The 108,552-nt window shown below is 41.5% G+C and overlaps 6 protein-coding genes across 8 annotated transcripts; 5 read left to right on the plus strand and 1 right to left on the minus strand.

Moving 5' to 3' along the window:
* Positions 1-602: 602 nt before the first annotated feature.
* LOC306700764 (histone H4 transcription factor) lies at positions 603-5,012 on the plus strand. Its single transcript, XM_079165876.1, has 10 exons — positions 603-661; positions 1,087-1,298; positions 1,845-2,071; positions 2,161-2,278; positions 2,369-2,521; positions 2,619-2,693; positions 3,127-3,247; positions 3,447-3,585; positions 3,671-3,795; positions 3,901-5,012. Exons 2-10 carry the CDS (start codon positions 1,148-1,150, stop codon positions 4,331-4,333), a joined length of 1,542 nt encoding a protein of 513 aa, XP_079022002.1. The 5' UTR covers positions 603-661; positions 1,087-1,147; the 3' UTR covers positions 4,334-5,012.
* Positions 5,013-11,400: 6,388 nt separating this feature from the next.
* On the minus strand, positions 11,401-31,843 carry LOC306700957 (mediator of RNA polymerase II transcription subunit 13-like). Of its 2 annotated transcripts, none has more exons than XM_079166120.1 (30): positions 31,025-31,843; positions 30,008-30,242; positions 28,725-28,893; positions 25,561-25,706; positions 25,281-25,478; positions 24,687-24,881; positions 24,411-24,567; positions 24,205-24,312; positions 23,384-24,103; positions 23,057-23,273; positions 21,961-21,988; positions 21,724-21,845; positions 21,556-21,601; positions 21,229-21,425; positions 20,933-21,132; positions 19,347-20,236; positions 19,058-19,225; positions 18,725-18,948; positions 18,410-18,605; positions 17,921-18,308; positions 16,787-17,003; positions 15,351-15,542; positions 15,037-15,260; positions 14,803-14,945; positions 14,553-14,711; positions 13,485-13,667; positions 13,204-13,349; positions 12,765-12,929; positions 12,459-12,559; positions 11,401-12,347 (listed from the first exon to the last, which is right to left on the minus strand). In XM_079166120.1, exons 1-30 carry the CDS (start codon positions 31,088-31,090, stop codon positions 12,215-12,217), a joined length of 6,333 nt encoding a protein of 2,110 aa, XP_079022246.1. In that variant the 5' UTR covers positions 31,091-31,843; the 3' UTR covers positions 11,401-12,214. The 2 variants fall into 2 exon arrangements, with proteins under 2 accessions (XP_079022246.1, XP_079022245.1); XM_079166119.1 differs by having other exon boundaries at positions 21,514-21,601.
* An 888-nt stretch (positions 31,844-32,731) lies between these two features.
* c18h3orf33 (c18h3orf33 homolog (H. sapiens)) lies at positions 32,732-35,877 on the plus strand. Of its 2 annotated transcripts, none has more exons than XM_079165814.1 (5): positions 32,732-32,877; positions 33,269-33,328; positions 33,643-33,802; positions 34,657-34,817; positions 34,969-35,877. In XM_079165814.1, the coding sequence occupies exons 1-5, from the start codon at positions 32,740-32,742 to the stop codon at positions 35,230-35,232; spliced, it is 783 nt and encodes a 260-aa protein (XP_079021940.1). In that variant the 5' UTR covers positions 32,732-32,739; the 3' UTR covers positions 35,233-35,877. The 2 variants fall into 2 exon arrangements, with proteins under 2 accessions (XP_079021940.1, XP_079021941.1); XM_079165815.1 differs by having other exon boundaries at positions 34,972-35,877.
* Positions 35,878-37,309: 1,432 nt separating this feature from the next.
* Positions 37,310-87,536, plus strand: plch1 (phospholipase C, eta 1; the record flags this gene model as incomplete). The annotated part of the gene is made up of 24 exons (XM_079166607.1): positions 37,310-37,361; positions 44,103-44,224; positions 59,224-59,370; positions 61,882-62,140; positions 62,337-62,466; positions 65,515-65,685; positions 66,257-66,350; positions 68,067-68,270; positions 68,720-68,840; positions 71,381-71,552; positions 73,587-73,694; positions 75,711-75,866; positions 76,624-76,686; positions 77,925-78,019; positions 78,457-78,554; positions 78,665-78,844; positions 79,764-79,871; positions 80,742-80,866; positions 81,129-81,213; positions 82,190-82,336; positions 82,743-82,822; positions 82,945-83,004; positions 83,555-83,942; positions 84,811-87,536. Exons 2-24 carry the CDS (start codon positions 44,146-44,148, stop codon positions 87,534-87,536), a joined length of 5,796 nt encoding a protein of 1,931 aa, XP_079022733.1. The 5' UTR covers positions 37,310-37,361; positions 44,103-44,145.
* A 2,255-nt stretch (positions 87,537-89,791) lies between these two features.
* LOC306701335 (extracellular calcium-sensing receptor-like) lies at positions 89,792-93,839 on the plus strand (the record flags this gene model as incomplete). Its single annotated transcript, XM_079166616.1, has 11 exons — positions 89,792-90,000; positions 90,369-90,607; positions 90,730-90,821; positions 90,966-91,145; positions 91,261-91,383; positions 91,553-92,047; positions 92,172-92,381; positions 92,500-92,623; positions 92,697-92,890; positions 93,042-93,323; positions 93,417-93,839. Exons 1-11 carry the CDS (start codon positions 89,816-89,818, stop codon positions 93,837-93,839), a joined length of 2,547 nt encoding a protein of 848 aa, XP_079022742.1. The 5' UTR covers positions 89,792-89,815.
* Positions 93,840-102,547: 8,708 nt separating this feature from the next.
* On the plus strand, positions 102,548-106,175 carry LOC306701334 (extracellular calcium-sensing receptor-like; the record flags this gene model as incomplete). Its single annotated transcript, XM_079166615.1, is given in 11 exon segments — positions 102,548-102,724; positions 102,726-102,749; positions 102,909-102,992; positions 103,280-103,459; positions 103,549-103,737; positions 103,831-104,334; positions 104,479-104,688; positions 104,784-104,907; positions 104,990-105,183; positions 105,372-105,653; positions 105,753-106,175. Coding segments are annotated over 11 exon segments (2,391 nt in total).
* Between the last annotated feature and the right edge of the window lie 2,377 nt (positions 106,176-108,552).

Below are 108,552 nucleotides of genomic sequence, written 5' to 3' on the forward strand. Positions count from 1 at the left end.
GATTATCTCTCTCTTCCTGCTTGGCTCTATATCTCCGTTGATATCATGACATCTGAATACGTGCAAAGAACCTATTAATATGGCAAATGTGAGAGTGCAACATAGTGGCATGGTCATGGTGGCTATGTCAGGAGTATTAGCTACACATGAAAAGAATAATAATACTGGGATGATGTTGGCTCACAGTGAGTTGTACATTTTAACATTCAACTAAATGTCCAACAATGTATTAGTGGCAATCAGGGAAGGTTGGATTATGTTTTCCACATGAAAATGAAATTAAACAAAGAGAATGTTACAAATAAGAAAGCTCGTAATTAACAAATGATTGAATTGAATGATTTAACAACACACACACAGCAAAGCAAAGGAGGAACAGGCTCTCAATTATCAATGTTGACCTGACTGCACACATTAACATACATTTTCTAATATTTCCCTCAAAAATGTAATTGTTTAGATTTTTCTGTTTTAGTCAGTTGTTGGATGACTCCACGACAGCAATAGGCAGTATTCTTCTTCGTCTGTTTTCCATAACAGGCGAAGAAGACCAACTTCCGTTTTGAGGCTCGCACTGACCGGAAATAAACAAAACCAGACAAGCTCAGAGGAGGGAAGGAGAAAGATAACAGAGCTGCTGAAGCTACTGACACTAATACTCGTAAGAAGCTTTTACAAAACTCTGTGTATCGCAAGTGTCGGAAACATCTGTGCGTGTTTACAACTTCCACATTTAGATGTCAAGTTATTTTTCAAATTAAAAGATTAAAACGTGAAAAACGTTAGCTAGCAGTTGATGAATAGTCCGAGAAAGTAGTGTTCAAACCGTCAGCGCTAGCTAGACTGTCAGCCAAAATACTAACTCTTACTTATATGAACACAACATACTAAGATAGAAATAAGATGTTAGCTAGGTACTTGTTTCGTTAACGAGCACAGTCAGGAATAAAACGATTGCTTGTATGTTTTGGTTAATATAATCATCGTCTCAGCTAACGTCGGTTAATACATTTTACAGTTTGACAGTTTGTTAGGATATTTTTAATATTCCAGCTTAAAATGTCAGTTGTATGTTTTTCTGTTCAGGTGCTCCGTTATTCGGTGGTTGTGTGCAGCAGCAGCTGAGCACACAGTGATCATCAACATCATGATGACGACCAAGAGACTAGACAATTTTGAGGTGGTGTGTGAGTGGGCTTCATGCAACTTCAAGGGCCGCACCATGGAGGAGCTGAGCGATCATATGTCTTTGCATTTGAAGGACTACCTGGGAGACAATGATGCCTTAGAGGAGCTGGGTGAGTGAGGAGGAAGCTGTGCCACTTGTATGGTGGAGAGATATTACCTGAAATCAATATGACAAGTCAGTCATTCTAACCCTCATGTAGTCAGGACATCTAATTACGATCAAGATCTGTTTTGCACAAGAAAACGTAGCAAAATAAAATAGATAAGTGACGTTACACTGAAGAAACAAAGATTCCATGTTTTCATCTAGAAGCAAAAGCCATGTTCTGCCCACACAACTGCCTTTGCACCTTTTAAAATGTTGTATTTTTACCCAAATCTTCCTCATCTCCACCCGGGCCCACAGCAGTTCATCCAACATTTGTGTGAATTTCTCTGTTGGCGTTAGATGGGAAAATTCGGACTCAATTTCTCTGTTATGATTTAAGCAACGCAAAGGACGTGAGTGCACACTGATTGACAGTGACTCATCGTTCATTTAGGTCAACAGCTAGTCTGAAGGAATTTACTGAGCATACTGACATCACTTATATTAGGTTGGTTAAGATATTCAGTTTTAATCTTCCGTTGTTTACTCATCCCCTCTCTTTGTGTAGATGAGTACGCTTGTCTCTGGAATGGATGTGTATTTCTGTCCATGGGTAGCCCTGCGGAGCTGGAGGTCCATGCGTACTTCCACAACTACCACGGTAAGCTCAAGTTTGTCGGGTCACAGCTGCTCAAGTCCCGTCCGGATCTGCCCGGCTGCAACCAAGGCTTGCACAGCAACAACCTGGTTCCTGAAGGATCAGACGGATACGTTTGCCAGTGGGAGCAGTGTGACGTAGGTATTTTTTAGAGAAACGTATTCGTCGGCCATCAAATGACTGATAACACCCTTATTACAGAATTTATGTTTTTGTCTTCACGTAGAGTACATTTAACAATCCTGAGTGGTTCTACCGACATGTGGACAATCATGTTGAAAGTGCCGAGCCACAGTCTCTCCCGCAACAGCTGCAGCTGCAGGCTCTCTTCTGCCACTGGTCAGGTACGACTGAGTGAGAGGAGGGCAAACGGATGTTCCTGGCCTGTCTAACTTTATGTCTAACCTCATCTATACGTCATGTTTCTATTACAGGCTGCGATGCTTTCTTTAAAATCAAGTACCGTTTAAGAGAGCACATGCGGAGCCACACTCAGGAGAGACTTGTCGCCTGTCCTACGTGTGGCAGCATGTTCTCCAGTAACACAAAGTTGTTCGACCACCTACACAGACAGGCCGAGCCAGTAGGTGAGAAGGGCTCTTTGGTTTTCCTCGGATGCTGATGGTGCTAAATGTGTCGGCTGAAATGCTGACTTCTGTACATTTACTTGTCTCGTTCGAGCAGAGTCGCTGGTGTGTGAACATTGTGGCAAAGCTTTTTCCAGCGAGAGGCTTTTGAGGGATCATGTTCGTCAGCACGGTAGCAATCTTCTACAATTCTAATCTTAAATTGTTGTTTCATTGTTTACTTTTTCAGGAATGCTTCGGCCAGACCTAAGTGGGGGCTGGTTAGTTGACGGTGTAATGATGAGCCAATTTCTGAAATATTTAGTTATACCCTGATGTCGTAACTATTGCATTATGCTATTTCAAAGTAGATGAATATCTATATACTTTTGTTTCTGTCCTGATCAGATTATTATTAGAACTGTTCACCTCATTGTATTTAAAGATTAAAGGAGGTATTTTATCACTAACTAAAAAGTTGTGTTCAGTAGATTAGATTGGCTGAAGTTCAAGCTTAAATTTAATTATAAACATCAGTTATATGAGGCTTGATCCATTTCAGATTCTTTAGGAAACACATTGTTTCAGGTATTTTGTTTAATTATTACTTTTTCTTTTGCTCTCAGTGAATCAGGTGAAGTGTCCCTTCTGTGACATGACCTGCACCACTTTGGCAGCTTTGAAGATCCACATCAGGTTCCGCCACTGTGATGAGCGGCCCTTCCCGTGTGACTTCTGCGACAAGAGGTAGACCTTCCAAACAGCTGATTATGTCCAGTTCTACAACTGTTCTTTTGCCAAATCAGGGCTGAGGAACAGTTTGTCAGACGTTGAGAACAACCACCTCTAAATGATGTCTCTCTAGTGAAAGCGAAAAGTAGCTGTTGCAGGTTTATTATCATCATCATCATCATTATTATTATTCATTTATTTGATCTTTTTACAGATTTAAGAACCAGCCCGATCTACAAAAGCACACTGAGGTGCACAATGAGGGCGCTGTGTATCACTGTACAGTGGAAGGCTGTGACTATTCCTGTCAGACATTCCAAACCATGAGCCACCACTACAAGAGAGTGCACGAGGTTCGTCAGATCGTCAACCTGCTGTAATCTTGGAGACAGTTCCAATGCTCTGTGGTTAACACCGTTACATCATATTTACCAACAGGTCGGGGGGATGTCCAAATATAAATGCCATATCTGCGATAAGGTCTTCTCGTGGTGTTACACTCTCACGCTTCACCTTCGCAAGAAGCATGAGCTGAAATGGCCCTCTGGACATTCCCGCTTCAGGTGAGCCACCACAGCTGATCACCTCTGAAACAACCACTCATTGCATCAAATGTTATTCAAGTAATCACGAGTAATATGTGGTTGTTCCATGTGCCTTCTTCACAGATACAGAAAGGATGTAGACGGCTTTCTAAAAGTAAACATGGTGCGGTTTGAGACGGTGGAAGTGACGAAGGAGATCATGAAGAACATGGCCAAGAAGCCGCAGAGCCTCCGGAAAAGTCAGAGAACCAGCATCCGGAACAAGAGGGCCGCGGCGACGCTAGAGAGCGGCCGAAGCTCCCCCGCGGGATCCTCCTCGCCCTCCTCCAGCTCCTCCTCCTCGTACTCCTCGGAGCTCTCTGGAGGTGAGGACGCTTCGTCTCAGCCCAGCCCCAGAGGCAGTGACTCTCCCGTCTACTGTGTCATGAACACCATCCCCCACATCGAGGAGGAGCCTGGAGGCTTATCTCAGGAGGACTGCGATGGTAGCGGGACATCTGGAGCGGTCCAGGCCCTGACGGAGGTGGCGAGGGGCCTGGGCATGGACGTAGTGTGACTCCTGCACGCTGCCCTGCATCACGCATCCATCATAGCCACTCCTGTAGCTGTTATGCAATGACATTTGCCTCTTGTAGTTTATTTTTGCTGTGAAGCTGCCAGTGGAGACTGGAACTATTTCCTTTTTAAAAAAAAAAAGCTTTTTTATGGTCTCCAGTGTTTTTAGAGTGGTGTGACATTGAAATGCTTATGTTTGCACTGGTTTTGGAGACCATACTTTTAATATAGCAGCTCTTATTAACTCTAATGCCTCAGCTTGGCTTTGTGACGTCTCCCGTCTATGGGATTGCCTGTTAATCCCGTTAATGTTTGTGATGGAGCTTACATGAATACGATGACTTAAAAGCACTACAAAGCTAGTTCTTCCTAATGTTGTTCTCTACGTGTTCTTTGCAACCCATGTCCCCATTGTTTTATGTTTCCAGAAGAATTCAGAAGACATTTTATTGTTACAAACTTTAAATACAATTTAGATAGACAAGCAAGCGATTCTGTTTTTCTTTTAGTCTCCCTTGCTGTATGTTGGTAATGTTGATTGGTGTGTTGATGCACCACTGTGGTTCAACGCGTGGGCTCAAGAGAGCAATCACCCCATCAACTCTTAACCAGCCGCAGTAAATGTTGAGTTTGCAGATTTACAAATAGTTTTTCTTCATCTTCCAGACATGAACATTGTAATCAGTGTGTTTTTAATATATTTAATTAAAAAAATATTTGACAAAGGGAATCATTAATATGCAAGTTTGACTCTACAGTTGCCAAAATCCATCCTAGAAATCGATGTAAAATTTCAAGACAACCATACTTTATTAAGAATCGTGTTGTCTAATTAAAGCTGTACCACTCCATAAATTACATTTTCTTAATACTTCCTCAGTGCGGAGCGCTATTGTATTCATGCACAGACCAGAATGATCAGCAACAGACATGCTGTAAATGAGCGATTGTTGTCAAAGGAGCAGCTGCTCCTCTGTTCCCTCAGACCGACGCTGGAGACTCAGGGCTCCAGGTAGGATGTTGCCAGATAGCCAGCATGGTGGAGGTGACAGATCTCCTGACTTGAGTGTAGAAAGTCCCTCCCTCTAAGGTACACTGTCTCCTGCTGCCTTAATGCAAGAGGGAAATAAAGAGGTGGCGTAAGGAAACCATGAAAAGCCTCTTTTTGCCTCATTGCTGCATGAGGCGTCCTGATTGCTTTGCAGGTATTCAATGAATAGTCTTTGAGGACGATTTGTCTGGAGTGGAGATCCATTCTCTTGTGAACGTCCCACATTGGCTCCCATGAAGCACTTTGGTAGGGATGCAGTTGAGCTCCTGGATAAGGCACGAGTCCCCCAGGAGTTCTGATCATTTTACATCTGCTGCTGTTCGGGTACACGGCCGACACATCTCTTATGTTTATATTTTGCACCGGCATGCTGTGTGAAGATGGCTGTGTGCGAGCTGTACTGAACGGAGGCGGATCAGTGTACAAAATAGTTGAGGAGTCATACTGGTCGTCTACAATTTCCTGCTTCACCATCTTCACTTTAACGGAGCCGTCGCACTCGCGCTTCCTTTTCCCGCCAAGTGAGCCGCCGTGTCTGCCGTCAAGTTCAGGAGTCGTCGTTCGATCCCGGGATTGTTCTCTGGGAGGTAAATCCTTTGTTGTTTCGACTTGTTGGCCCCCATGTTTCTCCTTTTCCTCAAGCTTCTCCTTCCAGTGCAGGTTCGGGGGCTGTTTCTCCCTCTTGGTCAGATGGCTGTGGCCAGACGCAGGTGAAGATGTGTAAAGGTCAGCGGGATAACTGCTGATGACGTGGCTTAAATGTTCGGCTGTTTGTCCCGTTTCTCTCCTGTCGGCAGTATTTCCATATGCAGAGTGTCCACATGGAGAGTCTAAAAAAGAAGAAGAGAGAGAAGCAGGTCAGCTTTGATAACTTGACACACATACTGTTGCTGAAGGTGTTTCCTACATCGCCGGCTCTAAACACACCGGTATTTGGGTGTATGCAGGAGGGCTTGTCTGATTCCTTGTGTTGCACCGTGCCAGGTAGACTGGATGCAAGGTACTCCGGTGTCAGCTCTCGATGGAGACTGATGGGTTTTTGTTGCATTTTCTGTGAAAAAAAGAGTTTGTAAAGCACAACATAAGTTGCGGAATGAGATACAAAAGTATTCAAGTAACAATGACAACATGTCCTAACTAAAAGATGCCAGAGTATTCTGAACTTCTGAACAGTTTTTCTTCATTTTTAGCAAATTGATTTTGTTAATGTTTTCTGTCAACTAACTTATGTCCTAACATAAAGAACACTTTAATGATTTTTTTAAAAATCCAGTTTAACGGACACAAAATGCCTTAAAATGTAAGTACTCACACTTCATTATCTTATGTGACTAGAATGTGGATGCATTTAATTATTACTTTGAGTTGTTCGTTGTAATATATCTTCCATGCAATGCAGACATGCAGGGCGCCCCATCTCCCTCGTTTCTGAAAAACATAGTGAAAACATTTTTGCAACAAACAGTCACTAAATATCATAATTGATGTTTGTTTTTTAAAAACTAAGCAGAAGTGAGACCGTAGTTTTCATTTTTAGCTGTATTGACAGTTTTGAGCGATGCATGTTGAACTCACTGTTGACCTGAAGGGCTTCTGTGTTGCTTTGTGAAAGGCAGTGACGGGAGCAAAAGAGGGCCTCTTTGCTGCTCTGGGAAGGTGCGTGTTGAACTGTAGCAAGAGGTGAAAGAGAACGGCGTGACAAATGGCAGAATTAACATTCAGGTCAGCAGTGGCTTCGGGTGGGAATTGGTAAAGTTGTGAATAAAATCACGACCGTGTAGATGTTAACAACACAGTATAGTGATGCATCTCCTTACGTTACAGTCCTGAGCTGCCATTGGAGCAGGTAGGATGGTCAAGGATTGGTCAGGGATGGGGACGAAGGCATGCGGGTGAGTGTGCTGATGCATGTGAAGATGTTGATGGATCAGGCCGTGCACAGATAAAGTCCACTGCTGAGACAGGAGAAAGTGGTGCTGTCAGTTCCTGAGCAGGAAGGATGATAAACTCCAGGGCAGAGATTTTCAAAGTCTGGGACACAACTTGAGCCCCGCTTAACGTGTATGTGTTTACATTCGGGCAAATTGGCATTGAATAAAATTTCAAGTATGCCCAAATGACCTATTAGCAGCTCATGTTTGCACTGAACGTACAGACAACTATCACTGGATTACTTTGATCTTGATGAAAACCTAAAGACGTGATGATTCTCAGGCAACGTTTGGAGTCATAAGCAGCTTTTTTTTCCTGTGATTTGTAAGCGGATTTATGGATGTTTGTTGTGAGTCACACTGAATCGAAAAAATAGCTATATAGTGTATCACATCTGTGTGTTCACAGAGTTATGAATCCGAGAAGGAGTGTCATTTTCGACACAGCTTGTGGCCAAATCAGCAGGACAGACTAACAGTATGTTACACAGCTGCCTGAGCCGCACGCAGCTCCCTTTGCAATTTAAAAACATCTGCTCTAAAGGAAATAATCAACGTTTTGGCGAACATTTAGTTTTAACAAAGACTTGCTGTAACTTAAACAAAATAGTATAAAAAGTGATGTTTTTATGTAACTGAGAGTGTAGCTGGTCATACCTGACTGTGGGGTGTTTATGTGGGAGCTTATGGAGCTTGAATCAGTTGGTTCGCTCCTGAGATAAATGAAGTCATGCGTGTCCCAGTTCACGGGACAGGTGGAGCTTCTCTTGTTCAGGTAAAAGTCAAGAGAGCAGCCGAACACCAGCAGGTTCAGACTGCTCTTGCTTTCTTCTCTTTCCTGATTCGGGATCACCTTCATAGGCAAGATACAAACAGCGTGAATCAATTAACATTAATAGAATTACAAACCGATTTTATTTTAAGAATACCAGTTCATAAACATTTTAAGAATACACATTGTAAAAGATTTAATACACTTTTCTAGCAATTTGCTTTGCACAGTGACAGTATCTTGTTAGCATTAAAGACAGTAATCCAATTGAGCAACCCAGTGTGCCGATCCATTTAATGAATTTAAGATCCATCCGTTCCAAGGACGCATTATTAGTAATGCTGTCAGTGAGCACTGTGATATGCTGTATGTTTGTGAATATGAACTAGAGAAGAGGCTACGATATGAATTTACTGTGTTGTGTAGTGCCCCAGCTCCAATACTCCTAATCCAATAGCCTGATCCCTCCTTTCTCATAAAGACAAGATTAGCTGGAGGTTACACATCCTGTGTTCTCTAAATTTCGTCCATGTCAGCATGCCATAGAAATCCCTTAATCTCATAAAGGAGCTCTTTGTTAGGAGCGCAAACAGAGTGAATGAGGCATCAGAGGCAGCTCGCATTTCATGGCCTCCAACACAAAACGATCTTAATACGTTTGAACTTCCTGAGATATACTGAGGCCTTTTTCTCAATAGTTTTCGGGTATCAGACGTTCACAGATTAATTCATATTCAACACACTACTGATCTAAATACTTTGTAAATAAATTAAAGCTTCCACATTTAGTTAATTAGAAAATTAATCTGCAACAATTATTTAGTAACAGTAGTAACACTTTTGTTAAATTGTAAAAATGCATAAATGTGAATATTTTCTAGTTTTCTTTCTCTTTTAAATATCTGAAACTAAATATCTTTGGGTGTTAGACTGTTGGTTTGAAAAATGCCGCTTCATGCTCTGGAAATGTGTTTTTTTACTATTTTCTTACACTTTATAAAGCAAGTGGCTTGATAGATAATTTGGTAGATAAATGATAAAATAATTGTCGCTTGCAGCCCTAAAACAACAACAAAAAGTCATGAAATGATAAATTGTTGCACATTGAACATAATGTTAGAGGGAAAAGGGTATATCAGATGTCCTCCTTGCTTGACAGACAATAGAAATGACATTTCTAAAGCAAAGTTACCAAGACTAAAACACCTTGTAATCACACAGCATATGTTAGACAGTAATATGCAGGCATCACAAGACATTTGAACTGTCATAGTTTCTTGAAATATGTTTCTTACCTTTGTGATGAAGCGAGGTGAATATAAAATCTCACCTTCCTGGTGTTTGAGGGTTATTATCCAGTGAATAACAACCAGCCCCTCCAGCCTGTTTATCAGCCAAAGAAAGTGAAATATTAGCCACACTAACAGGAAAATGAACCCTGTTTGTTGTTCTTTTGCGGACCCTGAACTTCACTTCAGCTGGGACCACAGGTAGGTGTGAGCCGGTGTCGGCTGCCCCTTGGTCAATCACTCAGTGTTACTTAACGACACCAGGAAAGACCATTAACTACTCCTAATGGCTTAAACTAATCGCATCAGCCCCCTTAACCCTTCTGATTCAGTTTGGGACTTTGGGAGTTTTCAAGCGGAGATGCTTTAGACACAATCTGACATAGAAATAAATAGATGAACAGACCCCCACGTCCCTAAATAGTCTGTGTGGCAATGCTATGCCTATATATCTAACTACGAGGCATAATAGTGTCTGTCAAAAGCACACTCAAAAAACTAATTTTACTCATTTTTTATTGTGCATAAATATAAGGGCAATACATTTCAATTGAATTGAACTGTCATTGCTTACTCAATGCACACAGCCTTGTTATAAACTACAGAAGACTTACATCGGTGATTTGAATGCCTCCCTGTCCCTTCAGCATTTAATCACCTTCAGAAGTCATTGCTGAAATAATCAATCTAAAGGCAGGACAGATGGGCTTTGTTGCTAAGTTTTGTTATTGTTTCACATGGATAACATGCAGAAAGAAGATTCAAAATAAATAATCATTTAAAGTTAGTTATTCCTTTAACATTTGACGACTAAAATCAGTTTTCAAACACATCAGCTCCCAATATAGCTTCACTGTATGGGTCTCCTGATTAGATGCTTTGAAACAGATTCTTTGAATTCGGCAACTGGCTCAAGCTTTGTCCCGAATCACCCCAGACAAATTGGGCTGCCCTTCAATTGGATCCCATTAGGCAGAACATAAGACAGTGATTGGATGAGGCTTTGAGAAGACATGTTCTCTTTGATTAGCTAATTCCATTCTCACTAACCATCTAAATCATGTTAGTATTGGACAGGGTTAAAGCTGCTGCTCCGTCTAGGGACAGTGCTCACCTCGCCACAGTCTATTACCCTTTAAAACCCGCAATTCACATGCGTGCCAAGGCCTATTCGACAACTAAAGGCAGAAATACTCTACAATTGCTTTTTCATGACTTTTTTTAACATACTATACTATGACTTTTTTCCACATGCTCTAACATGACTTTCTTATGACTTTTTTCGACATACTATACTATTAATTTTTGGAAGAATTCTATTTATTTTTTGTGATTTCTTTAGTCATACTGCACTATGACTTTTTTTTCCAATATTTGTATGGCATATACTGCTATGCTAACGTTATAAATGTAAGGACTGTAAGGACTCTTCCATGACATAATATACTATATTTCAACACATTACCTGACATACTCTAATAAGACATTTTTATGACTTTCTGAGAAATACCATGCTGTGACTTTTAATATTTTCTTTAACATAGTCTTCCATGGATGCATGGTGGTGTGCTAGCGCCGTCACCTCACAGCAAGAGGGGCCGGCTTTCGGTTCCCGGGCCAGACGGTCCTTCTCTGTGCAGTGTGCATGTTCTCACCGTGTCAGCGCTCCGGCTTCCTGCTACAGTCCAAAGACACGCATCGTAGGTTAACTAATTACTCTAAATTGCCCTGAGGTGTGACTGTGAGCATAAATGGTTTGTCTCTATGCATCAGCCCTGTGATACGTTCAACCAACGTCCGCTGTGGTCGGCTCCAGCCTTCCACGACCCCGAAGAGGATAAGCGGTTCAGCCCATCCAGCTGAATGGATGGATAGTCTTACATGAAGTTCTCAGATATATTTATACGTTTTTTAAGGACTGAGGATATCTCGTTCTTACCGTTGTTGAGTATTCTTCTTTTGGTGATGAATAGTACCCAAAGCTGTTCAAACATGTAAAAAACGAATCAACAAGAACAAAGAGCATAATGTAGACGCACTTTATTCCTAAAACAGAAGCTGCACCATCAGTAGCGGCACACAATTATATGTACACATATACACACACAATTACCTAAATCTGTTATATAAAATATATAATCTGACAATGTACCTTTTAATTCCTCTTCAGAGCTCATTGAGTTACTGTGCGAGAGACTCTGGAGCCAAAGCAGAGAGAGAGGTAAGTCTCATCCACTCATTGGGTGGGACACAAATGCCCAGGCCAGCTTTTACTTCATTTTTACAGCATGGCAATAAAAAGGTCTGTACCCTTTGAAAAAATAATATTCTAAAAGCAATCTACAGCAAATTCACTTGAACAGGTTTTTCCGTGTTGTAATTGAGACAATTACACTTTTTAAACCGATTCCTTTACAGTGAGATGTACACACCCTCTAGGATTTGTAATATATAAAAGATATTAAGCATTAAAAATTCCACATTTAAAAACTTACAATAAATAATATATGCAGGCATTTCATTAAGATAAAATTTCATAGATTGCAATCTACAGTCAATAAAAAGACAATTTATTCTCCTTTTATGAAATGTCCCTTGATCTTCCAAAATGCTAAAATGGATTCTTGGCATCTGATTGATAGATTGATTGGAAACTTGTAGTCAGTCAGTCAGAGTTGTGTGAGATACACCGAGGAGGAGTTTGTAAATGCGGAGTTCGCACTGTAATGCTTCCTCCACATTTGCCCTGATGGAATTGGGGATCCTTCAAAGCAGGCAATCCAAGATTCGACTGAGCGAGTCATCCAATCATATCTCAGCAGTTTGATCCCGTTAGAGTTCAGAGCATGTTCTGGATGAAGTTGTACATCTGGGTGAGCACCACGAAGTGAACAGGCAGACAGGAGCGTCGGTCCTGGGTTGCAGGGTCGCATGTCAGCCAGGAGAGGGCGTTGTATTGCTCTAGAACAAATCTGTAATGTAGAACACAGAGACGGCAATTTAGATCACACATATCTTGCATCATTCCTCTCTTTTTAAACATACCGTAGAGTAAACGGACTCTTCTGATCTGAGCACTTTACCTGAGCACATCAGAGGTGTGGTTGGAGTCCAGGGGGTGGGAGTGTTTACTGTGCAAGAGCTCGTCTGATTGGACAGAAGACACGTGCAGGTGCAGAGAGGCCTGGGGGGAAAAAGAAAGATCAAATGAAGTCTTTAGATTCATGTGTGCTTTTCAGGGATACAGACCCGAGGTAAACAGCATTTAATAGTCACCAGTCAAGCAAAAATACCAACAATTCTCTGGTTGCTGCTTGTGAAAAATGAATGAATGTATGATTAAAAAAATAAGCATTAGTTGTAGCCCTACATGAATGTGACTAACGTACCTTGAGGAAGAGTGGGCACTGGTTCTGGGCTTGAGGGCAGGCTGACCAGAACCAGTCAGGCAGTGGTCCAGCCTTGGCTGTTGAGACAAAGTAGCCCAGAGCCATCGGCTGCTGCAGGATGTTCAGAGCCTCCTCATGGGACTCCATACGATCGGCACTCTGTCCCTGAAAGACAACATGGATAAAATGAATGAACTACACTATGATTCCGGAAACTGTGTGAGTCACTGTAAGGTCAATACGACGTCTCAAATTGTAAATAAAACGTAAAATAAAAAAATACTAAAACAACCGTTTTAGGGTCGACTGTATAAACCCTGAAACTGTCTCTCGGTTCCTCATCATAGCAACCATGCAGGCAAATGAACTTTATGATCTGTAATAGAGATTAAATATTGGTTTTTGTTCCATCATTGAGTAATAAAAAAAGGTGACCGACCTTGCCTCCATCCCCCCCCTGGTGGAAGTGGGAGCCAGGCGAGTGAACAGGCGAGGTTGTGGGGGAGTTGGGCAAGATGTTTATGAGGTCTGGATCCACCATGTCGTTGTCAAACAGGTCAAAGATGCCCATTCCATCAGATCCATCTGCAGGAACAAAAAAAACATGCAGAGAGCTCAGGGTTTGTTTGTGGCTCACCTTCAGCAGTATGCAACACTCATGATTCAGCAGACATTAAAAGTGATGCATTCCTTTGAGTACTTGTCAGCTGCAGATCGTACCAGGATTTATAGGATTGAAGTTGATGTCAATGGGCTCTGAAGTGTTAGTGTTGACCTGCACCATGGCTGAGGTGGGGAACACCAGAATGTGCGTGCAGGATGTGTCCTGAGGAGTGCTCAGCTGCGACGTCTGCATGTTGAGAGTGGTGCTGCGACCAAACACTGAACCGGTCGAGACAGAATCTGCAGAGACAAAGACGGACCATCAGATTTTGCCGAACATTGGGTCTCTCTCTTTTCCCGGTCTCTTGCTGGAAGCGCTATGAGCGAGGAAACACCGGTGTATCCTTTGCGGAAGTGTTTTCGGCACATGTAAACAAATAAGAGGCGTGACACACTGCCGTAATGACCGCAAACCACAGCTGTGGTTTAGGTTACAGTTTATGTAGCTCCTCGTAAGGCTCTTTTCTACCCGCATTTCTTAATGACATTCACCGGACACTTATGTTATTATACTGTTCAACTGCTAATAACCCTGTAATTATGTTTACAAGTGCAAAGAGCTGTGGACCTCCAATTATTCAGCACTAATTAACTGTATTTCATGTTGTCATTTAAATAGACAGAACTGTGTTTGTGTGTATAGAACATATATGTTATATAGAACTTTTATAAACATTTAAGCTTCCCACAGTACAATATATAAAGCCTATAATATATAAATATATATATAGCCTGTGTGTAATAAGAAATTGAGTGACATCCGCTTATTTTTGTCAAATTATGCAACATTGTGAATTGAATTAATAGCAAATATATAAGTTGTCACAAACACTGATCTGACAGATGTCATAAAATACATATTTATAAGAAAACAATGGACTGCTGATGTAGCTGTGACACCCGTCATATTTAATTTATGTCGATTTCAATGGCGGCTCATTTTATTAAATGCCTGCTGCCTCGACTCCTCTCTCCTCGTGTCTCCTCCTCGCATCCTTCATGGGCAGGACGAAGACGCGAGGCCAGGAGTCGAGGAGGCACAAAATCGGGAAATGAGAACGTACAAACTTAACTGGTTTCTCTGTTACAAAGTCTTAATAAACATGTTACTATTTTCTCTCTTACCTGGCATGATGACAAAGGAACCCTGGGGCTCCATGGCAACCAGACAGGCGCTAAGGATGCTGGGAGTGTCCGCTGCAGAGATGCCACACAACCTACACGTCTCCTTCAGACGCTTACTGAGAGACTGCAAGTTCCTCCTGCTCAGCAGAATACTCCAGTCTGGAACGGGGACGAGAGAAGAGCTCATTAGTACGTTTACATGTATGTAAAGAAACGACATGTTCGACAAACACTGCCGATGTGTTCGTACCTCTCAGCTCGCCGTGGCCCATTCTACCAAGCCGGCCAATCACCACCCTCCATGGCAGCGATGTCACCTGTACCAGGCCAAGGCACCACTCCCACAGCTTCTGCAAACCCACCCGCCTGGCTGAGCCCTTTTTCCTGCGGGCCCTGTGTCAGACACAACATATTTAGTTAAACACACACATATACAGACACAGTTTTATCAATAACTAGACTCGCGATAACCTGTGGGACATACCTATTGGGTACATCAATACTAATGATGCAGGTCTCCAGCAGTTCTCCATGTTGGTCAGTGCAGGAGGCCAGCAACCAGCGCTGGTCATGTGACAGACAGTAGCCAACAAACAGGACGTTGTACTTCTGGGAGGCCTCGCCAAACGTCTCCCCGAGCTCAGTCTGCTTGTCTTTCACAGGAGCCAATATGAAGGGTGGCGTATACAGACGCAAACACTCGGGTCTCTGCACAGAAGGAAAACGTGTTAGTTAGTTTTAAATCAATGAAAGAAACAACAGAGGACACCGTATTTGCAATGCCAGAGTGGTAGTTACCTCTGGGTTCCTGAGGGCCATATCGATGGCAAGACCGGGACCAAACCCTGTCAGCGCCTTGAAGTTGGTGGAGTTGGGCAGAGGCCGGCGACACTGCGTGAACACAGAGAAGGCCAGCGACTTGAGGTGCTGGCCGTAGAGATGGCGCTCCCCACTGCGCACTGGCTGCAGCAGATACTGGCAGGGAACAATCTGACGAGAAAGAAATAACAGAAGCACTTTAAAACAGGGTTGTGAAAACACAGGTTGTCCTTAACGGTTGTAGCGCGACCGACTTTTGAATATGTACCATTTTCAGCCAGCTTCTTCGTGTGTCTGTCCGTTTGTAAACATCACTGGCAGCTCTTTGCCAACTTTTAAGTTAATGTTTGGTAAACATAACTTCATGTTAAGGATTGTGAAGTGTTTGCCTCGGTTCACCAAGAATATTCAGCTTCAACTAAGCGGTTACATTTTCATTAATGAGTAAATTGCCCTTTACACAGGAGGCGTAACTAACAGCAGCTCAGCACTTGTGTTGTGAATCTCAAAATGTGAACCTTCATACTGGCTAATTAACAATTAGTGAAAAAGCACGAGGGATACAGAATAAGTATAGTATCTTTCAGATTGCTTAAGACCAAGTCAGTTGTATTTATGCTGTTATTAATAGGTTATTATAAGCATTGTATGGATCTTCTGCCAGTTTTGGTGAAATAAAATCAAACATTTATTTTGCACCAAATCAACAGTATCAACCCCAAAATTGCTGCAACAACTTATGAGACATAATAAAGCATGGGGATGGCCACTACGTACATCCATAATAATGTTCAGCCTTTGTACACTTTCACAGTTTACTTTTGAATCATGACTAGAACAACTTGACACAATGCTGAGCTGATCTTCAGATTCCCAATTTTCAGATGTAAACCACTTTTATGTAGCATAAACTGTTGATCTGCCATCTTCCCCTAAAGAGCCTCAGCACCCTCCCCACAAAAAGAGGCAAAACTATATCTCAGTGGGCCTCTGTGAGCATATGGTGACATAAGTATTAAACCAGCTCTATTCCACCATTGCTGTACTGAAGAATAATACTGAAACTATTAGCACATTCACACCTCTCGTGTTTCAGATCCCCTCTGGCATGTTGAAGCTATCTTGTTTCACTTTGTCACAGGTGTTGCAGTTAGCACCTTAATGAGTGTCTCCTAATGAGTCCCCTACTCCTCCTCGCCTCCCCTTGTGTCTGCTGGTATAACCTGCTCTATTGTGACTCAACTGGCAAAAGGGAGCAAATGAGTTAAAACTACGGACGCCCTCAACCACAGCGCATCAGCAGATTCCTGTGAGAGAGTCAAACCGTGTGACCTCAACGTGTCTGTCCAGTAATACTAGCATAAGACTTCCCAAACCTAACACACACACACTGAGACTGTATTGTTGGCCTGTACCTGTACTGAGACAGCGTTTCTGATGCGAGCCGGCAGGAACTGGAGCATCTCCATGTAGCAGCGCAGTAGGCCCAGTGTGTAGGCGCTGGAGTGGACCTCTCTGTCGGCGTCCTCGTAGCTGAAGGGGTCGACGATGTACACCACGATGGCAGGCGGGTAAGACACAGCGTGGGATTCTCCGTCCGTTGGCTTCCCCACTTTGTCTCTCTCCATTGTGCTGGAGATAAAGAAGGCACATGAAGATTTAGAAATCAGTCCGAAAGAAACAACCACAGGAAATATTTTCCCAACAACATGGCAATACAGAGTACTAAGTGAATATATCATTTTAAATACTTAGTAGTATTCCTTAACAAGATGCAGTATTCAGTACAAAAGTACTGTGCAGAAAACACAAAGTTCCCCAACTGTTGGAAGGGAGACATTGCCAGCTAAGAAATATTGGAGCAGTTTTATTTGGGAAGTCATTTTGGAAAATTACCGAAAAGATGTTACTAAAAACAAGCCAAATGAAACAAGATTGTTAAACAGGACAAAGTTTAGAATAATATATAAAACATATTGATAAACAGTTAACTTAAAATAAATAAAGAGTTGTTTATGGGCCAAAGAAATAAGTGCACCCTGATAAATGTGAACAACTAGGGATACGTGTCATAAATCCATATGTTGAACATTTTTCGTAGTTTTGAAAAAGATCATAATTTGCATCCTCTCTCACTCGCTGTCTAACAGCGTCACCACAACTCGGCTGAATCTCTGAGAGCAAGACACGAAGACCGGCTGCGATAAGTCCTGTCCTGTATTTACATATGTGACACCAGATGACATTCATGCATGACATTTATCTCTCTGTCAAACAGCTGTAGACTACAGGGACAGTCACAGCTTAAAATAACACAAGCTGTGAAAGTATTTTGACTAAACTATAACAGAACGAGTGTTCATTTACTGAGATGTAATGACTTAAGTTCTTCTCATAGTGTAAAGAGTAAGGGCTTTGTCAATAGTGGTATTAAGTATGAAACAAAACAAAAAATATTTGCAAGGGGTGGTAAAAAAAAACCCATCAGCAACAACAAAATGTAATCTCTCCGTCTGGATGATTCATTGACTCCCGTAGTGGTAACCTACCTCTCTGGCGCCTCCGTGGGCCCTTGAGGCTGGTTGGCAGAGGGTCCATTTTCTGCCAGCCCCCCGGCACCCTGTGGGTTTGACTGGGGTCCATTCTGAGACGTGCTGCTCTGCAAGCCTGCCGTCCCAAACGGCGTGTAAGAGCTCGGCTTGGCTGACGCCATTCCCCCGACAGTCTGGGAGCCTGAGGTGGAAGAGGGAGGGGTGCTGTTGATCTGGGCAGGCTGGGCAGGCTGGGCAGAGCTGGTGCTGGAGCTGGTAGTGTTGGTGCTCTGGGGTCCTGAGGAGGTGCTGGAAGAGCTGGAGGTCTGGGAGGAGGAAGAGGCCACAACGGGGCTGCGCTGGGACAATAGGGAGCTATCCAAAGACTGCTCGGACAGGTACGGAGCTGACAAAATGACACGGTAAAAAGAAAATGAGTGACCATTTCTACAACCTTTGTGACTTTTCAAAACTTGGGATTTCAAGATTTATGAGTCAAGATGTTACCTAGGTCATAGCGGCACACTTGAGCAAATAGTTTGAGCTTATTAAAGGCTTCATTGTTTCCGTCTTTGGCAGCCATCTTGAGGAACCAGTCACTAAGGGGCTGCTCCGTCATGCTCCTGCCTTCTGTGGAGCCGACCTGCAATACGCCCTCTGGGTGAGTCTTGCAGATGGGCCTGTGTTGCCCAAGCTGGCACGCCTGAGGACAAAAAGGGAGATAATGCGAATGAAACCTTGTGTGAGTCACTTCATGAGAGCACGAACTGCGTTTGTGGGCATGTCAGTACAAGAAGATTTTGTTTCCTGCCAGGTGCGTACCTCATACATTGCACTCAGATCTTTGAAGAAGGTCTTTGCTCCGCGGAGCAGAGCCTCATTTTCTGGGCAGACGACAACATATCCAACATCTCTCTGGGAACCAAAAGGATCCAGAAGAAGCTTCTCCCAATAGGGCAACCCAAACGGAGACAGCACCACAAAATCATACTCATAACCGACCAGAAAAGTGGGGATGGGAAGAGGCTCAGGAGACTCGTCTGTACCTGTAGGGAAAAGACACAATGTTCAGCTTTCTTTCAAAAAACACTATATTCCAAAATAGATCTCCCACTTTGTTAGCGATAAGACTGATTGGATACACTTTCCACGTACCATATGATCCCCTTCCAGCCATCTTGTGGAACTGTTGCCAAGTGAGCGGTCCCTGAACGCCCCACGAGCGCACACTCCTTTTCTTCTGAATGGTGTCCTGCAGCACAGGCTGGAGGGACAACAACACCCGCAGGACGTCCTGAGAGAATAGCTTGCTCATGTCTGCCGCTACAAAAAAGGAAAAACAAAGAGAAAAATGTCTCAACTTACCAGGTTTGAAGTTAGTAATGAAAGAAAAAGCAGAAAATAAGCTTGCAGTACAAAGAAATGGTGATACAAAAATACATACCTTTGCATTTTGGCCACTGATGAAGACAGGTGCTTTTCACTAGTGTTTCATCTACTTTGCCTCCTGACATATTGTCCATGAATTGCCTGCCGTGCTCCAGGGCCATGTAGCAGTCATTATAACAGTCTCTCTCTTCCACCCTCAGAAATGAGCTGGGGACTGAGCCTTGCTTAGGGTACTCCACGCCTGCCATCGGAGCAAAAGGGTTGGTGCACTGGTCCTGCAGCAGCAGAATCAGCTCATCCGGAGGTTTCTCCATCAGGCTTCCGGCCTTGTGCGTTGTGGAAGATCGCAGCTCTTCGAAACACCGCTCAGTGTCCCGACTAGCGTCCGAGCCTCGTACCACGACGTCCAGCTCGTCCTCCAGAAACAGGCCGGCCGTTTGGCCAAAACGTCGATTGGTGACGGCGCTGAAGCCACAAGTGCAGGGGTACTGGGCCTCGCCATTGTCCTTGAGGTACACGCCCACATCTGCTCCCCTGATGTTCATGTTGCAGACGCATACGCAGCAACTGTCAAAGTTGCAGTCCTTGAAGAGGTTCATCACCGACTCGGAGAGAATAAGGGTGACGTAGAGACTGTGAGCCTCGGGGATAGAAGGTACTGTGGCCGGCTCGACGGAGCTGAGCGGTCGGCAAGTGGAGGCAGTAGAGGCAGGGGAGTAAAGGTCAGAGTTGTCATACTTGAGTGAACCCTGGACGCTTGACGGGCCGCGGGGAGTCCGTGGAGTGCGTGGTGTGCGAGGCGTGGGCACGGAGAACCTTGGCGTGGCTGGGGAGGGCAGGATGCCTGTGCCGCTGTTGCTTGGAGGGGCACTGCTGGACATGAAGGGCGTGTGGGTCTGAGGGGTGTAGGTCTGGCTGTAGTCCGGCTCCACACTGGGGACGTTACTGTTACGGAGACAGAAACAGGGATTCACATGTAAAATAAACATAAATGCTATTTCCAGAATAGATTTTTTGCATTTGAAGATATTCGTCAGTATTATGTGCAATGGCTCGTTAACGTAAATTTCAGTCACTATAACAAACCATCAAGTGAGCACAATACTTTCTACAGGTATTCTTCTATATAGTGTAATAATTAGTTTAAAAAAATTCAAACAAATTACTTAATTAAAATCAATTGCATTTATATTAAACATCTTAACCATTTACGCCACTAAAATACTTTTAGTAAAGTTTTATCCTCCAAACTTATCATTTAATTCGGAAAAATATCTTAAATCACTATTTTAAAAAGGTCAGCAATAAACTGCAGTTTTTTTTCAGTTTGTTAAAATTACATCATTAGAAATACTTATGAAAGTACTTTTTCTTGTCTTCCTGGCAACTCAAAACCATCCGGTATTTTTAATGTATCGCTGTAGATGCCATGTTAACACTTTTGCATTTTTTATACCATTATAGGATGAGTCTACAAGCTTCAAACCTAGTTGCTGTTATAGGAATATATACAGTAAGTGATATGTTGCTTTTAAACAATAAACATGTTAACGAACATAATAAACATCTGTAATAGACTGCGTCCATTAACAAGGTGACAAACTCATTTGGTCAGTGGGCTCATCCCTAAATGGCACTAACCTGTCTTTGGTGAGGAGATTGACATTCGACACTGGGGGTATTAGTTCCATTTTTCCCAGGGTCCAGCTGGGCGTGTACACACAGTCTTCTGGCAGTTTGATAGGCAACAGACACTGGCTGGGTAGCATCTTCAGGGGTGCGTACATGGAACAGCCGATCAACAACTGGCACGTCTCCGGCTTGTATACAAAGGAGAAGTCCTAAAAGTACAAAAACAAAAAAGGTTTAAATGGTGAGATACACTGATGTAGCACCATTTTAAACCTCATACGTGGCAGGTGTGAGACATGTCATACCTTTATTTCGGATGGCTTTGGGCTACAGAATCCCTCCTCCACCTCCATCTTGTAGTGGTTGTTGAGCTGGCTGCCATCCAAAAGCGTGAGGCCCGTCCCTGCTTCCAGGCTATCCTTGCTCCCGGAGTTCATGGGTGAGTAACCCTGTTGCTCCAGGGAAGGCGGAGTGGGAAACATCTGGTGCAGGTCTGCTGAGCCTAGAGATTAAAGACATTATGACTTCTCTTGAACCATATGATAAATGGCTCCAATGAGCAGTGATTAAATGATGCCCGGTCCCCATACTTATGCAAGATAGGGGATCTGTCGAGGCTTTATTGTCCTTACAGCCAAACTTGTCGTCGGTTCCAGCCCCAGCTCTTTTGGATCCAGGCTGTGCAGACAGCAAAAATATATAGCGAATAAATCATCCACATCAATGTTTCAACAGGCTTTACAAGTATTTCACAACACTGAAGAGTAAGATGTAAGAATTTCAACAAACAATGCTCTTACCACTAGCTCATCTTCATCCGAATTGAAAATTTTATCCAGGTCACTGTAGGACACAGCCAAGTCGTTCTCGTGGATGAGGCTGGTGGAGGCTGAAGGTTTACTGCCTGCTGCGCCCTGACCATCTGCAATGCAAAACAATTGAAGAGGAGACCTTGAATAAGAGACCAAACTGCAAACATTAATTATGATTAAATGTCAATCCTCCGGGCCAAACGAACAAAGGGAAGGCATTCTCACCGTCTGCTGTTCCAGTATCTTCATCCAACTGGATCAACAAAAAAAAAGAGAAAACAATCAAGATTATTGTGGTAACACTGATACCAGGCGTACAAGAGCTGTAGCTGAAGAAAAACAGTCTGAAACTGGCCAAACTAGAAATTCAGTAAATATCCGAGGCAGGAGTAAGTAAACAAGACCAGAATGTGACAGGCATTCGATGCTGACTTTTGGTACCTGACATATTTTGGTCAATGCAAATATTGTGGTTTCAACACATTTTTCATACAAGCCGGATGCTGAACATCTCAGGTTCCGGTCGGTACTTTACTAGAAGATAGGAGCAGATCTTAGCATGAACTCCTGTGCCATACTAGGTAGGGGTGTAACAGTTCACAAAACTCTCGGTTCAATTCAATACGATACAGTGGTGCCACGGTTCGGTACGTTTTCAATACAGCAAAAAAAAAGAAGAAGCAGAAATGCCAAATCCTCACTGGTGAGACTCTCAAGGGGGCGTGTCTGAAGAACATGTGTCTTCATCTCCATTCAGTAGTGAGGCAATGTGTCGTTACAGTCAGGTAGCTCTGTGTAGTCCGTGACGTCCGGCCGTCTGCCACAGCGGGTGCTTCGGACATTTGATTCTCTGTTTGGGCTTTTGTTTTCTTTTACAAAGCAGGAATTATGGTCTGGCGAAATGGGCTCGTGAATGAGTAGTGTCACGGGGCTCAATAGCATTGAGCATGTTCGTGCAGCCTGGTGTTCCACTACAGAGTAGGGTCTCGTATCCACGGCTATAAATATAGCAATCGCCGTGGGGAGAGTTTGTAGCGCGTGTGCTGTTGTTGGTTTTCCTGCTAAGCTAGTTTAGCATAGCGTGTAGAATGTTGTTCTTCCGTGGTGGGCGTGTCAGGCAGCACGTTGTCGGTTACGTTGGGTGGGTTGCCACCGAGAGAACATTATATTTCTCACAATTTAAGCGTCTCAGTATTATTCAAACGTATTGTTCGGTTCATAATGCGTACCGAACCGTGAGCCTCGTACCGAACGGTTCACTACGAATACGTGTATTGTTACACCCCTAATACTAGGATCTCAACCCTAGTCAGGAACCCACCTTGTGTTTCTTATTGCCCTCTCTCTCAGCTCCAGACTTGTCCTTTTTGTCGGAGAAGCTGAACTCATCGTCTCCCTCTTCAAAGGCGTAAGGGTCTGGCTCCTCACTGTGTTCTCCGTCTCCTCTGGCTGAGGCAAGATGGCTGTTTCTCCGCTGGGCGTAGGTCCTGACCAGCTCCTGGGACACCTTCAGGGTCTGCGTGGTGCCCGACATCAACCTGAGTGGAAAGAAATTGTGCAGAGATGCTCAGACAGATACAGGTATTCTGTTTAAACTAACAGCTACATTTGTTCTAATGCAGCTAAAGGTGATAAATGTAACACTTACTCAGTGACCGACACTACAGTTTCTATTCCTCCGCTTCTCCCCGAGTCATCTCGTATTTTATCCACAGGTAGCTGGGGAGTCAGGAAGTTGAATGCCTTCTTCCTGGGCAAGTTGAAATACTTCCACGGGTTGTGGGTGGAGTCTTCATTGGGGTTGATGGCGGAACCCACAAAGACGGTGGGTTCTAAGGTTTCACTGTAGGCTGGGGGGAAGGGCAGAGGAGGCATAGGCATGTTCTCCAGCTGAGGTTCCTCAGATGTGCCCTTCTGTGGTAGCAGACAGGGCTCCACTGACGGCGGGTAGAACTGTTGGTGAATGGGCGTGGATGAGTTCTTCATCTCACTCGGAGTCATGTCACCTTCTACGTGATCGCAGGGATGTGGGCTGAGCGGAGGGGGAGGCGGGGATCCAACGAGGTCTGCGGAGGTGCCGTGTGTGTGCAGCGTCGGGGCTTTGGAGGGCACCGTGTCCACGTGGTGCAGGCTGGGATACGAGCCCTCCTCCTGTGATCTTAAACAAAGCCTCTGGGTCTGTGGCTCCAGGGACTGCTCCTCGCTCACAGAGTTGCGGTGGTGAAAAGGCGTCTGCGGCCTCTTCTGCTGCTTCTCCCCCTTTTCCAGCTTCTCGCCCAGCTTGTGCTTAGGGGCCGGCTGGGCAGGCTGGCCCGATGAAGGCGGGTGTCCTGAGGTGCTGCTGGACCGCTGTTTCTGACTCTTATGTCTGTGTGGAAAAGAACAAATAATGCGTTCAAGATTCTTTCTTATAATTGTAAACATACAGTAAATCTAGAGTCACTTGTGATTGCATTCCATTCAACGTACCTTGAGCAGTTGCAATGTGGCCTGTGCGTACACTCCACAAAATCCCAAAGTCCAGTGTTGTCCGACTCCTCCTCAGAGGTCCCATTGGTCAAGGTAGTAAACTTCCTCCTATTAAAAAGGGGCAAATTGACAAATAATCAGTCAGCGTGGAGGGACTACTTTGACTGGCAATGATCATTTTGAGGATGAGATGTCACTAAACATACTTGTTGCCTGTACGGTTAATGTTATACTCCTGCCACACAGACTCAACCATCTGGGTGGCCAGCCTCCGAGGGATTTTACCCCCATGAAGAGTGTTGTTAGAGCTGCAGCCATCCGTCGCAGACGACAACTTGAGCCACCTCTGGGAAGGCTGATAATCTATGCGGGAAGAGAAGACAACAACAAAAAAAAAAACCTTAGTATGCAGAATCTCTCGGAAATAAAGGCTGAGAAATGCGTTAGTTTAACTCTGGTCAATATGCAGCTTCGAGTCTTACCAGTCTGCGCCTCCTCTGGTGACGTTGGAGGAGTCAGAGTGACGGAGGACATGGCAGGATCTCTGTGAGCAGCCGGGCCCTGCTGAGCACCACACAGGCTTCCTGAGGTGTTGACGGAGCCCTGAGGGACCACAGCAGGGAGGTCCGACAGAGGGAGAAGTACCAGACAGGAAGGGTAAACCATCCTTACTCCCGCTGCAACCAAACAAACACAAATACATATTTCAAAAACTTCTGCATGCAGACATGATTTGTCCCATTTTTTCAGTAATGTAACCAACCATTTCCGTAGCCAGTTAATTTGATGGTTTGGTAATCCGTTCAATCAAGGTTCTGATCATTTAAACAGGATATGGTAGGAGAATCAAACAGGCATAGATACCTGGAGTAGGCAACAGTGAGACCATTTTGGGCTCAGTTGCAGCTATGTGTTGATCTCCAGATCACCCATTCTTATAAAAAGGTTAATGTAATACTTACTTACTAAATTCTTTGTCAATGAATCCCATGACATTACAAACAATAAAGTCAGTTTCTTAAACCTTTCCGACTCTCTACCCTGTCAGTACCAGTACCAGCATTATGATATCTTACCGACAAGGACCTCCACAGCTGCCAGGGAGTCGTCCTCCCAGTCCGTTTCCTCCATTTTGTCTTCCTGGGCCTGCTTGGGATTGGGGCTGATGGGATAGAACTGCCTCCACTCTTCTATGAGCTTCTGAGTTGGGTGGTCTGACATCTTAAAAGCCTGACCGGTGAGGGTCCCATTCAAGCCATACGGGCTGAGGATGACTAGAGGGCAGAGAGGAATCACAATAATTACACAGGATAATAAAACGTGTTTTAACATTGTGCACGGCTGGTGTCGTCCTACCTTGCAAGGGGCTGGAGTTCTGCTGGGCGAGGCCGATATGTTCCTCGTTCAGCCGCTGAAGAGGCTGATGTTGAGCGATCTCCACACTCGTGCACACATTGCTGTCACCGTGTACGAAGAAGGTGAACGCACAAGACAGGTGCTCGCTGCAGGGCGGGTCAAAGATAAAAAGAGACATGGTAACGTTTAGAGAGATTTGTCCAGAAGCATAACCAATTCATACATTTAAAAAAACACTTCACTTTGCAGTCAGCACCAAATAGCTAATGTAAATCATTCTTATTATGCTGTCATGGTCCGGACGTCACGGTCCGGTGCATGCAGCCGCACACAGATTACATGGTATACAGATTGATGCACGCAATGTGGAGCCAAAGTCGAGTTGAACCAAAATTCCCCAAGCGCGAGGTCTGCCCAGAAACCTTTCGCCGTACGCCGCTGGCAACTTATGCTGAGGTTAGCCCCAAGAAGCAGATTGGCGTGTGAGACAGTCCCGCTATGTTTAGCGTGAATGAAACTGTGGAGCTGGAAGACCCACCGGAAAGGTTCCCGGTCAGCTAAAGCAGCAACGGGAGAAGAGTTGTGTACTAGTCGAGGGCGATGCGTCGGTGTTGTTTTAGTATTTTATAGCATGATGCGTTTCAGTTTATAACCTACGGTCACCTGTTGCCTTTTGGGGAAATGGTTTGTTCAGTGTAATACAGAAGAATTTTTTTCTTTTATAATGAAAATAACATTTATAGTTTGCTAAAGTTACCAGTGGGAAAAATAGGATCTCAGCCTCGAGCAAGAGGATTTTGTCCGTCTGTGACACTTGCACTACTGTCTGTTCCAAATAGGCGAAAAGAATCATATCCTTATGCATTTTGTTTGGTTTCTTTACCCGCTGTAACTGAACGGTGACTCCTATCACGGGGTATGAACTGAATCGGGACTTCTGTGTATCGTTACACCCCTTGAAGTCTCAATCACTTATTGTGAAGGAATGACACAAAGGGGGGGGGGGGGGGGGGACTGAAAAGAGTTGAGATGATGTGAGAAGTACAATTCCTCTCATATCTGGCTTTGGCCCAAATCATACTTTCAGGTGAGAGAACATGAGGGCTGCACACGACACACTCTGATTGAACACACTCTGAACCGTTATCAAACCTTCTTGCAACTCACAGGCTAAAATGTGAGTCAAAAATAAACACGGGAGATTTTTATAGTCCTGAAATGTTATAATAATATTCATAGTTATTTTCTTACTTCTGGAGGGCCAGGCGGCTAAATGCACTAAAATAGTACTTGTTGACATGGTTGCTGTAAAACCACAGTGCACACTCAGCATTTTCCAAAGACTGCCCCGCTCACCAGCCAGAGAGAGCAGGCGACAGCGAGACTGACAGACTTTTATGTTCGCTGTCCTGCGCCGCAGCCTCAACACCACACTTGTAGACATCTTTATGTAGAAATATAAGCTAAACACCAGCGAGCACGAAATCACCTCCTGTTCTATACCAACAACTCTTTTATATAGCTGCTGAAACTCTCATTGACAAAGCTGCCAGAGGGAACTGAGCCAAAAGGGGCTGTGCATCAAACACAAGTCAGCTTGTATCAACAGAGCCAAAAAGCACCGGCTCAAATGAGCTTGTCAGGGAACTCCAGGATACACCAGCCCCCTCATTCAAGAGCAAGGGAACGCTAACGCGATGTCACCACCCAAGTGTACAGGACGTAAGGAAATACAGCTGTGCAGAAACACTCTCGTTATTTATGTGCTGCTGCTGGTTCACCTCAAGCTTGTATTTCTACTACACAGACCAGTTCTACCCTAAAAGTGAAGGTGTGTACATGACTCTGGAAGTGTTCTGCTTTTACCTTAGACAAGTCTGAAATGAAAGAGAAAGTAATACAACAGGCTGGACGACTTCTGCTTGAAAATGTGTCACTCTGAAGATGTAATTATGAAATTGTAATGATCCTGTCATACTCTATCACAATATTACATAAGATTTAACTTTAAAAATTGCAGGATTCTGGTGACATAAAGCAACATGGATCTTGTTATAAACGCTTTTTTAAATGAATACGAGTTACAACTGACTGATAAAACTGTGTGAGTTCAAACAGAGCAGCAGTCTAGTGTCATGGTTACACTGCTTAAGGAAAGCTTTGTGTGCATTTGTTTAAGCTACTTTTTGAAAGAAATTCTGTCTCGTTCCCTTAAACAGCCATCAGCTTATAACAACATAGTCCAAACGATACAGTTGCAAGCACCATCTCTGGGGAAATGGGAATTTTAACAGGAATTGTTATGGGAAGTTTAAAGCACAACTTTCAGAACAACGAAGACCTCAGCCCAGTGATGCGTTACACACTGCAGTAAACACTCACAGTCATCGGTCTTAAACATGTCTTGAACAAGCATAAAATACTGCATGCATGCTTCAAACACCCAACAAATATGTCACGCTCGATAGTAAATCCACCTCTTTATAAAGACAACTGTACTGCTGCAAAGCTTCTTGACCAGAACCTACAGACCAAATACTGACGAATAATCAGCCCTTCAGCACAAGTAGACATCCTGCTCTTCTGCCACATCAACCTGCAGTAACTGTGTAGCTTCTTTTCTGTTATAAACAAACTACTGTGAGGTACATGTCAGCTTGACCGCTATGTCGGTGGAAAGGACCATCGGCATCGATACAACTGTGTCACTAGTTCAGTCGACCTATTTTCTGAACAACTTTTTTTGACACCTTAAGATAATGTCAGCAGCAGCATGTTTATATGAAAACCTTTCAGGCCATCGAGGCAGCATAATCTCCTCCTTTTTACTGGACGGCTATTATTGTGAAACATCTGCAGGAAACGTTGAGACTCATTCAAAATAGCTTAACAATGCCAAAAGTAGAATCGGTTCGGATTAAAGTCCATCAGTGAGTGAGAACAGTATTTCTGTTAAAATAGAGAAAAGCCAGAGCAGCAGACAGCGGAGTAAAGCATAAACCACGTTGAATACCAATACAACAGGTTATTCCCACAGATCCAAACAGAAAGCAGCCCAGCTATAACTTGTCTTGACAATTAGTTGAGTCTTGGCTGCGATTTTTTTAAAATTATGGTAGGTCATAAAACTTTGTTGTTGTTGGCTGTTCGGAAGCGGCGCATACCTTTTATTAATGGTCTTCTCCTCCTTCTGGTATGGCTTAACGAACCACTTGCCGATGCGAACAAAGCCGCGGTTCATGAGACACCGCTCCAACAAGTTGTGGATGGCTTTGAACAGGAGCGTTCGACACTCGTAGGACAGGCCACTCTCCCACTCGCCATCCTCCTCACCTGAAACAAGGCAGATACATTAGACCAGATAATAACAAACAGACCTCTCGCTTTCCTGAGGAACTGCCTCATGTCAACTGTAAACTGTGGTGTGCTGAATGGTTCTGACCTGTAGGGGACATAGTTTAAATGGTAAACAACTGACCACCGTAGTAACTGAAGTGACCCATTTGAACATTTATCTGATTAGTTATACAATAACATCATCCAAAATAAAATAAGTCAGTCCCATAGATGTTAAGATGAATGGCTTATGAGACAAAGAGTTAACCATTTTGCTTATATAAAGTGAAACGTTAGATTTAAATCTGTTCCACGGATGAAGCCTACCCATGGATTTTTTGAATGCAGCTCTATTCAATGATGTTTCATTAAAAAACACATCATGATGATGAAATGCAAAGTCCAAACTACAAAATAAACCCTCCTAATGTTATTGCTTTTCATCTGAGATGTGTGAATCTGCGTTGCTGCTCTTCCTGTCTCTGTAATGGCCAATCTGTGCTGTATTCAAGTTACACTTGACACTCCTGAAGACAGGAGACAGACTACCTGGTCAGTGTGGCAGCCCCTACGGGGAATTGCTTCACAAATATGAAGACTATCAAAGCTAGACCTTCATCCAAAATCAAGACTGTGCTCGGTGACTCTGATGCACAACACCTTGCTATTATGCTACCACACAAACTCGCACCTCCGTGGCTGAGAGCCAATGGCTTCCACAAGAGTTTAAACTTTAAAAGACCCGATAGAAACAAATCAGTTAGAATGCGTCATCAGACTATGCATCATTAAAACTGCATTCTAAATAGTTGCTGCAGGTTAGAATGGTTGGCAGTGTCTTCAAACACTAAACATGTTTAGAGATGAACAGCAGTTCTTCACAAATGGACCAATTTTGCCTGCAGCTTTTAATAACTTCTACACACTTGAGTCTTTGTTTTTAACATTGAAGCACCAATTCCAAAGACCTGGAATAACTGCTAAGATTATATGTGAATATGAAGATCATTTAGGGTAGATGTCAAAATAGTGTTGCCATTTACACAGGGGAATGGAATATATTTTTAGTGTAACCGATTCTGATGAACATGGAGATGTTGCATGCACTTACTAGAGAGCTCATTATGGATTAGTTCGGCAAAACTGGGGTCGTCCCCCCACCAGAAGAGCCAGAGCTCTCTGCGACCCGGGGTTTGGTGCCTTCTCCACACACTCAGCACATCTGCCGTCAGGCATCGGCTGAAACTACACAAGATAGGGTCCTCCTCGGTCACAGGGAAAAGGATCGGCGAAGAGGTGGGTCCTTGCCACACAAAACGCCGCCATTTTATTCCAGTCAAATCGGCCTAAAGAGAAAGAGCAAAACAATGTGAGAATGAACACAGCATAGCTGCACAGCATTAAGCCAATCATCTGTTGTTGACTGCATAACTCAGTGAGAGTGTGTGTTTCCCACACACACACACACACACACACACACACACACACACACACACGGGAAGCTGAAGACTGCTGTCATACAGAAAATCACTTTGAATGAAAAAAGCTAAAAACAGACTTGCTGGCATCTTGGAAAGTTTTGCAATACTTTGTACATGTGACACCACAATCATGCCCAAACATAACTGTCATGTAGAAATGTAGTCAGCAGTTATGAATTACTATTGGTGACACACCACTCACTAAAATGAGATTCGTTTTTCTAATTTAAAACAGTAACTATTTGACTTACCTTCCATTATGTGTATCATTTAATATTACAGTGTCACTTCAATTATAGAAGAACATGATGTTTTTGACAGGTTCTCAATAATTCGCCTGTTGGCTTGACCTGTTACCATCATGTTACTATCATGAATGCTTGTTGGGTATTTCTGTAACCAAAGCAGTGTAAACACACTATCGTGCCATTTTCATGGGCAACTCTTTAATATAGATAATTTGCAGTACGTGCTGTCTATATTATCAAAGTTAGTTAGATCACGATTTGCAAGTTGCAGGCCCGATGCCTTCACGCCAGTCTGCAACTGACGTTACAAAGCTTGTTGCCTGATTAGCCAAAATGGCTTTCTGGCCTCTCAGTATCATAGCTAACGCTAGCTAGCGCAGAGAGCAGTGTGTGTCTTACCAGGCAGAAGAGATTGGAGTGGCAGTCCTCCAAACTGGCCCCGTTAGGTACAAAGCACGAACTCATCCTTTCACTGCGTGGTTGTAACGTTAAAGTCCATTGTCTCAATCACCATCGGGGGCAATAGCTGATGTAGTTAAGTCTCTGGCGGAGCGGTGTTCTGTCGTAATTATCCCGTTAAAGCGCTGACCAACTTGCTAGCTACAGCTAGCTACCGCTAGTCAACCAGACAACTTGTAACCGGCGCTAGCCACCGCTAGCCCGGCAGCGCTAGGCTAACGTTAGACAGGCAGCCAGATAGCGTCAACTGTAAGCTTTTAGCTATTCGACTCATCAATCCTATTTGAAATGTATTGTCTGATCTGGTTAGCCGCAAGCTTGCAGCTACGTTACCTTAACGCCAAATAGTCAACGTTAACATCACCCGAAAAGACTAACGTTGAATCAAACACCAGAAAAGTTAGATGCGCAATAAAAATAAGAGCTCGAAAACTAAAAAAAAACTTCACCCCAAAAGCTTAGTCCCTGGTGTGCTAATGCTAATGCTAGCTAGCTGATCTGAAACAATTTCAAAGCAAAGGAACTCTCCCCTCCCCCTGATCTCTGCTAGCCTGCTAGCACAAAAGCTAACATACCAGAGCTCCAGCGCTAGCTTGCTAGCTAAATAAAACAATTAGCTACACCGCCCTCCTTTTCGCTAAAACCATCACAGTGCTCCGTCATAGTAAAACTACTTCCAAAACAGACGAAATGCCAATTTAGCGAGACTACTCATCGGCTACTTTTCTCTGCCAGATCCATGGGTCCTGCAGATTTCCATTATTTCAGTTCATGGATTGAATTCTTTAATGGCGGCCAGGAGGACAACTCTGCCTCTCAACTCCTATTGGCCAATTTGTGGTAATGGGGGCGTCATCCGTCTTCAAGTAGCTCCATGACTTCACAGTTTACAAGATGAGAGCTCCGGTGCATCTGTCATACAGTCAGTGGTCACTCCTCAGCGATGTCTGTTACTAAACATGTCTCACTTTGCAGCATCTGCTGCATGTGACTGCTACAAAGAACTGACTTTTTTTTTTTCATTAATGGGGACAAATGTGCGATTTTGCACAAAATATGAATTATTATAAATATGCATAACAATAAGAAGAACATAACATTTTCTGTCTGAGCCTTTTGCTTTGTGCATTGAAACGGGGTACATCAGGTATGAAGTTATCTAGGTCAAGTTGTGCAGACAAAGATGGGGACCTGATTCCACCGGTAGGCTAATAGGTCGATCATTTGAATCTCAGTTGCAATGGGCATGAACTACTTACTTATATATATATATTTATATTCATATACATTTATATTTATATATACAAATATATATTTATATACACACATTTATAGGCATGGACTACTTACTTATATATACATTTATATTTATATATATATTTGTATTTATATTTGTATTTATATTTATATTTATATTTATATTTATATCTATATTCATATTTATATTTGCTTTTGGCAGAGTAACTTTGATATTTACAGTGCCAAGTGAAAATTATTGCAATTTCTGTTTTTATATCATATGCATTCAGGCGCACGTTAACGCCATCCTGTCATATCCAAACCAAACCACAGGGCGGAGACTTTACTCAAGCAATACCTCTTGTACGTCACTCCCATGTGGGCGGAGCGTCGGATGCATCGAAAATGTCAACAACATGCCGGAGTCTTCCGGAGAAACAGAAACTGACGAGGGACTGACTGTCAGACAACAAAGAGATCGAGGAAATCTGTCGTCTCGTAACGTCGTGTCTGTAATATCTCAGTTTGCAGATGATAATTTAACACTTGTGCGGGTAGGAGTCTCTTTTGTGTGACCTGAATTTGACTGAACATGAGCCTGCAATGTAGTCACTTCATTGCCATGATGCGCGTGAGCCACGTGCATCTACGTTTAATCTGTCAGTGGGTGGAAACGTGACACAAATCTGGACGGTGTATATAAATATATAAAAAAACATTCAGGACCTTCCCAGTCCCTCCTCTGTACGAAATGGTGTCACCACACTGACCAGATCCTGTCAGGCTTCACCAGTTGTTCCCAGTGGGTTTTGAGATGATCTTTTTTGATGGGTTTTGATGATCTTTTTTCGTTGTCATTATCCTAGACATGTTCAACTGGATTGATGGTTCCACTGTTATCCTGTCTACTCTAAACCCTTCATTGCTCTTTTGTCTCTCACACAGAACATTAGCACAGGACTGGCAGTTGCTGGTGTCATTGTAATTGCAAGGAGTATCAAACTGGTAAGAGGAATAAGGACCACACTGGCAAAGGGACCCTCAAATTACAGACTCCGCTCATGGTTGCATTTTGGATTTAATGAGCATTCGCTGTTGCACAGTAATAACCTTTGTTTCAGGTTCAAATTTGACACTAATACTCCTCAGTTAAGTGGAAACTATAGATTCTTGCAGCCCATCGGCTTCTGTTCTCTCACTTAATTCCAAATCTCATTGCGTCTAATAATGTTAGACTTGTAGTATGTTAATGAAATTACATTTTCAGACAAATGAGTCATTTAACGTGGCCACTCAGCTGTCTCATTCCACCTCTGCAGGTCACCAAATTTCAAGCTGCGTCTGAGATCCCTGCTCGTTTTATTGAGAGGAACGTCAGCCTTCGTGGGAAAGTTCATTCAATCACAGAGAGAGGACTTGAAGTGGAACATGTCCCAATTTATCTGCCAGTCGTCTCTCCGCTTCTTTCTAAACACAAAGGTAAGAGTATCCTTTGAGTGCAATCATGAAGGCGAACACACACACACACACACACACACACACACACACATTACAGCTCGCATCCTGCCTTACACATGAATAACCTATCAAGAGTGTGAACAATTAAAACGGTCCAATCAGCACACAGCTTGCCTCATTAGTTCAACAGCATGATAAGTTGCTGAAGGGGCAAAAAAATGTCATTGTGACATCTTTACTTCGTAAATGTCAGACTGTTTAATTTCATCATCTTTTCATGAGTGAGAGTGACAGGTAAGCTTGTTATCTGTGTTATCAAATGATGGTATTCGCTGACCAATAACGTCAAGCAGCTGATGCTTTATAGAGAGTGCTCCATCAGCATCTTCAGTGTGAAGGACTCACATGAACAGATTGGCTCCTGTCGAGTTATTGCAAATATTACCTTTGTCCTACTTGACCTCCCACGTTTTAAAGCTGCTTAGACCCATCGTTTGGGACTGTGGCTATACACAAAGAGGATTTACTTACTTGTCTTTCATAGATGTGGTTGGTCTGCGTGTGCCTTTTTTCATATTAAGTCTCGGCCAATCACAGTTATGATTAAACCAAAATGAGTCACTACTAACCAGTATTGAACATTTTTCAATAATAGACTATTATAATTAGGAAAAGTTATTGTACAGCTGCTTTGTTTAGACCACATTTAACATTAGAAGAGTTGATTTTCTTTTGCTAAATTCACAAAAATGTCAAGGTATAATTTTTTTTATTGGGTCTAAAATAAGTATTACAGTGTACATAACTACAGATCAGCTATATCCTATGCTTTACTGTAACACGCATGGTAAATGGCTCTTTCATGTCCTCTTTAGGTGGGTGCAGGTCACCAATACTGGTGCATCTTGCAGGAGTGGAGTTGACTCCAGAGGGCAGGGTATGGCTGCAGAAGAACTTGGCTCCTGCCCAAACAGTCTGGCTAAAACTTATCAGCCGAGAAGACGACATGCTACACTGTTTGGTGTCTCAAAGCAGAGTGAGTAATTGAGACAAAGGGAGGGGGTCGGTGGAGTCAGTCTCACAGCCAGTGGCTGAAAAAGTACTTGTATACTTGTATAGTAGACGTATACCTGATGTGAGACTGTTAGGAGTTTATGTTCTATAAAGTAATTTATTTGTCTCTCCAGCAGGGGTCGATGTGGAGCTACTGTATCAACGAAGAGGTCCTCAGGCTCGGTCTGGCTCACCCTGCGCCCGTGGTCGGGGTCCTGCCTGACTCTCGCCTCTACTGGCGTCTCCTCAAACGGCTGCACAGGGCAGAGGTCAAAGCTGAGAGGAAGGGGCGGGGACTGTGGAAGCAGGACAGCCTATGGGAGAGAGCCTCCAAGTTTGTCAGAGACAACGCTTTATTCAGACTGATGAGGAGGATCTTTAAGAAGACCCGAGACTGATGGTTCCAAGACAGAGTTGTTTAGTTAAGCTGTGACAGCACATGATCTGCCTCATTTATTCTGTATACCTGTGATATCGTGACACAAAAGGAGCTTAACAATCTTATCACAGGCTGTAAAAAGTGCCATCCATCACTAATCTGTCACGTATGATAGCTGTGCCTATCAAGTCAATGAAAACAGCTGGATTCTCCTGCTCTTACAAAAAAACCTCTAGTTTTGTGTTTTTATTTCTACTATGTTTCACAGAAGTTTGAAATGATTAAAAACACATTTCAAACCCTACTAATCCTTTGGCTTTCACTTACCCCATTAGACCACAGCTTAGCACAGCCTCCTCTGTAGCAGTGTCTGTGTGTGTGGGACTCCCTACTAATCACTAAACGAAGGCGGGGTATGTTAACGGTGTTCAAAATGCAGAGAGGGGGGGGGGGGGGTGCCTCTCACTGTTACTATAGAAACACCAAATGTGAAATACAAAGCAAAGGCTAAACTCTATATGGCCGCCCTCAAACCCCACGGGAGCCTTGCATGTTGTGTGTATGTGTGGGGATCTTGAGGTACCTACAAAGAGGGCCCTTTTAGCCGTAACGTGATCAAGACATTTGACTCCTTAAATGGAACAGAAACGAGACCCAGCCTGTAAACTGCCTTGATTTCACGTGGTGTCATTATAGCAATGAATGAAGAACCCTTTGGAAGAATAAGCCCCAAAGCAAATGTCATGTATTTCTAGGATTGTGCTCATGTGCTTGTCTTTAATGTTTGCAATACAAGTCCACTGCCAAAATTGCACCTTGTGCTGTGGTTGCTATCCATGCTTCAGCCAAGCACGGCGGAGGAGGAGGAGGAGGAGGAGGAGGAGGAGGAGGAGGAGGGCCTGCAAATGAAGCCAGACTGTAATGTGTGTCCCGTGGGGTGCAGGGTGAGGGGGTCTAGATGCAGTGAGTGGGAGCACCGGCCAGTCAATCCAATGGGCTGAAGGAGATTAGTGCAAAGGGGAGGAGGGTCGCAGGGGTAGAAGGGGATTTTGGGTCCGGGCACAAAGACAGCAGAGGAGGAGTCACAGTGGAAGGGAAAGGGAGTGAAGGAAAGGGGGGGGGGGGGGGTTGATGAATCAGCTCTCTTTTGTTGTGCAAATGTTACTAGCGACTGTTACTGGTCAAAGAGGCTCGTGATTGGTGGGCTGGTTTAAATTGTAAGGTGCATTTCAGGCTGATGGCTGTTGCTGCCAGACTTTGAACTCGCACAGAGGGAGGAGTGGAAGGGAAACCACGAGACAGAGAAAAAGGGGGAAGGAAGGGCAAAAACCTTCTGAAGCTGAAGCGTGCGTCTTTTTTTTTTATCTTAATGGAGATGATTATTGAATATTTGTGCAGATAGGAATGTCTTTGTGTGAAACAATATTTTATTGGGAGTCATGTGGTCATCAATGTGCTGCATGGTTACCTGCCATACTGTAGTAAATTACTCACCATTTGTCCAAATTGAAGCTTGAAGAAGTTTCAAAGGAACAAGATTATTAAAAGAATTGTTGGAACGTCAAGGTAGGATTTAGGACCACTTGTTTCTTCATCATATTTTAAATACTACTGGGCAAAATAATGTTAAAATTAAAACAAAGTCATTACGATCATAACATTTCATTCTATTAACACAAAGTAAGTGAAGTATTGTCACATACTGGTAAAAAGGGTTAATAAGGTCTATGTCAGTGTTCTTACATTTTGATATACACGAATTGAATTAGTCTTTCTTCTCTTTATTTGTGTTCCTAGTGTTGAATGGAAGGAATGATTGAATGAGTAATCTATCTCTGCGGTCCCTCGTGGAAAAACTGTCCACTCCGAAATCCATTCCAGGTTTCTCCTTACTCCACCAGTCCCACACTAGTAGTACTCATTTGAAAAGGCACAGTGCTTGATGTAGTGGTGGGTACTTGCCCCCACACCAGTGAAGTTGTTGGGACATTCTCTGTGCTTGGAACCACACTGCTGGGACTATCACTGACTTACTGCTTGATGCCATGGACATTCAGTGCCTGAAGGACTACTGTTCTGGGGACAGTGGCAATATTTTGTGAGGAAGCTGAAAACGTGGTTTAAAAATCTGAAACTGAACTGGCAGAAGTAAGTAAACCTGTGATGCTTGTTGTGATTCATAAAGACATTTCTTTGAGGAAAACAGTGTCATTAGATCTCACATGGTGCATTTTTCTAACTTAAAAAGACACTTTCCTGACACTTAACTCTACACTTTTCTGACGATGGCAATCTGCATACAGTTAACTGTCACTTTAAATGTATTGTTGTCAGGATACTGTGTACAGTATCCAAGCAAATGTGCACCTGTTAAACCTGCGTGCCTGGACACAGCTCTGTAATATAGACACTCAAGACTTTGCAGTCCTTATCTTTATTGAACCCCTCTAAGGAAAGCCACAGACAATCAGGCTCAAAAACACTTTCTTAATCTTGGATCATTTTGACAACCACAAACTGCCTGAGCTGATGTGATCAGGTATACATTTGTGTCATGTACATTGGCTTGTATTCTACTAGAAGCAATAATTCATCTGTGTGATTGATAAAGCATTTTCTGCTGCATGCGTTTCACATTTTGGTGCTCCTTCCCATTGTGCTTTAACTTAACAACAGAGATTTGCAGCAGGGCAGCATAACAAAGGCCTTTATCAAACTCAGCCGGCAGCCATTGAAGAGAGAAAGAGATGGGGCAATCCCCCGTCCGAGAGCAGGGTCCTTGGGGATTTTTAAATTTGATTTGAGTGCTTGTGTGTAGCTGCCCGGGTGTGAAAGACAAAGAGATTTAAAGAGACAGAGAGCTGGTGTGACACTGACTGCACCCCAAAAAAACACAAAGGTGACCCTCCATCTTTTGCTCCTGCCTGATAAACCTTACAGAGTGTTGTCAACATCTCAAACAAGGACGGTCTTTGTCAGGCAGAGTTGGTGAAGCTTATTTGCAAATTGATACGGGCATGAAGGCCTCAGGTCCAAACTCACTCACTTTTGGGATGTGCATGTGCAACTTTCTCACGAGATGAGGCCATTTCTTGATTTCACCTGCTGTCACTATAAACACTTAATGTTAAACAACTATAACACTGAGTAGCTTTACCCTCACTCACCCACATGCACTGTCGAGGATGTGTGTGTGTGGTGTGTGTGTGTGTGTGTGTGTGCAAGAATGCATCAGCCATAAAGTGACTCCCTTGTTATTATGTGACTAGAAGTATTGTGAACAGTGTATCGGCTTGCTGGTGTAGGGTTGTAGGAGTGGGAACATGATTCGTTGTGGGAGCTGTGATACCCTCATGAATAATTTAAGATTTTTGGTGGAAGGAAGGGAGGACTGAGGGTGAACACTTTGGGATTGAATGAACCAAATTGTGTGTGATTTGTGTATATGTATTGTGTGTGTGTGTGTGTGAAAATGTATGTGTAAAAGACACAAATATAAATGCAAGCAATGATAAAGCTGTAACGTTGTGCGACTGTATGTCATAGGCCAATCACGCACTTACTCATATCTATTTACCAATACAAAAATGAACAGCTCTCTTCTGTCAATGAGGACATTAAGCAGACAGTTTGAAACAGTCTAAAACCTGAGAGTGAAAGTAAAGGATAGGGACAGGAGGGAGAGATTAAGTGGTCGCTCTACTTGAAATAGAGCCGAAGGTTTGACTCATGACCTTACCCACCCCTCAATTTCACAGTAAAGCAAGACGACCCAGACACATACACGTTTTACCACACACATGTGCACAGAGCAGCTCACATGAAAGTTAAAATAAGATTGCGCTCCTAAACACACTGTATACTTGATATTCTGGCTATGGAGACACGATTTCCCCCTAAAATGGATGAATGTTTAATCAATAGCATATTTTGAATTTATTAATAATTTCAGGCGGTACTAAAAAATGTTCGGACACGTAATGATTCTCTTTTATAAACTTCTTATCTTATAAGTGTTTCATTTGTTAACATAAGTGCTCTCCAGGTATCTATTTCAGCTTTAAATCTAGACGCTAAATTTGACAGTACAGTTTGGTCACACAGCACTTTGGCAGAGGAGATTTCTTAGTTTGCACCGCTTTTATGACTCCATAACGTTACAGCGTCTGTTGACAACCTCAGATAGCCTCAGTGCCTCCTCGTAACAACTCTGACCCCTCAGTAACCTCGCTGCCTAAAGGTTTGCTCTGTTTCCTTATCAGGTCAAAGGCTCCATGAAACAGCACAGGCGGAACAATTCAGATGGTACAACTTCCTCTTGCTTCCTCTTAGCCTGGTGAAAACACGTTAAAGCTGTTTTGTAGGGCTCAAATGACCTTTTCAAGCAAAATGGACAAATAATCTCTTGTTCCAGCTTCTCAAATGTCCGGATTTTCAGAATGCATAATTATGAATTGAATCAATTTGGGTTTTGAATTGTCGGTTAGATGAAACAAGCTCTTTGAAGATGTTGCTATGTGGACTTTTTCCTATTCCTATCGACCAAACAATAAATCGATTGATCAAGAAAATAATATGAAAATTAATCAAGAATGAAAATCATTCAGTTGCATCTATAGAGATTTGAACAGGATGATATTCCATGTAGATTTTCCTGAACCTGAGGTAGAAATGTGAGCTTTGAAGTATAATAAATGGAATATTCTACAGTCTAGAAATTGACAATGAGCAAATAATTAAGTTTGATTCATTGTTAGAAGAAATACAAACTGTAGTGATACGGATATTTTACATGGCCCTGTGAGAGTCAATAACTTTTGAGCACCCCAAACCCCTAATACATGAAACAGGAACTTTTTATTTTTATTTTACAGAAAGCATTTCCATGTTTGTAACAATGGTCAACAATGACAATATTTTCACATGACTTTAAATGCCTTTTACCTCTAGTCCCCTATACACCCTTTACTTTCATATATCAATGAATGAGTGAAGTGGTTTTGGAAACCTGTCTAGCCATCAACATACCAAGACTGTTTACTCTCTCTTCTGATAACTGCTTAACAAGCAATTACAAGCTACTCATTGACTCCGTAGAACAGCAAGGTGGTTCACTGGCTGAATGACGTTAGGATCCTCATCCATCCCAGGTGATTTCTAGAGAAGGGAGATATATGAAGCAAAATAACTTCCTATATCTTTACAAAAAGGCACAACAACCGAGATAGTTGCAGATTTAATAATAAATTATTCTGAATTATTATATTGAATACTGGTTACTAATCACTCAGCATGTATGGCAGCTGGTCACATAAAAAAGAATACCCATCGTATATCTCATTAGTCATGTCTTAATAGAGTGCTCTTTGGCATGTGTCAATATGGGTTGACAGATGCTGCTGTCTGTGTGCCATGAGAGGGCCATTGTTACAAACAAATGCTTATATGAGGGGCTATTTGTTCCATGGCACATGTGCCATGAATATTAAACAGCTCCTTAAAAAAGAATTATGGTTTAAATCTGAGCTTTATGTTCATTGTTATGCTTAATTGTAACAACTTTGCAGGTGCTGCAGTTCTTTTATTATTTCTATTCAACTGTCTCACACATAAAGACCCAAAGATATGATAATTACATGTGATAAATCTGATTTAAATCATTATATCTTTTGCCTATATAGCCTCTCATTCATGTTATACTTTTTTATTCTATATTTGCCTCGAACAAATATATTTTTGATTGCAACTGCAAAGGCCTGCTCTCAATATTTGAAAGACACAACAGTAGCCCTATAGTTAAAGCTGCCAATTTATAGGCCACTGCCAATGGTCTTTCAGTTAGATAAGAACCAAAATCAGCTGTATCAGCAGTGCATGGACTTACAGCCTGTGTGATATAGAAATGGATTGCTATCCTGTCAGATCAAATCTGTGTTTTACATCCAGAAAGGAAAAGTTCTAAAATGCTGCATCCACATATTTCAGATTGTTTTAGTTATGTTTCATTTAAATATCTACGACAACAAAACTTTTAACTTGGTGGCATCCTCGGCCCACTTCCTATCAGGGCCTCACGTATAGTTGCTCATCGGGCAGTCTGGCAGTGAAACATTTATTTATAAGCTGCTTTCTCTCCCAGTAGCCTGATAGTCTGGAAAGAGCAGACTGCATTCCCCTGAGGTTTGGGCCCCCTTGGTTACTAGTGTTACACGCAGTCAGAAGAGCGAAGTCGTTTTACTATCTCACCTTGATCATGCACTGACACACACAAAGCAGCCTCAGCCAGGTTAGCTTAGCTTAGCATAAAGACTGGCGACAGGGAAATAGTGAGCATGGCTCTATCCAAAGTTAACAAAATCCACCAATCAGCACCTCTTATCAGCTTCGCTTCTATCTTGTTTGTTTGATTTGTACAAAAAACGGTCTCCTGGATGCTTGGCAAACTCACATTGATGACAAGACTCAAGGCAGTCACTGCTCCCAGCCAAGAAAGCGCCATTTTTCAAAAACGTACTAATTAAACAAAGGAGAATTAACATGTTAATTAGTTGCTTTTTTGGGAGGCTGGTAGTTGTATTTGTTACCTGTTGACTACGATTCTAGCTGTTTCCCCTTCTTACCATGATGCTAAGCTAGGCTAACAAGCTGCTGACTGTGTAGCTTCATATTTAATGGACAGACATGTGAATGGTACCAATCTTCTCTAACTCTCGGCAAGATTGTGCATTTTCTAAAATGTCAAACTATCCTTTTAATTTGGTATTATTCGATTTGGCCTTCACTGATGAATACCAACCCACTATGTAAATATGTAGTAATTTCCTTTGGTTCGAGTATTACCATTTTTGCTTGTTATGTTTGCGACAGTATAACAAAATTAATTAACCGCGGAATGAGATGTTGAATTTAGTTGCACCACTATTATAGACACTGTAGGATCTCTGATGATATTTGCTGTGCAACTTGCAGTTACATGCAGTATTTGTAAAGCTTACTAACTTGCACATTCTGGTAACTTCTTTATGCCATGTGACTTCAATGTTTATGGTGGATTCATATAATCTAGCTGTATCGGGACCTGACATGCCATTAAAGCTGCTCAAACAGTGTCTTTCATCTACCTCGACTCCTATTTCAAATATGGGCTCTGTTATGAAAACAAACAGTAATTTAGAAACATTATTCTATAATCAAGCAGTAAGCCACAAGGGGCCGTGCTCTACGGTGAGTTCACAGCAACAGAGAGGCGTTGCAGGCGTAAGGTTAAGGCAAGTTTTTGACTATGAAGAAAAGCCTCTGATGACTTTTTATGCTTATAACATGAAGGAACGTTTTTAAACTGTACACTCTGCAAAGGTTTTATAGTTCAGGAAAAATTGTGATATTGGGTCAAAGCTCTATTTGGTTCTCGACCAAAGCACCACCAGAAATCACTGATTATAGGATGATCACAAATATTTTCTACTTTTCTTTTTTGCTGTTTTTCTTTCCCCTTTGTGTTTTTGTCCATGTCTTGTTGTAAAAGTGAATCTTTTGGCTTCCAACTCAACTTCCTGCACCGACTTTGACAACTTAATATTTAATAACTAATGATAAAATATTATTGATGATAAAAAGGTCTTACAATATTCAAAGTGACAGATATTAAATGTTGCTGATCTAATATACAACTATAGTAAGTACATTTATGCTATTCAGTTATCCAGCTTTTGGCGGAGTTCTGCATGCACACACTAATTTGCCATGACATGGGTGTCATATTCACAGAATGAGTGGCTCTTTGTTCCATATCATAAACCATGTCATAAACATCACAGACATAACAGGCTTCTGTGTTTTAAAGTGAGGTGGTGGCAGGGTCACAGGAAAGTACTTTCACCTCAACGATACTTAACCTGTGAGCTCTACGTGTTCCACCAGACAGTCACCTCTTCTCGGGTCAGCCGGCACCAGACGCCAATAACTGTCTCAGAGGCTCCGAGCCTTTCCGGATCTATACATCTCCTGTGGATGTGTGTGTGTGTGTGTGTGTGTGTGTGTGTGTGTGTGTTTGTAGTGGGATGCAGTAAATTAGAGGAAGACAGATGAGCAACAGGTGGGGAAACACTAAGCGGTCAAACTGGCAGGAATGAAAAGTGATCAGGAGGAAATAGTGGGAAATTGGGAATCCGGGAATGATGGCCAGGAGAAACAAAAGTAGGATGAGAACACATCGAGAAAGATGTAGAAATTCAAAGGTTACAAAAAGGTGGACAATAAGAACTAGATAGCGGGTCGGGAAATTGTAGTATGACAGATTGGTAAAGAGGAGGATCAGATAATGTTTTCATGGTAGAACTGTAAAGACAGCAAAGAGCCTGGCCCATTGGTGGGTTATAGCTTTAAGCTGTCACTGTAATCCCATTCATTCAATTACATGCTGATTTTGATCACAATAACAAAAACATTTTTGAAGACACCCGAAACACATATACTACGTGTTAAGGCATGGTAGAGGTGGTGACACTAACAACATAATAAAAAATAAAAAACATTTCAAAATAAAAGCCTAACTAAGTAAAACTGGACAAAAACGTATTATGATTTCACAAATGCTGGAATCACAGGATGAAGTTTAACTGCAGTACAGGGAAAGTTTTGTTTGTAATTCACTCTATATACTTCCAAGTTGCATAAATTGTCTTCTTTGCACACAAAATTAAGTTTTCTGTAATTGTAATGGTCACTCAGCTCTACAATATTAGACTTTATTCGAAGTCTCTCAAGAATCCACGATTCATGAAAATGTAATTTGAAATGTTTGCCTTTCCCCCTCAAAGTCTCCCTGTCCAGAAAGGAAGCAAATTATATTTAAAACCATTAAAATTAAAACTCTCTTCTCCCCTACAGGTCATCCAATTGTTCATCCTCCCCGGTCCCTCCTTCTCCCACCATGAGCTCCTGGGTTGTGAACAGGAAAGGAGAGCCAAAGTACCGCCGGCACTTCCTGACAGACAACAGCACCTTTCATGGTAAAGACAGTATGACACACACACACACACACACACACACACACACACACACACACACACACACACACACACACACACACACACACACACGCACAATGTAATAACTAAACCTATTAATGAATGTTCACACAGAATCAGGTGCTCTCTCAGTCTCTCTCTCTCTTGGGACAGAATAATAGGCAGACTGTATGTACATATTCTCTGATAACTGTACGTCATGGGAATGAACAGTAGAGGGAGACTCGTCTCCATTATTGTGCCTCAAACACTCAGGCTTTTATATTGCAGACAGCACAGCCAAGATTCAGGCTTGTGACCTCAATAAAACCTTATTACCGGTACACAAAACCTCAACCCCAATCGCTGTGTCATGAATGAAAATCTGTTCAGACTTAATTCAGACATGATGTGTTTTTGCCAATATAAAAACATGTGTCCTAGCAGGCTACAACATCTGAGTTGTATTGCTATATCTTTCTCCTCATGTGTGATTCCTGCACTTAAAGAAAGTTAAAGAAAAAAGACAAACCGGCATATAGAAGAGGATTTGCGTACAGTTTTTCTACTAAATTTGCATGCATTGGCTTGAATAACCTGACACATGTATGCAAAGCTGTTTATACCAGTATGTTGTATACGATTCAATGAACAGCAGCAAATAGTGCATTTGCCATTCTCCTTAAAGCTGACATTAATCCAGACATCAAATTGATCATGATTTATGAGTTTCGAGGCAGTCAGGCTGCACACACTGACAGATCCGCCAGACAAATCCAGAATAAATCTCTGATCTCGGTCTGCCTTTGTGGCTGTCACACCTTCAGCAGACAGACCGCCTCACCTGTCCTTGACTTACTATAGCCATGCGTCCACATCCCACCCCTGCAGACTGTGTACAAGTGCGTACTTTTAGCTCGTCTGCGAACCACACAGAAATCAGGCCTGCTTCACTCTGCTGTGGATGATGGATTGACCTGATTGATGCAGAGATTAATGCTTCCCCTTCCTTCCTTCATGCTTAGAAATATTGACATTATCACATTTGTGGGAATTTCACAGATTTTGTCCCTTTGCAAATATGTTTCTCCAAGTCAAAGTAGATTTTTCCTTGACAATCTGTGATTAATTTATGTTGTTACAATGAATACAGAGCACGAAATGTGAGTACATTTTTATAAATTCCCACAAAAATAAGCTGCACTACCCTTCACCCCCTCCAATCCATTTTCTTACAAGAAAGACCTAGTCACATCTATTATATCCAGGCTGCTAAAAGGGATAAAGGAAACAGAACGTGAATAAATTGTATGTCGTATCTTTACCAAACTTAAGATCCTGATCTCTGTCTGTATTCCCTCCTTGTGTCCCTCACAGTTTATCCTTAATTGTCACACAGAACCATTTTGTAAACATCTGCATCTTGCCACTTTTCCTGTCAATTTTCCGCATGAAATTGCTTCACTCTGCCTCTTCCCCTTCCTTCCAGTTGTTTCCACTCTTTTGTGACTGACAGATTGGCTGATGGTTTTTGTTTGGACATGGTTCATAAATCAGTGTAAGAAGCGGGTTTGAGGGGAGGGGGGTGGATGGGGGGTTGTCTGTGATCAGGCAGGTGTGGATGAAAAGAGGTTTACAACTTAAATCAAAGTGAGCAGTCACTGGAAAGCCCCATGTAGCCTACTTGCAAATACACAGCGTACACCGCGTGCACACGGAAAACACACACACACATACACACACTGTCTTGCAGCATTGAACAGAGGGTGACACTGGTGGTCAGACATGTCTTTTTGTTCCTCCAGACAGCACTTATCGATTTCGTAACCTCTGCCTCTGGCTCTGTGTCTGAACACAACTGTGTGTGCGTGCAAGTGTGCGTGTGGCTGAGTGTGCTTGGTCACTCCATAATTGTCTTCTGCAATCCTAAATTAAATGGCTTTAACATGGACCAATGACGAAGACTAATCTAGGAGCTCTAGATTGACCAAAACTTTCATGAAGGAACTGACTAGCATACATCTGAGGCTGGACACACACACACACACACACACACACACACACACACACACACACACACACACACACACACACACACACACACACACACACACCTACACGTTTTAAAAGCTAAACTATAAATAAATGGTTAAACAGACCTCGCGGGCTCTCAGTCTCTCTTTCTCTCTCGTGGGACACGGACCCCAGTGTGCACACTACCCTCATATTCAATTTGTCCTGCTGCGCCTTTGAGGAAGCACAAAACGAGAGACATACCGAGAGCGTAAAGTAGGTCATAGCGCTGGCATCCCTGCGCAATGGGGACTCTTTAGGATATACACTGAGGGATGGCTGACCAAAAACAAACAAACACACAAACAAACGTATGTGACACGAGTTCGGTTTGGTGGGAATTCAAACTGTCGCCACACAGCTGAACCAGACTGTCGGGCAAAGCTGATGAAATGCCCAAAATGTCCAACTCCTGCGGTTAAGCCACTGCTCTGTGCGCTATCATTCACTCTCGCTCAGTCCATGCATTGAGTAATCTCTTGCTTATTAACAACCACTCTCCGTCGGTCCAACGAGCGTGTGAGGAATCCGCTTATCGTTTTGCCTGTGTGTTGCGGCTGGTGAGAGGAGCGGATGTGCGCGCAGCGGCAGTGGATGTCAGAGGTTTGAGAGCCCACTATACAGATCGTACAGGGGAGGCAGATGTCGAGGAGCATTTTGTTTTTGGGCTCGTTTTTAGTACAAAACAAGTGACACTTCATTATAATGGCGCATTTCATGTGAACGTCCAATCATCATGGAGAAATGGACTAGGCAGGCACGGTTTGATGGTTTTTTGAGCTGCTGCAATCAGGAGACAAACATGATTTCCAAAACGCATGGAGGGCGCTTGTGAGATCAACAACTCGAGTCCTAAATGGCAGAACTTGAAGTTTGCAGAAATCTCAATTTGGAGAAGGGTAAGTTATAATTTTCAAGCCTTTTTCCCGTTTCATCTTTCAGTCACATATGGAGAGAAATACTGTGTGGTGGATGCATTCCTTTGGATGCCGAGTATTCCAAATTGCAAGCAAGCGGAAGCCCATGCGTAATTTCTCCATTGCGCTTGTTTTTGTGGAGACATTTCATCCCCCACGCTGTTACAAACAGCTGAGTAATTAATCTTAATTGAGGATTGCCAATTAGCATGAAGGCTTTATTGTGTAATAATGCATTTTTATTGACATTTATGGTACAACACATCCGAATTATGTTTTTTTAAATGTGCATTTTATTTATAAACAGTTTTTGTCAGTTGATATGAAAGCTCATGATGAAGAGCATCATTGGAGTAGCGGGAAACTGTCAAAATGCCCCTTTGTTCTTGTCACTAGGGGGCAGACAAGCCTTTTAATTTGCCCTTTAATTTTGCCTTGCTCTGCCCTCAGACCATATAGCAGCACATAGGTGTGGACGTGCCCGTTCTTTACCATCCTGCATCCTCTGCATTGGTCACAAAAATGTTTATGGGTTCTGTCACTGCAGCGCCTGGGAGAGAAGCTGCCTAAGAGACTTACAGATCACATAGCATTACCGCATGCCAAAACTCAGTAACAGCAGTGGATTGTCATTGTCATTAAGCATTAGCAGAAGGAACCCCTTGAAACCCAAACAGAGCATGTTGAGCACCACACATTCTGACAGAGCTTTGGGTCGAGCTTTGGGTCGAGCTTTGATGACAAAATGTAAGTCCAAACTGTCCCCTGGCAATTAGAGTGACCCCCTTGCTCTCCCCTGTACTCTTTCAAAAAATTTGACCATGCCTGGCACTTAAAAACGAGGATGTGTCAAGCTGTCAGTCTTCACCCCTACAGCGCCTGCTTTTCTTTATCTATGTGAGCGTTGGGGTGTGAGAGGGAGGTTCCAGCTTTCTTCAATGGCCAAGAGGGCTGCCTCTTAATTCATTTTGGCAACACTTGTGCTTAGAAGACGAGCCCTTGCTGAGAGAGAATAGGAGAGAAAATGATGGAGGGAGGAATGTTTGGAGGCACATGCATGGCTGCTAATCTCCTCCACATGGAGGAAATGGCTTTTCCATGTAAAATGTGTTTTTCCTCATGTGTCTCTCCTGTACTGATGATGATGAATCTCAGCATGCACCCCCTTTTGTCTCTGCCTCTTCCTTTCTGTCGCTCCAGGGCAGATAAACAGCTAACAGACACCAGGGGAGGAACACACTCTCATCCTTTCAGCTCTTCTCCTCTTTTTTTTGTTATTTTCAATCTCCTTTCCTTTCCTCTCCTAAATACTTTATTAGTACTGACGGAAATGTGTTGAGTATGAGTATGGAAAGCCGTAATGTACCAAAAGGCAGGCACTGAGCTACTGATTTATGATTTTCTCATGTCAGATTTAGACACATTTCTCAAAGTAAGTCGAAATGAGGTAGCACCAGAACATTTCAATGAATACTTCTCCTCTCCTCTCCTTATGGCAAGGTATCAAACCTTAATTCTTTTAGCGACTGAAATGTGTCTGCAGCACAGAGTAATAAACTGTCAAGTGTTGAATATCCGATCTGGTATTTCCAATTAGTTAAACAAATTTGCCAATTTTAGACAAATTGCTCAAAGTAAGGCATCAAAATAAGTAATATTATGAAACTTAGCAAAAATAGTTGTCACATTTTATTTGTTCATCTTCACATCTCTGATATCCAGGGAGCCACTAACACACATCTTTGTGTTTTACACTTGTTGCTGAAGCACCATATTTTGCATTTAATTTCACAGACAACAAGTTACTGCCTACCTGCATCTTGACTTAGCCACTGGCACCTCACATTTGTTTTTGTATCAAGTATGGCTGTGAATGTGAAACGTCAACTTCTAAAACCTACTGGGATGCTATCGTCTTTATAAGGCTGCGTGTCTATACCGGTGTATAGGTGAGAAATGAATGTCTCAATCTACTCACAGTCATCCTCGCTGGTTTAGATAGGGGGAAAAAAAGAAGCTTGGACATTGCGTGAACATCAATACATAACCCCCCCCCCCCCCCCCCCCCCCCCCCCCCCCACCACACACACTCACACACACATACTCATGCTCTGTCACACACAAAACACACTCAGGCTTCAGTTGCCTCCTTTGATGTCAGTGCTGAACTCTGCCACTCGGGGAGCCCCGGGTAGCATCTTTAGTGAATGCATTATCATGCTGAAGTTGTCATGTGTTTATTTTCATTCCGGTGTCTCGCAACCCTCTGCACCCTGGGGGGACCTGGGAACCCATTTGTAGCATTGGCTGGTTTGAGCGCTGCCTTGGGTGCTCTTAATTAGACGATGTGAGATAATAGTGTGTGTTTTCCCGCTTTTCGCTCATCATTTCCCTTTGCATCCTAACCTTTTATGTTGCTAATAAGAGGGCACACCACACATATTTTTGACTACTTCCATGCAGGTATTGTGTAATTATTTGGCTTAAAAAGATATTTACATTTGAATTTGTCCCCCTATGGGTGTGAATTTAAGACTCACCAGCATTATGCTGCTGTAGAATGTGAAGTGTTGAAGTAGTGAGGAAACATTTCCAGTGGTAAGCTACCATTTTCATGCATCATCATCATGGATTAACTGTTATTACTGCTAGTCATAGCAGCTGTTTATCAGAGTCACTAAGAACTTCATGTTATTCATGAAATATACAGTGTAGTAGTTGGTAGTCAGGAATTACATGAAAATATGATTAAAAAAAACAAAACAAACCTGAAAACCAAATTGAGCTCACATCAGCAATGATAATGTGCTACCATGTTGCTGTTTAGCAGGTACAATGTTGACCGTGTTCACCGTGTTTGTTTAATAAGTTACCATTAATTTGCACCACACAGAAAGTGCAGCTAATGCTGGCGTTATTCTTTAGTTGAAAACCAAATAATGACATTTTAACAATGACATTTTCACCAAGTGATGGAGCTACATGAAAAGCCAGGAGATCAAAGTTAATACAATGAGACATAGAGTTCTTTACAAAACTCATAGCTGTAGCAATCCATCCAATATTTGCCGAGATAGAGGAAGAAGTCAGAGGATCACCAAAGTCTTAAGATTTTGGAGAGATGCAACTAAAGACCCGGGCCGGATTCAACCAGAGATGCTGTGCTTCATGGTCGGCATCTTAACCTCTAGACCACAGCTGTCTCCCTGCTTACATTTTCCTTACAAGTGACCTCTTGTGGTTGTGCGAATGACTGTTGTCTTTCACCAGAAAAGGCAGAAGTAACGTGTTGCCATTTAAGTACTCCAAAGTCTCTTGAGGGGGACTTTGGGTGGTTAGATTGACAGATGTCATATTCCATAGAAAATACTGGAATGGATCACAATGGAAGGCAATTATAAACAACCTGTTTTGTCATTGAGGTAAGAGGAGCTCATTTTATTTATCAGCTTCTTTCTGTAAGTGGCTGGATCCTTCTTGGGCATCATTATATCTGCCAAAGTTGGAACCATACTGATTATTTGACACAACATGAAATGTTTCTGTATTTGTGTGTGTGCTCTTCTTGCTGTTTTGAAATGGTTGGGGCCTCGTTCGAGTATGGTGATTTCAGGCTTTTCGATGCACCAATCAGAATTCATCACATATCAGAATCACAGTGGTTGGATTGTTTGCCTGTTTCCATTTTTTGGACGTGCGCTCTCCCTGTTTTTTTTCATCGACTAAAAAAAAATCAGCCAATGAATGACATTGTGGCTTAGTGTTTAGCTCTACTCCCTTCGGTCTGCATGTTATCTCCGCCTTCATGCAGGTTTCCTCTTTGTTTCCTTCCAATGACACACATCAGACTCCAGCTGTCCCACTGGTATGAGTGTCTGTCTATCTGTGTTAGCCCTGACTTACAACTGATTCAGGCTGGCCCTCCACCTCTAATGCATGCTCCATGAGGCTCCATGCTTCTACGACCCTGAACAGATCAGAAATATGACCGCCCAGTAGTCACATTGCTGGCCATCACACTGTTGCAGCAGGTGATGGAGTTTTGATTTTGCCAAGGCTCAAGCTCAGTACTGTCACAAATGTGCTACCAGCTTTTGTCCATCCATCCTGCAGCCTGATTTCCCCTCAAATTTATCCCGAAGTCATCAAGCTGAAGCTGTGCGCCTGACTAATTTAATTTCACAAGCTGTTGAATGTCCCGAGAGGATCAGTGAAACAGGGCCGAGACCTGATGACGTAACCTCAAATTCAGAGCTATATTAAAGAAGAAGATGTGATGAGACAACCGGAAAATGACACGTCGTCCCTGAAACATCCAAAACTGAAGGTAGAGTGTCATAGTTTGAAGCGCAGGGCCAAGCTGCCAAGCTGCGGTATTTGACGAGTTGGGAGTAAGAACATGTTGCATGAGACTGCTTTAGGTGTAATTTCGGGTTTACCATCTTTGATTTAATCTACTGCAGTGATATCAGAAATCAAGCAGCCTGCTAAACTAATCTAAAATATAGCCCCATACAACTTTCCCACTGGTAATATATTCACTTCTTCCATGATGCGTCAGGCTGTGCCTGGTTGCCAGAATTGCTCATTTTGTTTATCCTGCCCATTCGTATTTGTCTGGATATAGCTTGCCGTTGAGCCCTTTTCCCAGAAGATAAAGCTCCGTGGGTTTTCTGTCGAAGTCAAATGACCAGGCTCTCCCTGGTTTGGTGATCGGAAATATCAGTACGCTACACATAGTGAAAAGTGGGCAAAGAGGACTTCCCCCTCAGGAGGGCAAAGCCTGTGTGAAATAGAAGAGCATTTAGTTCACGATGGACAGATGGACAGCACACACGCATCCCACAGGTCAACCCATTAAATCTTACTTTTAGTAAGGCATTATCATGAATGTTATGTCATCGTTCTTATCCACATATCCCACTGGTTGACCTCAGTGAACCCAGCTGATATGCAGAGACACACATCTGCTGCACTCCACTCTTCATAATCACGCCGTAAACTACACAACAATGCTGGAGCTGCTAGATGCTGAATTTGTGTCCGTGCATCAGGGTAGCATGTTGGCAGCAGACTGAAACAGCAGCACATCTTCTGAGAGACTGCAAAACATCAGAGAGAGGTAGATGGGAAGAGCAGGAAGGGGGAGTGGAGAATAGATCACCAAGGAGAAAGGTGGAAACGTGTGTGTTTGTGTTTGCAGAGAGAACACTGTCAGTTGAAGGTGCCGCCACAGATCACAGGACGGTGCAGAGGACGATGAACAGCAGGAGTTTTGGTCTGATTGCTTGTTGTCTGGAGCGTGAAGGTTTTCTGTCTGAAGCCACTCTGGAGTCAAGTCCGATGTGAGGGAAACCAAAAGCATTTTTTTTTTTTTAACAGTTTTTAGCTACAGGTGAAGTGTATTGCACACTGGGACTGAGCAAAGGAGGACTCTTACTGGCTCCTTATTTTCTGCCGAGAAAATGGAGGAGATGAGTTTTGGTCCCACTGCATTACCTGCGAGTAAAGTTCGATCCACTTTTATTTATGGTCCTGCTGAAAAATCGTCTGCGTTAAGAGTCGCGACTCTCCTGGCACGTAACGTCTACCACATTAGTGGCACCGTGGCTGTACCACAGAAATGCAGGCTTACACAAATTGGTAAGTCGCAGTGTGTCTGTGTTTGTTTGTGAGTCTAAACGCTATAACTCAGTGTGCCTTACAGAAGGAAACCCATCGAAAATAACAAACGTGAGAGATGGCAATTTCCTCCGCTCAACACTTAAATTGATAGATCTTTTGTAAAACCATTCTGTCGTTGTGTTTTTCTTATTGTGCAGGTTGTCGTCTACAGACTAAAGGTGTGTGTGGACAAACATACTGCATATTGAACATACTGCTTGTTGGTGCTATTTATAGCACAGGAAAAGAGCTCATGTTTGTGTATCAGAATATCCCAGAGGAAGATAAAACTGCTCACTTTCGGCCTCCATAACTTTGAACCTGTAAAGCTTGTCTTAATGAGATGTTGCTCATGCAGGAGAAGAGTTCTGTGCGTTTTACCACTCGTCAGAGCAATAATCATGTGTAAATGTAATTCATTTTTGTCCTGTGGACAGTTAGTCAACCAAAACTGAATCACATCTTGATTAAACTTCAGCACACAAAACAAACCTTCAGGCCATGAGAGCAAACAGAGCAGGGAGTGAAGAATTACGATGCCATGCCTCCATTCAGACTGTGAAAATATTTTGGTTTGGTTGCCGTGTTTGTGTTTCATCAACAGTCGGACTGGCTCGGATAGTTCGGGTGGTGGTGCCTCATGTCACATGAATAGTGCATGAAGGATCAGGCAGATGCTGCTGAATATGAATTTATGTAGTGATGAATAATTTATGATAAATCTTTGGTGGTCCATTCGAGTCATCACCCTCTGACCAAATCTTAACAGAGATCTCACGCAGAGCTGTTGAAGAATTGTAATATTTCTCCTGACTGATAATAAACTCATAGTAAGAAGGCTACAGAGATTGCTGAGAGGAATCTCTCATCATCATCTCATCATGTTGAGATACAAAAAAATGACGGTTTAGATTGAAACTGCTGTGGATGCTGTTGTTTGCTGTCCATTGTATGGACCTGAGTGAGGACGGCTTTGTTCATCAGGTTGTCACAGAGTCGTCTCTATCACCTACCCCATTACAATATATTTGAATTGCCTGCGCCTCTGTGGCAAGACAAAGCTTTGATGTGCTCTCTCTGCTCTGCACCGACAGAGATGATGAGTTTACGTGCACATAAATGCGCACATCAAGACAAACACACGCACAGACTCTATCACTCAAAAGAAATGGGAATCAAAAGGTGGGACAGAGAAAAGGGATGGTTTACATATATTTTTTTTTATTCTCTTACCTCGCTGAAAATCCTATTGTTTTCATACTTTGGTTGAGTTTGTCTTTTCTGTGAGGTTGCAAGGAGAGAACTGGCAAAGCAGAGCTACTGTAGCCACCGACAGCAAAGCACGAAGAAGGATAACCTGCATATAAATGCCAGGTGGGGTTAAGAAGACGTTCAATTCATTTCTTTTCAGATGTCCAAAAAAGATAACGGAATTGCAAGATTAAACTAAATTGTACATTTCAATCCTCACGCTCAGATAGTTTGAGCGTTACTGCTCGAGGGCAAATGGGACAAGAGATGGGAGTGAAGATGTGAAGGGCACTCACTGATCCTTTGATTCAGCCATCGTTGCTCTTTTGAGAGCCACTTACATCAGTTCTCATCTTTGATTACGAGGCAGCTCCCCTCTCCAGGGCGGATATTAATCCTTCTCCTTGGGTCTCTTGCTTAGCCATCGTCAGCCTCAGTAGGTCTGAGGTTTGACTCTTCATGGTCGTTATCATAGCTGATGGAGAGTAAAGTGACTGTAGAGTGCCTGCAGAAATGTCAAGGAGGAGCAAAGACAGATACACCACTGGAGAAAAAAAAAGTAGAACCAGCAATAAGGAGCATCCTTCTATTAAGTTGTGTTTCGATACAAAGAAACAGACTAACATACGATGAATTGATACTTGTACATGTCAGTCCTCCATTTTTGGAGAGCTGTTCATGTTGGCTGTTAAGCTTGATGGAAATAAAGCAGACTTCTGTATTCCCTTTTCGCTTTTTCTTGTGAAATATATCTGACTGCCCTTTGGAAAAAACACTATTTTTACTCCATGGGAATTGTGAGAGAATGTGCATGTATTCACTGTGGGCCTGATTTATGTCGTGACATATCTAAGCACTGGAAAAGTGTTGTAGGCTTGTTTTAGTCATGGATTTTTTGTTGTTGTTGCTTGAAACAGTGTGAGATCAAAGATCCCAGAAGAACATGCCTGTTCACTGGAGCAGAGACTGTGAACGTGATCAATACTACAGTAAACCCATATTTAACAGTAACCTCCATTGAATTCCATCGTTAATGAAGCTGTGAATTTCAGAAGGTGCTATGTGAGATAAATAATTCAAAACGACCTATTTTCTTCTTGCTGATTAATTCTCTTTCCCCAAGTCTTCAGTGTCCCATTATTTTCTGCAGCTCTGAAGAGTTGTCTCAATGCTGTACGATACTTGCCAAAACATTAGGAGCAGATAGGAGTTCGCATTGATTCCTACAATGTGATAAATGATCGAATCATTTATATGATTAAAAGCAAAAGTTATCTTTAATCTCAACGTAGAATATATACTGTAATATATGAATAATATTAACTTTTACTCTTCAATATTTTCATATTCGAAAAAAGGATCAAATGACAATGTATAAGGTGAACGGGGTCACTTGTAGTGATGAGCACACGGAGAAATATCACCCAACTCAGCAGAGACAGTTAGCGACAAGCTAGTGGACATAATGCAGAAGTTTTTACAGCTGTTGAGCCAGTTGAGTGAGTATTGGATGTAATGAATGTCAATGTTGCACTATGTCTGCTTGATGTGTAAAAAAAATAATGAATGTGGCTTCAAACCATTATACAAAGCAACACATTTGAGTTAGTTTTAGTTGCTCTGTTGTATTTGCCCATCGTGGTGTTATTTCTGCATCAAACTTGGCTTAAACCTAATCTCTTGTTTACATGGCTGGTTGTTTCTCTTCCCACAAGTTGCGTGACCATGATGATGCATTTGCCATGCACCTTGTGAGATAACACACAGGGCTCAGGGCCATGTGCTTATGCTTGTGTGTGTTTAATTCTGTCCCTGGAAACTCAAAGAAGTCATCTAGTATCGAGAACAAATTTGTGTCACTGCTAAGCCTGTCCTCAGGGCAGAAAGTCTGTTAACAAGTACTTTGCTCAGCGTGTATTCTGTTGAGTATTCTCAAATATGTGTTATGGATCTGGAGAGGTTTGAATTTACTTGTCTTTGAAGATAATCAATAATTTTGCATTTTAATGTTTTTGTCTAATAGTGTGTGTTTTATGTGAGTACTTTCCGAAAGATTAGAAATCCTTCAACTTTAGAACATTTTGTAATTACTCATATTTCCAAGGGGCTAATAGTCTTTTATTGTTTGTCGTTTTAAACCCTGAAGACATTGAGGCATTGGGCTCCCTAGTCAGACTTTCCATGCATGTTTGCTAACATGGTTTTGATTTTATGCAGAAAATAACACCTGGGATTATAGGCATTCTTTACATTTAGTCGTAGGATAGCTAACATCTTAACCAAGAACTTTAGAAAAACAGGAAATGCAATTAATTTTTATATATCCTTGATGTGTGGTTCCAATATTATAAAAAGTGTCTTGATTTATGCAGCGAGACTAATAAATGTGATGTTTGCTGCAGAGGTTATTATCTTAATTGATCCAAAATATTGGAAATGTGCCACGGGAACCCTGAGCAGAGCTAAATGCTACAATATTGGGTTTAGGATTCAGATTGGAGTTATGGTATACATTATGCTACCAGTTAATGTTTGTGTGTGTGTCTGCGTTTGCAATTTCGGGTGCTCAAAGAAGTGAGTAATACCTTGTAGTTCTCATCTCCCGTTTTGGCAGTTATGGTAAATACATAGACTTGTACTTGTACAGAGCTTTCCTAGTCTTCCAACCACTCAAAGGGCTTTAACACTACATGTCATTCACCCATTCATACACTGATGGCAGGGGACAACTATCTTAAACCTTATAAGTTGCAAGCAGTGGTGGGACCCGGTATTATGTAACAGATCTGAAATCTATCTAAATGGTTTATTTTGTGTTCGCGTTTAATGTTTAAATGTCTTTACCGAAGGAAGACCATCTCTGTCTGTCATTTCTACGTAGGATGAAAAGAATTAGGAACAGCCAAGCAGTCTGCAGGCATTTCTTCATCTCTCAGTACCAATTATTATTATTCAGCACCAGCAAGGATTTCAAGGGTGTGCGAGTGTCTCGTACATACCGCGTTGTACAAGGAGAGCCTGTCCTTGACAAGCATTTGACCAACGGAAGTGCTGAAGAAAGCCCTTGAACTCTCAGCAGCTCCAATGTGGGGGCTGTAAAGCCGACAGCTCTATTGAGGCACTTAGGGCTGGGCGATATGGAAAAAACATCAAATATCCTGATGTTTTTGAACAAGTACCTCAGTGTCAATATTGCGACGACATTGTAGGGTTGAGAATTGGTGCTTTGATCAAATATTTACATAATGAGATTTCAAAATGTCGATAATATCATAGTAGTATCAGGCAGTTTTCTCCTCAACTATATGTGTTTATGTTCTTTCACTACAGACAGGAGTGAAAGTCAAACTAAACTGATGTTTAAGAGAGGGAACACAGAGTCTTGTAAAATAAAAGCTTTGTGTCTGTGGTCACGTGCAAGCTGCAACGTGATTTCATCCCTACTCGTCAGAATTTGCCACTCACTTTTTACTCACTATCTTACATCATCTGGTAACAATGTTAGCCTTTAAGCTCTTTATTTACTGTAAGAAAAAATTATGGGCTAGATGTGTGTACTGATGCATGTAAACATATCGTGGACATGAAGACATATTGCATGCATACACTGAAACACGTGCTACAGTACGTGCACACTTTCATAGCCAAACACATGCATACACACACACACACACGCGTACACACACACACGCACACACACACACACGGGCTTGCATGCACATACTCTACTAATGAGGATGGAAATCCCACCATCTCTCTGTTGTCATCCCTGTCTGTATCTCTGCCACAAGCTGTCACAGAAAGTACAAAGTTTGAAGTTTTGTCTTTTATCCTTTCTTCATACTGGACAGTGCCAGGCAGTCAAACAAACACAAAGTCACTTCTCACCATCATTTCAGTCACTGTGTTCTCCTCTTCAGAACACTCCATCATTATTTTATTTCTCTTTTTCAATTGAAGTGTCTTTAATTGAACCATCGCCTGTAGATGACCGCTAGAAATTAGATTTAATTTTCAGAGTGTATTAAATTGACTGTATACTGTTGCACACCAATGCATTGCAGGGACAGGAAGTGAGCCGTCAGCCATCATGTTGCACTCAACACGGTGTTGACAGTGTTGAAGCTGATGGGGCAGACACTTTTATAATTACCACAGTATTTAAAACAGTCATGATGCAACGTGCTACCCAACATTCAATTCAAGTGGGAATTTACTCAAATTACAAAACAAACAAAATCAGATATTTTCTCACTTACCCCTACCCTACCTGTATTTAGTCATGCAGATAGTTTTGGGTAAATAAGTGTTTTGATATTTGTCAAATGCAGTAGCAACATTTAAATCCCAAATGAGTGTCCCTGTTTATCTGGATGATCCACAAACCTCTACTGGACAGATTTCATTGGGACTAGTTTCTTCCAAAGAAATAGTTCCAATGCAAACGGTGGTTTGAGGATCATCCAGCTGGGACAATGATTCTGGAAATTTTTCTTTGGAATTTTTGAATTTCCTTTTTCGATGCAAACTAAATCCCAATAACCTCTGTTGTACTGGCGAAGAGGCTGAAATCCAATCACATAAAACCAAAATGATCTGCCAAGGCAAGTAGCAAATGATGTTTCTTTTGTTTTTGTTTGGGTAAACCGATATCTTGAATCGCCGTTGCAAGATTAAAACAATTTCTCTATGTTTTATGCAGCCCAAGCTCCCACCTGCCTCAGCATGATGTGTAGATATATTTATTCTTGAACAGCCTCCAGGCTCTCTGTGAAACTTAGAACAGAGAGACACACATCAGCTCTGTCTCTCTCTCTCTGTATGAGAGCTCTCTCTTTCTTCCTTCTGTCCGTTGCTTTCAGTAGCAGGTCAGTGGGAAACAGAGAGGCAGCCCTGTGTGTCCACACAGTAGCATCTCTGTTGCAGTTTGGACTCTGACCCACATCAGCTGCTGGCTGCTTCGCTAATTGTGCAACACTGTGACAATTTGCCTTACTTCCTCCGAAGAAAAAGACGAGCCAGACACCTGTTCCCTTTGTGTCTTAATATAGTGCTCCACTGACCCCAGTGTTTGTGTTTGTGCATTTTCTCCCGCAGTGGAGCGATGCATGGGTGTGATGCAGTCGGGTACACAGATGGTGAAGCTGAAGGCAGGATCCAAAGGGCTGGTGAGACTTTTCTACCTGGATGATCATCGCTCCTGCATTCGCTGGAAGCCCTCACGTAAGAGTGAGAAGGCCAAGAGTGAGTATGCATGGGCACACACATACATACACGGTGTGGAGTCTGAAAGATGTGGTTCAAAATACATTATGGAGTTGAATCCTGCATGGTTCCTGCATTTTTGCAGATTGACCTTTACTTGGGGAAAAAAAACAGCATATCTCAGCGTTTGCTGCTTTAATTTTGACCATTGTTTTCAACATTTGTCCCTCAACTTTATGGAAGTGCAATTCAAAATCACTGGAGTATCTACTAAACAAATTGAGCAGTCAGCATCAAAACTCCAGGTTGCACTATTTTTCTTGGAATAGAAATCAAAGTCTAACGATAAACTGACATACCAAATTGTCTATTTTAAGCTTTCATCACACTTTACGGACTGACTGCCCGATCCAACTTTGAATACAAAAAATGATCCCTCTGCCCTCTGCCTGTGTTTTCTGATTTTGCGGTATTCAAAAAATATTCTAAACTCATCTGTAATGACATTGCTTTTGTTGTCCGTTCACAAGAACTACAACATTATTAAACATTTTCAATGGTTATGTTAAGATACTAGCAGTGTCTTGAAGCATGTGAGACATGTTTATTTACATTCAACTAAAACCTTTACTTAAGTGCTTTTGCCTCCTTAAACCTATCCACAAACAGAATTCAGGATGCAAAATCACGTGCTTTGTACGCCCGATTGTCTGCCCGGCCATTTGTTGCCCTGTTGGACATAGTATGAGTGAACTGGAATAATTTGTTTAAGTCCCAGTGAAACAGAAGTTAGAGCAGCTTTAGCTTCTGCACAGTGAGTATTCCTTTGTGAAACAGAATATTTGAGTGTTTTACAGTTACGAGAGGAATTTAAATAAAATCCTTTGCATTTGATTGAACCTCTAAAAAGTGGGCAGGTATTATGTCACAAAGGGCTCTGGCACTGAGGGGATTATCATCATTTATTTCATGGCCTCCTCAAAGCATCACTGTCACTTTTTTACTTAACTGGTTTTATGTTTCAACTTACTGAAGCATACATCTGTGGACCTGTCCTTACATGTGTTCAAATAACAGTGCAGTGTGTGTGTGTGTGTGTGTAGGCTGTCAGCATTATATAAGCCTCTTAGATACTCTCCATTGACATGATTAAGTGACTCAAACAGCTGCTCAATTCTTTCTTTGAGTGTATGTCCCCCTGTGTGTGTATGTGTGTGTGTGTGTGTGTGTGTGTGTGTGTGTGTGTGTGTGTGTGTGTGTGTGTGTGTGTGTGTGTAGGTGTGTGTGCGTGCTATCTATCTGAGCAGGATCAACATAAGGCTGCCATGTTGTTACTTTCAGTCATATCAGAATTTCAGAGATGAGATTATGTAACGGAATGAGAGTGTAATGGGGAAATGGACAGGGATCATTTTGGAATGGAATATGACAGTAGTATTTTTGGGGATAAGATGGCAATTAGTTGAATTGACTCATCATATAATTCATTCTTTAATCAATTATTCAAACATAATGATGTTTCCAAAATCATTAAGGTCCATTATTCTGAGGAAAACACATTAGAGCATTGATAAGGGACATTAATGAATCGACTTAATTGAATGAGACACATCTGAGAGACACGCCGTGAGGAGAAAACAAGCTAGTTGAAGAGACTGGTGTGCAGGTGTGTTTACTGCAGGCTGTGGCTTTTTCCTAACAAAGACACAGAATCAAAAATAGCTAAATGTAATCTAATCTCATTAGACTGTGATACAGTCTGAAGCCTACAGGAACTGCTTACCCCATTTTTTCTAACACATGATTGAGAAAATCAGGGAGAGAACGTAACTCAACTCATTTTGGTCATTGTTGTTTTTCACAAAGATAAGCAGTTTTTGCTGCTATTCTATTTTAATAATATGTAATTATTCTGCCAGCTCAATTCTTCTGTCAATATACTGTAATGGGAAATTGTCAAGAACTTGGTCACAGTATAAAAGGATAAAACTGGTGTTATTCTATGTTTTTCTTATTGTCAGCAAATTGTAGGAAAGCCAACACTGTTTTAGTCTGCCTCTCAATACTTTACGACTTCCCTACCTGGTTTGTGGCCCCAAGACTCATTCGTCCCTACTGAACAGTAAATCTTTAAATACAGGTATATTTCAACTTTTTTAAAAGACCCAATATTTTCCTATAGCACCTGTGCATTGTAGTTTTTAGCAAAACATATGCAAACAGGAGTAAACTGCATTAATACACATTGGGTGCTCTCATGAGTATTTACAGCAAGTGGGCGGTGTATGTGCGCTTTAGTCAAAATAAACTGCCACGTTCATGGTAACAAAGGAACTTGCCATGTAGTGCAACAGTGTGGCTAATAAATATGTTTTTAATATTCTTTGGACAACAGTGGAGGTCTGTGAATACATGTTGTATATAGAAACGTAGGATATCACCAGCCTTATCATTTAAGTTGCAATTCAAAGTTAACACAACACAGAAATCATTACAGTCTTTTTTACCAATAATCAAACGTCTCTTTTCTTTTCCTCCCCTCTTCCTCAGTCACCATTGATTCCCTCTACAAAGTGACAGAGGGCAGTCAATCAGACATCTTCCATCGGCATGCAGACGGCAGCTTTGACTCGGCCTGCTGTTTCACAGTGTACCATGGAAACCACATGGAGTCCCTTGATCTGGTGACGTCAAACTCAGAAGAGGCCAGAACCTGGATAACTGGCCTCCGCTACCTGATGGCCGGCATCAGTGATGAGGACTCGCTGGCGAAACGACAGCGTACGCACGACCAATATCCTTTAGCCCAGTGCTCTTTGTTAGAGCTTTCAGTGGTTCAGAGTCTGGAGTGTTTGTGCAAACTCAGCGGCGTAAAGGCGAGCACCATCTCTAAAATGATATCAATTGGAGTTGACAAACTTGAAATGATGCATGCACACACAGATTTTATGTATCTCGGCCTTCACCTTGTACACACCTCTTTTTCCTTAATGTGTGTGTTTGACGTGGCTGAAGCAGACATTTGAGGAGGCCGATAAGAACGGAGACGGTTTCCTGAACATCGATGAGATCTACCAACTTCTCCACAAGCTGAATGTCAATCTGCCACGCAGGAAGATCAAACAAATGTTTCAGGTCAGAATATGATGCCATTGTGTTTTTCATTTCTTTTCATCTCAAATCCAATAAATTGCTCTTACATTCATTTTTGGGGCATCACTATATCCGTGAATAGAAATTAAATATCAAAACATGTACATACATGAAGCCCTCTTATTAAATAAAAATTACGTTTGGTTTCAACTGAATACATTAAATTCCTTGTGTATAAATATTTAAGATCAGTGACGTCATATTACAGTTTAAAATTTTCATGTGCATTTGTGAAACTCAAATACTTGTCCGAGAAATATTTCATATGTTCATGCACTAGAGACACTTTAAGAGGAAATAGATGAAGACGTGTGTGGAGAGGGCTGATTCAATTTTTAAAACTGATGTCACATTGAGTAATGTCAGAAATCCACATACAGTGACTGCTGGCTCTTCTAATGGGGTTAGTTTGCAGAAACACTTTTTTCACTTTGTTCTTTTATCTATTGACCACAAACACAAATGTGCCTTTGCTCCAGCAGGAATGGTTGACTTTGAACAGCCATCTTAATTTGATAGTTAATCATGAGATGAGAATATTTCTTTTGGTCTTTTAATTTGGACCTGGGTGAATTGGGTCAATTTTTACGAGGAAACTTTAGTTTTTTGTCCTTACAAGGTAGAGGTTTAGGGGTTAAACAGATAAAAAATATAGTCAATACCTGCAAGGAAGTCACCACCAAGGGTCAAGGGACCAAGGAATGCCCGGCAAGCAGAGCAAACACAGGACTGCAAAGATTAGCCAACAAGGGCACAAAGACAGCAGGGAAGTATGCTGTCTCTGAAGGCTAATGGGAAGCAGTGACTGGTCAGGTGAAAGGCCTGCATTCAGCTGGGCAGGTGTGGAACAACAGGAGAGGTTAGTTCTGTATGAGAGTGACCAGGGCAGTTAAAGTCAGATGTTGATTAATCAGATGAAACCATGATAAGGAAAGCTAGTCTACCATGGGCAAATTATTCATGGAGCCCTGGAGACTCCAGTGGCCCCCCAGACCCCAGGTTTACTGCATATGACTTGAGTTTTGGTCATTTTAAGAGTGACCCTGTGTTTAAGACGTTAAGATTTTTAGCTGACATATAGTGCCTCGTGCATATTCCTAAATAGATTAGAACTCTCCATTCTTGCTCTCTAACAGAATCAGAATGTTAATTTATATAGGCCTATAATGAAATATATAGAAAACAGAACACTAAATATCTGTAATTCAGCTCATAAAGCTCTTAAACCTTTTAATTGAAATGCCTTGCAGTATGTATTTTAAAGCCTTCTCAACCCCCAGCAGTTTAGACTTGATACAGTGGATTTCAAAATGTTTTGTATCTCTTCATAATTGACTAAACTCTAATTTTGCTCTGTAAAAAATTCCCTCTTTGGGTTGAGATTAGATGGGAAATTTCATTAATCTTTCTCTTTCATATTGAAGCATTGGCAGATTACAGCGTAGCAAACCGGAACAGCTTGTGCAGTTGCTTAATATACCCTGGATCTCTTTGTTTTCCGTCCATGCCTTTCTGATGAAGTCCTTCACAGCGATTTATCCTGCTGGTTGTGTGTAGATTCTTTCTGTGATCGAATCCCCAATGCACACAGCGAGCTCATTATGGGAGTGTGATGGATGCATTAGCTGGTATTATTAGATTCGGTGTGGAGTCGATGGGTGTGAGATCCAGGTAAAATGAGACGCTGCCCAGCGAGCAGCCAAGAGCGAGAGAATGAGCAGCGAGCCCGGCTGTGGGTGTCCTCGGGCAACATGTAGTGCGATATGAGGTTAGGCAAGAAAAAAAACTGGTTGAAGAAGTAATGTGTTTGTCTCATAAAAACTGGTATATTGTGAATTTGTGTGTGTATCAGTGTGAAAGAGAGAAACAAACAAAGATGAGACAGTTTGCAGCTGCACATGTGCGCAGCTGTTCCCCTGTGCATAGCTGACTGTGCATTGACCGATAGAAAGGCAGGGCTGATATTGGCTTATCACTTACAGTAATTATTGTTTTTTGGCCGTATATAATAGCCCAATAAGAAGACTGAATTGCCATTTTATTTCACTCACATCTATTCAGCCGGACATTGTGTTCATGGTGGCTGATTTCTTGTTAGGACGTAGGTCATTTTGCCTTCATTGAATCCGAACCAATATATAACAAGTGACATCGGGCAGACACGGAAGCTGTTGCAAACATGCTCTATGACAAAGATGACACATCAATGGTTCTAAATGGTATCCTTAGGGATCCCCTGCTTCTTCCTGCTTCATACGGAAGTGTGGTGTTGATGGATGAAAGCAGATTGGGTTATATTTGCATGTATTTATATCTTCTAACATTAGATATTCATACAGCTAACAGCCATATCTAGCATTACAAAAATGTGTTAGCTTTGGCGTTCGTGAACGTTAGTTGCCATATTTCGCGATAGTATGTGCATCTAAAAGTTTTTTCACATTTATCGTTATTCTTCTTTAGGCGTGTCAAATTGTTACAGACTATTTTTTTTCTGTCGCTATTTACCATGACTGTACCAAGGTAGCATATGAAGATGACATCCTCATTCTTATTCTTGCTTACCACGCTATAATTGGTTGTTGAATAAAGATAAAGATGCATTTGCGGTACCGGGAAGTACTCAGCAAAGAAATGTCACAGTGATTCAACAATTTGATTCAGAGATTATTATTATACTGTATGTTAATTGTTACTGCAATCATGTATAATTATTTTTTTTCATCCTGTCTCAGATTTATTAAACAAATTAGAATGTAGGTTTCCTTGGTAAAAATTGTTGTTTACGTGTTGTAGATAGTTCATTTACTTGATATCTGTTATGGCCTCCAAAATGTAGTGAGATTAAGTTCAAATTCACATCCATATATTATATTTTTCACATTGTATCACAAGCAGCCTCAGAAGTTTCTGCTTGTTGTTTCACTTGGAATCACACCGCAACACATCAATGTGGATAATTTCACTTCCCATCAAAATATAATAACTGAGATGTGTCACCGATGACATATCACTTCCTCATCCTCACAGGAAGCAGACACGGACGATCAGCAGGGCACGCTGACATACGAGGAGTTCTCCGTCTTCTACAAGATGATGTCTCTGAGACGGGACCTGTTCCTCCTGATGATGGCGTACAGTGACAGGAAGGATCACCTGACAGCGGACGAGCTGGCCAACTTCCTGCACAATGAGCAGAAGGTGAGAGGTCACGCTTGTCTCAGGTTAGAGGCAATAAAAGACTCAGACAGTGAAGTTAAAACCAACACATCTTTAGGATGAAGTGTCCAAACTACTTTCTCACCAATAAGCCGTTTGAAAAGAGAATAATCAGTTCCTTTTCTTCCTCCCTTAGTCTTACATGTAAGTTAACTCCCTCTGTCTCAGCTGTCTGCCCAGAGGAATCTGCTCCACTAAGCCAATCTATCACGCTTAAAAGTGTGTCTCATGGGAGCCCTTTTCTTGTTCTTCACACGTTTTCTCTATCAGTGTTTTTCTTTGTGTTCCTGATCAATTCTTTCTTACACTGCAATTGTGTCATTTTTCATCATGCTGTATTTACCGCCTCCTGCCTTTGAATCTCAGCATTAATACTGTTCTCAGACTGTGCCGCTTGCTTGACATGGCTGGTAATTAATTTATAGCGTCACAAATATGTTATAAAGATAGGAAATCGGTCTGACTCCATTTAGCATTTGTAAAGGGGTTTAATCATTGTTATGTACTACGTCTCAAAGAGTCTAAACTATTTTGTTCATCTTTTTTTCTCCAGATGGCCAATGTGACTCCAGAGTTTGTTGCAGAAATCATGGAAAAGTTTGAGGTGTCTGATGAGAATAAACAAAGTGGAGTCTTGGGGATTGACGGTAACTTTCACTGTTATTTTACCACTTTATTGTCGCTCCCCCAATTTTTCAACCTGGGCTCAGTCATTCCTTGATATGCATAAATGTCCTTAACTTTGGTTTTAACACCCATCCAGAGACCAACTTGCGATGGGACCATTCATTTTGATCTCAACTACGCACCTGTAAAGTTTTGTGTTGCTAAATCAGTTCAGGGGCCTAAAGTTCCCACCTTGCTCTGACTTCGAACTAGACCTTCATTTTGATGTCAATTACACACCTGTAGAGTTTCGAGACTGCATCTTGCATGGTTGCCACTCGACGACAAAATCTGTCCACAGACAGAGAGAGATATATAAAAATACCTCTCTGTGGTAGTTCCTGCTACAGTAGGTGTGTCCAGGGCCACATTATGGCAAGATGATACACACACAGACTCAGGTGAAAACAACACCAGCGTCTCTGTCACAGCTGGTAAAAACACTGGTGTCCTTTTAAAATGAAATTGATATTTAATTAAATTGATATTTAACGTGATTTAAAACACGTGTTTTAAATCACCTAAGGTGTTTTAAATCCTGACTTGCTGAATAGAAAAGAGAATGGCCATGAATGATTTGGGGCTTTGTCTTTGGCAAGTGTTCATCTCTTGAGTGTCATTTCAAGTAATGCCACATGCAACTGAAGGCTGAGCTTAAGGGAGAAGAAGGAGTGAGGATCGAGGAGGGTAGCTGGAGTGAGAAAATTGGGAAGTAAGAATGAGGGCGGTGGGAGAGAGAAAATGAGAGTGTGACAGAAAAGAGAGGAGGGAGCATGGGGAGAGGAGATGAGAGGGGTAGGAGGAAGGGTGAGACTAATCTTGTTGTTGGAGGCATGACAGCTAAAACTGTGTGTGTCTGACTGATCAGACCAGTGTGCCTTGCAGGCCAGAAATGTGTGTTTAAACATGCATTGTGCACAGATGTGACAGCAATGTACAAACAAATCCACATTAACATCTTTGTTACAGTGTGACAAGCTGTTACCAACAGTATTTTATGTCATATACTGTGTACTGGATTTAGCCATGGTGGCACCATGACGAGATCCTGTCCCCAGCCTGATCACTGACTTCCCATATCAAAAATCTTCACACATGTTCACATTTTTTTGTTTCTCCTCCATTCTCCGTTTCCACATCAGCTGTCGGCTTTTTTTCTCCGTTTTTTTCCGCTCTTGGTATTCTTGTCTCATTTTTTATCCCTCCTCTCTGGATGAAGGGGGCTTTCTTCCCTCTCACTCCTCCTCATGCTTTACCACCTAAAACAGTCTGGTGTGTGAATTATATCCACGTAGCATGGTTTCAAACCCCACTTCTCGAGTTTGAAACCACAGCGCTCGCTCAGGTTTGAATGTGCTTGTCTGTCATCCCTTGGTATCTTCCTGGAAATAGAAGAGAGATATTGTAGATGTCACTGTTAGAAGCTGTTAAAAGGTGCATGATATGATCTGGAAGCTGGTAGTGAAATAAAAAGGTTTTGTTGCGGTGTTCACTTTAATTTCAGGATATTAAATCTAAATGTAAATCTTTTTGCAGGAGTGAATGTGCATTTCATTGCAATCCACCTAATACTTTAGTCTGGATCGAAATTATGCATCGACACTGAATAACTGACAGACAGCATTGCCATCCACATGACTGAAAACAAATGTCTGTTATTTGTAATTAAATATTCAAAGCAGTGTATTTTCTTTCAGGTTTTACAAGCTTCATGCGCAGTCCAAAATGTGATATTTTCAACCCTTTGCACCACGAGGTGAATCAAGACATGGAGCAGCCTCTGTGTAACTACTTCATCGCCTCCTCTCATAACACATACCTGACTGGAGACCAGCTACTCTCCCACTCTAAGACCGACATGTATGCCTGGGTGCTGCAGTCGGGCTGCCGCTGTGTAGAAGGTATGCATATGGGTCCTGTGCAAATCTAATCTGACTGTGCATACATTAAGCCTATTCCTCACAAGGCATTTGATATGTCAGAGTAGGAAAAGCACAGGTGTAAATGATAAGATAAAGCTTGGCTGTACTCTATTTAGCCATTTCAGTTTCTGGTATCTTGGTAACATGCATTACTGTCACACTGTCATGATTTAATGGGACACTTCCATACAACAGGGTAATCGTTAATGTTGTGCTTTTCCTAATATGGCATGTCAAAATGGCTTCTGGGAAAAAGTCCAAGCTGGTTTATGATTGCAACAAACTCTGTTTCACCCTCAAATGGAATTTTACGCTAGTGTTCTTAGGAGAATAAGAAATAGCTCAAGTGCAATTGATATAGACTGTCTTTTCAATATTCAAAGCAAAGAGTGCAATTCATGCATAATTTCTTCTGTTTTCCCCTGCAGTGGACTGTTGGGATGGTCCTGATGGAGAGCCGATGGTCCAACACGGCTACACTCTGACCTCCAAGATACCGTTCAAGTCTGTCATAGGGACCATCAATAAATATGCCTTCATAAATAACCAGTGAGTCAACAACCCTATTGTTGTGTGTGTGATAGCATGTGAGTGTTTGTGACACTTTATGGAAACTAGACAATATCTCATGTTGTACTGGGAGAAAATGGTCCAGAATACCAAATAGAAATCCCATTTTACTTATTCATATAAATATGACTGAAACATCATTTCTGGTTGACTTTCAGTAGAGCAAATGATGTCATTTGCACCAGGACAAACAGCAGAACCTTTCTGCAAGTGTACACACACACACGTACACGCACAGATTCTATTATTGATTGAATATTGTTCTCTTCTGTTCAATTGTGTTGCTTTATGTTCTATGGGATGAGATATAATTGCATCAGCTCGCTCGTAAAAAAAAGCTGCAGAACTACTGTATTTTTCTTCATAAAATAGTCTCAAACTAGCATTTCTCCCACAGATGTAATGAAATATTTTTGAATTTGATGTAAGATTCCCCTACAAGGTTTAACAAGAAAGTTGCAACATTTAGACAGACAGGTTGGTGTTTTTCGGAGAACGTTGTGATTCCTGGCAGTAATTAGCACCTATTACTGAACCATCTGCTCAGCAGCGTTTCCTCTGGGAAACGCTGTTTGTCTCTGTTGGGTCCAACAATACCCAAACAAAGTGATGAATGATGCAGCTTCCTGCTGCTACATTCGTTCGCTTTCACATCTATTGCAACTACTTATGAGTGCAATGCTTGTGTTATAAAACCATTTATTCATTACAATGGCACAGGCAGTGTTGGAGCAGATTAAATCTATGTAATATTACTAGAAAGATGAGTACATTTGGCAATAGCTTGTTGGAAGTTTCACTAAAATGAATAAGGCTGTGCATCTGTTTTTATAAATCTTATTTTCTAGTCGTCAACTTCTAGACGGTAATTATTTCAATATCGCAGGTTATATATGATATGGTTTTTGAGTAAAATGCTTATTGGCTTTCTTACCAAGAGTTAGATTATACGATTGATACAACACTCAGAAGCTCAAGCTAGCAGCATCTTAGCTTAGCATAAACTCCATAAAGTCATTTTTTACTCTTTGATTTTTGAGCAGGTGACACAAATGTGTTGGTCAGTGAGCTGAGTTGGATTTAGCAACCTGTGGACAGAGCAAGGCCAGCCGCCTCCTCTTTCCAGTCTTTATGCTAAGCTATGCTAATATGCTAGCTGTAGATTCATATTTAACTGACAAATGACAGTATTGAGCTTCTCAGCAAATTCTCAACAAGAAAAAAAATAAGGGTATTTCCCAAAATGTCTAATTATTAATTTAATTACATCAGCAATCAATCACAGTTCAATATAGGGTAACATTCAACTGAACAGGGAAGCACAATAAAGACACGCACACAACCTACTGAACTTGCCTAGTTTCAGAACAAGGATAGAAAATCCTACGAAAACCCTGTTAATGGCTGCCTCTCCTGTCTTTTGACTCTACGCTAGTAAGAGCTGATACGATTAGTTGATAAATTGATTATTCAATAGGCCAAATGATAATAATAATTGGATAAATGAATTGACAGATTTATCTATAATTAAAATAATGGTATAGGTATGTCTATTCCTTTGAACATGTTTGACTAAGTTGCACCACTCCTCAGGGTACCTTCTTTGTATTCCTCTGTTAATTAAGTCAAATACCACATGTTCAATGTTCCCCCTGAAAGAAAACCTTCACACTTTCCAAAACCGGAAATATCTGTATATTCTCATAAACTAACACCATATTAATTAGTAATCTTTAATTCTGACAGCAAGACCAGCAGAATAAATTCAACATCCCTTTATCTCTTCTCCTCCTCTCTGCTGTTATCACCTTTTACATACAGCTGATATTTTATCCCCAGTGCCACCTGTTAATATGATTAATGGCCCCTTGGCTGTATTGAAATGGAGCGAGTCTCTGCTCTCCCCCACATCTCTCACTCTCTCTCTCTCTCTCTCTCTCTCTCACACACACACACACACAGCTCATTGAGCCGCCTCAATGTTTCACTTGAGAGAGGCTCCTGGATGTCAATGTCTCGGTGTCGAAGTGAAATGACTGGATGCTCTATTCTGTGTTGTCTCTTTTTGTCTTTGGCAGTGGACTCGTTTGTGTGTGTGTGTGTGTGTGTGCATGGTGTGTGCGTGAGTGTGTGTTTTGTGGATCAAAGGTGGGGTTTGAGAGCAGGGCTGCTTCCCCTGAGGGAGAGCCGTCAGTCTGACAAACCTGACATTTGAGCTGCGCTACTGTGTGGCCACAAGTCATTTCACCTTTTCTTAATGAAAACACAGACACACACACACAAACACACACACACACACCACTTTGACATAGACACCATGTCACATAGGTGGAGAGGTGTTTATGCAGCTGTATGTTTTTAATAATTTACCCCCTCGCTGTTCTGTTGGTTGGAGCTGAGACATGGAAGTACAGTTAGAGATGTGGCTCACACTCATATCAGATCAGTCGCATTTCAGTCCAATGGCTGCATTCAAGACAAATCTGAATATTTATATTGATATTTTTTCTTCCTTACAGGTACCCAGTGATTCTGTCCATAGAGAACCACTGTAGCATCCAGCAGCAGAAGAAAATTGCTCAGTACCTGCGAGAAATCTTTGGAGACAAACTGGATGTGAGAGATGCACTGAGCAGAGATTCAAAAACACTACCCAGTCCTCAAAGCCTCCAGGGCAAGATACTCATCAAAGTAAGAACAAATCTGTGGATACTGCTGATGCGATGGTGGTCTGACAGTTCATGTTTTCAACTGAATTGATCCTTTGCTTGCAAATCAAACTATCTGCATTGCACGTCGCCATTTCCTTCCTCTTATTTCAGTGAAGAAAGCAGAGAACCATATTTTACTTCATGTGCGTTACTGTGCTGACGTTGGGGAGTGGGAGAGGCACTGCAAGGCAGCTAATTATTGCCCCTAAACAGATGAAGAGAAGGAAGAGGAAAAAGGGAGGACAAAACTAGGTCATTGTATTAACCATAGTGGGGAAAGGAGAGAAGGACGAGATGCTGGCATTTGATAATTGAGAAAAAGATTGTTGTTTTTTATTTTTCTTACAACAAACACAACCTGCAAGGAGAGTCAGTTGGGCCTGTCAAACTATTATTTGTTAAAATTGCTGCTAGCCGCAGCAATTCTGCAATTAACCGTGATGAATAGATAACTATTTAAAGACATTGCATTCCATGAAACACACTGTTACCCAGCAGAGTTTAGATTTTAAGTAGAGATTTGCCCATCAACCGCCACAACACCCACTGCCCGTCCCAGCATGGGACGGGCATTCCTCAGAGAGCGAGGCAGGAGCAGCTTTTAGTCATTCCAGGTTGCCGCTTTGTGCTGTATTATGTAGAAATGAGGGCTCGAGGCCTCAGTGAAGGGTCCCTTTAAGCCTCTGAACGAAGGCGTTGTCATTCAAGACAGCTTTGTTGCTTTCACTGACCTCAGTTCAGAGAGTGTTTGAAATGACCACCCTGTCGAAGCCCCAGTTGCGTGCTGCTCCGTGGTGACAGTCAGACCAAAGTTACATATGTTTTGCCCAGTTGATGTGTAGACATTTGATTTTGAATGCACGGCCCTTTGCAAGTTATCATGTCCAGCCTCACAAGCTTATCTCTTTACAGCAGCTATTGTTGTAATCCCAAAGAAGACGGGTGCCAAGCAAAAGATGATCTGTGAAACATAGTTGATATGATCATCCTCAAAAGGACTGAAAACCCAACATCTTCCCTTGTTTTAATACCAGCTTTCACTTTAACTGCCTCAGAGCCAGAAGATCCTTATCCACCAGCACGGGTAGAGTTGTTCACACAAAGAAATAGAGAGCATCTTGTTGAGCAAAAGCTTTCAGCATTTATGGATATTTTTTTTTTACAAGAACAGGATTAAATTGACTTGATCTGTTTTGTAAAAAAGCCTGCATTTTCCCCTAGAAAAAAAGTATCACTGGCTTTGTCCCTCCCCAGCCATATGTCTGGAAAGTGAAAGAGCATTATTGATTTTTCTATAAAGCCCTTTACTCCTCTAACACTTTTTCTTACTCTTTCCTCCCCCACTTTATGCGCTTGTTTGAGAGCCTTTAACCTCTCTCCATCCCCCAGTGGAGCAAGAGACCAAAGAGACAATAAAGGAATGTGGCATAACGGTTTTTGACATTTACAGATAGAAAGAAGGGATAGAAAGAAGGGATAGACTGCTGGCGGCAGTGGCTGAAACAAGGGCGGTCATGTCAGCCAGTGAGACACTCGATGTACTGCGGGAAGCTCGGAGTCTGCCATCGATTTTGGAAGAGCCTTAGAAAATTTTGACTCCCACTCATACCTTCATAATGGCTCACTAATGGGCTTTCTACTCTGCAGGAAGAGCTGCTCAGGGAGCTTCGAGGAGAATCTGCAGCTGATTGTATAATTTGTGCGTGTGTTTTTGTGTGCACAAGTGTGTTTTCTGCCCTCTCCTGTGCTTGTATGTGGCAGTATTTGCTTTCACTTTGCATATAAATACTGAGAAAGGAGCCACATAACAGACAACTTCAAGGTGCATTTTTGTGTGTATGTGTGCAGTTAAGTAAATTATTAAAGCTGCATTCTTCTGTGTTATGCTCGTACTATCTTAGAGGTGCAACCTGTGTGGGCTTTCTAGAGACGAGGATTTCAAGACATGTGCTTGGTTTAAATGTATGTTTGTCCGCTCTCCTCTCAGCTCGTTGTCTGTCCTCTCTCTACCCAGGGCAAGAGTCTGCCTGCCTATCTGTCTGCGGACGCCGAGGAAGGCGAAGTGTCTGATGATGACAGCGCGGATGAAATTGAGGACGACTTCAAGCTTAAGAGCTGTAATGTAAGATAGAGGATTGTAGCTATAAACATGACATGCACACAATAATGCATGAAGAACCAAGTTACCACCCACAAACAGACGTTACCTCACATTACTCAAGTCATTCTCAAGCCAGTTGTGCCCATCTGTGGAGTCAAGTTTCTGTCTTTATTTGTGGCATTCATTTATTCACTATCATCATAGTAAGACAGTTATGTGTACTGGCAGGGTAACCAGTTGCTCAGGAAGGCCGTTTCCTAAATATAATAATGCAATGTAATGTTAATTGTAGAACAGCTGTGCTTTCATTCACCGGTCAGAGAGCCATCATTCCGGTTTTTCTACATGCAATTGAAACCAGAACAGCACTGAAATTATTTGACTAAAAATGTATCCTCTAGCAAATTAGAGCAATATTTCGATAGATAAAACAGATAATATGATTGAAACACAACTTTGCTTTTTGAACTTTTGCTTTTTTTTTTACGATACCTTTTAAAAAACAAAGACATAAAAGTAACTCAATTTAACTTTTACTCCAGCTGCTGTCTGTCTCTCCGTCTTTGTAGCTTTCCTTTATGCTCCTCTTTTAGTTATTAAAGAGCTGCTTGAACAGTAATGTCAGAGAACACAACCAGTCCCCCACATGCAGAAGTTCGATAATGGGATCTTAATGACATTGTTGTGCTCGAAGTAATGACCTCAGTAATTGGGTAGTAATGTTGGTACTTGTAAAGTTTTATTGATCATCATTGCAGTAATGTTTGGGAATAATCATTGCTTAATGGTGCGGATATAAATACAAGCATCTGAATTTACGTTTCTGTTAATAGATAAGCAGCTCAGAAACATGTGAAACATGTCAGCGAATATAATCGCTGCGCAAATCAGACCTGAACTTGCCTTGTGCCACTTTTATAATCATTCTTAATCCTGTTTATTTATTCCTTTATAGGGCCATGGTCCTCCTCACCACATTTAAAGCAGGAAAACACTCAGTTATTTTCCAGATGGTTCAGTTGTGTAACAGAATATGGCATCATTCTTCCACATTTAGCTGGAGGCATGAAGCTGCAGATGCCACTTTGGATGATCATTGCCATTTTCAAAGGGTGGTGGCAGGTTTTCACTGATGAGAGGTTTTCTATTGAGCTCGTTAAACCAATATGCTTTCACAGCAGTCACCACGAGCATTGCATTAATAGTGTGATATAGCTTTTGTCTAATAATGAAACACCGGCTACGGAAAAAGAGAGACTTGTATAGTGTTGTGTTCTCTTACTGATGCCAAATAAAATCTGTCTGAAACCTCAATTTACAGCTCACTACAGACTAAACTACTTGGTGTCTGTTATATAAGGAGACAAGTGAGTGATTTTGGACACAGTTTATGAATCTGTATAGTTTTATAGATGTTTTTCATTTTAGACTGGTACCACTGAAGTACAATTCAGCTTGTGGCAGTAAAACACCAACCAGATGTTTGTAAAGAGTTTATTATTAACATTATTATTATTATTGTTATTATATGGTTTCTAAATTTAAAATGAAATAGAACACAAACAAAGCTTTTTCAGCACATACAATAACTCAAGAGTAGTCTAAATATACTCCAGTTAACTTTTACAGATTTAAAATATAGAGATTTTAGTTCCAGCTATGAAAAATGACTGAACAGTTATTGCCTGCAGGTGGAGCAGGAGTCAAAATTGCACCAGCATTTCTTTCTATACCGCACATCTATATGTCTATAGCTGCAATTCTAAACTGCTGCTGTAGTTATTTTGATTGCCTGAGGGCGGTGCTGATGTTACTGTGGCTCTGCAGTTGGTGTATTTTGGTTGAACCTGGTTTTAGGTGCTTCGCATCAGTCACAATGTGTGCTGTTGCACCAAGATGACACTGCTCTCCATCATCTCTTTGCAATATATGTGTCCTTGCATCTGTATTGAAATGACCCCCTTCGTGTGTCTCACTTACTTGCCCTGCTCTCTTTCTCCTTCCCTTACTTTATGACTCTCTTCTTCTTTCACTCAGGACAATGGTCATCACCAGGTGGAATCTCACATCAGAAAGAAACTGGACTCTCTGCTGAAGGAGTCTCGGATCGGGGACAAGGAAGATACAGACAGTTTCAGCATCCGAGCTCTGCTCAGGGCTACTCACCAGGGCCTTCAGAAGAACCTGCGGCAGGTACCACCCCAAGGCATTGTGTAGAGCTGCATATGGAGTAGAGTAATACTCGTCAACAGATTAGGAGAAGAAAGCAAAGGGAGGGTGGGGGAGGGGGGGTAAAACTAGGCCATGATATTAGTCACAGAGGGAAATGGAGAAAATAAAAGAGTGGACTAGTTTCTGCAGCACTCACAGGTCAAACACACTCACTGAATAATACAAATACAAAGAGAGTAAAGCAGGACCTCCTCAGGCCAGTCTGAAGGGACTACTGCTTTCCCACCTCAGCGGTGTTTCATCCAAAGCATGTCAAAACAGACCGAAAGTGATGAGAAACTAAATGTCTGCAGTGTTACTTAATATTTAATTTCTCTGCTTGCCTCCTGTGCTATTTTTAGAAGGTTCAGTTTCCTGACAGCCATTTTAATGCAGTGGGTGTGCATCGGGGTTTCCTATGCTCTTCATTCTATCCTTTGTTTGTGATCTCTTTCCCCTCTTTCTGTCTCTGACGCCTTTTTCTCCCCGTCTTCTCTACTGTAATTTTCCTTTTTTCAGTTTTTCTTATTTCTCACCCACTCTGTTCTTCAGCTGTGCGGTGCTTTTTTGGCTGATGTCTGATACAACCCCTCCAGCTACTGAGCTTCAGGGTTTAAGTGTCTTGCTGGGTGCTAATGTAGTTGGGATTAGATTCACATCAAATGATCCACACACACATGAATGTAAACAAGCACGCACGCAAGCACACATATAAAAGAATGTGTTTTCTTGTCTCTAGAGCTCCAAAGGGGTTCTGAAGAAATCCCAAAGCAGATCCTTCATCACGACGCTTAAACAAAAGGTGAGGCGATAGAGAGGTTTCTCTTTGTGTGTGAGGTCTCAAATGGCAAATTTAGGTTAGTTGGTAACAAAATACTTCACATGCTTCACTGCTTCTGATATTTCGTACAGACATAGATGTGAACTGCAACTTGACTGGTTGGCTGAGGCATTCAACCACAAGGTGGTTTTTCTAGTTTTTTGCTATGAGTTCCCATTAAACTGTCCACTGAGTGTATAGTTCAAACATTAAGAGTAGGATAAGCCTCTTCAACTGATCTTCACTTATGGGAAGCAGAAAAGAAGCTTCGTTGTTCTTCTTTAGATACAGTAAATCTTCCATAAACTCATACATGATAAAATGCCTATACAAAGCATGACCATAGATCAAAATTCAGATTACCATACGTATCTTACAATTTCACGCTACAAATCGATGCATTGAATGTGTCCGCTATGCGTATCTGTAAGTCACAGATGCAGATCTAAAGCATGTAGCCTATATGATTTACATCCTCGCTAAGGTATGTGTTTTTCTCGCATCGTGAAATTGATTAAGATGTTTTTTATTCCTTCAGGGTTTTTCTTGAAGATGCAGTTAGCATCGATTTGTTTCATTGTATAATATAGGTTTGGACGACAGTGGGTGTTGTGTTAAAGACATTTCCTCTACACTCCCTCATTTCTCAGCCTGATTATTTCCCACTCTGAATTTTTTCCTCCATCCATTTGCTTCATTTTACCTTCCTCCACTTCATGTGCAGTTTTCCCACTCACATCTCCTCCTCATTCTTTTATGCCTCCCTCTTTGCATATTATGCATCCTCCCACGTGTGTGTGTGAGTATATATGCGTGCATGCATGGGTGCATGTAATCGGTTGGCAACCGGCCTAAACCCTGTAATTACTGTGACCCTCATCCGCTCCTCAACTCCACTTTAGCCCTAATAGAAATGTGAAAAATGCACACTTCAACAAATAAACACAAATATAATTACATACGTTTTACAAGAATAACACTCTCCATGAACCACACAGAAACACATACAATTTGCTAAAGACACATTATCAACCTTGTCCACTTCAGAACTCTTTACTGTGAGTTCATGTGCAGGCAGTATCATGTTTGTGTATTTAACACATTTATCAGGATGGCAACTGGAGACAAGGATATACGCCATGTCTTTCTGCTTTTCAACCAGTACCTTTATTGTAGTGTGTGTGTTTTTTTATATATTCCTGTGTGTGTCTATTGTCCAGAGGCACTCTAAATCCAGGCTGTCATGCCAAAGCGTGGACAAGGAGGAGGACATTCAGGAGACGTCCGGGAGGGAGGCCGGAGGACAGTTCAACAGGTAACATTTGACCTGCTTCACCGCAACACTGACAATCCCTGACAACTGGGAGGTTTGATAGTTGCTGATTGCTGGAAGCATTGAATAGTTCAGGACATAAGTAGTACCATGCAAACCGCTAAAGCCACTTCAGCATTCATTTATGTTTGAGGGAAAGAATGATGGATTTCAAGCCAAGTGCTAGCACAGACAGCAAAGAAAGGGGAGACTGGTTGGTTTTGATTCCTTCTCCTCTTATGTATTATATTTGATATATTTACATTAAATGAACACATCAGGATTGCTATCCTTTGATTTGCATCTGTAAAATCTTTACGCAGGTATGAGTGTGTGCACGTCTTCTTGCTTTACCTGTCCTATATTTTCTGAAAATCATCTCATTACCTCTCCTCTGTCCTCTCTTGCAATTGTCTTCTGTCATCTGGCAATCGCTATAGGGGTGGAAGGAAGAGGAAGACGATGAAACTGAGTAGAGATCTGTCAAATCTGGTGGTGTTCACCAACTCTGTTGCCTCACAGGAGTGCCTGAATGAAGGTGAAACACCAAACAAAGCTCTGGCACCTTCACACACACAAACAAATAGTCACATTGCAATCTTTACCGTGAAGACATTTTTTGCATGCCTAATCCTTGTTTCTCTTCAGGTACTCCAGGTGACGTTCTTTCATTCAGCGAGACCAGAGCCCAGTCTCTGGTCAATCACAGAGCTGAACAATTCCTGGCTTTTAACCAGAGGCAGCTGTCACGGATTTATCCCTCAGCCTATCGTATCGACTCGTCCAATTTCAACCCCCAGTTCTACTGGAACGTGGGTTGTCAGTTGGGTAAGATAGCTGTCTGTCGCTCTAAGCTTTTGACCTGTTTGGAGGTTCACTGTTAATGAGAACACCAGGTGCCTTCCCTTTAGCCACATACCTGTCATTACACACTAACTGACACTGCATACCACATGCACACACACACACACACACACACACACTCAGATTTTATCTGTGGCCTGCACACCACACACTTCATTTACACATATCTCATTGTGTCGGTTGCCAGTGGTCATATGTGCAGAGGGTAATTGGTATGCGTGTGACCACTAACTCAGTTGTGCAAAATATGTGTGTGTACTGTATGTATTTGCATGTTGTGTATAATTGAGTATGTGCATGTTTATTTGTAGGGCTGCAGTTGGAACAGCACATTGTGAGGATTTGGGAGAAATACATAAATAAATAAAAAGGAGATAAGATAATGAAAAAGAGTCAGAACTGATTATTTTTTTTATCTTTGCTAAAATGAGCAGTGGCAGGAAATCCAACATCCAAGGAATCCCTGCCTGTCCCTGCCAATTAAGGACAAATCTATTAAATTCAGAGAGCAGTATTGGTCTCTGAGTTTCTAGGAAATCTCCGTTAGGTGTACAAAAATAGAAACAGTTACAAAGGAGAAAGGAAGTAAAACTGATAAATAAGAACCAAACACAGAAGATTATCATTGAAGCAACTGTGAATTGTCCTTTTTATTTCCATTTTATTTTTGCTGGTTTCCTTCCTCATCTGTTTTTTCTAATTAAGATTTCAAGGTTGTATTCACGCACACATGAATAAATTAATGAGTCAAATCAGTTTTGCTACAGACTACTGATCATCCTGATTTTCATACTTTATGTATACTGGAACAATAACGGGATAATAATTAAAGATAGTAGAGGTTTAGTGAATTTTTGTATCTAACTAAGTCTTTCTCTTTCAGTCGCTCTGAACTACCAGACAGAGGGCAGGATGATGCAGCTTAACAGAGCCAAGTTCATGGTGAACGGAGGTATTGGTTACGTCCTCAAACCTCCTCCCATGTGTAAAGGTAAGGCAACCTACAGACTGCATGCACACAAACAAGCACCCATACATGCATACAAATCATTGTTCATACAATTAAAAACTGATGTGCAAATCAGTGTGCATTTGTTGCGATTGGATGTGTAAAATTATAGCAGGTTAGAATTTAGGAATGTAACCAAATTGGGTGACTGATTTACAACTGTTCACAAAAATACATATATGGTGTAAAGGAACTCTAAATGGATGCAATTTTTATATAGAAACCTATATATTTATATATATATCACTCTCGTGACTTTCCATTTGAATTAAAACCTTTTACACTATTGCATAGACAGTATATTTTGTATCTGCGTGCTCTATTGAAACTACAGTATATGGTATTTTCAAATGCGAAGAAGACAGTAGACTTATATTGGTACACAATTACATGGAATAGATATAAGTGATAATTTGCATCAAGTTGTATACATTTTCCTGTAAATCAATGAGAGATATATGCTGTCTTCGAGGGATGTTTTCTGCACTACATGAGTGTATGAAGATGATCTCATCCACATTACTGTATAGTACTGTTACACTGTTGATTGTTTTAATATTAGATATCCATCTAAAAGAGAGCTACACAACAAAGGGGAGGCATGCGTGTTTCCATGGGCTCGCTGCACATGTAGTTTATAATACTGCACTTTATGATGCCGTGCTTATTGAGCACAACTGTAGTCAGTCAACATTATCTGATCAGTTACAGAAATGTGTGTATATATGTTATTTTCACCTTTCTTGTGTATGAATATTGCATATAACAGGAGCAATGTGAGAGGATCCGACTTTGGCATTGAGTGATGACATAAATCAAAGTTATTCCTCTGCTGTCTTTTATTCCTTCTAGGCTCCTTCAACCCATTCAGTGATGACCCGCTTCCAGCTTATCCCAAGAAACAACTCATTCTCAAGATCATTAGTGGACAGCAGTTGCCCAAACCACCAGACTCCATGCTGGGGGACCGTGGAGAGGTATAAACACACCAAAGCACACATTAGCCATCTGTATTTTTCACACACACACACACACACACACACACACACACACACACACACACACACACACACACACACACACACACACACACACACACACACACACACACACACACACACACACACACACACACAAACATGCTTGACTACTCATCAATGTTCAACTTGCTTTCAGCTGCAAATGCATCATAAAATAATATATAACTAATGTTTTTTAATCGCTGTTTATCCTCATCAGATTATTGATCCATTCGTTGAAGTAGAGATCATCGGCCTGCCAGTTGATTGCTGCAAGGAACAGACACGAGTTATTGATGACAACGGTTAGACACACACAGACTTGAAGAACATCACAACACTGTGCACTCACTGACCCACTAAAGAATGTTTTAGCATATCATGCATATCATCTTGAAATAGCCTTAAAGCAGCTATAATGGATATTATAAAAACAATGTGTCAAATGACAATGTGAAAACAATGTGCCAATGTGAAAGGGGTCACTTGATGTGATGAATCAACAGAACTTCAATTTGCTGCCTCTGAATAAAGCTGAGCCATTGTTAATGCCATTAGTGACACTTGAGCTGTTGCTACTATTGACAAGTCAACATGTCTCCATTGAAAATGGTCTGTTGATGAAACATTTTATTCATCACATTCATGGAACGGCAACAAACTATATTGTAGACCTTTTACCCATAAAGCATAGATCATAACTTAAGGCCCTGTTGGCAGTTTTACAATATAGGTGAAAATTACCCAGTTCAATCTAATCTAGGGCTCTGATAATTGACCAATGACCTAATTTAGTATTGGATAATCGGGTCAGCCACACTTTTTACCTGTGAAAAGTGACACATAATATTTTAACAGTATATTACACTTTACATACTATAGGACATAGCCTATTCTAAATATGGTCTCTGCAAACTTCTAAATTGTTTTGACTTTACGACTGTAGAGCAATGCTGGGATGAAAAGTCAGATTATTTAATTAGAGGCATAAAAGAAGCAGAACGAAGGAGTCTGCTGTTGTCACCTCTCCGAGGGAACCCGGCAGGCGAGAGGTGAAACTTCCTCTGGTAAAGGTTATAGAGCCCTGGGAGCTCAACAGTATTATAAGATTAGTGTGCAGGGCATTGATTCATGAAATACATCATTTTACACATCACTACCACTATCTCCGTCTTTCTTTTTTTTCTTTTGTCTTGTGTACTCTATATATGTTTTGATGAGATACTGATGAAACACATCCAAATTATAATGAAACAAAGCTATATGTGTGTTTTTCCTCAGGGTTTAATCCAGTATGGGAGGAGACTCTGTCCTTTACACTTCACATGGCTGAGGTGGTTTTGGTGCGTTTTCTTGTCTGGGACCATGACCCAATTGGAAGGGACTTTATTGGTCAACGGACTGTTGCCTTCAGCAGCCTGATGCCTGGTATGTGCAGAATTCCTCAGTGTTTTGTATGTAAACGACCTGAACTTAAGAGGGGGTACAATTTGTCACTGCAAGTAACAATCATTATAGTTCCGCTATTTAACACAAATAGACAGACAGACTCACTCACAATTAAATACATGATTTCACTTTAGGGTTTTGGCATTGCTATGGCTGTGGGGCAAGTTATCTAGCGAACCATGATTTGTATAGAAAAAGACCTTTGGGTTGGTGGGTTATTTTTGTTGTTTACATCCATCAGAGTAGTCCCTGAACTCCCGATGCCCTCTCCGCAGGCAACTACCACGCAAACACCAGTCTGATGACAACCCACATCTTTCTTTGACTCATTCTATCGCTCACTCTATCTCACTCACATGCTTTCTCTCTTCATCTCTAACAACAGGTTACAGACATGTTTACTTGGAGGGGCTGACTGAGGCTTCCATCTTTGTGCATGTGTCAGTGCATGATGTCTATGGAAAGGTAAGTGCTGTATTCTGGTCTTTATTGTAGCATTCCCCCTGTGACCCACTTTTATCAAACAGAAAGAAATGTGTGTCCCTCAACACATGAATCCATTTAAGCCCCATCCTTTGTCTTTCTAGTGGAGTCCTCTAGTCCTGAACCCCAGCTTTACCATAATGCACTTTCTAGGATCTAACAAGGTATCCTGATGCCCTAAGGCTCTGTGTGGTGCTGCATGAAACAGCAATGCATGATGCTAAAGTGCAGATTGTGTTCAGCCGTATCTCAAATGAGTTGTTTGTGTGTTACATTGAACCACTGAGGAATACAGTTTGCTATTAAGCTCATTTTGAAAATACAAAAAAACAAAAAAACAACCGAGGTTGTCTCATTTTCAACAAAGACGGAATAATTTGCAATGTAAGCATGCATTCATAATCCTCAACGTCTTCTTGCAGATTGTTCGTTGTGTTACCTTAAGGAGTAAGGGTGCCATCTATAGGCAATGCATTTAAAAGCATGCAATTGTTATTATTAGCTGTGAGCTAAGTTCAGTACTTGATGTCTTTTTGATGTTTTCATGAAAATGTACACTTTAATTTCAAACTGTAATGTGTGAAAAGGTTTTGGTCAGTCTTTGTCTGAAGTGCACCTTGGTTGATAATGTGTTTCTGAGCACGTCTCGCCTCTTTCTTGTTGTCTTTTTTTCCACTTCTTATTTCTTTCCTGTTCCGTTCCTACTGCCCTCAGGGTCATCAGCTGCGAGGTATCCGGGGTTTGTTTAACCGTTCTTCCAAGTCCTCTGTGGATACCAACTCCGGTGGCCTTCGAAAACGCTCAATCAGTGATCACCTCCTGCGACGCACAGCCAGTGCCCCAGCAAAGGGTCGGAAGAAGACCAAGATGGGGCTGTCAGAGTCAGTGGCTTCAATATCAGACCAAAAGAACGACACAGGTGCAGGAGCAAGAGGAGAGGGCATGTCAGGGAAGGAAGTAGGTGTGGAGAAACGTTACGAGCCACGAGGCCCCCTCATCCACAGACCTATCTCCATGCCTTTAGACAGGCTTCTGCAAGGGCAGCTATCCCTCTGCTCCCCAGACAAGGAACAACGTGATATGGGCTCAGACACGATCATCGGTGGGTATTTTCCTTTCATCGTCACAGTCAAAGAATTAAGTACTTTTGGAATTATGCAAATACACCCAAATTACGTACATTTAATAAGCATAAGGAATTTATACGATTCATGACACTAATACAAACCAAGCCACAGCAATCTGATGCATTAACTATTGGCTTTGGAAACAGTTATGCGGTTTTATTCAAGTAATTTCTTTAAGTGCTACTTTCTTTGTGTTGAAACGCTTCGAGTGTCTTAAAGCAGCATTTTGCATTGACTTGTTTTTCACATTAATTAATGTACTTTTTCAAATTTCACTCCTTTGCTTCACTTGTTCTACTACAACTATCTAAAATCCATGTACAATAACCATGTGAACTGACATACTACAGCCTACTCTCCATGATACATTAACATGCCTTTTCTGTCCCATCTTCATTTGTTGTGCTTTTTTATAGTAGAGAACTGACTAGGATATTCCAGCAGGTAATCTAAAATACGTATTGTTTGAAGGTTGCATCGTCCAAAAACATACCAGTATTGAGTCCACCCAGTGTATTTTGTCCGAAAGTGGTATGAGAAATATATTGCTGTGTCTTTTGATCTCATTTGACCAAACCAATCCCATTTGACCATCTCTTTCCTAATCTGATGTCCTCAAACATGGATTCTTCCTTTTGTTTTAACCTCCTCAGCCTCATTTTCCAGCTTCCCCTTCACAGTTGTACTTGGTGATCCATTCGTCTGTGTATTGCTATTGCTTTGTATTGGCTGGACTGTTAATTGTTGTCATTTAATTGTTGGTTGGCTTGGTGTTCTACATCAAATGGTGTATATATAAGCCTATCTTTATTAATCTCTTTGTTCAATTATCTGTGTCCACAGGAGCTTGCCCCTTCAACAGACCCAGGTCTTCCTCTTTGGACCCTTTCATCGAATCCTCATTTTCTATTGAACCAAACATCTCTTCCCCTTCTAAGACATACATCAATAGAAAAAAAGACTTTGACCAATCAGGGGAGGCTTCTTATCTGGTTATTGGTGGAGGCAACGTAAGAAAGGAAGAGGATTATGCCAATTACCAGTCAGAAGACAACAGAGTCAAATCAAAAATCATCGCCACAGGAGCAGAGAAAAAGTGTTTTGTCTCGCCTTCCAGGAACAGCCAGATGAGATCACATAAACCAGAAACATCATCAAACAGCACAACATTCACAGTTGCACCTTCAATCTCCTCATCCTCATCCTCTGCCCCCTCCTCTTTGCCCCCTCTTTCCCCTATCAGTAGGGACTGTGATCTGAAGAGTCCAAGCTCTTTGCATGACAGCAGTATCTCCAGACTCATTGATGCTGTGTCTTTGGGCAATGAGCAAGACACATGTGGCTCTATTTCTGCTCTGATTGGTCAGTTTGAAAGCACTGTTGAACAAAACGAATCACACACATTACCTCATGATCATACCCCTTTCCGTCATTCAAACTACAGGCCTACCACCCCTACCACACTACAAGATTTAAGGTCACCTATGAAGACCATCACTGCATCTACTAACAAGAACCACTTAAGTCCCCAAAAAGTAGCTGAAAAAACAAATCATGAAATCCGATCACCGCGAAAGATTTCCCAGGCAGGAGCACCTTCTCCAGCTCTCCTCTCCAGCCCAGAAACCGCGGAGCTTGAGGAGGTCTACACCATTCTGGATGAGGAGGTGCTGTTGCCTGTATCAGTGTACAACCTGAGAAAGCAGACGGTCCATGTTCAGGCAGACACTAGGGAGAGCACACCTTTAAATAGCTTGGGGTCCTCTCCGGCCAAGGTGGTCCAGGGTTTAGGCAAAGGGCACAATCTGGGCTGGGATGACATGAACAGAAAGAGGGGCGGGAGGGAAGAAAGTGAGGAGGCAGAGGAGAGTGTGTACGAGGAAGTGTATGATCCACCAGCACGAGCATCAGTACCATGCATAGAGCAAAGTACTTCTAAAAGGTACACAGGCTCCTCTGTAAACAGTAACTGTTTCCAGTTTCTCCATGACTCAGCTGGAAATGCTTTTGCAGAAGTAGAGATAAATGTTGATGAGGATCCATTGGATATGATGATGACCTCGCCGAAACATAGCAACCAATGGGAGGGACCCCTAAGTCCAACCAAACGGCATGCTATTTACCAAAACCATGAGTCCACTCCCAACCACTCCCAACAAAAACACCCTTTGTCATACCGCGATCCTCAACCGCCACATGCATTTTCACAGCGTCCCACTCCAATGAATCAACCTTCCTATCAGCTGGTCAATCACCACCAACACCAGAACAACTCCCAGGCTTCTTCCTTCCACAAACCCATCAACTCTAGACCTTCCAACCCTAGTCCACTGCGTCTGAACAGCTACCCTGTTCCTCAGAGCAATTCTGATGCCTTTAACAACAGCAGAGACTTCAGGAGTTCCTACACACAACAGAGGAGCTATAGCGGCAGCCAGATCATAAACAGGTCCCATCAAGATAGGCTAGGGTATAAACAGATGGACATGGAGCAAGTAAAGTGCTTTTATAATAGTATCTCCTCTTCTGAAAGCCTCCCTGGCCAATCTGCTGTGTCCACAAACATTGGTAGAGAGAGAGGCCTATATCCCCCTTCTTCAGACTGTGATGCAGTGTACAGCCACCTGGACTATGACTGCATTACGCCCCCATCAGAGTCTTTAGCTCCTCAAAACACCCACTCACACTGTCAAAGTCAAACACAATCATACACCCCTCATTCCTGGAACCAAAAAGTTTCCCCCATCACTACAAAACACCATTCACACCCTAAATCCACAGATTCTCTCCACTCAAACGTAGGCCCTATATCTGCTCGACCCCAGTCTGGTACCATAGACCCCACAGCCCCCAGCCCATGTAAGTCCAAGTCCCTGGGAGATCTGACCTCTGAAGATATATCATGCAACTTCCAGAGCAAATACCACATTATAAGTCGCAGTTTCATCACTCCCCATATGAGGAAGCAAAAGAGGATGGGCACCATGGGGGAAGTAACTTTCCAATCACAGTCTTGTGATCCACTTACAGAACAGCTTCGTAAGCTGGTCAGTCTAGAGGGTGATGACAGTGACAGAGATGGACCCCAGCCTCCTCAGTTGCACCAGGAAGCAAAACCCCCACTGCCTCAGCCACAGATAGCAAGTGTAGCTTCTGTTGTTCACAGGGATTTAGATGATTCCCCTCCACTCCTTACCCGGCGCCTATCTTCTCGGAGCCAAAGCCGAGTGCGTCACATCAACATCCGCGCTCGTGAAAGACTGCAAGAGGCTCTAAAGCCTCGGGCAGGTGAGGTGATCAATAGTACTGCCAGCATTGGTGGGGTGGTATTGAGGAATAAACCAGCCTCACAAAATCCACCAGCAAACAGACACTCGACTGGTTCTTACATAGCAGGCTACCTTGGTCAGCTGGAAGACAGGGGACTTCCTGAGGGAGCTTGTACATCATTGCGTCATGGAAATGGGGATCATTATGGTGATCACTTCTACACAGATGACTCTCTTCCATCTGCTGACTCCAACCACTTTGAGTCAGAGCCTGAGGTCTACTTTCTGCTCAGACTCTAGATCTGACCACAACCTAAAATGAGATTAATGATCAAGCTGTGATCCTTGATGACGTTCAATTACACCAAAAGCCAGAAGATCAAGGAAATAAATACTAGCCATTGTTTTTTCCCATGTTCAAAGACCAGTAGGTTTCCATCATGACAGTTAAATAAATCTTATTCTGGGCAATTTCTAGAGAAAGATATAGTCTGTAAAATGTATGTGAAACATCACATGTAATCCATAGCTGGATCTGACAGCATGAATTTCTTGTATGAAATGTCCTCTATTCAAGTGAACGGTCTAGTCTGGCAGTGTATTGTCTGTATTCTGCTTAATGTGTAAATGTTCTTGGGAACTTTGATTCCCTCCAAATGGCTTCCTAGACTGATCGTACAGATACTTGTTATCTTTGTCCCTGTGATGTACTTTTCAAACTGCGAACATTGACTATGAAGCAAAAAAAGAGGAGTTGGGTTTTAAGCAGAGAGGGAATGTCTTTCTTTGTATCATTTGAATGTGTAGTATAATCCAACAGCTACTTTTAATAGATGGGGTTCATCTTTTCATAGATGAGATGTAAGTCTTCCTTCTCTTTTCAGTGGTATTTCTTTATGTGTGATGTGTAACTGTGTCATTGTTTTAAATCTGAGATGGGTTTTAGTTGAGAACCAATTCTAACTGTACATTTTTGTTTGTGCATGTTACCTGTGAACATGTCAAGCATGACTATGCACCAATTCATACAATAGATGTTGCATCGCCTAACAACATTTGCACAGAACAAGTAGCTGCATTGGAAACAACCGAGGGTGTAGGCTTGTTTTGTATTAGGTGCAATACAGTACATTAACTTCCTTGCTTGGACTTGTTGATCTCTATGATTTGTAGAATTTGAAAACATGATTGCAAATTTGAAAGATTTGGAGTTTAAAGGTTTTATTTTTATAATTGCTTTGATACAGACTGCCAAAATAATCTCTTGTTGGTTATGGTTGTTTTATTTTGTATAACTTAATGAAATGAAAAAACAGAGTGACAACTACAGTGGGCCAGGCTGAGGAGGGGAGGGTGGCCAAAGCAGCAGTTTGTTTTTTATTGTTACAGTGTTACGCCATCCTATTTTCTTTGTATTGTTGCTCATCGGCGAACTCTGAGCATTTTCCTACCAATGCAATAAAATATTGAAATATTTGATTTCAACAAATTCCATGTTTATTTTCTGTTTCACTCAAAATGCTACACAGAACATTCGACAGATAATTTATCAAGAATGAAGCTCAAGCTCAAAAACAGCCTAATCTTTCCCCATATGCCACCTTAACCATAATGGGGTGTAATTGCTCATGAAATTCCTGTATAATAGAGCTGACAAACAGCACACCTGTTGCTCTGGGCATGCAATTCCCCATACCAGACTGCAGCACTTTGTTAAGTTGTTTGGATCAATCATAGTACAATATTCCTTAGAAATCTAAGAGAAAAGGACCCATGAAGTTGGATGTTTTCTTTCATGTTTTATCTCCACTTTTCAGCTCATTTAGGTTAAAGATAATCAGCCTTCTGTCACTTTCACTTGTTTATCCTGAGGTACAGTATCTCAGTTACCTGGGGTCTTTTGAATGAAATCATACAGTAGTTTATCTATAGGAAACATAATATACACCGTACATACACACACACACACACACACACACACACACACACACACACACACACACACACACACACACAGACACACACACACACACACCTTACATGCCAATCACTTGCAAGCATTCAATTGTTTTTCCACCATCACTCTAGAGAGGAGTAATTTTGGCTTTTGTGTCATCAGTTTTACTTCCTTGCAAAAGGCTTTACACCTATTATAAATATTCACAACAACACTTCACTTGTGCAGAGTAGGGGGTGGTTATGTTCAGGTCATATTCAGAGTTATCTATTTACCTTGTGATAGGAGCTTTTTAACCAAGTTAAACATGTTTCTGTTCTCTGTTTTTGACATGAGGCTATGATGTTGGATTGGGACATTTAATGGGATTTTTCTTTGGTAACAGGAGCTGTTGAATTGTGTCTCTGAGGTATCATTTATTCTGAATTGAATTCACTCTGTTGTCAGGTTTCATGATGTAGGTTGGATGTGACTGGTGTTTTACACAGACTGAATGTATTGCTGCATATTCTGACTTTCAGTTATGTGTTAAATGTTCTGAACAGCTGCATCGATGTCTTGGTTCCCCTGGCTCTTCACTCCGTGGTCGCCCTCAGCTCTTTCCCTGCTGCTTCTCAGTGTAATGGACCGACACACAGGGCTGGAGGTGGTTCAGGCGACAGTGTGCTCCAGGTGGGGAGCGCCGATCAACAAGAGCCTCTCCCAGGATGGAGATGTGATTATTGGTGGACTTTTTAATCTTTATTACAAAAGTTCAGCTGTAGAGCATGGATTCACCCAGCTGCCTCATTATGAACCTTGCACAGGGTAAACCCAACATGTATTATTATTATTATTATGTTGTAATTAATATATATATATGTATTTTCATGCTCATATATTTCTGTTAAAATACAAAAAAGCTATGATGTTATATAATGTTTATAATATGCATTGTGTTTTATAATTGGTTCATTAATAACAAAAATGTTAAAGTTGCATATATTTGAAATAAGCTAATATTTGTATAATTTAGAAGTATAGTATAATTATTTCAACACATGTTGCTGTAATACCTTTATGTTGGTCTCAATGACATTTTTGATATTTGCTGTTTTTATATACATATCCATGGTGAATATATATTTCACTGATATTGCAGTTTGTTTAATTCATTTCATCTCCTGTGGTCTCAGTTTAGATCTAGAGTCATTAAAAAATGCATATACTATGACGTTTGCGGTGGAGGAAATCAATCGAAACAGGACCCTGCTACCAGGAGTGAAGCTGGGCTACCGTATTCTTGATAGCTGTGCCAGCTCCTACTGGGGTCAGCAAGTTGCACTGTCACTGGTCGGAGGAGACGCACACAGCTGCAACGTAACACCCTCTACGCCTCGTTCCGCAGCTTATGGACAACCTGGAGAGGCAGCAGGTATGACTTGATAAAATGAAGTATGCAGTGAACATGTACCATGTCGATGACAACAACAACTCATATGATTATAGTATAAAAAGGTTAACGTCATGCAATTATATGTCTAATGCTATAAGCAGCTGGTCAGCCTGTTCCTTTGCTCATTGGTACTGCCTCGTCAACATCAACCATAGTTCTGTCCAGAGTCCTGGGGCCTCTCTCTGTGCCGTTGGTGAGTTTCATTACCTAACTAAATAAACCTTTATTGTTATACATCAAGAGGCTGATACTATTTGAAAACATTTTAATTAAAGATAAAATGGTGCTAATGCTGTAAAAGCAGTGTCAAAATTGTATTTCTGCTTTTTTCTTTCAGATCAGCTATATGGCAAGCTGCCCCTGTCTGAGTGACAGGCTTAACTTTCCTAATGTCTTCAGAACAATCCCCAGTGATATTTACCAAGCTCGGGCCATGGCACGAATGGCCATTCGCTTCCGCTGGACTTGGATTGGAGCTGTGATTGTAAACAAGGATTATGGTCATCTGGCAATACAGGTGTATGTCTTTGATATTTTACAGTGAATCGTCTTTAAAAAGTATCGCATGGATTTCCTTTATATATAATAAGTGACAATATATGCATGAACATGTTTGTTGTTTTGGTATCCAGGCATTTCAGGAAGAGACCCAGGGGAAAGGGGTGTGTTTCGACTTCATAGAGACCGTCCTTAAAGAAACTATTGTGAGTGATGCCAGTCGTGTAGCCCTCACAATTCAAGCTTCGACTGCCAGGGTGATTCTGGTCTTTTGCTGGTATACAGAGATTAAGGAAGTGTTTCTGGAACTGGCCAAGATAAATGTGAGCAACCGCTGTGAAAATGTGTATCGACTAAGATATTCATCACTAAACAAAGACATATATTTTTCTTCTCGTAATTTATTTCAGTGTCCTTTTACTGTAGGTGACTGACAGACAGTTTCTGGCCAGTGAGGCTTGGAGCACCAGTGATGATCTTCTTCAAGATCTTGACATCGCTAAAGTGGCAAGTGGTGTTGTTGGTGTGGCCATTCGAAGTTCACCAATACCCGGATTTGAAAATTATCTCAGAAATTTGCACCCAATGCGTCGTCCTGATGATGAATTCTTACGGGAATTCTGGGAAAAGGAGTTTGGATGTAATCTTGGAGCTACACAATCACGTGCAGCTTCTCTCTTTCCTGCTAAAGAGTCCTCTCAGAAAGGTTCTCTGCCACTCTGCAGTGGGACAGAGTCCCTGGAGGGAGTGAAGAATCAATTCACTGATATCTCCCAGCTTAGGGTGGCATATAATGTCTACCTTGCTGTTTATGCTGCAGCTCATGCCCTTCACAGCCTTCTCTCCTGCCCCGATAGAGAAAGCTCATCCGGAAACAACAGCTCCACCTGCTCTTCTCCAAAACACATCAAACCCAAAGAGGTAAACAGTATTGTCCCTGAGTCATCTAATTCACAAGGGTCTTTTAATATAGTCAATGCATCTTTTGTAAACAGAATACAGAATTTTAAATGTTAACAGACTTTTCAACATTTTGTACTTTCAGCTGTTGCAACACTTGAACAAATTGAACGTCACCACACCACAAGGAGAAATGTTTTATTTCCAAGGTGCCGACATTCCAGCAAAGTACGACCTTGTCAACTGGCAAGAAACCCCTGAGGGGTTACTCAAACTTGCTTTGATCGGTCGTGTGGACGGGTTTGACCTCCACCTTAATGAATCAGCTATTCAGTGGAGCACAGGATCCAACCAGGTAGTCAGATCAACAAGTCGTCTCATGTCTACTAAAAAAGTTGCTGTGTAAATAAACACCTTTGTCGATTCACCAGATTATGTCATTGAGAATGTTGAACATTGAGATTTTTGTGCAGGTGCCTGTTTCAGTGTGCACTGAGAGCTGTCCCCCAGGTACCCGAAAGGCCAACACGAAAGGAGAACGTCTCTGCTGCTTTGACTGTATCCGATGTGCTGAAGGGGAGATTAGCAATCAAACTGGTGAGGAAATAATGTAGCTTAATGTAGCTCTTTGTGTTTTATTTTTCTTACCTCCTCTGTTTTCCTCTCCCAGATTCCCTTCACTGTGAGCGTTGTCCATCTGAGTTTTGGCCCAATGCTAAACAAACTGCCTGCATCCCTCGCCAGCTGGACTTCCTTTCCTTTAATGAAACCTTGGGCATCACCCTGACTACAGCAGCTCTGTCTGGTGCAGTGGTGACAACAGCTGTGTTTGTGATGTTTCTCTGTTACCGTCAAACACCTGTGGTAAGAACCTAGACTAATATAACACATGAGTGTGTTGTATGCATTTGAAATTCTTCCATATTTGTTTCTTTAATTTGTTTTTTTGTCCGTGCACAGGTATTGTATTGTTTAAGTGGTCACGTATTTGTCTGGTAATCTGATTCCCCTCAAGGTGCGAGCCAACAATTCAGAACTGAGCTTCCTGCTTCTCCTGTCCCTGAAGTTGTGCTTCCTGTGCTCACTGGTCTTCATTGGTCGTCCATCAGTCTGGTCTTGTCGGTTCCAACAGGCAGCTTTTGGGATCAGCTTTGTACTTTGTGTTTCCTGCCTGCTAGTCAAAACCGTAGTAGTTCTTGCTGTTTTCCGCTCAGCTCGGCCTGGTGCTGGAGCCTTGATGAAGTGGTTTGGTCCAGGCCAACAGAGAGGAAGTGTCTGCCTCTTTACATCTATACAGGTGTGAATACTGTTTTGGTGATTCGATGATGAAAACTTTTCTTCACTTGATATAAAAAATGATAACACTGACATGTGTTTACTTTTCATCCAGATTATCATCTGTGTGACATGGCTGTCCCTCAGCCCCCCTGTGCCTCAACGTGATCTGGGTTTCCAAGGGTCAACGGTCACCTTGGAGTGTGCCATGGCCTCTGTGGTGGGCTTCTCTCTGGTTCTGGGTTACATTGGTCTGCTGGCCTGCACCTGTCTCCTCCTGGCCTTTCTTGCTCGGAAACTTCCTGACAACTTCAACGAGGCCAAACTGATCACCTTCAGCATGCTGATATTCTGTGCTGTCTGGGTGGCCTTTGTCCCTGCTTACATTAGCTCTCCTGGGAAATACACTGTTGCTGTGGAGATTTTTGCAATCCTGGCCTCTAGCTATGGTTTACTGCTCTGCATTTTTGCCCCCAAATGTTTTATCATTCTCTTTAGGCCTGAGAAAAACACTAAGAAACACCTGATGGCCAGGTAGTTTTTCTGGCTTGAACGTGAAAATAAAACTTTGTCTGGTGGAGACAGTATCCCCGGTATCATGCAATTGTTCATGTGTATGCATTATGTCAATTCCTTTTATATAAATAATGCTTTGTGTTAATGTGCTAGTATGAAATTAGCAAACCTCTTGCAGCTACACGTCATTATGGCTTTCGTTGGTAACTAAATATTGTTCATACTGTTCATAGGCATCATTAAATGTAAACATCCATCATCAACCATTAAAGAAAAAACACTTTTAAATTAAAATCTGCTCACTATGTTATTGATATATTTTGCATTAACGTGGTTGGTTGTTCTCTTTTTCTGTGTTTCAAATAAATATACCGTACCTCAACTGAATTAAGCTCTCGACCAGTTTTTACTACACAACATTAATATATAATCTATTCAATTAAATTAAATTAATTTATATAGCCTAACATCACAAATCACAAATGTGCCTTAGGGGGGGCTTTCCAATCCATGCAACATATGACATCCTGTTCTTGCACCCTTTCATTGGATAAGGAAACCCCCACACCCTGCAAACAAAAGACTCCGGGGAAAAAATGGAAGGAACCTCAGGTAAAGCAACTGATGAGGGATCTCTCTCCCAGGATGGATAGAAGTGCAATAGATGTCATGTGATGTCCATATGACAATAATAATAATAATAATAATAATAATAGCAATAATAATAATAATAATAGCAATAATAATAATAATAATAGCAGTAAACGGCAGTAATAGAAGAAATAAAAGAAAAGTATTACCACCAAGAATAACAGCAGCATGGGATATATATAATAGCATAAAAAGCTATTTTTATCACATTCTATAGTTCTTGAACACATTTTACAGTATTACACTTTTGGCTTTTTCTATACAGCACAGTACTGTAGTAATGTTTACAGTATTAAACTGTTGTTGTATATGACAGTAGGTAGACTGTAGAATTACAGTTGAATGCTGGAAGCTGTAGCTGCAAGTAGTGTAATTTAACAGGGAGATTTGTTACAGTGTAGGCACAATAAGCTCAGGATTCAGCCTACACCTTATTTTAGGTCAGAATACAACATTTGATTCTATTTGATTTGATTTAATGTATCTGATGATTTCATACTAACCACTTCTTATATGGGCAAATTGTTGTATTGTGAAAAAATTACCGGAAAAAATACGTAGACTAAACTAAACTAAATATCATATTAGTGGGGGAAAATGTTAATCTGCGATACCATCTGCAGTTAATATGTCAATGTCAAGATGGAACAATACGGTGATGATATCGTTGGCATAATTCTTTTTTGCTGCATGTACTGAATCACGACCACTAGATGGAAGTATTATACCATTCAATTATGCTCTACTGCTCTATCATCATCACTCCACAATGTTTCTTCCTTGTTTTCATGTACATCTACATTAGCTGTGCAACATCATTCTCTTTCTCTACTGTTAATTGAAGTATTTCCTCTATATACAGTAACTGACCTATGGTTAAAATACTGTAATATTAAAAATGATTGATGAACTTTTTAGAATGAGGCAAAGTGAGCATGTTTGTTAAGATTTTTAAAAAAAGTCTAGGCATCACATACATTAATTGTCCACCATGTAGTCACAGAAAGCAAAATGTGGAGAAAGGGATTACTTCAGACTTTGAGAGACAGGGGAATTGCAACATTACACAATAAAACTATTTTATTTTATTTTCAACGAAGCAACAAATATATTGAACAAATATATTTTCCTCCCAAATACATTTTTAAAAAGTGTTCAGCCCATAACAATATAAGCATTACTACTACTACTAATAATAATAATGATAATAATAATAATAATAGTAACAATAGGTGTCAGGCAGGGCCACGACCACCACAAGAAAGCACAAAGACTCCGGGGAAGAAGCCAAGTTAGCAACATGCAATACTGGGATATGAACACACACAGATGTAAAGGTAGAGGAGGAGAGAACAGCTCAGTGTAACAGAGGAAGTCCCCCAGCATTATAGGCCTACAGCAGCATAACAACAGGCTAGTCCAAGGCAAGCCTGAGCCCTAACTACTGTATATCAGCGTAATCAAAGAAGAAATTCTTAAGTCTACTCATAAATGGGCAGAGGGTGTCTGACTACTCTTTTATTTACTTTTGATTTCATTAATTGAAGTCGTCGGGGGGCTGACACAGTCACTATGAGGCAACAAAGTTTCCAGACAGACACCGTCAAATTACACATAATAAACTATAGAACTACAGAGTAGGTTTTTTATATCATTGTCATTAAATGTACTTGGGAAAACATACATATTGTGTAAAAATACATTAAAAAGAAGTGCCTTTCAGGTTAATCTCTGTAAATGTAGGGCATTCATTTGTTTCTTTTAAGTTGCTCATCTATAAGCGGCACTAATAAGAGTCTATCCGGTAAACAGAGGCTGAATAAGCAACCGCCACCAACCTTCACGAGTCACTAGACAAAGTGGCAAGTGAGTCAGTAAATCATTGGCTTCTGAAAAACAAGGCCACAAACAACCTGCACCGCCTGCGTGTTTGAGCTCCATTCAAACAAGCTAACCATCAACTAACTACACTACACCACTACAAACCCATGAAGTAAAAAAGTTTGACATCAGAGTATAGAATTTGGGAAAATACCCAGATCTTCTGTTGATCTTATGCATTCATGGATCCCATAGAGCAAGCTCACTAGCAGTACATTTAAGAAAATAATAATATTATTTTTACTGAAAGATAGAAAGTATGTGGCCAAAACTGAGGAATGGCTGACATGACAGAAATGGCTGTCTCTGATTTATAATGCTGTTTCTAAATTATATTTGTGTTTGTTTTGTTTCACTGCTATTTTGGGTAGACTAAGGGTTGTGCTTTGTTTGGAATTTACAGTACAAATTGCTGTAAATGCAGATGTACTGTAATGTTTAGACGGTAATGTACTGTTCTTCATATATACAGTTAAATACCGTTGAATATACCAAATGTTGACAGCTATTGTCCAATTTTACAATAAACTACAGTATTCTTTTTCTTTACTCTTGAGTCCTCCCATAACCCATCTGAGTGAAATCACATCGAGTCCCTCTAACTTATTTAGCACACAGTATGTAAAAAAAGATGTAAAAAAATAAGCGGTAATTATCATGGATCCGTGATTATATTCAAAATAGAAGGTGGTATAAGAGGAAGAGGAAGAATTGGAGAAGACGATTGTCAACCAACTCTTGACTCTGGCTTTACCGAAGTGGACGGAGCACCACCTGCTGCTTTATACAAACATTGCACACCGTAGTCCATCCTGCTCCTGTGGTTTACTTAACAAGGCAAATTGAATGTTATCAAAGTTAGTTGGGTTATATAACTTTATAACCCAGCTATGTCATTTTTTGTTGAATTATTTGTTATGCCTGTCACTGTACACACAATTCAATTTTTGTTTTGATACCATTGTCCATGTTCTACAGATGTCTGACACTGTATTCCAAGTTGAGCGCACCGTGACCCTCCCAGCCAGTCCATGACTGATACTGCTGGGTAAGTGTCACAAAAGGAAGGCATTGAGTAGAGAACATAAGTCATTCTGTCTGTTTCTTTTCTGTGTCTCAAAATGAGATTATTCTCTTATATTTAGTAGACACAGAGATCATTATAATGAGAACAATTTAGAATTTATTTTGTATTCATTTTACTTTATGTGTTTGATTCTGCATTGGCTTTATTAAAAGCTTAATATTTCAAGGCCGTCTCTTGTCTGAGTCGTTTCTATGCAAGCAATTCTCAGGGGCTTTAACTTTGACATTTCAAAATCAGCTGTTCTATCTATCAGTGTTATACTGTGAATATCACATTCTATAGTTCTTGAACACATTTTACAGTATTACTCTTTTGGCTTTTTCTATACAGCACAGTACTGTAGTAATGTTTACAGTATTAAACTGTTGTTGTATATGACAGTAGGTACACTGTAGAATTACAGTTGAATGCTGGAAGCTGTAGCTGCAAGTAGTGTAATTTAACAGGGAGATTTGTTACAGTGTAGGCACAATAAGCTCAGGATTCAGCCTACACCTTATTTTAGGTCAGAATACAACATTTGATTCTATTTGATTTGATTTAATGTATCTGATGATTTCATACTAACCACTTCTTATATGGGCAAATTGTTGTATTGTGAAAAAATTACCGGAAAAAATACGTAGACTAAACTAAACTAAATATCATATTAGTGGGGGAAAATGTTAATCTGCGATACCATCTGCAGTTAATATGTCAATGTCAAGATGGAACAATACGGTGATGATATCGTTGGCATAATTCTTTTTTGCTGCATGTACTGAATCACGACCACTAGATGGAAGTATTATACCATTCAATTATGCTCTACTGCTCTATCATCATCACTCCACAATGTTTCTTCCTTGTTTTCATGTACATCTACATTAGCTGTGCAACATCATTCTCTTTCTCTACTGTTAATTGAAGTATTTCCTCTATATACAGTAACTAACCTATGGTTAAAATACTGTAATATTAAAAATGATTGATGAACTTTTTAGAATGAGGCAAAGTGAGCATGTTTGTTAAGATTTTTAAAAAAAGTCTAGGCATCACATACATTAATTGTCCACCATGTAGTCACAGAAAGCAAAATGTGGAGAAAGGGATTACTTCAGACTTTGAGAGACAGGGGAATTGCAACATTACACAACAAAACTATTTTATTTTATTTTCAACGAAGCAACAAATATATTGAACAAATATATTTTCCTCCCAAATACATTTTTAAAAAGTGTTCAGCCCATGAATATAACTAGAGATTGAAGTTGGAAGATTATTTGGAACCTAATAGCCACTAAATCCTACAGACTGCTCCTTTGAGTGGTTTCGTCATTTTGCCAATCAAATCCACAGCTGACAACATAAATTGTACATGTTTCCTCTTCTTTGCTAATATATCAGTCACCAGAGTCACTTGGACTGTATATTTTTCTTGCATTATGTCACTGCTCACTGAAGATGTGTCGTGTTGCTCAGGCATTTGGCACTTAAACAGCATGCCATTGTGTTTTCTTGTCACTGTCTGATCCCTTATAGGAGCCATTTAAAAATATATATAGTGCCACTTTTCTATGTAAAGTATAATTCATGACATTCTGCGCTAGATATTCTGAATTTGAATCCTGACAGACTCTCCAAAAATGTTCAATCCTACAATTCCTACAAATCCCTAGCAACAGTTACAATTTTATTGTCACCATGGCTGAACCAAAATACTCCTCATCACCTTGGTTTTTAGTATACTTGACAAATTTTCTTTATTTTTTCTACAATAGTTTTCAAGTAGTAGGTGCAGTTCCTACTACGCATGTTTAATGACACTAGTGTGGGTACAATGCATCCACTAGTCACAAGCCTAACAGTAACACCCACCCCACCCCACACCTATTCCCATCAGGGAGGCAGATGGGTGTGTGAAAGAGTTGTTTGCCTCTATTCACTTGTGTGTAATGCCGATCAAGGAGAGTTGAGTGTGGCTGTTACCTTACTATTGCGGGTGCAAAGGGAGCCTGACAATGGCTACCTTCTTTCTCATGAACAGGCTTGTTCATGTGTCAGTGTTGGAGTTGAAACCTACATGTAATTTTCATTTTAATTATGCCTTGAAATACTATATAAAGCCATAATCTCTGCATATAGTAGTTACGTCCCCTGACCACAAAGAAGAAGATTCCACTTCCATGTTGAATAATTTATTTATTTATGTATTCCTGCATGGTAGTGCACAGTAATATGTTAGCAAAGTAGGTAATTACTTCACAGCGCTACATATCCTTTGGAGGTTGGATAGAAGTAGTATGTTAATGTAATCATTTCCCCCAAAGCCAATATCAAATCTAATTTATCCAGAAACTGCAGTCAGTTCGACGATGCAACCAGAGTGCAGAGGGAGAAGGCAAAGCTTGAATGAAATAGAATGAATGTTATTGCAACCTTTCTTCCTCTTCTTTTAACCTTTTTATTATCTAATTTATAATCTAATCTATATCTATTGCAGATAAAAATAAAAGTTATGGCAGTGTGTTAGCTATGATCTGCAACATCATGAAAAACAACAAACATGCACACGGCCTCTTTTATTCCCTCTGTGCCTCCTCTCTGTCAGTGTGTAATGGGATATAATTGTTTGTCAAATTAACAATGATGGAGGTGAGCGATTAAACACCTGCGACTCATAAACCCTCATGAATTAATTGTGATGTAACTTAGTCCTCTGAGACTAGATGACCATTTGTTCTCCTGAACGAGGGCTGTCTCAGGCTTAATGAGCATGAGCAACGTTTTTTTCTGTTGAGTCCTTTATTGCCCTAATTTTAATGTCATACCTTCATGAATTTGTGTGTGGGATTGGTTTACTTTTAGTTGCAAAGACCATTGTCACAAATAATTTATTACATAACACATGAAGACGCCTCCTAGACGCAGACAAATTTAATAATTGCTGCGAGCCGCACTTTGCCACTGCCTGGTATGTTTTCAGTGTGAACCATCAAAAGCCTGTAGCTGGCAGATTTAAGACAACTTGCATGATTGCATGGTTGTGAGACAATTGGCTGTGGACCACTGCCACTGGTGTTCCCCTCCAAGTCTTTGTTGCAGTGGCTGATGGATGCCAAGCTCACTAGAATATAATGTGTCAATCCTACAGGGATTCTCCTATGGCCTTGTATCAGTGACTTCTAAAAACAAAGTGGCGGTAGGAGGGCTCAGACCTACTTTTTGAGATGTAGGTTTCCTTGTTTCTTAGCTGGAACGGCATATGGTGGTGATGACTGGCAAGGCCATGGTCTCCTCCTAGATGGGGAGGTTTTACATCAAGCTTATCCCAGTCACAGGCCCAGGGGTAGACCAGGTCTGCTGATGCTTTCTTTGCCATCGGCCATGTTTAGGCCACATGCAAGTCAGATGTTCCAGTGGGCCCAATATGCCTGCTGTTGTACTTCTGAGATGTTGGGGCTGCTTCGGAAACTGGGAGAGGGTTGTTGTGACTTCATTGCTTACTTTATCCGGCACTCGGACATGTGTCCATAGAATGCTGTGGATTTTTTTTTTTTAATTACAACTATCTGTCCATTATCTGTAAACGCTTATTCTATTCAGGGTCGCGGGGGGGCTGAGGCCGATCCCAGCGGACACTGTGCCAAGCCAGGGTACACCCTGAACAGGTCGCCAGGCTGTCATTGGGCTGACACCATAGTCCTCATTTAATCTGCAGAAAACCTGCAGAAAACCCACGCTGACACAGGCAGAATATGCAAACTCCATGTGTCCAAAGTGTCTGCCCTTTATTGTATTTAGTTTCTACAAAAACATAAACGTCCCCATGAAAACAGCCCACAGTGAGGTCTCAGAGACTTTCTGCAAAGAGACGTTGCTGTTGATTTGATATCTCTAAACCTGGACAAATAAATCATAACTATTATAAACTTGACTAGATACCACAAGTAAAACTAATATTCGGATCCACCACATATTAACTTTCTTTTACAATATGAATGATTTACTCTTTTAAAAAACATTTTCTAAAAGGTCTTCGTAATGAACCTTTACTGAAAAAACCCCCAATGTGGTTAGGCAGGGCTCTGGTGTGAGAGGTGTGGCTGTGTTTTTCAGTCACTGTGGATTAATTTATCAACTAAATGTAAAGATGAAAATGCAACTCTATTGGGATATCCATGGCCACTGCCCTCCAGGTAAATACCCTCTGCTACTGCCCTCCAGGTCGTTCTGCTTGGGCTTTACAACTGTTATAAATACACAGAACAACATCTATGTTGTGCAGAGTAGGAAGGGGGGGGGGTGCATGTCATACCTTGTCAGTTGTCAGTGCAAGTTGTATCTGTTGTAACATACATTTTGTAATTTAATTGTATTTAGATTTTCAGTTGGATGTCTTATGGATGCAGTAAGGGGGATTTAATCAAATTCCACTTTTTAATTTCAGGAGCTGTTGACGGTTTATTACACCTCTTATTTACCTATGTTTTGCCAATGAGAAGCTACAGTATCTAACTGAGTATATTGTACAAATTTAAAGTGCCCAGAACTGCTCCGTCCATGTCTTGGTTATCCTGGTTCTTCACTCTGAGGCTGTGCTCATCCCTGCTCCTTGTGGGGCTTGTGTGCAGACAGCTGGGGCTCAGGGTGGGGTTGCAGGTGGTTCAGACAGCGACTTGTTCCCGGTGGGGTGCACTGAGCGATCAGGGTCTGTTCCAGGAGGGAGATGTAGTGATTGGTGGGCTCTTTAGTCTTTATTACAAGCCTCCAGCTATAGACAGCGACTTCACTCAGCTGCCATACTACAAACCTTGCACTGGGTAAAACTCTGAACTGTATTATTTACTGTGAAAACTATCCGTGTTTGACAAACACAAGAAGCATTATTGCCTGTAACTTTTCTATTCCATTGGCAGTTAACTATTGGTGGTTTCTTTACATTCACATGTTAATTTTCTTATTAAGGCATGTTGTTGTAATAGTTTATAAAATGATGGCTGATTACATATAATATTTACAAATGATTACAGATTTTCACAGTCACTTCAGCATTTTGACTGATATTTCTCTAATTTCTTCTCTTCTGTGGTCTCAGTTTGCAAAATCTTCCATTACAGTACATATATGCTATGCTGTTTGCCGTGGAGGAAATCAATCATAGCACAACTTTGCTGCCAGGTGTGAAGCTTGGCTACCATATTCGTGATAGCTGTGGCCTACCTCTTTGGGCTATGCAGGCAGCTCTGTCGCTGGTTGGGGGAGACAGTGCCAGTTGTAATTCAACAGCCCTGCCAGACTATTCTGCTGGAGAAGGAATCAGAGAAAGGAGAGGTACTAAATTAAGCTTGCCATGGAACTGATGTACATCCTTCTACATTAAGCGAATAAAATGATGAAAGCATAAACACCACAATTCTGTGTCTAAAACAGAACCGAAGCTTAACAAATTACTTTATTTCATTGTATCTTTTAATTTCATCAGGTGATCAGACTGTTCCTTTGATCATCGGTGGTTCCTCATCTAAAACAGCCCAGATACTCTCCACAATCCTGGGGCCCCTTGCTGTGCCTTTAGTGAGTTCTCAGACAATTTAATTTAGCAAGACTTTTATGCTTGTTTCTTTTTTTATTGATTTGATTTATTATATTGATTTTAGTGCGTAAAATATTTTCTCAGCTTCATTTTGCTATCCTCACAGAAAAAAGGAACCTATTTACTGTGAATTGCAGTAAGCACAGATTTCTTTAAAAAAGATAAGATAAGAAAAAAAAAATCCCTGGGTGAGAATTAAAATAATCTTCATTACTATGTGATTTTAGAATATCTATGTATGTATGTGTTTTTTTGTCCTTTACTGTAGATGAGCTACACGGCTAGCTGCCCCTGTCTGAGTGACAGGCGTCAATTTCCTAACTTCTTCAGGACCATGCCCAGTGATATTTACCAAGCCCGGGCTATTGCCCAGCTTTCTATACGCTTCAATTGGACCTGGATCGGAGCAGTTGTAGCAAACAACGATTATGGCCTTGTGGCAATAAAGGTGTGTCCATTTGGCATCTATACAAGAGATCTACACAACACTTCAATGCTTTTTATTAATCTATCTTTTTGCTTCTTTCAATATGTCAGGTTTTTCAGGAGGAGACTCAGAGGGCAGGGGTGTGTCTGGCATTTGTAGAGACTCTCCAAAGGGAAAACATTGTGAGCGATGCCAGACGAGCAGCCCTCACAATTCAGGCCTCGACTGCAAAAGTGATTCTGATCTTTACCTGGTACACAGATGTGAAAGAACTGTTTCTGCAACTAGCCAAGATAAATGTGAGCAATTTAAATAAACCTGCATTGAACTAATGTCTTCTGAGAAACATAATAGCTTTTTTAAAATATCTTTGATTGTGTTGCTATCCTTAGGTGACTGACAGACAGTTTCTTGCAAGTGAGGCTTGGAGCACCAGTGGTGATCTCCTCCAAGATCCTGTCACTTCTAAAGTGGCAAGTGGTGTTCTTGGTGTGGCCATTCGAAGTTCAGCTATACCTGGATTTGAAAATTATATCAGAAGTTTGAAGCCATCTGGTCGTCCTGACAATAAGTTCTTGAAAGAATTTTGGGAAAAGATGTTTGGTTGTAGTCTTAGGGCCACACCACTCTCTACATCTGCATCTTCACCGCCACCTCAAAAAGACCGGTTGCTTCAAAAGGAGTCTCTGCCACTCTGCAGTGGGACAGAGTCACTGGAGGGAGTGCAAAATCAATTCACTGATATCTCCCAGCTAAGAGTGACATATAACGTCTACCTTGCTGTTTATGCTGCAGCTCATGCCCTTCACAGCCTTCTCTCCTGCCCCGATAGAGAAAGCTCATCCGGAAACAACAGCTTCAGCTGTTTCTCCCCAAAACACATCAAACCCATAGAGGTAAACACTGTTATGTCTATTTCAATGTCACATATTGTAATGGGGACATTAACAATACCACTGCAAATTTGTATGTGACCAATGCAGCTGCTTAATCTTCTTTTAAATTAAAAAAAATATTCATTACAATTTTGTTACTTTCAGCTGTTGCAGCACTTGAGCAACCTAAATTTCACCACACCACAGGGTGAAATGTTTTATTTCCAAGGGGGTGATACTCCAGCAAAGTACGACCTTGTCAACTGGCAAGAAACCCCTGAGGGGTCACTCAAACTTGTTTTGATCGGTCGTGTGGACGGGTTTGACCTCCACCTTAATGAATCAACCATTCAGTGGAGCACAGGATCCAACCAGGTGGTTAAAAAATAACAATATTGATTCAGGCCAGTACCAAAATATGATTCACAAGGCATTTTGTCTTAAGAATATTGTTTTCACTTGTTGTTTAGGTTCCTGTTTCAGTGTGCACTGAGAGCTGTACCCCAGGTACCCGAAAGGCCAACAGGAAAGGAGAACCTCTCTGCTGCTTTGACTGTATCCAATGTGCTGAAGGAGAGATTAGCAATCAAACTGGTGAGGAAATGTCTCCATAAGACACCCTCCATTTTCCTCTTTGTGTTTTACTTTCCTTAACTCCTCTGTTTTCCTCTCCCAGATTCCCTTCACTGTGAGCGTTGTCAATCTGAGTTTTGGTCTAATGCTAAACAAACTGCCTGCATCCCTCGCCAGCTGGACTTCCTTTCCTTTAATGAAACCTTGGGCATCACCCTGACTACAGTAGCTGTGTCTGGTGCAGTGGTGACAACAGCTGTGTTTGTGGTGTTTCTTTACTACCGTCAAACACCTATGGTAAGAATTCGAAGATTTTCAGTTTGTAATTTCTGAGAATGTGTTAGGTTAGCATATTTACTCAGACAAAATATAATTGTGCATAACTGTATATTAGAATATGTTTGAAATAATCTGAATGAATCTATCTTGGGTTGTTAATGTGCTTGTCTTTTTAAAACCAAATTAATCCCAATTCTTATTTAAAGGTCCGAGCCAACAATTCAGAACTGAGCTTCCTGCTTCTCCTGTCCCTGAAGTTGTGCTTCCTGTGCTCACTTGTGTTCATTGGTCATCCATCAGTTTGGTCTTGTCGGTTCCAACAGGCAGCTTTTGGGATCAGTTTTGTACTTTGTGTTTCCTGCCTTCAAGTCAAGACTATAGTTGTTCTGGCAGCTTTCCGCTCAGCTAGGCCTGGTGCTGGAGCCTTGATGAAGTGGTTTGGTCCAGGCCAACAGAGAGGAAGTGTCTGCCTCTTTTCCTTCATACAGGTCAGAAATGCGGAAACGCTTTTTAATAACAAAATGAATACCTATTACAATATTTTTCTTACATTAACATGATATTGTATCATGTTTTTTTTCATCAAGGTTTTCATCTGTATTATCTGGCTACTGTATAGCCCCCCTGTGCCTCAAGTTGACTTGGATATCCCAGGGTTAAAGGTCACCTTGGAGTGTGCCATGGCCTCTGTGGTGGGCTTCTCTCTGGTTTTGGGTTACATTGGTCTGCTGGCCTGCACCTGTCTCCTCCTGGCCTTTCTTGCTCGGAAACTCCCTGACAACTTCAACGAGGCCAAACTGATCACTTTCAGCATGCTGATATTTTGTGCTGTTTGGATAGCGTTTGTTCCTGCTTATGTTAGCTCTCCTGGAAAATATGCTGTTGCTGTGGAGATTTTTGCAATTCTCGCCTCTAGCTATGGTTTACTGCTCTGTATCTTCGCTCCAAAGTGTTTTATTATTCTCTTGAGGCCGGAGAAAAATACTAAGAAACATCTGATGGCCAGGTAGCAGAGAAATTAACAATACACCTGAGTCCATATGTCCTTGCATTTGTTTTATGTATATAGAAGGCCTACTAAAAAACACTCTTTTTTTTCAGATTTTCCTAAAATGTGACATATCCTGAAATGATTCATTCTTGCCACTCTCTGCTGGCTACTATTAGTTATTGACCAATAATGTCTGACAGAATAGTCTGTGGTAAGTGAAAAAAAAAAATTAATCAAAATGAAAACATAGGCCTATTTTATTGCTTTAACATTAACAACTATATTAATGTAATAAACCTTTTACCGCTTGAGAAAAACACTAATAAACATGAATAAAAAAAGAATTCAAGGTTGTGTTTCAGTTTTCTTGTAGTTGCCATGCACATTTATTTTGAGCAGAGAATCAAAGTGAGAAGGACTTACAGATTGCACTTCACAATGATTTACTGTATTACCATTTTTTAGTAGATCAGGTGTGAATCACAGGAGAGAGTCTTATCGGAAGAGAAATACAATGGTGTTCACACCACAACAGATTACAACTAAATTATTTCATTATTTCATTTTGGAGTTCTTATGAAATTTTAGAAAATACCTAAAGAGAAAGCTGGTTTTGAGGACTTTTATTAGACTTTTATTAGTTTTAAACATTTATTAGTTAAACCATAATCTCTTCAGTCAGTCAGCAGGGGATTGGAATCAAAACATCAAACCTTATTTGCAGTAGTCTTGTTTGAAATGCACACTAACATAAATCAAACATTTTTAAGCAGTAAACTACGGTGATGTCTTGGTTGTTATAGTAAACAAATCCAGATCTTTAGCTTTTTACCTCTTTGATTCAGAGCTGAAGAATGACCAAAGGTCAAAATCCCAAACAATCTCAATAGTTTTAATTCCATTCAGATCAATTTGTTTTTTATAGCCCAGAATCACAAATTTGCCTCAGAGGGCTTTACAATCTGTACACGTAGGGCATCCTCTGTCCCAGGACCCTCACATCGGAAAAGGAAAAACTAAAGAGGAAACTTTAGAGAGAGCAACAGAGGAGGGATTCTTCTCCAAGGATGGACAGAAGTGCAATATATGTCATGTGTAAAGAATGAAAAACATAACAGAGTTACAACACATTCAATGTATACGACATAAGTGACTCAAATAGCGAGTAGTAAGCAGAATAAAGATTGAAAAAGAACAACTACTAAATATAACAGGAGCAGTGGATATAGTAGAATAATAATGATAATAAAAGCAGGAATGTTATCGATAATAGTAACAGTAATGTGACTAATAATAATAATAATGATTATTAGTGATGATAATGATAACACCTTAGGCCGGAGAGCAATGATCGACTTTGTAATCGTATCATCTGATCTGTGGCCGTATGTCTTGGAGACTCGGGTGAAGAGAGGAGCAGAGCTGTCAACTGATCACCACCTGGTGGTGAGTTGGATCAGATGGCGGGGGAACCAGTTGGAAAGACCCGGCAAGCCCAAGGGTGAACTGGGAACGTCTGGCGGAGGACCCTGGAGGTCTTTAACTCCCACCTCCGGAAGAACTTCTCACACATCCCGAGGGAGGTTGGGAACATGGAATCCGAATGGTCCATGTTCAAAGCCTCTATTGTGGACGCGGCCGCTAGGAGCTGTGGCCGGAAGGTCATCGGTGCCTGTTGTGGTGGAAACTCGAGAACCCGGTGGTGGACACCGGAGGTGAGGGAAGCCGTCAAGCTGAAGAAGGAGGCCTTCAGGGCCTGGCTGGCCCAGGGGTCTCCTGAAGCAGCTGAGAGGTACCGGCAGGCCAGAAGGGCTGCAGCTGCGGTGGTCGCGGATGCTAAAACTCGGGCATGGGAGGAGTTCAGTTCAGGGAGGCCATGGAGAAGGACTTTCGGTTGGCCTCAAGGAGGTTCTGGCAAACCATCCGACGGCTCAGGAAGGGAAAGCAGGGCCTACCCCAGGCTGTTCTCAGCACCACTGGACACTGTTGGGCTGTCTTGGCTCGCACGCCTCTTCAATGTCACATGGGGGTCGGGATCAGTGCCCATGGACTGGCAGACCGGGGTGGTGGTTCCCATTTAAAAAAAAAGGGGAACCAGAGAGTATGCTCAAGTTATCGGGGTATCACACTACTCAGCCTCCCGGGAAGGCTTATGCCAGGGTGCTGGAAAGGAGGCTCCGACCGTTTGTCGAACCCCGGATTCAAGAGGAGCAGTGCGGATTCCGTCCCGGCCGTGGAACAGTGGACCAGCTCTTTACCCTCGCAAGACTACTGGAGGGGTTCTGGAAGTTTGCCTAACCAGTCTACATGTGCTTTGTGGACTTGGAAAAGGCTTTCAACCGGGTCCCTCGGGGGTTCTTGTAGGGGGTGCTGTGGGAGTATGGGGTGCTGGACCC

This window comes from Pholis gunnellus (genome assembly GCF_910591455.1).
Source record: "Pholis gunnellus genome assembly, chromosome: 9".
NCBI classification, from domain to species: Eukaryota; Metazoa; Chordata; class Actinopteri; order Perciformes; family Pholidae; genus Pholis; species Pholis gunnellus.

What these genes read in the sequence shown, in the direction of transcription:
- LOC306700764 (XM_079165876.1), top strand. Translation starts at nt 1,148, where the DNA reads ATGATGACGACCAAGAGACTAGACAATTTTGAGGTGGTGTGTGAGTGG. An exon ending in TGATGCCTTAGAGGAGCTGG is followed by an intron (nt 1,299 to 1,844) that starts GTGAGTGAGGAG and finishes CTCTTTGTGTAG; the next exon opens with ATGAGTACGCTTGTCTCTGG. An exon ending in GGATCATGTTCGTCAGCACG is followed by an intron (nt 2,694 to 3,126) that starts GTAGCAATCTTC and finishes TTTTGCTCTCAG; the next exon opens with TGAATCAGGTGAAGTGTCCC.
- LOC306700957 (XM_079166119.1), bottom strand. Translation starts at nt 31,090, where the DNA reads ATGAGTTCGTGCTTTGTACCTAACGGGGCCAGTTTGGAGGACTGCCAC. An exon ending in GGCTGGAAGGGGATCATATG is followed by an intron (nt 18,949 to 19,057) that starts GTACGTGGAAAG and finishes TTTTCCCTACAG; the next exon opens with GTACAGACGAGTCTCCTGAG. An exon ending in AGTGCCCACTCTTCCTCAAG is followed by an intron (nt 12,560 to 12,764) that starts GTACGTTAGTCA and finishes TTTTCCCCCCAG; the next exon opens with GCCTCTCTGCACCTGCACGT.
- c18h3orf33 (XM_079165814.1), top strand. Translation starts at nt 32,740, where the DNA reads ATGCCGGAGTCTTCCGGAGAAACAGAAACTGACGAGGGACTGACTGTC. An exon ending in ATAATTTAACACTTGTGCGG is followed by an intron (nt 32,878 to 33,268) that starts GTAGGAGTCTCT and finishes TCTCTCACACAG; the next exon opens with AACATTAGCACAGGACTGGC. An exon ending in GTTTGGTGTCTCAAAGCAGA is followed by an intron (nt 34,818 to 34,968) that starts GTGAGTAATTGA and finishes TTGTCTCTCCAG; the next exon opens with CAGGGGTCGATGTGGAGCTA.